This window comes from Bubalus kerabau, chromosome 13 (assembly GCF_029407905.1).
Source record: "Bubalus kerabau isolate K-KA32 ecotype Philippines breed swamp buffalo chromosome 13, PCC_UOA_SB_1v2, whole genome shotgun sequence".
NCBI classification, from domain to species: domain Eukaryota; kingdom Metazoa; phylum Chordata; class Mammalia; order Artiodactyla; family Bovidae; genus Bubalus; species Bubalus kerabau.
In genome coordinates, this window is record NC_073636.1 from 1,103,298 (window position 1) to 1,247,476 (window position 144,179).

At 40.4% G+C, this 144,179-nt stretch overlaps 1 protein-coding gene across 1 annotated transcript; it reads right to left on the minus strand.

Annotated features, from left to right (window-relative positions):
• Positions 1 to 40,670: 40,670 nt before the first annotated feature.
• TMX4 (thioredoxin related transmembrane protein 4) lies at positions 40,671 to 95,877 on the minus strand. Its single transcript, XM_055543367.1, has 8 exons — positions 95,539 to 95,877; positions 83,121 to 83,236; positions 74,260 to 74,305; positions 72,381 to 72,509; positions 64,682 to 64,727; positions 57,102 to 57,203; positions 46,798 to 46,861; positions 40,671 to 45,175 (listed from the first exon to the last, which is right to left on the minus strand). The coding sequence occupies exons 1-8, from the start codon at positions 95,715 to 95,717 to the stop codon at positions 44,811 to 44,813; spliced, it is 1,047 nt and encodes a 348-aa protein (XP_055399342.1). The 5' UTR covers positions 95,718 to 95,877; the 3' UTR covers positions 40,671 to 44,810.
• Between the last annotated feature and the right edge of the window lie 48,302 nt (positions 95,878 to 144,179).

Below are 144,179 nucleotides of genomic sequence, written 5' to 3' on the forward strand. Positions count from 1 at the left end.
TCATGGGGTTGCAAAGAGTCAGACATGACTGAGCGACTGAATTGAACTGAATGGTGAAAAGATTCTCCAAAGTGAGGAACACCCAGAGAGGTTCACAGAGTTACATGTAGAAGTGAAGAGGGAGGAGGGAGACAGAGGTGAACAGGAGGAGAAGAGGGGAAATAAAAAAGGGAGAGTGCAATCTAGCCAGTAATCAATTTCCTATTTGCTCTCCACAGTCTGGAACACTCAGAGAGGTTCACAGAGTTATATAGAGAAGAGAAGAGGGAGGAAGGAGATAGAGGTGACTAGGAGGAAAGGAGTGGGAGTCAAGAGGGGAGAGATCAATCTAGCCAGTAATAAGTTCTGGAAGTTTTCTCCACAGCCTGGAACTCCCAAAGAGATTCACAGAGTTAAGTAGATAAGAGAAGGGGGAGGGAGGAGATAGAGGTGACCTGGAGGAGAAAAAGGAGAGTCAAAAAGGGAAAGAGCAATCAAGCCAGTAATCACACTCCTGAGTAAAAATGTGTACTAAAGATTGGATTCTTAAAGGTACAAAATTGATAACAAATACCAAGAAGCAAAGATTAAAAATCTAGAATAGAGATTAGACTCTCAAAAATACAATATTGAAAAAACAAAAGAAAATTGCAAAAATTATTATATATATATATATGAATTTGCTTTAAAAATAGGGTATTTTTTTGCAAGGTAATAGTAGGTTTTAAAAATGAAAATTAAAGGAGTAATAAAGAACTTAAAAATTAAAAACAATTAAATTTGAAAAATGATAATAGTTAAATATATCTAGGAATTTCTCTGGAGCTTTTGAGGGCCGTGTGGTGTCAGTTCAGTTTCAGATAGTTCCTTGTTCCAGCTTATACTTCTTCTCAAGGTCTATAGGCCCCTTCCAATGTAGTAAATGCTAACTACAAGGTTTTAATCTGTTGTACTGGTCACTTCCAAAGTGGTTCCCTCTTCTTTCTTTATTTTTACTTCCTCTGTTTGCAAGTCTCTTCAGTGTCTAATTTCCGCCCTGACACAAGTGGGGCGAAGGTGGTCGTTTATTTAAGCTCACTTGTTCAATTGTGCTGTGGGGAGGGAGGAACACTGCAAACAAATATCACTGGTGTATGTGGGGAGTGCTCACAGCGCCTGGGCCACACTAGGTTTGTCCCTGCTCACGGCGTGTGTGCTTTCTGGGTCTACTCTGCTCAGGCTCCAGGTTGTTCTGCAGGGGATCTGTCTAAAGTGGGCCCTGGGTTGCATGCACTTCCCAGGTCTAAGCTGCTCAGGTTCAGGTTCTTGGGTACTCCACAAAGGCACAGACTCGGTTGGGCCTATGTTTTGTGCCCTTCCCAGGTCCGAGCATCTCAGGTGACCAGGTGGTTGGCAAGCACACACTCCCTAGATGGGCGCCACCATCCCAGCCGCTCGGTTTCCTGGGTGAGCCACAGGAGTGCCGTCTCAGGTGTGCTGTGTGTCTCCTCTGGGGAGCTGATCTCTGGATGCGACCCTCCTGGCAGATGTCAACTGTCCAGGATCCCAGGAAGACTTGTTTAGCAACCAGGAGCCTGCTTGCAGTTTGGTAGAGGATGCTGTCTCTGGGGGTGAGTTTGCCCTCCCCCTCTCTTCCCCCCCACCCACCTTCCAACCCTGGCTGTCTCCCGCCTGCCTCTCTGCCTCTGGTGGGGGATAGGCCAGTCCACTGCCAGCTAGCTCTCCTCTAGTATTCGGTCATTCCTTTGTTCTGTGAGTGGGCCCAGCAGTGCCTTCATTTCAGTTCAATTCACTTCAGTCGCTCAGTCGTGTCTGACTCTTTGCAACTCCATGAACTGCGGCACGCCAGGCCTCCCTGTCCATCATCAACTCTAGGAGTCCATTAAAACCCATGTCCATCGAGTCGATGATGCCATCCAACCATTTCATCCTCTGTCATCCCCTTCTCCTCCAGCCCTCAGTCTTTCCAAGCATCAGGGTCTTTTCAAATGAGTCAGCTCTTTGCATCAGGTGGCCAAAGTATTGGAGCTTCAGCTTGAACATCAGTCCTTCCAATAAACACCCAGGACTGATCTTTAGGAGGGACTGGTTGGGTCTCCTTGTAGTCCCTGGGACTCTCAAGAGTCTTCTCAAACACCACACTTCAAAAGCATCAATTCTTCAGTGCTCAGCTTTCTTTATAGTCCTACTCTCACATCCATACATGACCACTGGAAAATCATAGCCTTGACTATATGGACTTTTGCTGGCAAGGTAATGTCTCTGCTTTTTAATATGCTGTCTAGGTTGGTCATAACTTTCCTTCCAAGGAGTAAGCATCTTTTAATTTCATGGCTGCAATCACCATCTGCAGTGATTTTGGAGCCCATAGAAATAAAGTCAACCACTGTTTCCACTGTTTTCCCATCTATCTGCCATGAAGTGATTGGACCAGATGCCATGATCTTAGTTATCTGAATGTTGAGCCTTAAGCCAACTTTTTCACTCTCCACTTTCACTTTCATCAAGAGACTCTTTAGTTCTTCTTCACTTTCTGCCATAAGGGTGGTGTCATCTGCATATCTGAGGTTATTGATACTTCTCCTGGCAATCTTGATTCCATCTTGTGCTTCTTCCAGCCCAGCATTTCTCGTGATGTACTCTGCATATAAGATAAATAAGCAGGGTGACAATATACAGCCTTGACGTGGTTGGGGCGTAGACTTGAATTACCATGATATTGAATGGTTTGCCTTGGAAACGAACAGAGATCATTCTGTCATTTTTGTAATTGCATCCAAATAGTGCATTCCAGACTCTTGTTGACTATGATGGCTACTCCATTTCTTCTAAGGGATTCCTGCCCACAGTAGTAGATATAATGGTTATCTGAGTTAAGCAGCCCCTTAGGTTAGAGCTTTTTGTGGGAATGTTCTCTCTCTCTCCCCTTCTCTTTTTTCCTCTTTCTCTGGCTATCCCACAGTTTGGGCTGCTATCTCCCATTAGCTCCCTCAGAATGTCCTCAGGGCTTTCAGGCCCGGTCCTTACCCTAAGCAATGCAGCCTACGCTTCCCTGTTCCACCCCCACTTGCTGGTGGTGTATGCAAGCACTGAGAATTGTAGTTATGTGCATAATCTATGTGTTTTATTTATTTTTTCCTCCTGGTTATGTCGCCCTCTGAAATTCCAAAACTCCCCACAGACCTGCTGGTGAGAGGGTTTCCTGGTGTTTGGAAACTTCTCCTCTTTTACAACTCCCTCCCCAGGATGGGTCTGTGTCCCTAACTCTTATGTCTCTCTTTTTATCTTTTATATTTTGCCCTACCTCCTTTCAAAGACAATGGGCTACCTTTCTGGGTGCCTGGTATCCTCTGCCAGCATTCAGAAGTTATTTTGTGGAATTTGCTCAGCATTCAAATAATCTTTCAATGAATTTGTGGGGGAGAAAGTGGTCTCCCCCTCTTATTCCTCCGCCATCTTCCAATGCTTCCATTTCTTCACTTCCTTCCTGTACAAAAATTATATTTACATAAAAGTTTCAATACAACAAGAATATAACATAATTACACATATTTATGGACATAATAACAAACCTCCAAATATATGAAGCAAAAACTGAAGGAAAAGAAGGAAGAAACAGTCCTATAATTATAGTTGGAGATTTCAGTATGTCCAAAATGGATAGAACCAGACAGAAGATAAATAAAAGTATTTGAACAACACACACAAAAAAAACAAATAGTTTTAACAAGGAAAGTGTTCTACCCAACAACAGAATAAACATTCTTCTCACCTACATGTAGGACCCTCTCTAATACAGACCATATGTTAGACCACAAATTAATTCTCGAATAGATTTTTTAAAGATGATAAGGACACGAAGTATTTTCTCTGATTACAGCAGAATGAAGTTAAAATCAACAACTAAAGGAAAACTAGAATGTTCACAAAATTGTGGGAATTAAACAACACATTTTTAACCATTTTAACCAAACAACAGGTCAAATGAGAAATTAAAACAGAAATAAGAAAATACTTAGAGACGAATGCAAGTGAAAAACACTGTTTTCATTTGCATAATAATGAAAATATACAACGAAAAGATGAAAACTTGTGAGATGTCATGAAAACAGTGCTAAGAGGGAAATTAGCACTGTGAATGCTAACTTTAAAAAGGAAGAAACATATCAAGTCAATAACCTAAATTTACACCTTAAGGAATTAGAAAAGAAGAGCAAACTAAACCCAAAACTAGTAGGAAGAAAAAATAATAAAGGTTAAAGCAGAGATAAGGGCCTCCCCAGTGGCTCAGCAGTAAAGAATCTGCCTGAAATGCAGGAGACACAGGAGATGTGGGCTTGATCCATGGGTCTAAAAGATCCCCACAGGAGGGCATGACAACCCACTCCAGTATTCTTGCTGGGAAAATCTCATGGACAGAGGAACCTGGTGAGCTACAGTCCATGGGGTTGAAAACAGTCAGATATGACTGAAGTGACTGAGGACACATAATGCACAAAGCAGAGATAAATGAAATAGAAAATGGAATAGAGGAGATTAATGCAACCAAAAGTTGATTCTTCTAAAAGCTTAACAAAATGGACAGACCTTTAGCTAGATTAACTAAGAAGACTATATTTGAATTTTGACAATTTTCCCACTACTGAATGATTTTGTTTGTTTGTTTTTTAAATCCAGTCCAGGATTCCACATTGCATTAATTGACATGTTTCTTTGATGTTCTCCCATCTATGGTAGTTTTATCTATTTCCTTATTTTTCCTCATCCCCATTTCTTCCAAATTTTGAAGAGTACTGGTCAGGTATTTTATAAAATGTTCCTCAATTAAGGATCTTCTGAAGCTTTCTCTTGACTAGATTGGACTGATTATGCCCTTTGGGGAAGAATACCACAAAGGTGAAGTGTCCATTGGGATATAAGATATGAGCATGACTTATTACTCCTGGGTAGAAACAATCTAATGGCAGCCTTGAGGTTTTTCTCTTTGTCCTGACAGTTGCTTTTCATATTGTAGGAATAACAAACAAAAGCAGTTTTTAACTGCACTGTTGGACCACTCTGGAAGAATTAAAAGCCTAGTAGTTTTTTCTAAAACACCTTGTGGGGAGCATTGCCTTAGGATGATCCTGTGGAGAAAAGAAACGGCAACCTCCCCTGCAATATTCTTGCCTGGAGAATCCCATAGACAGAGGAGCCTGGTGGGCTACAGTCCATGGGGTCCCAAAGAGGGAAACAGTCCAACAAGAGTAAATAATGGATTCAGTCATTAAGAAAAGTCAAAGACATTTAGCTCCTCTTCATGGGCTATTGATAATTATTCTGAGCTGCATCCTCTGAGCTGCTTTATAGATACTGAAAGCCCTACCAGGTGAAAGAAGTTAACCACATGATGACCATACTGTGGCCATGATGTAAACTGCCACAATTCCCAGAAGACTACCACTGGACCAATTTCAAGAAGACTGTCAGAGCTGATTATTCTGTTTCTCCATATAGACTCCTCCCTTCACCTAAAAGCTCTTACCTCTCTATGGGTTGCCATTCTTGTGCCATGCGGAATCTTTCAGTGGTGGTATGTGGGATCTTTAATTACAGCATGCAGACTCTTAGTGGGATCAAGTTTCCTGACCAGAGATCCGACCCAGGCCCCCTGCATTGGGAGTCTTAACCATTGAGCCACAAGGGAAAGTCCCAACTTTTCCTTTTTACTGGTTGTTGAGGAGCAAGCAGCCAGACCCAACTTTCGGTAACAGCTGCACCAATTTACATTCCCACCAACAGTGTACACGGATTCCCCTTTCTCCACATCCTCACTAACGTAATTTGTGGTCTTTTCCAGGTGATTCTTAGAAATGCTAAAGCTAATGAAAAGATGCACTATTTTAGAACAAGGACTTTAAGACTTGGAATGACTTTCCATCTTATTTTGAGTCCTGTGAAGAAGAAATATATGGCAATATATATATAATATATATATATATATATATGTGTTAAAAATTCATTTGAACTTATACTTAACTAAGGTTTTATACACCCGTTTCTCCAGGAAATGCAAATTTAACAAGAAAATGAGACATGCCATAAGTTCAAAATGCTCATGGCAAGCAATCATTATGCATTCCTGCAAATAAAACTGTTTTGTACTGTGAAAAAATCATCTGAAGATCGTATGGCAATTAAGAATTTATTTTCTCCCTCTCTCTGAATTTTAACCTCTATGAGACTTTCAGATACAAAATGACTACTGTTATCTCAGTATTGGATTAGTCCAAGATTCTAAAGTCAGTTAGCAACTTTATATGACATAATTAAATTACCACTAAAGAATAATACAGCTGCTGATAATAAGTATCTGATGAAGAAATATGACTTTATTCAGTTTAGTTAGCATAACTCCATAGACTCACATAATTTTTATCTTTTCCAAAATTTAAAAGGACAAAATTTATAAAGCTGCTAGTGATCCAAATTATGGTCCAACTTAATTAGACAAGCATTTTTACATTTAGAATCCTTAACATTATTGTAAGTAATAATAAACTATATGACTTATGAGGCAACCATAAGGAATTTAGGTGATTGTTTTAATTTAGTCCTTCTATTTAAACCAAATCCTACATAAATTAAAATGACATGTTTGCAGGCTTATTTCTCTCAGTGGTAAAATCAAGAAGTCATATAACCATCTTTTAAGCTCCAGATTCACACTCCAAATTTAATTTGTCAAAGGGTATGCTGTGATTAAGCATATAAAATTAACTTTGACAAAATTTTAATTTCCTGGATTTATTGAGTTGGTCAAAAAGTTTGTTCAGATTTTTCCACAAGATGGTACAGAAAAATTCAAACTTTTTGGCTAACCCAATAGTTTATTTTCTAAATCAGCTAAAAGTCTTAGTACAGAAGAGTTTCTTAGAATCCTGTTTATGACTATGAATTGCTGACCTGATGTTGACTCTTATATGTTCATTCTATGTCTTAAATTCAGCAGGGACACCCACGTTACAGGTAGCTTTTCTCTTTTCTTATTAAAAAAAAAACTTTAAGCAAAGGAATTATATTAGAGAAATGATGTTTAAATTTTTGCCAATACTTAGTTGCTTTTATGGTTATTCACATGACATTTTAAATTTTTGCCAGAGTTTAACCTTTACCTTTTAACCAAAGTTTTACTTTTTCACTAGGCAGGCACATGTTTTCAAAATCAAAATTACCATAAGATTCAGACTAAAATTTCTTCAAACTATTTACTATATTTCTTTTATGGATCAATGCAAATTCAGTCAGTGACACTGGATTTGAGAGCCCTGAGCCTGCTGTTTTGTACACATCCATGATCGTGAACAGACACTTAGTTCTTAGCCAAAAGCAAGCTCCAAATTTATTTGAAGGTAACCTGGAAAGGAACCAGCTCTCTTTTGTCATGGTGGTGGGCTCACACCAGATGCCTCCTGAATATGCTGGTGGTCCAGTGGCTAAGACTCTGAGCTTCTACTGTAGGGGGCACAGGTTCATCCCTGATTAGGGAACTAAGATCTCTCATGCCATGTGGCATGTCCCCCAAATTAAAAGTTTTTTTAAAAGAAAGAAAGAAAAGCCAGTCCCTCCTGAGGCCCCCAAATTTTCTTGGATGGCATCTCCTCATTACTCTACTCATACAGAGTGAAAAAAAGCCACAGTAAAAACATTGCACTAAGTGACTGTCCACAAGAATAGATGGAAGATATACTGTCCAGGGAGAAAAGGCAAATTTCAGAATAAGTGTTGAGTAATGCCATGCCATGATGTATTTATATGCAGAGTACAGCATGGGAAATGCTGGGCTGGATGAATCACAAGCTGGAATCAAGATTGCAGAGAGAAATATTAACAACCTCAGATATGCAGATGACAGAATTGCAGAAAGTGAAGAGGAACTAAAGAGCCTCTTGATGAGGGTGAAAGAAGAGAGTGAAAAAGCTGGCTTAAAATTCAACATTCAAAAAACTAAGATCATGGCATTTTGTCCCATCACTTCATGGCAAATAGATGGGGGAAAAAGTGGAAACAGTGGCAGATTTTATTTTCTTGGGCTCCCAAATCACTGCAGATGGTGACTTCAGCCATGAAATTAAAAGATACTTGCTCCTTGAAAGAAAAGCTATGACAAACCTAGACAGCATATTAAAAAGCAGAGACATTACTTTGCCAACAAATGTCTGTATAGTTAAAGCTCTGGTTTTTCCAGTAGTCGTGTACAGATATGAGAGTTGGACCATAAGGAAGGCTGAGTGCTGAAGAACTGATGCTTTTGGTTGGAGAAGACTCTTGAGAGTCCTTTGGACTGCAAGGAGATCAAACCAGTCAATCCTAAAGGAAATAAACCCTGAATATTCATTGAAAGGACTGATGCTGAAGCCAAAGCTCCAATACTTTGGCTACCTGATGGGAAAAGCCAACTCACTGAAAAAGACCCTGATGCTGGGAGAGATTGAAAGCAGGAGGAGAAGGTGGAGACAAAGGATGAGATGGTTCCAACATACTGAGTGGTTCAGTATGATGGTTCCATCACCCATTCAATGGACATTAATTTGAGCAAACTCGGAGATAGTGAAGTACAAGGAAACCTGGCATTCTGCAGTCCATGGGGTCAAAAAGAATCAAACACGACTTAGAGACTGAACAACAACAACAACACAATGCCATACATATGAGTCTAAAAGCACAATGAAACATTATACTTTGTCATTTACATATGTGGAACAGTGAGAAAAACAGACCAGTGCTTGCCTGGTGATAAGAGTCTGTGTGAGAAAACCTTTTGGATTATAAACTGATCTCACCAGAGGAGCAGCCTCTGAGGGAGCAGAGGCTCAAGAGTCCTGGAGATGCCCATGAGGACAAGCCTGCCAGCAGCCAAAAGCAGAAGCCAGAATCTGAAAGTCAGTCCAAGGACCCGATCAGGCTCCTTCCGTCCCACTCACCTCACCTTTCAACCCACATTGGGCCAGGTGAACAGACGTGAGCAGCTTGAAAATTTTTAGAGACCAAGGCTGGCGGGGCTCCCTTCCAGCAGGTCTATAAATGGTTAAAGCCCCAAAGCTTGCTCTTGATAGATGAGCCATAAGTGGTGGGGACAGACTCGGACCTGGAGTGGAGTTGCAAGAGCGTCGGGAGTCACTCTTGTGACCCCAGACGTGAATCATGCTGCTGGGATAAAAGAGCCTCCGTGACACTTGGGGGTGAGGAGGGGAGAAAGAAATGATTTCTAGGTGATCTCGTCAAATCCAGGATTTTACCCTGGAAGCACTTTTGATTCTGTTTACAACCTAGAGATGAAATATATAGAACTCAGTGGCTGATTGGATCCTGGGTTGACACCTCTGATGTTTTTAAAGACCTGGATTACAAATACTAAACCTTTTGAGTTCAAATTTAGAACCTATGACTGACTCTGAGTGTGACCTCAAGCAAATTGCTTAAACTCTCTGAGCCTCACTTTCTGCATCATATGCTGACAGTTATAAATTCCACCACAGATGACTGTGGTGAGGATTAAATGAGTGAATTGTGTAAACTGTTTCCCCTGCAGTTTGAATACCTGGCAAATGACTGTAAAAAACATCCAGAAGTGCCTCTGGGTGACCTAATCAGGTAGGTACCCTGAGAAGTCGAGAATTCCCAGGTGACTGGTTTCTGAGGCTGGGATCCACCCAGCAGAGCGTGGCCAACCAAAGAAATTTGGTCTGGGACTGTAGTACATCCGTTCCCAGCTCTATAAAAGGCCAGGTGCTCCAGCCAGCAGCACAGTCCTGGAAACTTTTGGCCCATGATGCTGAGGTCCCTGAGCACATGATGGATGCACATGATTAGATGGTGAGTCTACACCATCTAAACCAGGCTCTAAAGTCTGTGTGCTGGGGTGGAAGGTCAGCAACTCCCAGGTGGACAGTCATGAGCCCTAGCAGAAGTACACTCTTGGAGAAGAGGAACCCAAACATTCGAAATGGTTCATTTCTTCAAGGGGTTGTTGACTGGGCACTCCTATGTGCATGCACTGTCCAGGGAGTGCCCTCATATAGACAGGTTCCTGCAAGCGACAGCGTTGAGACCTGTTCAGTTGCCTGTCCCTGAAGGCCCCTTGAGGGCAAGGATGCTGCCTGGATGGTCCCCTGAGTCCCCAGATCACTGTGTGGAATAGGGTGGCTGCAACTTCTGCTAAGAATGGAAGGATGTGAAAAATGTGTGGCCGTGACCATGTATGGAGGAGTCTGGGTGTATTATGACATTAATAGAAATTGTACAATTAAGAGAGAGAGTTATAGTTTATGGGGGGTGGGCACTGATTTCTTCCTACCTTGAAAAAATTTATTTTTATACCCAGCCTTATTGAAGTAGGGCTTCCCTTGTGGCTCCGCCTTCAATGCAGGAGTCCTGGGTTTGATCCCTGGGTTGGGAGATCCCCTGGAGAAGGGAAAGGCTAGCCACTCCAGTATTCTGGCCTAGAGAATTCCATGAACTGTATAGACCATGGGGTTGCAAAGAGTCGGGCATGACTGAGTGACTTTTGCTTTCACTTTATTGAAGTATAATTGACAAACTCCCATAGGTTTAAAATATACAACATGCTAATATGATGTTATGTATATGTTGTAAAATGATGACCATACTCAAAGTGGTGAACACAATCATCACTTTATATGGATACCTCTCTGTTTTGGGTGATGATGCTTAAGACTTACTCTCTTAGTAAATTTCTGGTATTCAGCTAACTATCATCACCAATCTATATATTAGATCCTCAGAACTTAATTGTCTTAAGACCTTTTGCTCTTTGACCAATATTTCTCATTTACCAACCCTTCAGCCACTAGCAACCACTACTCCTCTTTCTGATTCTATGAGCTCAAATGCTTTTTATTATTTTACATATAAAATAGTACCATAAGGTTTAGGTTTCTCTGACATTTCACATAAAATAATGCCTTCTAAGTTCATCCATGTTGTTACAAATGTTAGGATTTCCTTTTTTGATAGTCAAATGTTGTTCTGTAGTATATACACAGGTTTCCTCTGTTCTCAGAAAGTGGAACATTCCTATGAAACCTTTTGTAAGCTGAAATAGTATAAAGCAATGAGGCAGTCACCTTGGGACACTTCTTGTTAAAGGATTAGCAAAACAAATGAGGACAAAGCACAGATGGTCATGGAGAGAGTTCAAGGCTATGGCGCTTCATGCTGAGATGCTGAGTGTAGTTCCCCGGGGAGGGTCGGCTGGGTGTTCAAAAGAAATGAAATTCATATCTCGAAAAGAGATCTAAACTCTGAGGTTCATTGCAGCCCTAGTCACCATAGCCAAGATTTGGAAACAACCCAAGTGTCTGTTCAGCAAATGAATGATTATGTGTTATTCATGTATCCACCGCTTTTTGAAAGATTACCATTTTCCTTTTATGGAAAACCTACACTAGTACTTGTTTTCAGTAATCTACAAAAAAAAAAAAAAAAAAAAAAAAGAGTTGAAAGTGAAAATACACTGCAAAACAGATGATGAACACTATTTTCACTTTCAACTCTCCTTCTTTTTTCTTTTTCCCCCCTTTCATCTGACCTCAACAGACACAAGAAAAGGCACACCAGGGAGCCGCCCTACCTGTGTACTATATGCGACAAAGACTTTGCCCGATCTGATCACTTAAAGCAGCATCAGAGAGTCCACAGATGAATTTCTCCCATGTTAACAAACCCAGCAGCCTTTGAGGAAATGACTTGAACTGAAAGATTCTCCCTGCTAAGACTTTGCTTGGCAACTAGCACCATGCCAGCATATAGTAGAGGCTTAATGTTAGTTGTAAATTTTTAAAGTTTTCATTTTTTTCTGAAACATAAAGAACACATGTATGCATTTCAGTAGAAGCAGAATCACTTTGCATTCAATTTCCTGTACTTGGTGAATGTTTTCATCAGTGTGCTATGAATCCTTGTACATCACTATCTGTGTATTTACTTCTATTTATACATGTAAAAATGTTTATATGCAGAGGATTGTATTCATAGTTCAAATGTGTAAAGAATGTAGTATTTTATATCTGAGCTCATATTTTTTTTGAAAGTCCATTTCTATGGAGTTAAGAGGAGGGGGACACTTGGTCACTTCAGTGTCAAGTTGTCTCAGATTAAATGAAGCTCACTTGGATGAATTTAATCTATTAACAACTGGAGCCTCCTGTATAAACTGTTTTTCTCTTAGGCAAAGTGTTTTCTTTTTTCCCTCTGCCTTCTCCAAAGTCTGTCAGAACCCAGGGGTGGTAGGTTGCTGTCAAGTGCTGGCTGCCAGAAAAAGGATGTTTCCTTTTTTAATGTGGTCCAGTGGTTAAGAATTCACCTTGCAGTGCTGGGACATCATTTCAATCCATGATCAGGGAAGATCCCACATTCCATGAAGCAACTAAGCTCACATGCCACAACTAGAGAGTCTATGCGAAGCAGCAAAAGATCCCACATGATGAAATGAAGATTCCATGTGCTACTACTGAGATCCTGAGCAGCCAAAGAAATATTAAAAAAAAAAAAAGTAGGTAAACAGCAAGGACTTACTGTATAGCATAGGGAAGTATATTCAATACCTTGTAATAACCTACAATGAAAAATAATATGAAAAGGAATACATACAGATAGATATACATATAGATATCTGAATCATTTTACTGTATGCCAGAAATGAACACATTGTAAGTCAACTTCAGTTTTTGAAAAAAGGTCAAGAACTGCAATTCTCCCCCACATCCCTGTTGAACCTTGACCTTGGCCTAGGGCTTCCAATCCCTTGTGGCGACAGAGGGGCCTTAGCAAGGCCCATAATCTTGTTAATTTTATTTGGTTTTTTTTTTGAACGTCAGGAGGTCCAGGTAAGAGTGGCAGTACTCTTCATTTCCCAGCTCCCCAGGATCCCCTGCATCAGGTGACCCATGGCCAGCACTTAGTCTGGGTTTCCTTGGCCTAGATCTCCTTTGAGTCTCAAAGGAGACTGCCAACCAAGAATCAAGTTCAGAAAACTTTCTGGGAAGGCCTTAGCCCAGGTTTCCCAGGAGAGGGTGCCAGGTCATTACTCTAACACTTGCCCCCTCCATCAATCCCCCCTATTTTGCCAGTGGCCACTTTTTCCACATCTAGAATCTGTCAGTTAAAACTCGAACTGTGTCTTGGACCAACTTCCCAGGGCCAACTCAAGCAGCATCTACAAACTTGGAAATCTGAATCTGGTTAAGTCTTACCACCTACTGTCCTCAATCCCTTATCGTTGGTTCCCTTAGGACCACAAGGATGGTGGCAGGGAGACTCTAGCCTCTGCAAGTTTAGTCCAGAGGAGGAACTTGTCATGGGTGGATCAAATCTGAGGGAGCAAAATAGCACCTAGTAGAAGAAGGAGGTCTCAGATGGTTGGGCCCTCTCCTCTTCATCTTCCTCATGCTTCACAGCCAAAGTGGACACTGTCAGGGCACTTTGAAAGAGAGGTCTGTAGTAGTGCACCCCAAAACAAAGTCTCCATCACACAGTTTATTTATTTGTTTTGGCTGCAAGGCATGAGGGGTTTTATTTCCCCCACCAGGGATCAAACCCGTGCCCTCTATGTTGGAACCGAGGAACCCTAACCACTGGACAGTCAGGGAAATCCCTCCAGCACAAAGTTTAAGAAGATGATATTTGCCATGGTGATGGCAGACTAACCAAGTCTCTAGGTCTCTTTGAGCAACTGAAGAAAGTGACCCTGGAGGAGTCTATACCCTTTGACAGAAAGTATGAATCTCAATTTTTGTTTTTTGGCAATCCACCCCAGTATTCTTGCCTGGAAAATTCCATGGACAGAGGAGCCTGGTGGTCCACAAGGTGGCAAAAGAGTCAGACATGACTGAGCACATGCCCACACATACTACTATTTGAGAATCAATAACACACTGGGTTGCAAGGCAGGGACCTGCTCAGATTCAACAACAGTTACTGCACAGTAGAAGGTGTCTCTGACAGTTGTTGGTCCTGCTGCCGCAGAACCATGAGCAGTGGCCAGGGAGCTGCTTCTCTAGCTTTCTGAGAGCCCCTCTGTTGGATTGCTAATTTGACCCCCAGGGAAACTCAGCCAGGGAGTTCAAGACCAACAGTTCCTCTCAGAACTAAAAGTTGCTACACCTCATTCACTAGTGCTCCCAAGGCCCACTTGCAGAGCTTGGAAATGCCCATGGAACCCTCAGACTTTTTATTCTTCCAGAAAGGCTTAGGGCTCAATGGAGCACCCTACCGGCTGCATCAATTTGTTGAGTTGCCAGGTGCCAATATGGTTAATTAAGACAACAAGTCATACTGCAGGTAAAGGTCAAATATCTACTCATTTCCTGTGACACTGCAAGTAAGAGATGAAGCAAAGAGGTGCTGGCTCCCTGATGCTCCATTTTCCAAAATGGAAAAGGTTTTCACCCATTGAAATGTGGAGAAAGCATTCTGGCATATGCAACATTTGGCCTGAACTTTTTGTGGCTACAACAGCCTGGCTTTTGGCCAAACATCCATTGTACGTCTGCTTTAAGTCTAGAAGAGCAGAATGCATTGCCTAGAAGTGAAAAGAATGTCTTGAGAATAGGGATCAATCCTGCCCTTCTCATGACGCCAATGCTAGTACTCCCTGGAAGATTCCCTTCTCAGGTGCCAAGGCCACACTGACTCACTGCATGCTAGTTTCTTTCTTTTGAGACCTTGAAGGAACATACTCATGTCATATTTGATGTATGCTCTTGTTCTGAGAAGATATAAAACTGTGCTGAATGCCACCCACCCATCTCCAGAGCACTTTCTTTCTTGGTGGAGACTACACACCCAGGCTAGTCCTCAGTATGGCTAGAATCACACTCTCTTCTATCCTTTATTATAGACTGTTTATTTATTATTTGGGTTGACACCCTCTCAGAACAGCACCAGGAGAGGGTCAGATAATGCAGGCCGACTGGAATGATCTCACTGCCAAAGATCCACAAACACTTTCTGTCTTTTCATGCACTTGGGGAGTCTGGGGAGGAAGGAGAGGAAGGACTAAGACTGGAAAAGTACTGAGTCATAGTGAATAAGAATGCCTCACCAGGGCCCCGGTAAGAAGGCCTCTGGATGGAGGTGAGCAGGCAAGAACACAACTATGCATCAGCATGTCTGCTCCAAAGGACCCTGGGTCCTTCAGTTCAGTTCAGTTCACTCACTCTGTCATGTCCTACTCTTTGCGACCCCATGAATCTCAGCACACCAGGCCTCCCTGTCCATCACCAACTTCCGGAGTATACTCAAACTCATGTCCACTCATGGTTCCAGTGATGCCATCTAGCCATCTCATCCCCTGTCATCCCCTTCTCCTCCTGCCCCCAATCCTTCCCAGCATCAGAGTCTTTTCCAATAAGCCAACACTTCGCATGAGATGGCCAAATTATTGAAGTTTCAGCTTTAGCATCAGTCCTCCCAATGAACACCCAGGACTGATCTCCTTTAGAATGGACTGGTTGGATCTCCTTGCAGTCCAAGGGACTCTCAAGAGTCTTCTCCAACACCACAGGTCAAAAGCATCAATTCTTTGGTGCTCAGCCTTCTTCACAGTCCAACTCTCACATCCATACATGACCACAGGAAAAACCATAGCCTTGACTAGACAGACCTTTGTTGGCACAGTAATGTCTCTGCTTTTGAATATGTTATCTAGGTTGATCATAACTTTCCTTCCAAGGAGCAAGTGTCTTAATTTCATGGCTGCAATCACCATCTGCAGTGATTTTGGAGCCCCAAAAAATAAAGTCAACCACTGTTTCCCCATCTATTTCCCATGAAGTGACGGGACCAGATGCCATGATCATAGTTTTCTGAATGTTGAGGTTTAAGCCAACATTTTCACTCTCCTCTTACACTTTCAGCAAGAGGCTTTTTAGCTCCTCTTCACTTTCTGCCATAAGGGTGGTGTCATCTGCATATCTGAGGTTATTAATATTTATCCCGGCAATCTTGATTCCAGCTTGTGCTTCTTCCAGCCCAGCATTTCTCATGATGTACTCTGCATAGAAGTTAAATAAACAGGGTGACAATATACAGCCTTGACATACTCCTTTTCCTATTTGGAACCAGTCTGTTGTTCCATGTCCAATTCTGTTGCTTCCTGACCTGCATACAGGTTTCTCAAGAGGCAGGTCAGGTGGTCTGGTATTCCCATCTCTTTTAGAATTTTCCACAGTTTACTGTGAGCCACACAGTCAAAGGCTTTTGCATAGTCAATAAGGCAGAAATAGATGTTTTTCTGGAACTCTCTTGCTTTTTTGATGATCCAGCAGATGTTGGCAACTTGACCTCTGGTTTCTCTGCCTTTTCTAAAACCAGCTTGAACATCTGGAAGTTCATGGTTTACATATTGCTGAAGCCTGGCTTGGAGAATTTTGAGCATTACTTTTCTAGCGTGTGAGATGAGTACAATTGTGTGGTAGTTGGAGCATTCTTTGGCATTGCCTTTCTTTGGGATTGGGATAAAAACTGACCTTTTCCAGTCCTGTGGCCATAGCTGAGTTTTCCAAATTTGCTGGCATATTGAGTGCAGCACTTTCACGGCATCATCTTTTAGGATTTGAAATATCTCAACTGGTATTCCATCACCTCCACTAGCTTTGTTCGTAGTGATGCTTTCTAAGGCCCACTTGACTTCACATTCCAGGATGTCTGGCTCTAGGTGAGTGGGTCCTTCATCTCCCTTCAAAAATTGCAATGCCCTGGTGTGTACCATGTCTGGTGTGGGGAGGACAGCTTCCCCCAGAAAACCAGCCAGGCACAGCCTTAGGGTCAACCCTGAAAAAAAGTCACACATAAGATTTGGACTGGAGCTAGAATCCTCACCCAATTTAAGAACTGGAATATTATTGACACTTTTGTATCTACTCATGTGCTTCTCCCATCCCACTCTCTATCATCTAGGATTAACTATTACTCTGAATTTTGTATATATAAATTCCCTTAATTTTTCTTATATCAATTTAACACAAATGTATGTATTAAAAAATGTATAGCTTTTGTGGGCATTCCCCTGGCTGTCCAGTGGTTAAGACTCTGTGCCTCCACTGCAGGGGCCATGAATTCGACCTGTGATCAGGGAACTAAGATTCTGAATGCCAAGAGGAAAGGCCCCGCTCCCCAAAAAAACTCTTCAATAACAACTTCCAAGGAAAATTATCAACTCACTGGGGTGGTAAGGAGACCAAAGAGATATAAGAGTGCATTTGGATCTTTTGTCAATTGCAACCACCACAAAGAGAAAGATAATACAGCCATCCCTCCTTATCCAAGTTTAACCTGCTGGACAATTAATTCAAGACACTAACTTAAATATGAAAAATAGTAACACTCCCAGCCAATTGAAAATCTCAGCTACTTTCCTCACATTTCACTAAAACACTAAGCATTTCATATTATATGAAGCATTAAAACACCAATTCCATATTTATTTCTAATGTAATAAGCTCATTAGTAGACACAGTAGTATGCAGTAGGCAATGGTACTGTACAGTATGGGATACTAACTGAATTTTCCTTTTACTTCACAAAAAAATATGCTGTGATTGTGCCATTCTGAGTCCAATCAGGAGAGAGTAGACACAGTGGTTTACACAAGAGAAGTTTGATATACAGAATGAATAAACTGTAATAAAAGAGTAACTCTAAGATATAAGGGAACACTATATGGGACTCTGAGACTGAAAGAGGACAAGCTTTCAGTTTAGTTCAGTCACTCAGTCATGTACAACTCTTTGAAACCCCATAGACTGCAGCATGCCAGGCCTCCCTGTCCATCACCAACTGCCAGAGTTTACTCAAACTCAAATCCATTGAGTCGGTGATGCCATCCAACCATCTCATCCTCTGTTGTCCCCTTCTCCTCCCGCCTTTAATCTTTCCCAGTATCAGGGTCTTTTCCAATGAGTCAGTTCTTTGCATCAGGTGGCCAAAGTATTAGAGTTTCAGCTTCAACATCCGTCCTTTCAATGAATATTCAGAACTGATTTCCTTTAGGATTGACTGGTTGGATCTCCTTGCAGTCCAAGGGACTCTCAAGAGTCTTCTCCAATGCTGCAATTCAAAAGCACCAATTCTTTAGTGCTCAGCTTTCTTTATAGTTCAACTCTCACATCCATACATAAGTACTGGAAAAAACCGTAGCCTTGACTAGATGGGCCTTTGCTCGCAAAGTAATGTCTCTGCTTTTTAATATGCTATCTAGGTTGGTCATAACTTTTCTTCCAAGGAGCGAGTGTCTTTTAATTTCATGGCTGCAATCACCATCTGCAGTGATTTTGGAGCCCAGAAAAATAAAGTCAGCCACTGTTTCTATTGTTTTCCCATCTATTTGCCATGAAGTGATGGGACCAGATGCCATGATCATAGTTTTCTGAATATTGAGCTTTAAGTCAAATTTTCACTCACTTCTTTCACTTTCATCAAGAGGCTCTTTAGTTCGTCTTCACTTTCTGCCATAAGGGTGGTGTAGTCTGCATATCTGAGGTTATTGATACTTCTCCCAGGAATCTTTATTCCAGCTTGTGCTTCTTCCAGCCCAGTGTTTCTCATAATGTATTCTGCATATAAGTTAAATAAGCAGGGTGACAATATACAGCCTTGACGTACTCCTTTTCCTATTTGGAACCAGTCTGTTGTTCCATGTCCAGTTCTAACTGTTGCTTAGGACAAGCTTAGGATTAAGGATAAGTTTGGAAGATGAGCCCTCTCTCTGAGGCTGTGGTTCAGATCTTATTGAAGAATATAGTTGCAGAAGGTGGATGGCAGACAAGTTTGCAGATTTGTAGTCATTGCGGAAGCAGAGCTGGTCCACAGTCACTGATCAAGCAACAAGGAACCTCAAGGATGCAGGTGAGCTGTCGCCAGGGGCTGGGTGCCTGAGAGGGGATGGAAGTACTAGTGTGGGCCTGAGGCACAGAATACACAGTGTCCATGGTTGGGGGAATCAGAGGAGACAACCCTGGGAGTTAGCAGAGTGACTGAGGGTACTGATGTGGGTGGGAGGCCTGCAGTGTGCAGTGTCTGCATTGACAGGGCTGTGGGAGGGTGATCAACAGGCTCTGCTCTGGCTGCAAAGTCAACAAATAGTAATGTGGAACCAGTGGATGAGGAGACGGGTCAATGGGATAAAATAGAAAGTCTATAAATAGACACAAGGATATTGGGGAATTAAGTATGAAAACAAATCACTTGAACAAAAAGGAACTTTAAGAAGTTCTGGGACTGGAGGGAAGGGAGGTGCTAGTGTGTGCCTGAGGCACAGAATACACAGTGTCCAAGGTGGGAGGGCTGTGGTGTTGGGGGAGTCAGAGGAGACCACCCCAAGAGTTAGCAGAGGGACTGAAGGTGCTCTGGTGACCCAGTTGTTGAGAATCTGCCTGCCAGTGTAGGGGACACATGTGCGATCCCGGGTCTGAGAAGATTCCACATGCTGTGGGGTAACTAATCTTGTGTGCCACAAGTTCTGGGCCTGTGCTCTAGACCCTGTGCTCTGCAACAAGAGAAGTTACTGCAGTGAGAAGCCCGCACTGCAACTAGAAGGTAGCCCCTGCTTGACGGAACTAGAGAAAGCCTGCGAAGCAACAAAGATCCAGAGTAGCCAAAAATCAATCAGATTTTTTTTTTTAAGAGGGAATTCCCTGGTAGTCCATTGGTTAAGACTCTGGACTTCCAAGCAGGGGGCATGGGTTCAATTCCTGGTTGGGGAACTAAGATCCCACATGCTGTGCAGAATGGCAAAAATGAATAAGTAAATAAGAAAAGAAATTGTTCTGGGATAGCTGCTTATCCTACCAGCAAAATTTGATATTAGATCTATAGCTGATTCCATGAGTAAAACTAATCTCAAATGGATTGAGAATCTAAAAAAAGTATTCAAGATACAATTACTAGGGGAAAAAATAGGTGAACTCCTCTCTAACCAGAATTTAGACAAAGGGTTCTAAATATGACTCAAATCCAGATTCGATAAAAGTAGGTGAGGAAAATTGCATGAAAATAAAAATCTTTTACATGGCCATAAGTATATAAACAGTTGATAGAATCAAAAGACAACTCAAACTCTAAAAATGAGGGGAAATGGGAAGACTGATGTTGAAGCTTAAGCTCCAATACTTTGGCCACCTGATACAAAGAACTGACTCACTGGAAAAGACCCTGAAGCTGGGAAAGATTGACAGCAGGAGAAGAGGGTGATGAAAGATGAGATGGTTGGATGGCATCACCGACCCAGTGAACATGAGTTTGAGCCAACTCCAGGAGATAGTGAAGGGCAGGGATGCCTGGTGTGCTTAGTCCATAGGGTCGTCAAGAGTCAGACACAACTGAGTGACTGAACAACAACAGAGGGAGAAAAATAGTAAGCCTCAAAGAGATTCAACTAATTCCAAGCAAAATTCATGCCAGAAATAAAAGCTAACACCACACTTAAAGGAATAAAACAATCCAACAATCAACAATGTAAATTTAAAATTTTCTGACATCCAGAAAAAAATTGTCAGCCATTCAAAGACGGAAAAAAATTTGACTATTACTGATCTTGGGACAATGCTTCTCAGGTGGCACTAGTGATAAAGAACCCACTTGTCAATACAGGTGACACTAGAGATGCTGGTTCGATCCTTGGGTTAGGAAGATCATCTGGAAAAGGGCAAGGCAACCCACTCCAGTATTCTTGCCTGGAGAATCCCATGGACAGAGGAGTCTGGTGGGCTATAGTCTGGAGGGTCACAAAGAGTCGGACATGACTAAAATGTCTGACTTTAGTCGGAATGTATGTCAGACTAATCGTCTGTATGTCAGAAGGAGAGGAGTGACGACAAAATATTGACAAAAAGATGGCCAATTTTTATTCCAAATTTTATTAAGACAATAAAACTTTAGAGAAACTTAATGAACCCCAAATAGAATAAACACAAAATTCAAAACTACATAAAACCAATCATTATATTGTTTAAGAATACATATATAGTAAGAACAACAAAGAAAAGCAAAGACAAGATCAACCAAAATTCAGGATAGGATGAAGAGTGTATAGAGAGGTGAACTCAAAAGTCTTCAAATGTATTAGTGTGTTCTTTTTCTCAAGTGTCATAAGAGCAAATGAGTTTTTAAAAAATTATTCTTTAAATTGTATATATATATATATATAAGATTTTTTGCACATATTAAATATCACAATAAAAATAAATAAATGATCTTCATCCAGTTTTCTTTCTGCGTTACTTGCAACACAAGCCAGAAACCTGGGTGTAAGTCAAACCATTTTTGAATGTGATTAGCTCTGTCTCTCTTGAGCTTGAATCTATTAATCTGGCCTCACTGCTATTTGAAGCAGAGATAACTAATTTGCCCAAGGGCTTCCCTGGTGGCTCAGATGGTAAAGAATCTGCCTGCAATGTGGGAGACCCGTGTTTGATCCCTGGGTTGGGAAGATCCCCTAGAGAAAGGAACTTCAACCCACTCCTGTATTCTCGCCTGGAGAATTCCATGGACAGAGAAACCTGGCAGGCTACAGTCTATGGGGTCGCAAGGAGATGGACACAGCTGAGTGACTAATACATAACACACACACACATGTGCGCATACACACACACACACACACACACACACACACAGGGTGTGCAAAGACAGGATTAAAACCTAGACTTACTTGAGAGCCCAGTGTCTTATCCACCCATTATCCTGCCTTGTGTCAAAACCAAGGTAACATTGGGAGATGCTTAGCAATACCTGCCATAGAGGAGATGCTTAGCCACACCTGCCATAGAGTAATCACTGAATATAAAGGATAGATTTATTTCTTCTCCAATCATCCTCTTACCTCCTTTATCTTCCTAACTCCTCCTTAATCCTTAACTCTGAGATCAAACTACACTTCCTATGGAATGTCTTCCTAACTCCTTTGGCCTAGTATAGTCACCTTCAGATACTTGTCCTCACAGCATGCTGTACATTTCCTACATCCCTCCTCTATGAGGTTGTGACCTCCAAGAGGTGGAGGCCTGTCTTTCCCACCATTGCAGCATACATGGCACAGTCTCGCCCACTGATTCCTACATGCTTCCATTCCTCAGTAAGTTATGGGTCACCAACAGATCTTTCTTGTATCTCAACAAACAACTTGTCCTGCTGACCCTACCGGCAGGGCTGCCAATAGAGACCAGCCCTGGCCCACTGAGTCTGGGACACCCCACTCCATGGAAGGGACCCAGCGCTCAGGTGGAAAGCAAAGGGACTTCGGATACCTAAGACTCCTGTCCCTGGGGCCAGAAATTAGTCACAAAAGATTCCCCTCTGCCCCCATTTTTAAAAATCAGATTCACTACCTTGGCTCACATTTAGGGTGGAAGCCATCAGGATGTCAGGCTCAGGTATGAGGAGGTCACTTAGGAAACAGACCAAGGTGGCCTGCAGGACAGGGTCAGGGTGGTAGGGGGAGATGCAGGCACAACCAAGGCCATGAAAATGCCCCCAGATACCCAGAAGAAGTTTTCTGAACCTGGGACCTGGCACCTGTTGGTAAAAGCAGTGCTTTTCTCCTATGAAACATGATAGTTGCAGCTTCAAAACTGGCAGAAAAAAGCACAGTGGTTCATCTTCCTCTTCATTTCAAAACAACTTTGGTAAAGTATTTGAGTTTCCTGAAAGAAATAACTGCTTACTATTCCTTGCTGTGGCATCACCTGGCATTGCAATTTCACCTGATTATGGTAACAAGTATGGCAATCAGTGCTCACAAAACACACTCCCATGACATCTTTCCTCCTGGAATGGTAGAATGTGTCCTAGGAGTGCCTTTACAGAGTTTGAAACTATAAGCACACATACTTTTGTGAAACTGTTAATTGGGGTCTGATGGCATAATTAGGATATTAACCTGTGAAAGCTGGATAGATGCACCATCAAACCTGCCTGAAAAACACACTGGTTCATTTTTCTCTTTATTACAACAACAACCGTGGTTAAGTATTTGAATCTTCTGAAAGAAAGAGGCTGTTTGCCACTTCTTTTTGGGAAGTCATCTGACAGTAAAGTTTTACCTATTCATGGTAACAATAGGTATGGCAGTCAATACACACAGAAATCTCTCCCCTAACCTCTCTTCTCATGGAATGTTACAATGTGTCCTAGGATAGTTTTTACATAACTCTGAAACTTAAGGGAAACATGTACTTGTAAATCTGGGAATTGGGGCCTAATGACAAAAGTCGTATTTTCTCACAGTGAAAGCTGAATACATACAGCCTGAAACCAGCAATAAAAGCACACTGGTTCATTTTCCTCTATATTACAATGAGAACTTTGTTCAAGCATTTGAGTTTTCTATAAGAAATAGGTTGCTCTTTGCTGGAAAGTCATCTAACATTACAGTTTCACCTTATCAGGATAATAACAGGTAATGTAGTCAACATTCACAAAACACACTCCCCTGACATCTTTTCTCACATAATGGCACAATGTGCCCTAGGAGTGATTTTAAACAGTCTGATACTACAGGTAAATATGTTTTTGGAAACCTGAGAACTAAGGGCTGGTGGTAATAACAGTATTTTCCTCCTGTGAAAAGTAGATAGTTGCAGCCTCAAAATTTCCAGGGGGGGAAAAAAAATACCAGTGGTTCAGTTTTCTCCTCATTACAACTACAACTTTGGTCAAACATTTGAATTTTCTGAAAGAAACGGGCTGTCTTCCACTTCTTTGGGGAGTTCATCTGATAGTATAGTTTCACTAAGCAGGGTAACAACAGGTATGGCCATCAACAGTGCCAGAACACTCTCCCTTCATTATTTTTTCCATGGAGTGGTACAGTGTGTCATAGGTGTGTATTTACACAGCTCTAAAAGTGCGGGGAAACACTGTTTTTGGATACTGGAAACTGTAGCCTAATGGTAAAATCAGTATTTCCTCCTCTGAAAGGTGGATAGCTGTAGTCTCAAACTTGCCAGAAAAACACACGGGTTCATTTTTCTCCTCATTACAACTACAATTTTGGTCAAGTATTTGAGTTTTCTGAAAGAAACAGGTTCCTTGACACTTATTGCTGGAACTCGTCTGACATTATTAGAGTGTCACTGATCGGGGTAACAATAGGTATGGTAGTAAACACTCACAGAACACACCCCCTGGCATCTATTCTCATGGAAATGTACAGTGGTGTCCTAGAACTGTTTTTAGACAGCTGTGAAACTGCAGAGACACATGTTTTTTGGAACCTGATAATTGTGTCCTGATGGCTAAATTAATATAATATCCTTGTGAAAGCTGGAAAGTTGAACCCTCAAACCTGCCAGATAAACACACTGATTTATTTTTCTTTTCATTGTAACAACAACTTTCATCAAGTATCTGATTTTTCTGAAAGAAACAAGCTACTTGCCACATCTCCCTGGGAAGTCATCTGATAGTAGAATTTCACCTAATCAGGGCAACAACAATTATGGCAGTCAACACACAGAACACTCACCCATGACCTCTTTTATCACAGGATGAAACGGTGTGTCCTACTTATGTCTTTACACAGCTCTGAAACTCCAAACATGTTTTTGTGAAACGGGGAACTGAGCCTGATGGTAAAAGCAATATTTTATTCCTGTGAATGCTAGATATTTAAAGACTTACTTGTGGTAAAAAAAACACCATTGTTTATTTTTCTCTCCATTATAACAACTGTGGTCATGTATTTGAGTTTTCTGAAGTAGCAAGCTGCTTGCCACTTCTTACTGGGAATTCATCTGACACTAGTTTTGCCTAATCAGTTGGTGATAAGTATGGCAGTCAACACTCACAGAACCCTCTCCTACTGTCATTTCAGTTCAGTTGCTCAGTCGTGTCTGACTCTTTGCAACCCCATGAATCACAGCACGCCAGGCCTCCCTATCCATCACCAACTCCTGGGGTTCACTCAGACTCACGTCCATCAAGTCAGTGATGCCATCCAGCCATCTCATCCTCCATCGTCCCCTTCTCCTCCTGCCCCCAATCCCTCCCAGCATCAGACTCTTTTCCAATGAGTCAACTCTTCACATGAGATGGCCGAAGTACTGGAGTTTCAGCTTTAGCATCATTCCTTCCAAAGAAATCCCAGGGCTGATCTCCTCCAGAATGGACTGGTTGGATCTCCTTGCAGTCCAAGGGACTCTCAAGAGTCTTCTCCAACACCACAGTTCAAAAGCATCAATTTTTCGGTGCTCAGCCTTCTTCACAGTCCAACTCTCACATCCATACATGACCACTGGAAAAACCATAGCCTTCACTAGATGGACCTTCGTTGGCAAAGTAATGTCTCTGCTTTTGAATATGCTGTCTAGGTTGGTCATGACTTTCCTTCTAAGGAGTAAGTGTCAGGGAATGTTTAATAGGAGGATTCCTACATGCTGTTTCTCATAAATCCTCTGTTCCTTATCAGTTTCTGGAAACAGAAACCAGTGGAACGGCATGCCACTCCCAGGACTGAGGTCATAGGATGAGACAGGCTTGAATCTCCTTCAGTAAACATTCTTCTTATGACAAAACTGCTTAGTCTCGATCCTCTTTCTTGAGATATGGATTGTCTCCTGACCTTGTGACCATTATTAATCCCTTGTCCCTTGGTAATGGTTGCTGTACATTTGGTTTTCTGATCTTTATCATTGTCAAAAGAAATTTCTTGTACAAAGGCCTATATATACTCACAGAAAGATCATTAAAGCACCCTTCCTCCACCAGAGGCTTGGGTCCCCATGTCTTTCTTTCTCTTTCTCTCTCTGGTTAATTCTCTGGAGTGTAGAAACCTGCTGAGCTCATTCTCTTGCCTGGGTTCCAAGACCTCCTCCAGAAGGCACCTGTGCCTTCGTGAGTGGTGCAAGCCCTGCTCAAGGGTTTTATTGGTTCTCTGCATAAACCAGGGAATATTTGCTTCTTTCTCTCTTTCACTTTCTTATTGTCTACTCCAGACTGCCAGGTTCTGGTCCATTAAAGGACCGCAACATCCCACGACCACCTTTGTTATGAAATGGTAGAGTATATCCTAGATGTGTCTCTACAATGCTGAGAATGTGCAGGGAAGCATATTTTTTTGAACCTGGGTTTGGGCTCTAATGGCAAAAGAAGTATTTTCCCACTGTGAAAGTTAAATAGTTGCAGCCACAAACCTGCCAGAAAAAATCCAGGTTCATTTTTCTCTTCATTACACTAATAACTTTGGTGAAGTTATTGAGTTTTTTAAAGATACAGGCTGCTAGCCACTTCTTGCTGTGTGTCATCCGACAGTACAGTTTCACCTAATTGGTTTAACCACATTACAGCAGTCAACACATAGAAAACTCTCCCCTGACCCCTTTGCTCATGGAATGGTTCAGTGCATCCCAGGAGTGTTTTTACACAGCTCTGAAACTGCAGAGAAACATGTTTTTGTGAACATGGGAATTGGGACCTGTTGACAAAAGCAGTGTTTTCACCTTATGAAAGTTGAATAGTTGCAGCCTAAAATCTGTCAGAAAAAAAAAATGGTTAACTTTACTCTTCATTACAACCACAACTTTGGTCAAGCATTTGAGTTTTCTTAAAGAAACTGGCAAGTGAGAGGTGCTCACTACCTGTTGCTGGGTAGTCATCTGATAATACAGTATCACCTAATTAGGGTAACAACATGTATGGCATTCAACCCTCACAGAACACTCTCTCTGACCTTTTTTTCTCATAAAATGGTACAGTGTGTACCTAGGAGTATCTTTACAGAACTCTGAAACTGCCAAGAGACATGCTTTTTTGAGTCTGGGAATTGGGCCTGATGGGAAAATTAGTATATTCCCTCTGTGAAAGCTGGATAGTTACACCCTTAAATCTGCCAGAAATGCACACTGGCTTATTTTCCTCATCATTAAAAGTACAACTTTGTTCATGTATTTTAGTTTTCCGAGACAAATAGGCTGCTTGCTACTTCTTGCTGGCAACTCAAACAGTACAGTTTCTCTTATTCAGGGTAACAACAGGTATGCCAGTCAACCCTCACAGAGCACTCTCCCCTGATCTGTTTTCTCATGGAATGGTACAGTGTGTTCTAGGTGCATCTTTACACAGCTCTGAGCCTGCAGGGAAAACTTTTTTGAGGAATCTGGGAACTGTATGTATTTGCCTCCTGTGAAAAGTGGATATTTGTAGCCTCAAACCAGCCAGAAAAACACACTGATTTTTCTCTTCATCACGACAAAAATTTGGTCAAGTATTTGAGTTTTCTGACAGGAACAGGATGCTTGCCCCTTCTTGCTAGGAAGTCCTCTCACAGGACAGTTTCACCTAATCAGGTTAACAAGAGTTACCTGTACACAGGTACACTTTCCCCTGACTTCTTTCTCATGGGTTCTTACAGTGTGTATTTGGTGTATCATTAAGATCTCTGAAACTGCAGGTAAGCATGTCTTTATGAACATGTGACCTGGGCCTAATAGTAAAAGCAGTGTTTTTCCCCCCATGAAAGCAGGATAGTTGTAGTGTCAAACCTGCCAGAAAAATATACTCGTTCATTTTTTTTCTCATTACAGCAAATACTTTGGTCAAGTATTTGAATTTTGTGAAAGAAACTAGCTACTTATCACTCCTTGCTGGAAAGTCATCTTATATTACAGTTTCACTTTATCAGGTAACAACAGATATGGTAGTTGAAGCTCACAAAACACACTCCCCTGACATAGTTTTCATGGAATGGTACAGGGTATTTTAAGAGTGTCTTTACACAGTCTAAAACTGCAGGAAAACATGCTTTTATGAAACCATTAACTGGGATCTAATGGCAAAATTAGTATATTCCCCCTGTGTAATCTGGATAGCTGCAGCCTCAAACCTGCCAGAAAACACACTAGTTCATTTTTCTCTTCATTACAACAACAGCTTTGGTCAAGTATTTGAGTTATCTGAAAGAAACAGGCTGCTTGACACTTATCGCTAGCAAGTTATCTGACAGTACAGTTTCACCTAATCAGGGTAACAACAATTACGCCAGTCAACACTCACAGAATACTCTAACCTGACCTTTTTTTCTCATGGAATGGTAGAGTGTGTCCTAGGTGTGTCTTTACACAGCTCTGAAACATCAGGGAAACACTTTTTTTGTGAACAGGGAACTGGGGCCTGATGAAGGAAGCACTATTTTCTTCTTGTGAGAGCTGGATAGTTGCAGCCTTAAATCTGCCAGAAAAATACTCAGGTTCATTTTTCTCTTTATTACAACAATTTTGGTATATTATTTGAGTGGTCTGAAATAAACAGGCTGCTTGCCATTTGTTGCTGGAAAGTCATCTGATAGTACAGTTTCACCTCATCAGGGTAACAACAGGTACGGCAGTTAACACTCTCAGAACACTCTTCCTTGATATATTTTCTCATGGAATGGTACAGTATTTCCTAGGAGTGTCTACACAGTTTGGAAACTGCAGGGAAACAAGTTTTTGTGAAACAGGTAATTGGGGCCTGATACCAAAATACTATGTCCCCCTTTGAAACCTGGATAGTTGCAGCTTTAACCCAGCCAGAAAAACACACTGGTCCATCTTTCTCTTCATTAAGCAACAACTTTGGTCATGTATTTGAGTTTTCTGAAAGAAACAGGCTGTTTGACTCCCACTTCATGCTGGTAGTCATCTGACAGTACAGTATCACCTCATCAGGGTAACAACAGGTATGACAGTCAACACAAAACACTCTCCACTGATCTCTTTTCTCATGCAATGGTACAGTATGTCCTAGGATTATCTTTACACAGCTCTGAAATAGCAGGTAAACATGCTGTTGTGAACCTGTGCATTGGGGCCTGATGGCAAAATTAGTATTTCTGCTTTGGAAGCTAGATAATTGCACACTCAGACCTACCAGAAAAATACATTTGTTCATTTTTATCTTCAATACAACAACTGGAGTCAAGTTTTAGAGGCTACTTGCCACTTACTACTGGGAAGTAAGCTGACAGTACAATTACACCTAATTAGGGTTACAACAGGTATGGCAGTCAGCACTTACAGAACACTTTTACTGAAAGGTTGTTGCTGAACCATGAAAGATGCTGGGATTCTTGGCCTCCAAAGGAGAAGAATTCAATCTGGGGCCAGTGACGAGGCTTGATCACTCAGAGCTTTTGTGTAATAAACGTTTATTAAAGTATAAAAGAAACAAAGCTTCTGACATAGACGCCAAAAGGGCGCCCCTCTGATAGTCTTTAGCTGGATGTTATATAGCTACTAGCAGTCTCCTAGTGTTCTTGCCTGGAGAATCCCAGGGATGGGGGAGCCCGGTGGGCTGCCGTCTATGGGGTCGCACAGAGTCGGACACGACTGAAGCGACTTAGCAGCAGCAGCAGCAGTCTGCTAATTAGAGAAAGGAAATGTCTCAAAACTCAGAGACTGGCACCAGGCCCCTCACCCACAACATGAATCTTGAGATAACATTGGCACAAAATGAGTTGTCCATGGGCCATAATCTGATTGACATGAATCTTGAAGAAAGGCAAGTTGCCAAACAAATACAGTCTCATTAACATAGCTTAAGAGAATATTTGCATGAGTAAAACATACTGGTTTGTCAAGTTGGTTCTGAGTCTTAGGCGAACGGACTTGAAGATGGAGTCTAGGGTAAATACCATAGGGTTCATTAACATAGCTTAAGAAAAACATTGCCATAAGAAAAACGCATTGGTTAGCTCAAGGTTTGAGAAAAGTTAAGCTCAGGTGGAGCCAGATGTCATCATGGCAGCACATAATTTTTAAGAGAAATCTCCTTTAAATTTGTATAGAGAAGGGGAAAAAATCTTAACACTTGTAGTTTGTTTCCTCCTGCTGCCTAAGAGAGACATAAAAAATGTCTGATGCTTGAGCCTATTTCCTCTGTTTGGAGACCCCTGGCCTTCCTGCCTGTAACCTCTCGTTACTTGATATTTTTTCTCATGGAATGGTACAGTGTCCTAGGGGTATATTTAAACAGCTTTGCAACTTCAGGGAAACATGCTTTTGTGAACCTAGGAACTGGGGCCTGATGGTAAAGCAGTAGTCTCCTCCTATGAAAACTGGTAGTCGGTGCTTCAAGCCTGCCAGAAAAACACCCTGGTTCATTGTTCTCTTCCTTTTCAACTACAGCTTTTTTCAAGTATTTGAGTTTTCTGATTGAAACAGCTGCTTGCCACTCCTTTCTGGGAAGTCATCTGACACTCCATGTTCACCTTATTAGGGTAACAATACATATGGTCGTCAGTGATTACAAAACACACTCCCCTCACATCTATTCTCATGGAATGGTACAGTGTGCCCTAGGATTGTCTTTACACAGCTCTGAAACTGCAGGAAAAAAATGTGCTTTTGTGAACCTGGATAAAGGGGCATAATGTTAAGAGGCATATTTTCCTCCTGTGAAAGCTGGTTAGTTTCAGCCTCATACCTACCCCCAAAATATACTGGTTTATTTTTCTCTTCATTACAACAATTTTAGTCACATATTTATGCTTTATGAAAGAAACTGCCTGCTTGAAACTTCTTGCTGGGAAGTTATCTGAAAGTACAGTTTCACCTAATCAGGGTAACAACAGGTATGGCAGTCAACACTCACAGGACAGTCTCCCTTGATACCTTTTCTCATGAAATAGTACATTGTGCCCAAGTGTGTACTTACTTAGCTCTGAAACTGTAAGAAACCATGTTTTTGTAAACCTTGGATTTGGGGCCTGATGAAACAGGCAGTATTTTCCCCCTGTGAAATCTGGATGGTTGCAGGCTCAAACCTGCCAGGAAAACACACTGTTTCATTTTTCTCTTCATTAAAACATCGACTTTGGCCAATATTTGAGTTTTCTAAACAGTTTCCCAAAGAAACAGGCTGCTTACCACTACTTGCTGGAAATTTATATGACATTACAGTTTCACCTTATCAAGGTAAACAAAGTATGGTAGTCAACAATCACAAAACACACTATCCTGACATAATTTCTCATTGACTGGTACAGTGTGTCCTAGGAGGATCTTTATACAACTCTTAAACTACAGGGAGGCATACTTTTGTGAGCCTGTGAATTGGGGTCTGATGGCAAAATTGGTATAGTCCCCCTGTGAAACCTGAAAAATCATACCCTCAAACCTGCCAGAAAAACACAATTTTGATTCTTTAAAACAATAACTATGGTCAAGTATTTGAGTTTCCTGAAGGAAACAGGCTGTCTGACACTTCTTGCTGGGATGTCATCTGACAGTACAATTTCACCTAATCACAGTAAAAATAGGTATGGCAGTCAACACTCACAGAACACTCTCCCAACTTCTTTTCTCAAGACATGGTATGGTGGGTCCCAGGAGTGTCTTTATACCACTATGGGACTGCACGGAAACATCTTTGTGAACCGGGGAATTGAGGCCTGATATAAAAGCAGTTTTACCCCTGTGAAAGCTGGATAATTGCCTCCTCAAACCTTCCAGAAAAACACTCTGGCATTTCATTTTTTTCTGCATTACAACAACTACTATGGTCAAGTATTTGAGTAGTCTGAAAGAAGCAGGCTGCTCGCCACTTCTTGTGGGAAGTCATCTGACAGTGAAGTTTCACCAAATCAAGGTAACAACAGGTATGGCAGTCAACACTCACAGAACACTCTCCCCTAACCTTTTCTTCTCATGGAATGGTACAGTGTGTCCAAGATGTGTCTTTATACAGCTCTGAAACTACAGGCTTGCTTTAGTGCTTGAAAGTCACTCAGTCATGTCTGCCTCTTTGTGACCTCATGGACTATACAGAATTCTGGAATTCTCCAGGCTAGAATACTGGAGTAGGTAATTTTTCCCTTCTCCAGGGGATCTTCCCAAGCCAGGGATCGAACCCAGGTTTCCTGCACTGTAGGTGGATTCTTTACCAGCTGAGCCACAAGGGAAGCCCTTCTCATTCTTATGGAATGGCACAGTATTCCGTACACACATACAGTGTGTCCTGTGTCCTGTCTTTACACAGCTCTGAAACTGCAGGAAAACGTGTTTTTTGTGAACCTGGGAATTGGGCCTGATTGTAAAAGCAGTATTTTTACTGGTGGTGAATTCTGGGGGATCTGGCTTCTGGCTGCTGCTGTAGGAGTTGACTTCAGAATTTTGAGCCCCAGAACAAAATAATTGCCCCCAGAACATTGTGAAATCTGTGGGAAATACCATGCCAAGGAAGGGTCAAGTAAAAAACGTAGTTTTAATTTGACCATTCTACTAAAATGATACAAATATGCACAGACACAGAAATAGTGAGATGCTATAACATCTAACATCTTACACCATGAATGACTTAGTAAGTCAGAAGCTATACAAGCTGAAATTAATGTAGAATGGTTTTGAGAGGATGTGCCCATATGTGGCAAAAAGTATGCCTAAGGTGGTCTGTCTGCCAAGGGTGATGGAATGAGGCTTGGCAAACCTCCCGGTTGGAACAATTAGGTGAGGGAGCAATATTTGCTGGATTTTAATCTTAAAGCAAGAGCCTCATGTATTCTCTCTACTGATGAAGGAATAGGCTGAAGAGGATAAAGAAAGAATATTTACAGCCTTTAGGATCACCTAGTGGGGCTCATGCCAGAGGTCTGGAGTAGAATTAGGGAACTGGAAATCACAGCAGGGATACTCCCTCTCATTCAAGTTTTCTCATGGAAGCATAAACAAAACCCAAGTCCCAATCAGAGACCCTGAAAGACAGCTCTTCTCACAGGGTGGGCACTAATGTGCTTCCAATGCAGTAGTTTTTCAACAGCAAGTGGAAACCAGAAAGAAGTCAGCAGGAGTGAGTCCACGCAGGGTTCACCCTCCGCCTCTGCGGTTGGACCTGGAAGGCCGGGTATGCCCACTGTCCCCATCTGCCATGGAGGAGAGGGGCATCTAGTGGGGCCTCTGCCTCGAGGAGGTTTGTCAAATGAATCAGACTTCCCTATCTGAAGAATGGGCACTGGATCAGAGGGCCTGAGATTCTCTGGGCAGGCAGGGGGATTTGTTACTCAATCTCATATGTTTCTATAAATTCCATTAGTGAGTTTTCCCATTTTCTGCCTCCAGTGATGAATGTTGGCAGAAGCTGCTGAATTTGACATGTCTCCTGTCAGAGACCCCTGACAGGGACTTTGATCTTCCTGGTATGAGCCAGGGAAGGTGGGGGCAGCAAATGGAAAGTGTAATCAGCACAGTTTCTTTTGACACATGTCTTTGCATAGCTTCTCTTCCACTTCCCCTCACAATCAAGCAAAATTCTGGCAATGTCATTTTGGTATTTACAACTTTCCTGGACTACATGGCCTAATTGTACAGTGAAAGAAACTTAGGAGCTGAGATGGGGTATCTCTATCAGAAAGGATCTGTAGAAAAAGTGTCTTTCTCCAGAAAGGGTAAGAAAGGAGAGGTGGTAGGTGACAGGAAAGTGTAGGTGAGGTGAGATTGATTAATGCTCAGTCTTTGGGAATAGCATTGAGAAGTATTTGGGGATAGACTAGAGATTAAAAGGAGGGAATAGTGTTGGCTTGCATAAGGGGATTGATTGCTTTGGGACTAAATGAGGCAGAGAAAGAAAGGAATATATGGAAATCAGAGTTTACTTTTGATTGCTAGATTATGGTCCTTTGAATGCAATAATCCACAGGGCTTTATGAGATGCAGGATTTATTTAGATCATGAAATCCTACCTCACAGCAAAGTGAAAAGTGCAAGAGAGTCCTCCACTCAACTTAAGAACTCAGTCATAACCAATTTCTTCCTCCCAGGATTTGCATTTGCCTCCAGATCACAGCATTCTGTTTTCAGGAACTGGATAGACCAACGCTGTGCCTGCTCCTAGTTCATCCTCATTTCTACTGTTAGTCCTTTCAGAGATCCAGCCCAAATGAGGGGGTTAACAGGCCATCCTGTCTTTAGCCAATCTCTGACTCCTCAGAGAGACAGCACTCTCAGAAAGATTACTCAGCTTCTTAACACACCCACCATCATCTCCACTTCTAGAAACAGCAAATGCCTTCAGTAGAAAGCTGCCCCTAACACCAGATCACAGTCCTGACCTTTCTGTCTCCCTTAGATCCTGACCTGGGAATCCTTCATTAACCTATAAACTCTGATGCTCTTAAGCAAGATGTGTGTGTGTATGTAAAATGTTTCTTACTATCTGAACATTTACATACACATAAGAATGGAATGGCTGCCCCTCCATTATTCTTGCCTGGAGAATCCCAAGGACAGAGGAGCCTGGCAGGCTATGAAAGGGTCACAAAGAGCTGGACACAACTGAGTGACTAACACTTTCATATGTATATATGCATGTGTGTATATGTACATGTATATATACATGTTGTCCTCATTAGGAGGATTGGTTAGAAGTGTCTAGAATGTCATTAACGGATGTAAATGTCCCTTTACATAACCGCTGTAACAATGAGGCACAGAAAAGTTAGATAACTTGCTCAACTTCAAATCATGGAAAATGGTGGACCTGGGATTCACCCCAGGAAGACCTGCTCCAGTATCTGATGCCTGCAGGGGTAAAATACATTGCCTTTTGGTGACATAAGAACAAATCTTGGAAAATCCTGAGGAATATATTTCTGGTATTCATTCCAATATTTCTATCAAAGATACTTGCTGTTCAGCTGCCCAGTCCTGTCTGACTCTTTGTGATCCCGTGGACTGCAGCACACCAGGCCTCCCTGTCTCTCACCATCTCCCTGGAGCTTGCTCAAGTTCATATTCATTGCATCGGTGATGCCATCCACCCATTTCATCCTCTGACACTTTCTTCTCCTGCCCTTGATCTTTCCCAGCATCAGGGACTTTTCCAGTGAGTTGTTTGTTCACATCAGATGACCAAAATACTGGAGCTTCAGCTTCAACGTCAGTCCTTCCAGTGAATATTCAGGATTGACCTCCCTTAAGATTGACTGGTTTAATCTCCTTGCTGTTCAAGGGACTTTCAGGAGTCTTCTCCAGCACCACAGTTCGAAGGCATCATTTCTTTGGTGTTCTGCCTTCGTTATGGTCCAGCTCTCACAACCGTACATGACCACTGGGAACACCATAGCCTTGACTATACAGACCTTTGTCAGCAGAGTAATATGTCTGCTTTTCAACACACTATCTAGGTTTGTCATCGCTTTCCTGCCAAGAAGCAACTGTCTTCTGATTTTATGGCTGCAGTCACCGTCCCCAGTGATTCTAGAGCTCAAGAAGAGGAAATTTGTCACTACTTCTACCTTTTCCCCTTCTATTTGCCATGTAGCAATGGGGCCAGATGCCATGACTTAGTTTTCTTTAATATTTAGTCTTAAGCCAGCTCTTTCACTCTCCTCCTTCACCCTCATCAAGAGGTTCTTTAGTTCCTCTTTGCTTTCTGCCATTAAGGTGGTGTCATCTGTATATCTGAGGTTGTTGATGTTTCTCCTGCCTATCTTGATTCTGGCTTGTAACTCATCCTGCCCAGCAGTTCTTGTGATGTGGTCAACGTACAGATTAAACAAACAGGGTGACAGCAGACAGCCCTGTCGTATTCCTTTCTCAACCTTGAACCAATCAGTTGTTCCATACTGGGTTTTAACTGTTGCTTCTTGACCCTCATACGGGTTTCTCAGAAGACAGGTAAGACATAAGAACAAACCTTGGAAAATCCTGAAGAATGTATTTCTGGTATTCATTCCAATATTTCTACCAAAGATTACTATAATAGTAAAGTAATTCAGGAATATGTCATAGTTAGAAGATAGCACGGGCCAGCCAAAAACTAGAAGTACTCTGCATGTCTGTTAACAGAAGAGCAATGTGTTGCATATTCATAAAATGAAATACTACACACAAATAAAAAGGATTGAACTATTGATACCTGCAGCATGGATGAAACTAAAATACATTATTCTAAGGGGGGAAAAGTGCCCTCTTCTTTTATGTTTTAAAAGTTTAAAGTTTTTATCTGATATTATCTCAGGGATTAGGGCAAATCTAATCCTTGTGTCTGGTGAAAAGTCTCCTTATGTAATTTGTAATTTTGAATTGTGAATTAATCTTTAAGTGGGCTTTATCAATGGAATTTTTATGCCAGGTCAACAGTGATTTCAAGAGTACTTAGTTTTGTCCTCCTTTTGCTAGTATACCCTCCTGCCCCAAATTTATGAAAATTTTTTGACTGGGGGCCTTTTGAGACTATGAAGCTTATGTAAATCCGAACTTAAATTTGTAAAAGTCAGGCCTGTGGTTATGACTTCCCAAGGAAGAGTACTGTTTTCTACACAGAGATGAGGCCAAGACAGATAAGCTTTCCCCATGTGCTAGTGAGTAGATTTTTTTTGTTTCACTGAGGATGTAATTGGGAATTTTACACAGTTTTGGTTCCAACTTCCCACCTTGGTACAGTCAAGACCTTGTATCCCATAGCTATGTGGTCAAAAAACCACACACCCTCTGGTTACCTAGGGCCACAGCTTCCAACACTAACATCACCCCACACCATCACCCCTACTAGAGCAGTCCTAGTACCAGGTCATGTTTATTTACTTCATGGTTTTTGACCCCTGTGAATTTTCCCTTCCTTAGTGGCTAACTTTGCCTTTAAAAAGATGTCAGCTACAGTTTAGCCAAGATTTCTAGTTTTTGTGGTGGGAGAGTTTTCAAATTTTCTTTTCCCTCAATGTTGTTCATCAAATAAGTTTTAGAAATGCTAAACTCACCTCTTCCTTGGAGATTTGCATCATTAACCTGCAAAAGACAACAATTTAAATTTAAACCTTTTTTGAACAATGTATGCTAAAACTTCTCTTGTTGTGGGTTTGCCCCTGAATCACTGTGTTGTTCACATAACATGAATGAGGCAGTCTATTTCATGAGAAAGCTCATAGACGGTCATGGGCTTAACTGTTTCTTGAGGTCACTACTTTAACCTGTCAATAGGATTGTGCTGTACTCACAGGATGGAGGTGGGTAGGGAGGTTGCTTTCTGCTATAGCATGAAAACAGGTAGAAGTTTTAAAACAAATGTCAACACTATTCATATGTGTTTGGAAGCATAGAAGAAAAAAATCACCTTATTTTATGCCATTTAATAGGACAATTTGACTCTGTTGGGAGGTGACACTTTTCCAGAGTCAGTGGAATAAAGGCTCTGAAGGAGGGTCAAAAAACCCTGATGCCACAGTATAACTATAGTTTTTCCCACAGCTGCTTCCCATCTAAGAAGGAATCAAGGATGTGAAAAGTCTTAGAATACCCTGTACAATATTTTTATTAGTCAAAACAGTTGAAAGTCAATGCTTAATCCATAACCTGCTGGTTTCTAATGCTATTTATTAGATCAAGACTCATGGTCAGAATTTATTGCACAGAGAACCAGAGATTGAAGGACAATTCCATAGAGTGACAGCTCTGTAATTTTATAAACTTGGCAGGTTGTTCCTCTGAGTCTGGCCCTTATCCTCTGAACTCTATAAAAGTAACTAATTATAATTTTAGGAATTATATGCCCCAACAGGGACAACAGAACACAAAGAATTTTGATGGTATAAAATTCTCCAAAATATAATTTTTAAGGTTAACATGATTAATCAGACATCTATTAACTAGAAACCCATTTAGGGAGATTTATAAGTTACTGATTAGATATCAAAGATATAGAAATGGGAGAAAAATCTCATGCAAGGGTTAACAAGAAACTTTCTCATTTCCTAAAAAAGGAAAATGAAATCTAGAATCCACTCTGAATACTTAAGAATCTCCCATTGAGATATGCTAATCCTGTTTTTCAATATTTGCAGCTTAAAAGTTGCTTGTGTTCATCAGAGGGGTTCCAAGTCCATATCTGCCTTAGAAACTTCTAATCTTTCCCTCCTGGTCACACATACCATTCAAACTCTCCACCCGGACCAGGTTCCTTTCTTATAAACTCACATAGCATCTCTTAATTCTTTTATTTGTCCTTCTTATTATACTCATTAATTTCCATCTCTCAAAACATGAACTCCATGAGAACATACCTCTAACATTCTGAAAACTCTGGTATCTTGAAGACCAATGATAGGAATGTTCAGAAGGAAGCCAGCCCTGAGCCTGCATGTGTTCTTCCCTCTCTGGTGATGTGACATTTATATTACTAACATTTCTCAGGAGCTTACCTTTCATGAGGCACTTGAGTTACACAGATAGGTAAGATAAGTCACTGTAGCAGAGATGCTGGCTCGCAATCCTCACTTTTCTTGAGCACATGGCAAGACGACACAGCCCAACCCCACTGAAGGTTGGCTGTGACCTCTCCCAGGACGTGTGTACAGAAGGGACTCAGCCCGGCTCTAACATCCCCTGGAAGCACTCCTTGTGCTCTCACCTCCGCAATGACTGGGGCAGAGTGAACACAGCTGCCTCAGAAGCCACACACTACACAGCCAGAGTCTCCCTTGACCGCGGTTGTGCAGAGGAAAACCTGCATGACAGCCTCTGCTGTCTGGGACGGCTGAACTCGGTGAAACAGTAATAAAATTCTCCTTGTTCTGAAAGCACCCTGAGATTTGGGAGTCTTAACACAGGCTGTCTAGGATGGTCATAACTTACCTTCCAAGGGGTAAGCATCTTTTAATTTCATGGCTGCAGTCACCATCTGCAGTGATTTTGGAGCCCCCAAAAATAAAGTCAGCCACTGTTTCCACTGTTTCCCCATCTATTTGCCATGAAGTGATGGGACCAGATGCCATGATCTTCGTTTTCTGAATGCTGAGCTTTAAGCAAATACTTTCACTCTCCTCTTTCACTTTCATCAAGAGGCTCTTTAGTTCTTATTCACTTTCTGCCATAAGGGTAGTGTCATCTGCTATCTGAGGTTATTGATATTTCTCCTGGCAATCTTGATTCCAGCTTGTGCTTCATCCAGCCCAGTGATTCTCATGATGTACTCTGCATATAAGTGAAATAAGCAGGGTGACAATATACAGCCTTGATGTACTCCTTTTCCTATTTGGAACCAGTCTGTAGTTCCATGTGGTTTTTCCAGTAGTCATGTATGGATGTGAGAGTTGGACTATAAGGAAAGCTGAGCACCAAAGAATTGATGCTTTTCAACTGTGGTTTTGGAGAAGACTCTTGAGAGTCCCTTGGACTGCAAGTAGATCCAACCAGTCCATCCTAAAGGAAATCAGCCCTGGGTGTTCATTGGAAGGACTGCTGTTGAAGCTGAAACTTCAATACTTTGGCCAACTGATGGGAAGAACTGACTCATCTGAAAAGACCCTGATGCTGGGAAAGATTGAGGGCAGGAGGAGAAGGGGACGACAGAGGATGAGATGGTTGGATGGCATCACTGATTCAACGGACATGAGTTTGGGTAGACTCCGGGAGTTAGTGATGGACAGGAAGGCCTGGCATGCTGCAGTCCATGGGGTCGCAAGGAGTCAGACATGACTGAGCGACTGAACTGAACTGAACTAACACAGGCTAGACTGCCTAATCCTGTTCTAAGTCTCAAGAGGGTCACATGTCCTAAGAAGACATAACCTATGATTGTAGAATAGGTTTCAAAGAACCTAGAAGACTAGAGCAAAGAAGGGGATTGCATCTCTGTGTTGGTTTAAAAAGCTGCAGGCTTTGCTCCCACCAAGGATGTATGACCAAGTTCAAGTAGGTCAAGATACCACATAGTGGATGTTCTTCCATTAGCATGCTGAGCAAGTTTCTCTAAGGACTTGGTTGTATGGAAGTTTAATCATTTTTTTCTTACTACATGTCCCTGTGTGCTTAGTTGTTTAGTCGTGTCCAGCTCTTTGTGACTCCATGGACTGCAGCCCACCAGGCTCCTCTGTTCATGGAATTCTTCAGGCAAGAATACTGAATGGTTTGCCATGCCCTCCTCCAGGGCGGCATCTTCCCAACCCAGGGATCGAATCCAGGTCTCCTGCATTCCAAGTGGATTCTTTACCATCTGAGCCACCATGGAAGCCCAAGAATACTGGAGTGGGTAGCCTATGCCTTCTCCAGGGGATCTTCCCAACCCAGGAATTGAACTGGGGTCTCCTCCATTGCAGGCGGATTCTTTACCAGCTGAGCTACCAGGGAGGCCCACACATGTCCCTACTATCTTTCAAAAATGAAAACTCTAATTCCATTATTTCACCCCAGTCTCTGAGGGAGTCTGTCCTTTGGGCTTTTCCACTGCTATACTGACAGGAAGGGTCAGACGCAGTATTCTGAATGCCCCAGGAGACCAGGTGAGTTCAGTGTCCCAAAGGGTTAGCAGCATCCCTTGCCATCTGCTCCACTGCTGGCCACTTCCAGACCTCAGGAAAGAGGGGACCTGAGGGCAGCGAGTTTCCATAGGCAACACAACAACTATGATGAGGAGATAGCCTTGGATCTTTGCCCTCATTCCTGAGTTTTTGTGAACCTCTCAGAGAAGCTAAAGCAAGGGTTCGGGATTCATCAAGTCAAGGAGGAGGAAGAGAGGAACAATGAACAGACAGGATGGAGGATGGACACATGAAAATTACTTTTTAACAAAGTAATATTTTTCACTGCCTAGGCAAATGACTTCTGTGAATTTCTTGTATGAAAAAGAACTTTTGTTTTGTTTTCTTTTTACTTAATTATCACCATCATTATGTTTTGATGCAAGTGGAAATTTACAATAAAATGAAAACAAATAGCCTCAAGGATCACATACAATTCTGTGATAAGGTGATCTGTAATTCAGGCAATGTACGCTTGAGGCTCATATCTTGATCTCCTACTCCAGTTGCTGCTGATGCCATTTGAGGAAAATACAGATGAAGAGAAAAATAAGTATCACTAGGCTAAAAAATTAAGACAATTACAAGAATATAAATAACAAATTTATAATGGATTGCAATACAAATAAATAGTATTTTTAGTATAAAGCTACATTTGCATGAAGAAGCTACATTTGCACTGTTTAGTAACAATTATGATTAAAATACACCAGAAACATGTTAAAGTTGTTTGAGTCACATATATACAATATCACAGTTCACAAGAAGCTTCACTGAGAATAAGCCATCTGAAGGCCATGTGTCCTGATCTGAAACTATCAAAGGCCTTTCAAGCAAACCTCCTGGCTCAGGAAAGATGCTCAAAAAGCTGCCCCATCCAGATCGATCTGACTTGACTCCACTTTTGGTTTTCAAGATAAGCTATAATCTTCTAAAGGGGATCATAATGTAGACTGATAGAAACAGATACTGAACAAGAAGGAACTTTTCTATTGGCACAGAAGATTTACATCACCATTTTCCCAAATGTTATTATTTGAAAGGATGGGTGAACCACACATTTATAAGACTGGCAGAAATAATACTTTAACACTGAGATAAAGGACATAATGAAACTACTGATACACATTAAAAAAAGCACCAGTCTTCCCTTCCTTTTCTTACTTCATGCCAATTTAAGGTTTTAGGCTAAAAGCTCAGGTACGTCTTATCATTTCAACTCTTCTTTGGACTCTTTAATGTTTCTCATTCTGTAAATCAGGCTCCACTCTTAAAGGACTTGGTAATAAGTCACATGCCAAGTACTTGCCTTAAAAAACACTTCTATCATCTACCCAAATCACACATACACAAATCTTATAGAAATACCACAGCTATCAACAAGGATTTGGGCCATAAGAGTCAAAATTTGGCATTCTCCACCATCAGAGTCAGCCTGACCAAAGCTTGCTTGCTTTTTATCACAGTAGTAATTTTGGATTTCTTCTTGTAATCAGAGAGGCTTGTGGCTAACTGGGATCTTGTGCCAAGATAAAGCGGCGGGTTTGTACTCATGGGTTCAAGCCATGTGAGTTGAATGAACCAGCTTCTCATCCATTCACACTTACAGTTTAATGGGAAAGAAAGAAGTAGACTGCCTATATGTTGCTTCAGAATGAGAACTCTAAGCAAGCTGGGGTTGTTCGCCAAGAGATAAATAATAAAAGGAAGAAATCAAGGAAACAGTAACTGGAGGTTTCAAACTTTCCCTCTAACCAGTGAACAGGCATTCTACTCTCACTTCTCACACAGAAGGCACTGCACCCATTCCCAAATGAACAGTTCATTTAATTTACCTAACTTTGATACTCTATAACTAAGTAACTGATATTGCAATACAGGGAGGTATGATAATTTATTTTTTGAATAAAAATCATATTTCTATGCACTTGACTTCTGGATTAAGGACTACTTATTACCTACAGGAAAAATCTATCAATTCCTATTGAAATGTTAATCTAATTTTAAATTATTTGGGGTTGATATTTTCCTTTAGTTTTATATTCAGGAAGAACTTAAAATGAACCTAAAAGTTGCAAGTAGAAGGAAATTCAATTCGATTGTGTACATCTCTCATCAGAATATTAAAAAAACAAAAACAAAAAATGTAAAAACAGTCCCCATAGCAAATACTTCAACTTTTAATGAATCCACATCTCCAAACTGTTTTCTCCTCTTCCTCTATTTTTTTTAAGTATTGTTCAGAAAGAAAATACATTTTTCTTATTATATAATTAAATACTATCAGAAGTCTAACTGGAAATTGGCCTTACATTTATAAAAAGCCAAAGTAGATTTTATTTCTTCATTCCATCCCCTTTAGTAAAATACTTCACTGACAGAAAAAGAATTATTTCAATATGGGGGCGGGGGGTTGGGGGGAAGTATCAAACAGAAAAGCCAAACTATGAAGCCTTTCTTATTCCATACTATTGAACTTGAATTCAATTATCTTTGAAAATTTTGTTTCAGCTGATTAGAAAAGAAACAGAATCCAGTGCCAGGAGGGCAGGTTCAGCTTGTCTCTGCTCCAGAAAGGCTTCCTGGTATCAGGGAGATGGAGCTGCCTCCCTGGAGGTACCATTGGAACTGGGGCTTTGGATGAGGTGTCAGAGCCCCAAATGGTGGTCAGGCAAGAAGTAAGCACAAGTCAAGGTTTTCCCAGCCTATCAGTTCTGTGATGGCCTCAAACTTGAGATTGTGTTGCTGTCTAAAGACAAAAATTATCGGCAACTCTTAATGTCATCACACTGGGGGATGAGACTATCAGGTGACTAAGTGGGAAGGATGAAAAATAACCAACTCTAAAAACTGTATTCTGTCAGAATAAAAACTCCCTTTGTGTGAGGCTTGCAATAGGCTCATTCAGCCACATCAGGGCAGAGTTTCAGAACCTCCCCCTCCTCCAGTAAGCCCATGTTCAAAGTTAATACAAGGTAAGGGTTATCTAAACAGCAGATAGGAGTGTACTGCATATTTCTTCTTAAAGATTACAGAGTAACATGGAGACTTACATTACCATATGTAAACTAGCTCAGGAAACTCAAACAGGGGCTCTGAATCAACCTAGAGGGGTAGGATGGGCAGGGAGATGGGAGGGAGGTTCAAAAGAGAGGGGATATATGTATACCCATGGCTGATTCATGTTGAGGTTTGATAGAAAACAACAAATTTCTGTAAAGCAATTATCCTTCAATAAAAAATAAATTAAAAAGAAAAAAATGACAGAAGCTTTTTTAATTCCATAAACCTGTACTACTTATTATTCCATCTGGACTCAAGGGGTGTACAATAAACTTTAGACACCTTTCATAAGCTTGGAATCTAATATTATGAATTTATTCTAAGGCATAAATCAGATAGATGGATGGATTTTCTAAAGGACATTGGGCCCCCTGGGTACTTTTAGCAGACTAAATATTGAGATGTATAGAAATAAAATTCTTTACAAGATTAAGGAAGAAGGAAACGAAATCAAACCTTTCATTTTCAGATACACAATTTCATTAGTTCTTTCATCAAAAGCATATCAGTGAAGTAAAATCAGAAATGTTTTTTCAGTTATTATTAAACTGGTTCAAGAGCCAGGGAAGCCCTTGAAATGGAAACAAAACAACACAGTATTCAAGGTTTCATCATAAGATTACCTTGTACTGGCAAGACATAGGAGATTTCTGGCTTCAAAGAATATTGCTAAAGGAGCTTTTGGAAAAAAATTTAAAAAGACCACATTTTGGCTAAAAACAACCAAAATCTCTCCTGTAAAACTGCTACTTCATTTTGAATCTCTGAAGGTTACAACATTTTGTTTGAGATGGTTGGCAGTCATGGCTTCATGGGCTGTACTGCTTGATTATCTAAACCCTTAAGGCAAAATAAATACAGCTAATATTGAGCTGACTGCTGCCCGAGTCCTCTCACTGAAGAAGTATTGTTCAGAGGGTGGGGAGCCCACAGGCCCACGGTGGGAAAACTGGAAATGTTAAAGGTAAGAAATAAAACACAAGAAGGGAGGTTCAGAGTTAGAAACATTTCCAAGCTTTTTTCTACAATAATCTCCAAGGCCCTCTCAACTTCTATCTCTAAAAAGTACCCCTTTATATGGTGCCTGATGGCCTGATGTTTCTTACAGTTTGACAAAAATCAATACTCAAACAAGAGGAACCAAGATGGCTGCTACACTCAGGGTGCTCAGCTTGCCCTGCTCTCACGGTAAGGGCCTGCAGCCCTGTCTGTGCCCGTGACAGTGCTCCTGACGCTGGGGACCGCGTTCTCTGGTCAGAGCTCTGTAGCCCAGAGTAAACGTGTGCTCACCCCCGGCCCCAAACAGACCCCAGCACCACGTTTACTTTTCTGTATCCTGATTGTCATGCCTGAAAGATTCTCCCTAATATACACGAGGCTTAATGCCATGAGACTAAATGGCTAAAGATTATTGTTTAAGAGAAGCTTGCTCATTCAAAAAGAAAATAAGAATTTGGTTTAAACTGCAGACAAAAGGGGAAGTTAACATATTCTTTTGGTCTGTATTCCAGTCTCAGGCTGACGGTCCCTTGTCAGCATGCTGACTTCTGCGCTGTCTCAATGAGTCTCCCAGCGCCTCTGTGCCAGCCGAGAGGGGCTGCTCCAGGCTGTCATCTCCAACCTCACTGGACCCCTCGTCCTCCCGGGCCTCCCTCGGGGGCTCCGGGTCCCGGGCATCACTCTTCTCCTCGTCCCCGCCAGCAGCCGGGCCGTCCTCCTCTTCCTCCTCTGCTTCCTCCTCATAACCAAGGTCCTCTTTCTCATCCTCGTCATCTACAAGGCTGTCCTTGTTCTCTTCTTCATTTGAATCATCCTTTTCCTCCTCTACATCCTGCAACTGTTCAGTTAAATGAACCTCCTCTGACCTGAGATTCTGCTCTGTGGAAGAAAGAGAGGAGAACATTCTCTGATTAAACAATGGGCATTCAAAATGCTTTCACTAGTATGTAGAATCTAAAAAAATAAAACAAATGAACGAATATTATAAAACAGAAACAGACTCATACAAACTAATGCTTTGTACCGATTCAGCAAACTAGTGGTTACCAACTGGAGGGGCAAGACAGGGGAACGGGAAAAGAGGTACAAGCTACAAGGTATAAAATCTATAAGATACAAGGATGTAATATAAAGCATAGAGATAGAACCAGTATCATAACTTAAAATGGAGTATAACCTATAAAAATAATGAATCAACTCTATTGTACACCTGAAACAAACAATGTTGGACACCAACTATACTTCAATTTTAAAAAGGTCATTCAGCAGTTGATTGCATTTTGCTGTGAAATGAAACAATGGGGCACAGGATGGCTTTCTCCATCGTGAAACCATGTTACTGCAAAGGACAGATCTCTGGATGGCATCCTAGCCCCATCCAGGGTGTCTCCACCTCTCTCTGGAGACTCGCTGACCGAGCTGACTTGGGCACAGCCCAGGGGCATGGAGGGCAAAGGTTCCTCTGTGCTCTGTGTTATGCACCTTGTAGAATGCTCAGCAAAACACTCACTGGTCATGGTAATTGGTTCAAACTCTGACTTAAGCAGAGCCAGTTGGAGTACTGTCCAGGAATTTTTGGCCAGAGTGAGGAGGAAAACTTTCTCTCCTTCTACAGGGATTGTTAAACTGATAAAATGTGAGTTGGGGCTGTTGAAAGCCACTGAATCAGCTTCACAGAGACAGAAACCTATCATCTTTGGGCTGAGCATGAAGCCAGAACATCCTTGGATTTTTCAGCTTTGTAAACTAATAGATTTTTCTTTCTTCCCCTAAGTTACTTTAAACTGGGATTCTGTTACTTTTAAGAATTCTAAGGAATATAACATAGTTTATAATTATATATGGAAGTCTGAAAGCCTTAAAAACTTTAAGAATTAAAAAAGAAATATAAGCTTATTTAGTTAAACTCACATAAAATTCAATAATTACAAAGTCTCATGAGTCTTCAACACTTCCCTGGCGGTCCAATGGTTAGGACTCTGCACTTCCCCTTCAGGAAGTGTGGGTACTATCATGGTCAGGAAAGAAAGATCCCACAGGACACAAGTATGGCCAAAAAAACAAAGTCTTCCTGCAAACAACAGGAATAAAAGCATGGAAATCCAGGGGTATTTGGTCCCAGAAACAGTGTGAAGTAGTGAAAGGATTTGGGAAGACTGCTATTATGGCTCAGTCATTACTGGTACACAGGAGGAACTCAGTAAGTGCCACTTCCCCTCCTGCCTTGCTCAGCCCAGTTTGAATGAAGGAAAACATGTCAACTGATTAATGAAAGGCATACAATTCAAGGGAAAAAGTAATGGCCAAAATGAAATGTTCTTTAATGTAAGAGAGGAAATAAAAGAATGCTTGCTCAAATCTATCTAGAGAACACAGTTCAAGGAATTTGGTGGTGGTAAATGTTTGGTCACCAGCAAACCACAGGAAAATTCACAATGAGCACAGAAGGGCATATCACAGACTTCTAAAGATACTCTATCTCATAAACTTGTCATACTTACCAGAATGTTCAGATAAATTCCTTGGAAGTGGCAAGTAGAAACATTCAGATATTACTACCAAGACCTGGAGGGAAAACAGTGATTTTACAGTGAGTAAATAGAACATTTATTACCAAACAACCTTAAAGTTAGGCCTTGCTTCTATAACCAGATATTCATAGATAAATACAGAACAATTGGTCAAAAGTCCTCAAAAAAACAAGGCAAGGGTATAATTAAGAATTTTCTATTTTTCAAATGTGGATATAATGCTGGAAAATACTATTAATTTCAAACAGAGGTCACAAAGTCAAATGTATATACACAGTCCACTAAAAATAATAAGCAAGTATAAGAAAACAGACATTCTCAGCCAAGTCTGAAGTGATCCTTTAAAAAACCCTACTATGACAAATGATACCACTCTCATGACAGAAAGCAAAGAGGAACTAAAGAGCCTCTTGATGAGGGAAGATGGAGGAGGAGAGTGAAAGAGCCGGCTTAAAACTCCACATTCAGAAAACTAAGACCCTGGCATCTGGTCCCTTTGTGAAGTGAAGTCGCTCAGTCGTGTCCGATTGTGACCCCGTGGACTGTAGCCCGCCAGGCTCCTCCATCCATGGGATCCTCCAGGCAAGAATACTGGAGCAGGTTGCCATTTCCTTCTCCAGGCGATCTTCCCAACCCAGGGATCTAACCCAGGTCTCCTGCATTGCAGGCAGACGCTTTAACCTCTGAGCCGTCCCTTTACTACACAGCAAACAGAAGGGGAAAAGGTGGAAGCAGGGACACATTTCCTCTTCTTGGCTCTAAAACCAATGAGGACGGTGACTGTAGCCATGAAATCGGAAGACGACTACTTCTTGGCAGGGAAGCTATGACAAACCTAGATAATAGTGTTAAAAAGCAAAGACATCATTCTGCCAACAAAGGTGCATATAGTCAAGGCTATGGTTTTCCCAGTAGTCATGTACTGATATGAAAGCTGGACAATAAAGAAGGCAGAGCACTGAAGAATTAATGCTTTTGAATTGTGATGTTGGAGAAGACTCTTGAGAGTCCCTTGGACTGAAAGGAGGTCAATCCAGTCAGTCTTAAAGGAAATCAACCTTGAACACTTTTTGGAAGGACTGATGCTGAAGGTGAACCTCTAATACTGTGGCCACCCCATGCGAACAGCTGACTCACTGGAAAAGACCCTGATGCTGGGAAAGACTGAAGGCAGAAGGAGAAAAGGGCAACAGAGGATGAGATGGTTGGATAGCATCACTGAATCAATGGACATGAACTTGGAAAACTAAGGGAGATGGTGAGGGACAGGGAAGCCTGGAGTGCTGCAGTCCATGGGGTCTTGTAGAGTTGGACATGACTTGGTGACTGAACAACAGTATGATAAATAAAATGAGTCTGTATATGGGTTGTCACTCACCAGTGGGAAACTCCTGATTATGTGGAAGAGTATTTCAGGGTGTAGAATTACTAAGAGTGCTGTAAGAAATTACTAGAGGTGCACTGGCAGGACCCTGAGGGATGGGATGGGGAGGGAGGGTCAGGATGGGAAACACATGTACACCCATGGCTGATTCATGTGAATGTATGGCAAAAACCACCACAATACTGTAAAGTAATTAGCCTCCAATTAAAAAAAAACAAAAAAAGCAGTGGGAAAATAATAATAATAATTTAAAAAAGAAATTACTAGAGGGACAAACTGAGAAAACATATCAATGATGTGAACTAGATCTTATTTTAAAGAGTGACTGGCCTCACCTCCAACCTTGATTGCAGCATTGACTCACTTTCTACTTACTACTAATAAGCTGCTTCCCTTGATAAACTACAAGCTTCCTAGAGGAAGGTTCATTCTGGCTCATGTTCCACACCCGGATTGTGTGCTGCGGTGATGAAACTGATGGGACGACGTGTGAAATGGGACTGAGGCAGTCGGGGTCCCTCGCTCTCTACACCCTCCACACGGCCTCCGCACAGTACTGCCCAGCAGAGAGAGACCAGCGTGAGAGGAAGCCGCCTGCTGAGAAGGGCTGCACTGGTCCTCCTGTACTGAACTAACTCTTGGCCTTCACCTTTACTGTGAACAACGGCCCAATCTTTAAAATAGGAACAGTACTTCATAAATTTAAGGGGTTCAAAACTTTTAAAACTCTAAAGTCATGTCCTTTTGATTCAATTTTATAAACATCAAATGAGTAACTCACTTTGACTATTACCACCTGCATAGTTATTTATTACTTTACTTAATACTTGGTTCATTACATTTAAGATATCATGTTAAAATCTGGGGGGAAGGGTTCAGAAAAAGATAAAAAAAGAAGCTGTAAAGCAATATGTATCAGGGAACTCATAAAAAAATGAAGAAAGCTCTTTGATAGATACTTCAGAGATACAGAGACAACAACCAGTCCTGGGGGTGGGGAAGGATACAGAATGACCACTTAAGAGAGGTGGCCTTTGGGGCCCTGGACATGGTTAGGAGAGGACGAGCACCACCAGTGGTCTGACTCATGTAAGCAGCACCACGCTGCACACAGAGGCTGTTGGATCCAGTTGTTGTTCAGTCATTCACTCATGTCCGATTCTGCAACCCCATGGACTGCAGCATGCCAGGCTTCCCTGTCCTTCACTACCTCCCAGAGTTTACTCAAACTCATGTCCATTGAGTCGGTGATGCCATTCAACCATCTCATCCTCTGTCGTCCCCTTCTCCTCTCGCCTTTAATCTTTCCCAGCATCAGGGTCTTTTCCAATTAGTGAGTTCTTTGCATCAGGTGGCCAAAGTATTGGAGCTTGGATCCAGAGAAACGCCTAAATGACAGACGGAGGAAACCCACGTGCAGGGCAGTGGGATGCACGAAGCACAGAGGGTTGGAAAACTGATGTGAACAACAAAGAGGAAAACACTTCCACCTGAAAAGACAGAGTCTGAAAACCAAATGATAGCCACATGCTTATAGTAGCTATTCACTGAACATAATGCTTTTCTGTGACTTTCTTTTTCCTTTTGCCTTTCTTAATACCAACTGAAGCAGAAATTTTTGGTTTGGTCACATTGCAAAGGAAAGAAGAAACACCTTCCAGTCACAAATAATTGGCATTTACAACAAAGCCTGGAAGGGAGTAAGTCCCACCTGTGAGATACCTGGGCCATCTAGAATGCTATGTAAGGGGGCCTAGAAGAGACTTATGGGACACCAGCCTCAACCCTGTCAGCTGCATGACCCTGGGCAAGTCACTTAACTGTTTTCTCACTTCAGTCAGTTCAGTTCAGTCGCTCAGTTGTGTCCGACTCTTTGTGACCACATGAATTGCAGCACGCCAGGCCTCTCTGTCCATCACCAACTCCCGAAGTTCATCCAAATTCATGTCCATCGAGTCGGTGATGCCATCCAGCCATCTCATCCTCTGTCGTCCCCTTCTCCTCCTGCCCCCAATCCCTCCCAACATCAGACTCTTTTCCAATGAGTCAACTCTTCACATGAGTTGACCAAAGTACTGGAATTTCAGCTTTAGCATAATTCCTTCCAAAGAACACCCAGGACCAATCCCTTTTAGAATGGACTGGTTGGATCTCCTTGCAGTCCAAGGGACTCTCAAGAATCTTCTCCAACACCACAGTTCAAAAGCATCAATTCTTTGGTGCTCAGCTTTCTTCACAGTCAAACTCTCACATCCATACATGACCACTGGAAAAACCATAGCCTTGACTAGACGGACCTTTGTTGGCAAGGTAATGTCTCTGCTTTTCAATATGCTATCTAGGTTGGTCATAACTTTTCTTCCAAGGAGTAAGCATCTTTTAATTTCATGGCTGCAGTCACCATCTGCAGTGAGTTTGGAGCCCCCCAAAATAAAGTCTGACACTGTTTCCACTGTTTCCCCATCTATTTCCCATGACTTGCAGTCTCTCAAAAGGACAAGTCTGGCGTCAATCTACCACTAAGCGCTGTTTCATGTCTCTAACACTACATAACTCCATTACACTGTCATCCTTCCCAGAAATTGGGAGGAAAATCCTCTCGTTCCTTCAGTTCAGGATCTATTTTCTAATCTAAAGAACCACTCTCTCGTGATGGGACACTTTCTGAACCACTAAACATGGCACTGTTTACAAACAGGGCCTATACAGGAATGGTACCCTCCTCTCCCTCTTCCCTCCAATAGTTAGATTTTCAGGTTTCAGCTTAGCAGACAGCCAGGCATCTAAAAGAGGAGAGCAGACAGATCTGCCATCTTTCATAGAGAGTGAGAGCTACACCTCCTGATACTGGAGACCCTCTCTGTGGAAGCTCTGTGCTAGGAAGTGGTCAGCAGCATATACTGGGTTGACCAAAAAAGTTCATTCCAGTTTTCCCATAAGATCTTGGGGAAAACCCAAATGAACTACTGGCCAACCCAATAGAAAAATGGTTCACCCAAGTTGCAAAATTCAGACAGTATCTACAGCAACTGAAATGGAGATCAGATAAGACAGGCAAAAGTTTGCTGCCCGTATATTCCATGGCTTTTCTGCCTGTCCGAAGCTTTGCTGTTTTCCATCCTTCAAAGCACAGTTGCTATCAGAAAGTGATGCAACCAGAGCGATCTGATGTACACTTACGGGCCTTCCCCATGTTGGTTTAAAGTGCAGAATATAGAAATAGAAAAATATATAGAAATATATTCTACAGAATATAGAAACTTCATTTCTAAAACTGAGCCCTTGGGTTACATGTGAAAAGTAACATGGAACTAGTACAGCCACTATGGAGAACAGTGTGGAGTTTCCTTACAAAAACTGGAAATAGAACTGCCATATGACCCAGCAATCCCACTGCTGGGCACATGCACCAAGGAAACCAGAATTGAAAGAGATACGTGTACCCCAGTGTTCATTGCAGCACTGTTTATAATAGCCAGGACATGGAAGCAACCTAGATGTCCATCAGCAATGAATGGATAAGAAAGCTGTGGTACATATACACAATGGAATATTACTCAGCCATTAAAAAGAATGCATTTGAATCAGTTCTAATGAGGTGCATGGATGAAACTGGAGCCGATTATACAGAGTGAAGTAAGTCAGAAAGAGAAACAACAGTAGAGTATATTAACGCATATATATATATGGACTTTAGAAAGATGGTAATGACGATGCTATATGCGAGACAGCAAAACAGACACAGATGTAAAGAACAGACTTTTAGACTCTGGGAGAAGGAGAGGGTGGGGTGATTTGAGAGAATAGCATTGAAACATGTTTATTACCATATGTGAAATAGATCGCCAGTCCAGGTTTGATGCATGAGACAGTGCGCTCAGAGCCGGTGCACTGGGATGACCCTGAGGGATGGGATGGGGAGGGAGGTGGGAGGGGGGTTCAGGATGGAGAACACATGTACACCCATGGCTGATTCATGTCAATGTATGTCAAAAACCACTACAATACTGTAAAGTAATTAGCCTCCAATTAAAATAAATTAATTAACAAAAAAAAAATCACTTGAAAAATATTTCAACCATTACTAGTCTCAATAAAGACAGCAAACAAAAACCAAACTAGCAGTCCTGCTTTGACTTCCCATCTTTTAAAATTATGGAAAAAAAGAAAGATGTAACGGTGAAGCTTATGGGAAACAAAGACTTGATCAGGAAATCACTTCTCTATGGGAAACGTCGTGCCCTTCCTGGGCAATGCGTATATTAACATTTCATGCAAAGACTGGCACAATAAAGGACAGAAATGGTATGGGCCTAACAGAAGCAGAAGACATTAAGAAGAGGTGGCAAGAATTTGTATGCAGGTCAGGAAGCAACAGTTAGAACTGGATATGGAACAACAGACTGGTGCCAAATAGGAAAAGGAGTATATCAAGGCTGTATATTGTCACCCTGTTTATTTAACTTCTATGCAGAGTACATCATGAGAAACACTGGACTGGAAGAAACACAAGCTGGAATCAAGATTGCCGGGAGAAATATCAATCACCTCTGACACCACCCTTATGGCAGAAAGTGAAGAGGAACTCAAAAGCCTCTTGATGAAAGTGAAAGTGGAGAGTGAAAAAGTTGGCTTAAAGCTCAACATTCAGAAAACGAAGATCATGGCATCTGGTCCCATCACTTCATGGAAAATAGATGGGGAAACAGTGGAAACAGTGTCAGACTTTATTTTTTGGGGCTCCAAAATCACTGCAGATGGTGACTGCAGCCATGAAATTAAAAGACGCTTACTCCTTGGAAGGAAAGTAATGACCAACCTAGATAGCATATTCAAAAGCAGAGACATTACTTTGCCAACAAAGGTTCGTCTAGTCAAGGCTATGGTTTTTCCTGTGGTCATGTATGGATGTGATAGTTGGACTGTGAAGAAGGCTGAGCGCCGAAGAATTGATGCTTTTGAACTGTGGTGTTGGAGAAGACTCTTGAGAGTCCCTTGGACTGCAAGGAGATCCAACCAGTCCATTCTGAAGGACATCAGCCCTGGGATTACTTTGGAAGGAATGATGCTAAAGCTGAAACTCCAGTACTTTGGCCACCTCATGCGAAGAGTTGACTCATTGAAAAAGAGTCTGATGCTGGGAGGGATTGGGGGCAAGAGGAGAAGGGGACGACAGAGGATGAGAAGGCTGGATGGCATCACTGACTCAATGGATGTGAGTCTCTGTGAACTCCGGGAGTTGGTGATGGACAGGGAGGCCTGGCATGCTGCAATTCATGGGGTCGCAAAGAGTCGGACTGAGTGACTGATCTGAGCGACTGAGCGACTGATCTGATCTAATACAAAAAATATCTTTATGACCCAGATAACCACTCAATATGCCAGCAAACTTGGAAAACTCAGCAGTGGCCACAGGACTAGAAATGGTCAGTTTTCATTCCAATCTCAAAGAAAGGTAATGTCAAAGAATGTTCAAACTACCAGACAATTGCACTCATCTCACACACTAGCAAAGTAATGCTCAAAATTCTCCAAGCCAGCCTTCAATAGTACAGGAACTGTACTGTTCCAGATGTGAAATTCCAGATGTTCAAGCTGGATTTAGAAAAGGCAAAGGAACCAGAGATCAAATTGCCAATATCCACTGGATCATTGAAAAAGCAAGGAAATACCAGAAAAACATCTACTTCTGCTTTATTAATTACGTCAAAGCCTTTGACTGTGTGGATCACAATAAACTGTGGAAAATTCTTAAAGAGATGGGAATACCAGACCACCTGAAGTGCATCCTGAGAAATCTCAAGTACGCAGGTCAAGAAACAGCTAGAATCGGAAATGGAAAAACAGACTGCCTCCAAATTGGGAAAGGAGTACGTCAAGGCTGTGTATTGTCACCCTGCTTATTTAACTTACATGCAGAGTATATCACACAAAATGTTGGGCTGGATGAAGCACAAGCTGAAATCAAGATTGCCAGGAGAAATATCAATAACCTCAGATATGCAGGTGACACCACCCTTATGGCAGAAAGCAAAGAAGAACTAAAGAGCCTCTTGATGAAAGTGAAAGAAGAGAGTGAAAAAGCTGGCTTGAAACTCAACATTCAGAAAACAAAGATCAAGGCATCCAGTCCCATCACTTCATGGCAAATAGATGGAGAAACAATGGAAACAGTGACAGAGTTTATTTTCTTGGGCTCCAAAATCACTGCAGACGGTGACTACAGCCATGAAATTAAAAGATGCTTGCTCCTTGGAAGAAAAGCTATGACCAACCTAGACAGCATATTAAAAAGCAGAGACATTACTTTGCTGATAAAGGTCCTTCTAGTCAAAGCTATGGTTTTTCCAGTGGTCATGTATGGACATGCGAGTTGGACTATAAAGAAAACTGAGCGCCAAAGAATTGATGCTTTTGAACTGTGGTGCTAGAGAAGACTCTTGAGAAGTCCCTTGGACAGCAAGGAGATCAAACCAGCCCATCCTAAAGGAAATCATCCTGAATATTTATTAGAAGGACTGATGTTAAAGCTGAAACTCCAATACTTTCACCACCTGACACGAAGAACTGTCTCATTAGAAAATCCCTTGAAGCTGGGAAAGATTAAGGGCAGGAGGAGAAGGGGACGACAGAGGATGAGATGGTTGGATGGATCACCAACTCGATGGACGTGAGTTTGAGTAAACTCCAGGAGTTGGTGATGGACAGGGAGGCCTGGCGTTCTGCAGTCCATGGGGTTGCAAAGAGTCGGACATGACCGAGCAACTGAAGTGAACTGATGACTCACAGAAGGAAGGAGACCCTCTGAGGTCATGGAGATCAAGCTTCACATGATGACACCCATGCCTTGCTTTCAGTCCCCAGTTAAAGGCAAAGGTGATGGGGATCAGTGAACCTGAGACCTCACTGAAGGCAAAGCTTCTAGCTGTTGTGTCACTTTCAACACACATTACAGGTACAGAAAATGCACGTTGAGCAGAGATACACACTAGCTGTTTTACGGAAATGTATTAACAGAAAACATATGAGTCTATTACTGCTTTGGAATTATTATTTCCTTAAATAACGTTCTCTTCCCAATTTCTTTAAAGGAACAGTATCACTTGGTCACTTGAATCGTCTAGAATCAACTCCCTTCTTCAGATCAAGTCTCTAATAACCTTCCTACAGTGATAATTTGACTCAGTTTCCAAATAAACTTAGGGCCCAGATAGGCCTGACTTTTTCAACTTAAAGTCAACCTCAAAAATAAAATTCTAAACTATTTATGTGAGAAGATTTTTCAATGTTTGGGCTTCCCTGGTGGCTCAGAGGGTACAGCGTCTGCCTATAATGCGGGAGGACCTGGGTTCAATCCCTGGGTCGGGAAGGTCTCCTGGAGAAGGAAATGACAACCCACTCCAATATTCTTGCCTGGAAAATCCTATGGACGGAGGAGCTTGGTAGGCTACAGTCCCTGGGGACACAAAGAGTCGGACACCACTGAGCGACTTCACTTTCACTTCCAATAGGCCCATACTCAACTACATCCAGAATAACTCCATCTCAGAATCACCCAGGATCTCATATTGTTTCTCCTACAGAAGCCACACACTCATGCAGCTCCAGAGTAGACAGCAGATGGGAGAAATACATTGATATCCACAAAGTTATATCCAAAGTCAAATTATTTTAGGCCAGAGGACTAAGGACACGTTAATTAGCAATAAGATCAATACAGCAGAATGGAACATACCCAGGACTACTGAATTACCCAGGACCACTTAAGTTCTATCCCTATCCATGAAGTTAACATCAGCAGTCAAATGACAAATGCAAACCATATATGAGGTAAGCATACTCATGGCAAAATAAAAGCAAGCCTTCTTGGCACCCTGGAATATGACTTTGTAGCACCAAGTTATGGCTTGCTATAAAGATGACTGCTAACATTTTCCTTAAGTTTATTTTTTAAAAGACTGTGAAAAAGAGCTGAAATACATTACAAAATGTAAGGACAGACTCTAACAAACTTACCTAAAGGGTGATCCTTTTTCTATAAAATTTTAGTCATCAATTATTCCTATCTATAATATAGTGTTTAAGAGCTATGTGATTAGTATATAGTATAATAACTTTTATGAACTTCTCAAGTTTAAAGCTCAAATTGATCAAGAGTAGGTAAAGAAAAAGATTTCAAAAATATATACCCAAGAGAAAAACACACTCAAGCATTTACATTTCCCACATAATTAAGTATAAAGCATAAAATTATTCCAAGCCCTATCTAAAACTCTAGGAAGAATGTATACAGATACCTAATGGATAGGGATTTTCAAATCCAAAGAAGACATAGTGATATGGTTTGCATCTAATTTTTTCATGTAACAATGATTGTGATTTTTTTTAAATCCACGTTATCTTACAAAATCTACCTTGGGAAAACTGGAGTATAATAAGCTGGTCACATTTAGATTTTCAATTTGAGGATACAAATAGGAAAAATCATCTTGCTCATCCAAGGAACAAATTCACAGCTTTGGCCTTATCACAACAGTGTTCTAATCAAGTAGGCAATGTGTGAATTCACAGCTGACTCAGTTGTCTTGGAAACTAACTTATCAACTCAAGTTAAGTCTCTATTTCTCTCTTCAATACTGCCTATATTTTGGGTGGCACATATCTTCAGAATATTTAAGAGAGGGGACTGGGGATAATAATTTAATGAATTTTCCATTATATCTCAAATTTCCATTGAAAGTAGTATCATACAAGCAAATGTTATTTAACTGCTTAGATTATACACAAAATGATGTTTGTTTATGTGCTTTTTCTTTCTTGGCTGCTTTCTAGTTTTGCATGAAACCAACTGGTTTTAAAGACAAGAAAAGAGATTCATGTTATCTCTTACCAGACCCATGAGAAGGCCAAAAATCAAGGTGGCTATCACAAAGAAGAAGTAAGAACACCAAGCAGGAACTCCAAGGGTCACTGTGAAATAGTTGTGAAGATGCTGTAAACAGAAGAAAAAAGAAAAAAAAAAAAAATTTATAAAGAGAACTAAAAATGTTTGAATCTCCCTCTTTACCACTTTACTCAAGTCTACAGTTCTATTTATATGAGTTCCCACAAAGATCATCCAGCGGATTATGCATCTATATTATTTTTCAAGAGCAAGTCAGATTTTATAACACTGAGAATCTGAGAGTAAAAATCAAGGTCGTATCTAGTAAGAGTTATACTTCTTTGAAGTTAATGACCAAACAGAACTCTGGTAGGATTGTTTATCCTTCTTCCATCATGAGATTTCTTTTTGGTCACTATCCCCTAACAACTTATATACCTTAATGATTACTAATAATATGATATCCATAAAAAATTAAACTTTTTTTTTAATTGGGCCTTTATCAATTTTTAAGTAGAACTAAATTACTGCTTATGGAACATCAACCATTTAAATGTTTCCATACTTTCTTTTTCTAGTCATATTCTTATTGCTCGACACCCAGCCATCCTTTACAAATTTCCTAATCACCATAAAATTGACATTTTTCAGTTAATTCATTATGAGCAAATAAGATATCATCAGCCTTTGAAGAAAGTGCACATTCATTCTTGTTTACTATCCCCTGGGACTCTATTTTTCACTCGAACAGTAAAAAATGAGTGAGGAGATACAATCTGAGCTAGAAGTATCACATGCTAAATCATACAGGAATTACAGATATGAACTTGGGAGTGTGGAATCAAAGCCCTTTTAGACATGGACTTGAAGGAGACCTGTTGCCTCATGACAGCTTTATAATCATCTATTTTAGGCCCTTTCAGCTTCAAAAAAATTCACTAAAAAACCAATGGTTTTATGATATTTTTATGTCTATAGATAGTTTATCTACAAAATTACTGAGCACAGGATGAAATGGCTCCAAACTAAATGCCACCAGCAAACAGAAATAATGACTGAATGACTTGCTCAGAACTGATGAGGTTAATGAAAACTAGTCCAAGATTCTATTTAAATAGTTCTCAAAACTGAAGTTACTCAAGTATCTCCCATTGGCTTCTCAGTTTGTAACTGTCAATACAATTGATAATATACCTGCTTCTGGCTTAATTTAGAATAAACAAAACAGATTGTTAACTCGTCTAGAATAGTCTGAGATCTCTTCTCTCCAATTGTTTATTCAGCAATAGAGACACATCTAAAGACTCCTCAAGTTTTTAAATACGGACACATGTAATTAAAGTGTTCAATAAATATTTATTGAATAAATAAAATACACTAGCAAATCCTTAAACTATTCACAGGAATGCATACAACTCCTGACTTATAAAACTGTCATCCGTCTTCTGTTGATGGCACTGGTCATTGCTCTATCTTCAGGGCAACTATCTAAGAATAATCTAGTACTCTGCAGCCCAAGTAGACAAAAGAGATATTTAGGATATAAAAGGTTGTTTTGCTCAAACTCTGTTCAGCGGAAGCTTTAAGATGCATTGTACAGTTCTCTAGGAAATTTGGCATATTGAACATAGCTTATTTATGCTTGTCTTGATTATTCAATGTCATCATCAAAATTGAACTCTGAAATGGGCCAAGGAATTAGAAGACACGGAAAGCCAGTGTGCATATGTGCTGACCCATGGATATATGAATTCTGTAACTTGCTTTGTAAGTAGTATCTGCCCATATAGTTGGAATGAATAACACATCCAGGTATAAGTCCATCTGGACAGTGTCTTAAGCCCTTTTGCAAAATAAATGATTTAAGAAATGCTTAAGAAATTTTTTAAGTTATTTTCTAGAATTCAGTAAATGATGTGCCTTTGAATCACTGCATTAAGTCATATTCTCAGTGCATTCAAAATCATCCTCTTACAGATTCCACTTCAATTTTCTTGTACTGTCATACTCTAAGGAATTTGCTTGAGCTTCTTAGAGAAACTCTGCCATCTTGTGGTCTTTTTAGGTGATTACTAAAAAATTACTAAAGCCTCATTAATCAAGTTTTGTTTTCAAAACTGTAGCCACAAATCTTTATCTTTTACTTTGTCTGAGTCCACAACGGTTTCAGAATACCTTTAAGACTATTAGAGTCCCTGTACTAGGCACATGAAGTTTTCTGTATACATGTTTCCAAGTAATAACTGATTAAAACCGACCTATTTCAGTTTTAGACTTCTGTGTTTCTTTGCCAGGCAAAGTAACTCTTCACTTGTGGAAAATACTGACCCGAGGTCAATATTATATGTGCTCATTACAAGGAAGCATCATATTATTTCCTTAAAATGCATGCAAATGTCACCTGCTGGGCCCAATACCTTATAATATTATATTTTTGTAATAAGTGACTGAATTAAAGCTAATTTTTAGCTATGAACAGATCTGAATGAGAGGACTACATGAAGACACTGTTTACAGCAGAAAAAAAGGAGGACATTCCAACCAGTGGTCAGATGGATTTGAGGAATGGAGCCAGGATAATGTGTTCAAGGTTCAGAGGTGGAGCTTTTTATAAGATTCACTCAAAACATAACAGAAAGGTTGAAAGTTGAAAAAAACAATTCCAGGTAGGCACTAACCAGAAAGAAAAAATTACAGTATTAATATTAGGAAAAAATGACCTTATAGAATGTAAATCCAATTGCTAAGTGTCAAATTTTACAATTTCTTATAAAACTTTTTGTTCTTTAAAAAAAAATCTGGAAAGTCCAAATATACATACATATACCATATATACTGTACTTCTCAATCACTAATAAGAATATATTAACTGGTTATTCAGAGATGGATCATGTTCTGTTCTTCAAACAGCCTGTTCTCTGCAGTCCAATGCATTCACACAGAATCCATCCATGCTGCCCAAGGCTGTGCCCTGTGCCTACAGAGGTAAAACATCAACTCCTGGCCTTCATGTGCTCCAAATGTCACACACAGAAATCATTTGCATGACATAATGAAAAATGGCAACTCCTTGTTACCAGTCAAGCTATAAGTTCAGTTCAGTTCAGTCGCTCAGTCGTGTCCGACTCTTTGAAACCCCATGAATTGCAGCACGCCAGGCCTCCCTGTCCATCACCAACTCCCAGAGTTCACTCAGACTCACGTCTATCGAGTCGGTGATGCCATCCAGCCATCTCATCCTCTGTCGTCCCCTTCTCCTCCTGCCCCCACTCCCTCCCAGCATCAGAGTCTTTTCCAATGAGTCAACTCTTTGCATGAGGTGGCCAAAATGCTGGAGTTTAAGCTTTAGCATCAGTCCTTCCAAAGAACACCCAGGACTGATCTCCTTTAGAATGGACTGGTTGGATCTCCTTGCAGTCTAAAAAGGGACTCTCAAAAGTCTTCTCAAGCTGTCAGAGGTTTGAACAATTATTTATTTTCCCTGGTACTGTCTTTGAAAAGAAAACTACTTTATAACAATGTGTGAGGGTCACAATTAATTTCCATCTAATCTCTTTTTAAGGCTTCCCTGATAGCTTAGTTGGTAAAGAATCCTCCTGCAATGCAGGAGACCTCAGTTTGATTCCTGGGTCAGGACAATCCACTGGAGAAGGGATTCCAGTATTCTTGGGCTTCTCATGTGGCTCAGCTGTTAAAGAATTCTCCTGCAATGCTGGAGACCTGGGTTCGATCCCTTGGTTGGGAAGATCCCCTGGAGAAGGGAAAGGCTACCCACTCCAGTATTCTACAGTCCATGAGATTGCTAAGAGTCAGACACGACTGAGCAAATTTCACAATCTCTTCTTAACCCTCAGAACAAATTCTCTCCTGACTTGCAGTTGTAACAGATTCTTTGCTAAGCTTTTGAAGATTCCTGACATCGATTATAATTATCCTGTTGGTTTAGAGAGTATATGTGTTAAGGTTTTCAGATAGCTATCAAAATATATGACTCCTAAATATATTTAGTGTCAAAATATTGCAATAGGCTGAATCCTTACTCTCAGTTCCTGGTTTGCAATGCAAAATTCTCAACCTTTGAATAAACTTCTCACCAATAAAAGAAAATATCAGAAGAAAACCAAATGAAACTGAAACTATATGAAAAGAAGACAAATGCTAGTTATTTTTTAATATGATATACCGCAGCTGCTGCTAAGTCGCTTCAGTCGTGTCCGACTCTGTGCGACCCCATAGACGGCGGCCCACCAGGCTCCCTCGTCCCTGGGATTCTCCAGGCAAGAACACTGGAGTGGGTTGCCATTTCCTTCTCCAAAGCATGAAAGGGAAAAGTGAAAGTGGAGTCGCTCAGTCGTGTCCGACTCTTTGCGACCCCATGGTCTGCAGCCTACCAGGCTCCTCCGTCCATGGGATTTTCCAGGCAAGAGTACTGGAGTGGGGTGCCATTGCCTTCTCCAAATATGATATACAAATGTCAAAAAAAGACAATTAACAGAATTTAAACAAAAAAGATTAAGTTCAAGTCACCAATTTATTTTCTGTTGCTAAAAAAAAAAAAAAAAACCTAAAGTAGGTATATCTCAAAAAGCAAAAAATATAATACAACTGAAAAACTGAGATATAAAAGTTCTTTTTAAATTTCTCCAAACATATACTAATATGCACAAAAAGCAGAGCTTTCATGAGCTTCATGAACTGTTGTTGTTCAGTCACTCAGTCGTGTCCGACTCTCTGCGAACCCATGGACTGTAGCACACCAGGCTTCTGTGTCTTTAACCAAGTCCTACAGCTTGCTCAAACTCATGTCCGTTGAGTTTGTAATGCCATCTCATCCTCTGTCATCCACTTCTCCTCATGCTTTCAAACTTCCCCAGCATCAATGTCTTTTCTAATGAATCGGCTCTTCGCATCAGGTGGCCAAAGTATTGGATATTCACCTTCAGCATGAGTTCTTCTAATGAACACCCAGGACTGATCTCCTTTAGGATGGACTGGTTGGATCTCCTTGTAGTCCAAGAGACTCTCAAGAGTCTTTTCCAACAGCACTGTTCAAAAGCATCAATTCTTCAGCACTCAGCTTTCTTTATAGTCCAACTCTCACATCTATACATGACTTTGTATGGAAATACCATAGCTTTGACTAAACAGACCTTTGTTGGCAAAGTAATGTCTCTCCTTTTTAATATGCTAAGTTGGTCATAGCTTTTCTTCCAAGGAGCAAGCGTCTTTTAATTTCATGGCTGCAATCACCATCTGTAGTGATTTTGTACTTGTTTCTATTGTTTCCCTGTCTATTTGCCATGAAGTGATGGGACCAGGTGCCATGATCTTCATTTTTTCAATGTTAAGTTTTAAGCCGGCTTTTTCACTCTCCTCTTTCTCCTTCATCAAGAGGCTCTTTAGTTCCTCTTTGCTTTCTGCCAAAAGGGTGGCATCATCTGCATATCTGAGGTTATTGATATTTATCCTGGCAAGCTTGATTCTAGCTTGTGCTTCATCCAGCCTGGCATTTTGCATGATGTACTCTGCATATAAATTAAAGAAGCAGGGTGACAATATACAGCCTTGATGTACTCCTTTCCCAATTCGGAACCACTCTGTTGTTCCATGTCTGGATTTAACTGTTGCTTCTTGACCTACATATAGATTTCTTAGGAGGCAGGTAAGGTGATTTGGTATTCCCATCTCTTTAAGAATTTTCCCCAGTTTGCTGTGATCACACAGTTCAGGGCTTTAGCACACTGAGTGAAGCAGATGTTTTTATGGAACTCTCTCGCTTTTTCTATGACACAATGGATGTTAGCAATTTGCTCTCTGGTTCTTCTGCCTTTTCTAAATCCAGCTTGGACATCTGGAAATTCTTGGTTCACGTACTGTTGAAGCCTGGCTTGGAGAATTTTGAGCATTACTTTGCTAGCATGTGAAATGAGCGCAATTGTGCGGTAGTTTGAACATTCTTTGGCACTGCCCTTCTTTGGGATTGGAATGAAAACTGACCTTTTCCAGTCTTGTGGCCACCGCTGAGTTTTCCAAATTTGCTGACATATTGAGTATAGCACTTTCACAGCATCATCTTTTAGGATTTGAAATAGCTCATCTTGAATTCCATCACCTCCACTAGTTTTGTTCGCAGTGATGCTTCTTCCTAAGTTCCACTTGACTTTGCAATCCAGGATGTCTGGCTCTAGGTGAGTGATCATACCATCATGGTTATCTGGGTCATTAAGATCTTTTTTGTATAGTTCTTCTGTGTATTCTTGCCATGTCTTGTTAATATTTCCTTGAATATTAAGTTCCAAATATGACAAATGATGTATAATCATAACTTAGAAAAGACAAATACAGGGAGGTAATCAGATCTAAAGATCTTTTGAAATACTTTAAAAATATATACTTAATTCCCTGACAATTTTGTCAAATCTGGCAGGATTTAGATCATCCTACATGTAGAGAGGAGCAAAGGTTACGTGACACATTCAGTATTATGTACAAGTTCAGCATTTTAACCATAATAACAGTTCTAAGTTACTGAGAGGACTCAGTAAAGTGATACAATCACACATAGCAGCTTCCCAGGTGGCGCTAGTGGTAAAGAACCTGCCTCCCAATGCAGGGGATGTGAGACATGGGTTCGATCCCTGGGTCAGGAAGATCCCCTGGAGGAGGAAATGGAACCCCACTCCAGTATTCTTGCTGGAAGAATCCCATGGAAAGAGAAGCCTAGTGGACTGCTATAGTACATGGGGTCACAAAAAGTCAGGCTGTCTGAGCCACATAAAAGGGGCTTGAAAATTTTTCCTTAAAGGGCTACATCATGAATATTTAGGTTTGTGGGCCATATGATCTCTGTCAAAACAACTCATCTCTATCACTGTACTGTGAAAGCAGTCACAGAAAATAGGTAATAAGTGAATGTGACTATGTTCCAACAAGACATTATTAAACAAAACAAGCAGCCCAGGCCGCCCACAAACTGAAGTCTGCTGATCCCCAACGGATCTTTGATTTGTAGGGAGATCATGACACAGAGAAGGAAATGGCACCCCACTCCAGTACTCTTGCCTGGAAAATCCCATGGACGGAGGAGCCTGGTAGGCTGCAGTCCATGGGGTCGCTAAGGGTCGGACAGGACAGAGCGACTTCACTTTCACTTTTCACTTTCATGCATTGGAGAAGGAAATGGCAACCCACTCCAGTGTTCTTGCCTGGAGAATCCCAGGGACGGGGGAACCTGGTGAGCTGCCGTCTCTGGAGTCTCACAGAGTCAGACACGACTGAAGTGACTTAGCCGCATGACAATGAGAAATAAGAGCAAGTGAAACCACAGAAGCCCTTTCAGCTTTGACAAAGGGATTCACTACTGATCTATGAAAATATGACTTTGGTCTTTTGGTCCCTGTCCAAGTCCTTCTACACAAAGACACATTCCCACTATGACTCCAGGTAAGAGTAGTTGTGTGGCTTAAGAAGAAAAGTGAAATTATGAAACCATTTATAAGTATTCATTTTCCTATTATTTAGAAGCTACCTTCTCACTCTTAAAAACCCCTCTGCTGATATAATCATAAAAGGCCTTATTTACTCACCCATATCTTGCCAGAGATGCTAAAAAGACCAGCCATTCCAGACATCCTAAAAAAAAAAAAATAAAGGTAAGGAGAACCACTGGTGATGGATAGCATAATAAAGAATAAAAACAAAACAAAACAAAACCTTGAGTCACAAGGACTCCTCCTCCACTTTGTGCAAGACATCATGCTCTCTCCTGGATTCTCTTCCGTTCTGACAGAGCTTAGACCCCAGGGCCAGGTTCTGGATTACTCAGGAGTAAACACAGTCAGGTCTGCTGGTCCTTTCTTGCTGCATGGTGCATGCCTGGCAACATTCCTAACACTGAGCAGCGGCAGGTCTCAGGGGAAAAGTCACACGCTCTGCCCTCACAGCCACAAGCTCAGTGGGCACCTGAGGGCACCGTCCGGCTAGAATCCTCTAGGCTCATACTAGAGATGAGAGCTCATGTCCTTTCTCTCCCTTCAAACTGTACACACCCTCTCCACCCCGTGCCCTCAGCTAACACACACTCATCTGTCACTGTGCAGCCAGCAGCTGGCAGGTGGCCTTTCTCACCGTCTCAGCAGCACATCTAGCCTGGTGTTCACCTGCATCCAGTTTCTTCTGTTCCGACGGAGGAAACTACCACCCCAACCACAGTCCAAACTCTCCACTTGTGCCTTGGATCCCATCCCTTCTGTCTTGCTAATGACTTGGTTTTTCCTTTCATCCCATTTTCTGCATCAGCAATTTCTCCCTCTCTGATGGACCATTTCACTGCATGAAAACACGTTCTACTCTCACTCATCTTTTGAAAGGAGCATCACTGGACCACAGATGGCCCTCCAACTCAGCTTCTCAATCTCCAAAGAGGAGCCTACACTTGCTGCTCCTTCTTCCTCACCTTACCTTTAACCCACTCAGATCCGGCTTCTGTCCTCACTGCTGCACTCCCTGACTCCCTGTTAAGGCCACAATGACATCACATTGCTTCACTCAATGTCCTGTCTCAAACTTCATCTCCCCTAACTCTTTGTAGACATGAGACACAAGGGACTACTCTCTCCTTTGTGCACCTTCTACTTGCCTTTTAGGAAATCGCACACCCCTGCCTGCCCTCCTGCCTCCCTGGCACTCATTTCCAATTTTCTTTTGCTGACTCCTTCTCTACCCAGCTTCTTACCTCTGGAGTGTCTTGTGGCTCAGTCCCAAGCACTTTTCTTTTTCTCTCTCTCCAGGTGACCCCCTTCCTTCTAAAACTTAAAATACCATCTATATGCCTTTTGTGTTCCTGAATTCTCCATGGAGACCTATCTCCATGCATCCAACCTGGAAGCTCTACAAAGAAGTCTGCATCTCAAACTTAATATGCCCAATGCTGAACCCCTGATTTTCTTTTGCTCAAACCAGTAACTGGTACCAAGACCATCAAGTTCTCAAACCAAAAACCCAGGAGTTTAGTTGTGTGTGTGTGTGCATATTTGGAGTGTGTGTCTGTTTGTGTATGGATCTTCCCTTTCCTTCACCTTAGTGGACAGTCTACCTTTAAAACCTATTTTATTTTTTAACAGTGAAACAATTATTAAAACATTTAACAACTACATTTATACCATATACAAATCTAAATTTCATTTAAAAGTATCAACTGATAGTGGTTTTGGATTCACATTAGCAATCATTACATGATCAAAGAGACTGCTTTCTTGTGCTTTATTACAAAATTTATTTTCATTAACTACTCAAGTTTCAGAATGCTTTAATTTTTTCCCTAGGTATATTCCTTTCTTTAGGGCTCCTAAAGCTTCAAACAATTGTTCCTATCTTTAAATTCAGTCCTGTCTCAGTTTAATTCAACATCTATTAACAGACATTGGTTTCAATCTTTTTCTTCTTAGCTATAATTATGATATACAGGGAAACAAAAGCCATCAAAGAAGCCTAACATTTATCAAGTGTCTTTTATTTGGGGCCATGACTAGCACTGAATCTCAGTCTTCAGGAAAGAGCTGGGAAGGTGAGGACTATGATCTCATCTCCATATAGAGACTAAGAAGCCTGAGTGATGCTAAGTCACTTGGTTAGTGATTGAGACAGACCTCTCCACTGGAAGGTGGTTTTCGCTTGATAATGGCTAGGTCATTCATGGGGTGATACGTTGGCACCATGTGAATGCCCCATTACTCCACAATCTTTTAAGAGTTTTAAATCCATAATGTCAAAAGCCCTGGTCTGCCATCAGGCTACTCTTACATATTCAATCCACACAGTTCCTATAACACTTAACTGGAAAACTGTGCTTATATTCAGTATTCAGAAGGCTTCTGAAGTTGTATGGCATTTAACTTTAAAAGCTTTAAAGGCCTGTTCAGCAGTCATTTGTTAACAGCAGAACTGTAATTTTATTAGCAGGAGCTTGTTCAGCTGGTAAAGAATCTGCCTGCAATGCAGGAGACCTGGGTTCAATCCCTGGTTTGGGAAGATCCCCTGGAGAAGGGGATTCCATGGATGAAGGAGCCTGGTAGGCTACAGTCCATGGGATCGCAAAGAGTTAGACACGACTGAGCAACTTCACTGGTTCCTAGAAAAGGGAAGGGATACCCACTCCAGTATTCTGGCCTAGAAAATTCCATGGACTGTATAGTACATGGGGTCACAAACAGACACGACAGAGACTTTCATTTCACTTCACTTCCGAATCTGTAGTTCAGTGGTTCCCAACTTTGGCTGCTTCCCAGAAACATCTGGGGCTTCCCTGGTGGCTCAGATGGTAAAGAATCTGCCTGCAATGCAGGAGACCTAGGTTCGATCCCTGGGTTGAGATCCCCTGGAGAAGGGAACGGCTTACCCACTCCAGTATTCTGGCCTAGAAAATTCCAGGGACAGAAGAACCTGGCAGGCTATATAGCCTGTGGGGTTGCAATCAACTGAGTGACTTTCACAGAAACACCTGAGGCTGCTTGACCAGTATCAGCGCAGTCTCTAGGACAGTAGCCATGTATGGGTAGTTTTCAAAAGTCCACAGGTAATTCCCCTGGGCAAGTGAGGATGCAAATCACTGCTCTCAATCATCACAATGGCAATTCTTACCATTTCAAAAGGCTTCCCAGGTGGCACTAGTAATAAAGAACCAGCCTGCCAAGCAGGAGACATAAAAGATACAGGTTTGATCCCTGGGTGGAGAAGATCCCCTGGAGGAGGGCACAGCAACCCACTCCAGTATTTTTGTCTGGAGAATCCCATGGACAGAGGAGCCTGGTGGGCTACAGTCCATAGGGTTGTAAAGACCGGGACATGACAGAAGTGACTTAGCATGCGCACACACGCACACCATTTCAAATTCAGAGAGGTAGAGTTTTGGTGAATCAATAAGCTGACTTTAGAGTTTTCTGAAAATGTGAAGAAAGTGCAACACTGTCAGTTTTCACTAGAAAACTAGTGCTCTTGATACTCATGCCTCCTTAAGAAGAATCCAACATCACAGATGTAAGCCACACTGTATGATTTCTGGGAAATCAGGTCCACAATAGGGTATATTTTCTGCCCAGTTCTCAAAGAGATCACACTAATATTGTATAAGTGAATAAGAAGGCCCCAGACCTGGAATCCATGACTAAGAAATAAAGCTGATTAGTTTGTGGAGGGAGCAGAGACAGCTCTAATTTGGCCTACAGGGTCTAAAACTGGCCTTAAGTAAATTTCCCTCAGAGAGGAAACTGACATCATCATGAAACACTAATGATACTCAGTTCAAATATATCCCTACACCATTTTTTTTTCAACCGGAAATTTACTCCATTTTCCAAACTATACATATGTAAAAGTTTCAAATGAAAGCCCAAGCATTAGTCATGCCCATCTTTCTGGCCAATGTCCAACAAATATCTTTACAATAGTTGGGCATTTCAAAACCATACCACAAGGGTATGTTAACTAGAATTATGTAAGACTCACTCCTTTAGTCCTGTGTTCTGCAGGTCCAGCAGGGAGGACTCTCGCCCAGCTGGCAGGTCAGGTGCAAGAGTCAACACTCCACACCCCCAACCTACTGATGACCGTCCCTGAGGCTGAGACGTGAGGCTGCGGTGAGAGGTGGGAGCAGACAAGGGCAGGGGCAGGGAAGTCTAGTTTGTTATAATAATGACAGTGAACTCATGACAGTGGAGCTGCTCATGTGAACCATTTCGGTCTCAGCAAGATTAAAAACCCAGGAGTCTACCTGTGGGCCTGAGTGGGCAGCAGCTGGAAAGTGAGAGTGCCCTGGATCCCTCTCCACTCCTCTGCTCACAGCTCCCCACCCTTAGCAGGGCCATCACGAGGCAGGGTACTGGGGAGACACTGGATCCAAGGGTTCAGAGTGGCAGGGACGCTGGAGCAGCACAGGGAGACTCTGGGTGAGGAGTGAAAATGCAGAAGAGCCTCAAAGGTGCTCTGACAAGAAGCTGTCAGAGGTCTCCAGGCCAAACCACAGGTACAAAGCCCTGAGCAAGGGAAGCTGACCCCTGAACACAGTCAGAGTGAAGACTAAAACCACTTAATCCCTCCATCCGAGAAGTCACTGTCTCTTCAGCCTCCATGACTAAGAAGGAGGCCCAGTATGTTACTGGATTCTCGGTACTGGAAAAAGAAATGCACGCCTTCCTTGTTAAATGTATGCCTTTCCAGTCGGAGAACGAAGCACACACGGGTGTGGGGCTTGCTCCTGGTATCTCAGTTTTGCAGGAAGGGCAGCAACTTGTGGGGAATCTCTCTCACTTCACCACCTGAAGCAAAGTTGCAACAGGGCAACAGGGCCTCCATTAAGAGGCTTCCCTAACGCCTGAGGAAGCTCTCCTAAGGGCCACCAGTGCTGTGCAACAGAGTACTGCCACTGTTAAGCTCAGCACCCACTCTGCACTGCCACCAGCAATGGCCCTACTCAGCAGGCAGAACACAAAGCCACTCTCACTGCAATAGGACGAGGCCAATCTGCATTACTGCCCTCAACCATGTCCCTGAGGAGGAAGCTAGAATCCTATTTCAGTCTAGTATTAATATCTATTATAACCCACTCTAAGCAGCTTAAAGCAACATCTCATCTTTGTTGGCATCACCAATAGTCACAGGAAGAACTGATGGAGAAAAGCCACGCCTACACCACGAGAGAGGCCACGCCCACTGCACAAGAGCGGTCACGCCCTTCCACCTGCAACCCACAGGGGCACAGGGCACTTCAGCTAGGTTTCACAGCCTTCATTCCGCTGGCGTGAGTAGGGTCAGATTGCATAATAATAGGGTACTATATTTACGATTTTTAAAAAGAGTTCTTACCTTTTATAGACACATACCAAAATATAATAAAATGACACACTTGGTATTTGTTTCAAAACAATTGATAAAACAAGCTATAATTTGATGATCATAATAGGTGTGTGATACGTACATGGAGGTTTACTGTACTATTTTCTGTATTTTTATGTATATTTGAAAGTTTCTGTAATAAAAAGTGAAAAAAAATTTTGAGTTCTTGTACAAAAATTTGGAACAAAGTGGCTCATACCATTATGATTTTCATATGATTTATACATTTTACAAGCAAAATAACATGCTCCCTTAAAATACTACTGTAATAAGGAGAAAATGCAAATGGATGAATTTCTAAAATTTCCACACATCTACTGCTACTAAGTCACTTCAGTCGTGTCCGACTCTGTGTGACCCCATAGACGGCAGCCCACCAGGCTCTCCCGTCCCTGGGATTCTCCAGGCAAGAACACTGGAGTGGGTTGCCATTTCCTTCTCCAATGCATGAAAGTGAAAAGTGAAACTGAAGTCGCTCAGTCATGTCTGACTCTTCGCGACCCCATGGACTGCAGCCCACCAGGCTCCTCCATCCATGGGAGTTTCCAGGCTCCCAGTACTGGAGTGGGGTGCCATGCACATCTACTAGTAGCTACAATTTCCAAATTCAATACATCACTCCCAAGATAAATTAAAAGACAAACATTTTTAAAGGAATGCCTTAAAACCATACATTTTGCAAGGGATCGCCTGCAAGTTTAAGAATTAATTCTAAGTTCTTTGCACCCTCAGAATTCATAAAGTTTCAAAAATCCTGTGGATCAGTCCCTTTTCCAGCTCACTTTCTAACCTTCTGTAGTATGATACCTATACATCATCCAGTGACACCTCCAATAACAGCTGGGTTGCCATGCTACACTTTTCGGCTGAAGGCCCAGATTCCTGTCCAAACACCTTGGGCCACCATGGCTGCTTTTCAGCAAGTTCTGCAAAATACAGTGACTCAAAATTTCCCTCAAAGTTTAGGCGAGCTGGTCTCACAATGACCCCGCGGGGATCCGAGGGGTGGGACACAGAGTGGCAGGGGCCCTGCCATCAGCACAAGCTGGCTTCCAGCATGTGGAACTGAGGTTTAAACCTATTTTAAATCCACCCATGCTCTGCATCCCCACTGCCACCAGCCTGGTCCATACCAGCATCCCTGGGTGAAGCCACTCCCCACAGTCCCCTCCAGCCTCTGCTCACGGCCTGCACTGCTCACACCCCGGCTTCTCACCAGCCACAGGCCTGACTGTCTGCCCCTGCCCTCTCTGCCCTCTGTTTACACTGCTCCCCCTTCTCTTTCACTGTGCCTAACCCTGGCCATCTGACTCTTCCTCAATACACTGAGCTCTTTCCAGTGAGGGGCGTGTGCGAATGCTACCTCCATTCCTGGAACGGTCCTCACCTGCTCCTCACCTGGCCAAGCCCTGCGGCCCTGCAGACCCCATCCACAGTACCCCTCAGAGCCAGCTCTCCTAGTACCAATCTAATGGAGGCCCATGCTCCCACAGTCAAGCCCTGACTTGATAAGGGTTTGTTTTCTGTTGTTTTGTGATTCTTAACATCCCTAATTTTTTCGTCATCTATTTTACTGTAAGTCACCCTAGGAGACCAGAGGGGTCACATCTGTCATGTTGACTGCTAAACATCTAGCACCGAGAATAGTATCTGCATAAAATCAATGCTCACTGATTTTAAAGAATAAAAATTTGTAGAACGAAACGTCAGAGGTGAGCTGCTTTTAGAATAAGCCATGTATTTCCTATAGATGCTATCAGATCATTTATTCCTAAAATGTAACATGATTTGATCCTATTTCAGCAGGGATATTCCTTATGCTTATATATACCAACATAAAATCAATTACAAATACCACAATTCATTCCAAATGAAAACTGTGAACAAGGTATTATTGCTTGATGTTATCTGCCTCACCAAGCATTATATAATTTACCATCATGGCCAAAGGTTACCCTAGCAGTATTCTGCTAAGCAGCCAAAGACACCATAGGTCTTACTCTCCACACAGATAGATACTTTAGCAATTCCTTCATGAACTCTAATTCAAGAAAAAGGTTCTCCTATACCTTCTCAATAATTTATAAGGAAGGAGGCATGGTAAATAGTGTTCAATACCATATTTAGTAAAAAGAAAAGAGGTGACGGTGCAGAAGTTGGAGGAGAGGTCTCTGTAACCCACCTGAATCTGGATACTAAACCCTAGCATCCTACCAACCAGCTGAAGCACAAGGGGTCACAAAACCAGAAACACAACATGGGCCAAGCAGAAGCATGTGTCATCCGGGAAATCAGAAGTGAATACAAAAAGAAATGTAGGCTTTCAAGATCTATGGGTTGTTAACTTGAGACTGTCTGTTCTATTAGTAACACTCTGTCATTAAAAAAACAAGTTACGTTAGAGAAGCTGGGGATTTCCAGCCAGTCAGAGGCTCAACAGATTGCCACTTCTTCTCTAAGATATAGTTCTGCAAGTCTTCGTAGACTCCTGGGCCACGGTAACGGCGGAATATCCCATCTTTTGCACTATAAATTATAAAAACAAAAAATAAACCAATTAAAATAAGTGTTACAGATAATAAAAACGAAAATAAGTACTGGTTTTACATGTGAACTCTGCTCTGAATTTTAATTTCACTCAAATGAAAAAAAAAAAAGAAATATTATAGTTAGGCATAAATAAAAAAGCATGCACAAATACTTATTACAAATGAGAAATTCCAAAGCAGAGAGAATTAAACATTCTGTTTTATCACTACACAATTTGCAACTGTAAGCAAAGTCCTTGGCAGTGGCTAATCTGACAAGTTAATTTTTATTAATTTTGCTACAAATTATTTCAATTTTTCTCCTACATCAGCAAAACAGCAGTTGTTATTAAGTTTTAAAAAACTCTATCCACATTTCCAAATCAATATCATCCAAGTCCCTCCCCTGAAAACTGAATCTCCCTGGTGGCTCAGTGGTAAAGAATTCACTTGTCAAGGCAGGAGACCTGGATTTGATCCCTGGGTTGGGAAGATCCCCTGGAGAAGGAAATGGCAACCCACCCCAGTATTCTTGTCTGGAGAATTCCATGGACAGAGGAGGCTGGCGGGCTAGAGTCCATGGGGTCGCAAGAGTCAGACATGCCTTAGTGACTAAACAACAAATGCCTCCAGTCTTCCCTCCCTCTCACCTTCTTTCTAGCTAAGTTTCCTAAGGGAGGAGTCTACACTTTTTCCTCTTACATTAACTCATTCACTACTCCTGCCATTAGGGGTCCTGTTTCCATGACTGCATGGAAACTGCTCATACTGGGGGTCTCCAATGACTCTTCAGTGCAGTGTCCCTGGAGCACTCTTCCGCCATTTCTCCTGGGTGTGTCCTGGACACTGTCCCTTCCTCCCTCCTTTCCCTCAGCTTTTCTGACATGAGCTCTCCAATCCTTCTCAGTTCCATGCTCCTTGTGTTCCTTTGCAGATGTCCCAATGGTGGTCACCGATCCTTAGCCTGCTTCTTTTCCCACCGTGTCTATTCTCCCATCGTATATATTTCAACTGTTATCTAATCCCTAGGAATGTACCTCCAGTCTAGACCTTTCTTATGATCGTGAAATTAAACTATCACCTAAACTTCTCATTTGGAATTAGCATAAACCCTTCACATTATCTTTTCCATTCTGGTCTCTATCTTCCAAACTGCACTTTATTCTAACAACTTCTCAATAGCTTTGCTAGGTTAAACAATAGTCAGCACAGGCTTTCCCTTTCTTATGGCTAACCAGTCACCAATGATCCCACCTCCTCAGCATCTCTGGAAACCACCCCTGCCTGTCTCCTTCCCCCTCACAACCTGAGCCTCTCTAGCATCATCACCTGGGATGATCTACCTGTACCTCTCGGGCCAGCCACAGAGAAATAGCTATAGTTCTCAGAAGGTATCTCCTTTTCTCCTGGGCTTTTCCATGATACATCCTCTATTTGGAAAGATCTCTACCTTACCTGCTTCACATACTCCTGTTATCTATTAAGAATCATCCCATCTTTCGTATCGTCAGAAAACCCTCTTTGACCTCCTCACCTATTTGCTACCTGAAATTAGATTCTCTGTAGCACCTGGACACCCCTCTCTTCTAATCACTATTGTTCAGTGCAGACCAGTCTTTCTCCCTTCAAATGCTAAGCTGAACAAATGAAGGTTATGGACAAAAACATAAGAATCCCCGGACACACTTTTTACACACACACCTACTAATTTCCAATCATTACAAGACCAGAAAATTATTTGAACTTACTGGAAAAATGCTGGGAGGGTAGTGACAAAGAAGCGGCCACTCAAACCTACAAGAAGCAGAAACAAAAAAGTTATAAGCCAAACTCAGACTAACACAAGCATCTAACTTAGGTTGTAAGAACAAGCAGCCTTGATCTTGTTATTACAACCACATAAGTAAAATCGCTCCCATTACTGAATCACGTTTGCTATTTTTTAAAATAAAATTTTAACCATCTTTATTTACCCAATACTCTCCAGTCACTGACATAAAACTTGCTTATCTTCGACGTGTTAAACTGGAGTTTTCTGGCTTATATAATACTAAGAACTGTATGGTGGCTGAAAGAATAGGTTGTAAAGACATGCAACCTGGATTAAATAACTAAATTCTCCACTTACTAGCTTTGTGTCCTTAGATAAGTGACTTAATCTTTCTGATTATCAGTTACCTCATATATAAAATGGGGATATAAAAGCCTAGCTGAATTGTTCTGAAGTTATCTTAGATCATTATATTATTCAATAAATTATACATATTAAATCAGCCATATATTTAAAAATAACAAATATGACATAATGAAATCATGTATAATCTTTGCACATTCATATATTTTGCAAGTACACTCAAGAAATTCTATGTACAATTCAGCTCAGTTCAGTTCAGTTGCTCAGTTGTGTCTGACTCTTTGCGATCACATGGACTGCAAGCATGCCAGCCCCCCCTGTCCATCACCATCTTCCGGAGCTTACTCAAACTCATGTCCATCGAGTCGGTGATGACTTCAACCATCTCATCCTCTGTCGTCCCTTCTCCTACTGCCTTCAATCTTTCCCAGCATCAGGGTCTTTGCCAATGAGTCAGTTCTTCGTATCAGGTGGCCAAAGTACTGCAATTTCAGCTTCAGCATCAGTCCTTCCAATGAATGCTCAGGACTGATTTCTTTTAGGATTGACTGGTTGGATATCCTTGCAGTCCAAGGGACTATCAAGAGTCTTTTCCAACACCACAGTTCAAAAGCATCAATTCCTGGCACTCAGCTTTCTTCATAGTCCAACTCTCACATCCATTCATGACTATTGGAAAAACCACAGCCTTGACTAGATGGACCTTTATCGGCAAAGTAATGTCTCTGCTTTTTAATATGCTGTCTAGGTTGGTCATAGCTTTTCTTCCAAGGAACGGCGTCTTTTAATTTCATGGCTGCAGTCATTGTCTGCAGTCATCATCTGCAGTGATTTTGGAGCCCAAGAAAATAAAGTCTGTCACTGTTTCCCCATCTATTTGCCATGACGTGAAGGGATCGGATGCCATGATCTTCATTTTTTTAATGTTGAGTTTTAAGCCACCTTTTTATTCTCCTCTTTCACTTTTATCAAGAGGCTCTATAGTTTCTCTTTGCTTTCTGCCATAAGGGTGGTGTCACTTGCGTATCTGAGGTTATTGATATATCTCCATGCAATCTTGATTTCTGTTTGTGCTTCTTCCAGCCCAGCATTTCTCATGATGTACTCTGCATAGAAGTTAAATAAGCAGGGTGATAATATACAGCCTTGACGTACTCCTTTTCCTATTTGGAACCAGTCTGTTGTTCCATGTCAAGTTCTCACTGTTGCTTCCTGACCTGCATACAGATTTCTCAGAAGGCAGGTAAGGTGGTCTGGTATTCCCATCTCTTTAAGAATTTTCCACAGTTTGTTATGATCCACACAGTCCAAGGCTTTGCATAGTCAATAAAGAAATAGATGTTTTTCTGGAACTCTCTTGCTTTGTCAATGGTCCAACTGATGTTGGCAATTTGATCTCTGGTTCCTCTGCCTTTTCTAAATCCAGCTTGAACATCTGGAAGTTCGCAGTCCATGTACTATTGAAGCCTGGCTTGGAGAATTTTGAGCATTACTTTACAGCCTATGAGATGAGTGCAATTGTGTGCTAATTTGAGCATTCTTTGGCATTGCCTTACTTTGGGATTGGAATGAAAACAGACCTTTTCCAGTCCTGTGGCCACTGCTCAGTTTTCCAAGTTTGCTGGCATATTGAGTGCAACACTTTAACAACATCATCTTTTAGGATTTGAAATAGCTCTGCTGGAATTCCATCACCTCCACTAGCTTTGTTGGTAGGGATGCTTCCTAAGGCTCACTTGACTTCTCATTCCAGGATGAATGACTAGGTGAGTGATCACACCTTCATGATTATCTGCATCATAAAGATCTTTTTGTATATTTCTTCTGTGTATTCTTGCCACCTCTTCTTAATATCTTCTGCTTCTGTTAGGTCCATACAATTTCTGTCCTTTATTGTGTCCATCTTTGCATAAAAATCTCCCTTGGTATCTCTGATTTTCTTGAAGACATCTGTAGTCTTTCCCTTTCTATTGTTTTCCTCTATTTCTTTGCACTGATCACTGAGGAAGGCTTTCTTATTTCTCCTTGCTCTTCTTTGGAACTCTGCATTCTAATAAGTATATCTTTCCTTTTCTCATTTGCCTTTTGCTTTTCACAGCTATTTATAAGGCCTCCTCAAGTAATCATTTTGCCTTTTTGCATTTGTTTTTCTTGCAGTGGTCTTGATCACTGCCTCCTGTACAATGTCACAAACCTCCGTCCATAGCTCTTCAGGCACTCTGTCTATTTGATCTAATCCCTTCAATCTATTTGTCATTTCTACTGTATAATCATAAGGGATTTGATTTAGGTCATACCTGAATGGTCTAGTGGTTTTCTCTACTTTCTTCAATTTGACTGAATTTGGCAATAAAGATTTCATGATCTGAGCCACAGTCAGCTCCCAGTCTTGTTTTTGCTGACTGTATAGAGCTTCTCCATCTTTGGCTGCAAAGAATATAATCAATCTGATTTCATTGTTGACCATCTGGTGATGTCCATGTGTAGAGTCATCTCTTGTGTTGTTGGAAGAGGGTGTTTGCTATGACCAGTGCATTCTCTTGGCAAAACTCTATTAGCCTTTGCCCTGCTTCATTCTGTATTGCAAGGCCAAACTTTCCTGTTACTCAGGGTAGTTCTTGACTTGCTACTTTTGCATTCCAATTCCCTATAATGAAAAGGACATCTTTTCTGGGTGCTAGTTCTAGAAGGTCTTGTAGGTCTTCATAGAACCATTCAACTTCAGCTTCTTCAGCATTACTGGTCGGGGCATAGACTTGGATTATTGTGATACTGAATGGTTTGTTTGGGAAATGAACAGAGATCATTCTATCGTTTTTGAGATTGTAGCCAAGTACTGAATTTTGGACTGTTTTGTTGATTATGATGGCTACTCCATTTCTTCTAAATTATTATTGCCCACAGTAGTAGATATAATGGTCATCTGAATTAAATTCACCCATTCCGGTTCATTTTAGTTCACTGATTCCTAAAATGTTGATGTTCACTCTTGCCATCTCCTGTTTGACCACTTCCAATTTGCCTTGATTCATGGACCTAATATTCCAAGTTCCTAGGCAATATTGCTCTTTACAGCATTGGATTTTACTTCCATCACCAGTCACATCCACAAATGGGTAATGTTTTTGCTTTGGCTCTGTCCCTTCATTCTTTCTGGAGTTATTTCTCCACCAATCTCCAGTAGCATATTGGGCACCTACCACCTGGCGAGTTCATCTTTCAGTATCCTATCTTTTTGCCTTTTCATACTGTTCATGAGGTTCTCAAAGCAAGAATATTGACGTAGTTTGCCATTCCCTTCCCCAGTGGATCACGTTTTGCCAGAACTCTCCACCATGACCATCCTTCTTGAATGTCCCTACATGGCATAGCTCATAGTTTCACTGAGTTAGAGAAGGCTGTTGTCCATGTGATTAGATTGGGAGAGCTATTAGCTTTTGTTAATTAACCTCACTGAGCCTGTTTCTGAGTAATATATAAATAGTTTGTTCTTCCTAGGATTGTAATGATGCTAAAATGTATGTAAGTGCTCAACACAATTACAGACTGAAGTAAATGCTTACTAAATGTTAGTTATTATCACCAAAGAGAAAAGTAGAAGGAAAAAAAATTTTTTAAGTAAAACTAATCTTACTTTCAAAACTCAAATGAAGTTGTCAATATAATAGAATATAAATAACTTTTATTATTATAAAATTAAAATGTCAACACTAACTAAAGTGCAGTAAACTAGTTTCTATAATAAACTAGTGATTTTGAGGACAATGCTTACTCTTGGCCATGGTTTTACCTCTAATCTAGTGCAACAGCCATGGATGTTTTCTGAGCAGCTGCTGTTTTCTGTCTTGGGCAACTAAGCTCATCCATATAAAACAGAAGGTTCAAGTAGACACTCATTAAATGTAATTTTCCAAAGTCAACTGAAACATCACCTGGTCTACACAGTATTAAAGAGGCAGCATATGTAATCTAAGGCCTGTGCTCTCTTTGACTTCTACATCTCAGATGTAAAAACGCAATGTGTTTATAATCTCCAGTCTTTATAATCCTGAAATCTTACTTTCTACTTAAACTGCCTAAAAAAATCTCTTATTAAAAACACCAATAGTTGAGTTACAGGCATAGCTAAAGAGTATGCATGAACACTTCAAAAATTCTTGCTTTCCCTTCTTTTTAAAAAAGAATGAAATTATCCCTTACTAGCATTCCTGCACATGACAATCCTGGTGAAAGTTACACTAATGCAGATTTGCATCCAGTTCTTCAACTGTACACAGAAATACCCAATAAACATCTCAATTGTGGGAAAAATAATATCATTGCAATGGTTTCCCACTGCCTATTCCGGAGGTAAGATTTTTTAAAAGTGAAGCAAATACTTGCTTCCAAGAATACAGACAAGATGTCCCGGAGGTTTGCCCATGAGTCAGTACCACATAAGACGCTCTCTCTTCATTTCGCTTCCAGGACTGCCTACTTCTCCATCTCCTTCCTACCTCACTAGCCTCTCCTTTTCAGCTTTTCTCCTTTCAGCTTCTAAATGTCAGAGTGCCCCAATTCTCAATTCTGAAAACACTGCTCTACACATATTCCCTGGTGTTGGTGTTTAGTCACTCAGTTGTGTCCGACTCTTTGCGATCCCATGGACTGTAGCCCACCAGGCTGCTTTGTTCATGGGATTTCCCAAGCAAGAATACTGGAGTGGGTTGCCATTTCCTTCTCCAGGGGCTCTTCCTGACCCAGGGATCAAACTCAAGTTTCCTTCTTTACCACTGAGCCACCAGAGAAGCACACATTCCTTAGGTAATCTCAATTCAACCCTTTGCTTAAAATACCATCTACCTGATAATTCTTAAATATCTTTCTCTAGCTCATCTCTATTTGGATTTCTACTAAACATCTCAAAGCTAAACCCCGCTCCAAACCTTACCCTCTTTTAGTCTCTTCCATTGTCACTCTTTTCACAAGTGTTGCAACCAATCTATCAGGAAATCCTTCTGGGTATTCCAGCCAAATGTGTATCTTCAATCCACCCACTTAACACTGCTGCTTCCATCCAAGCCCCCATCCCTCCACTCTAGACTACTGAACTGACCTCTGAACTTTTCTTCTGGCTTATACTTCCAACCTCTTACAGACAAATTTTCCCATAGCAGCCAAATGAATACTTTTAAAACATGAATTAAATCATGTAACTCCCCCACTAAAAACCTTCCAGTTAGCTTCCTTTCTATCATACTTGATATAAAACCTAAACACTTTGCCATGGCCAACAGAGCCTACATGATCTGGTTTCTAGCTACATCTCCAGTCCCATTTGTCTCAAGGACGCCACTGGCTATATTGTTTCTCAAATAAGCCAAGTACCCCTACCTGCACATACTGTTTACTCCACCTGGAATGCTCCTCTCCTAAACCTCATTGAAATTCATTTCATTAATCTGTCAAGACCTACAGTTAAAAAGTCCTTCCCTGGACATCCGATTAAAACAGTGGCTCCCGCCATTTTTTACATTTTTACCTTGCTTTCTTTTTCATTACAGCCCTTTACCACCCCCAGACATTATTTCCCATTTTACTTTTGTGACTGTTTATCCCCTTCACTAGAATGTAAACTCAATGCGGAACTACGTTTTTCCTTCTTATTCATTTGCATCTTTATTTACCTGCATCATTGATCTTATTGCTGGTATACAGAACAGGGCTTGGTGCATGATACCAACTCAAAAGTTTGTTGAAGAAACACATTATTTCTAAACTCTATTAAAATATTATTTGAAAGCATTACATTTGTAATTTTTTATTTTATTTTTAAACCTGAAACAATAAAGTACAATTACAAGCATAAAATAATATAATCTAAAGTGATATATTCTCTAGGCCACACAGTCATGTGTGTGAATTTTGTATCCTAATTTTTTTTTTTTAATCAGTTACAGGTTCAGTAGCTACCATTTAAAAAAATTCTAGAGTTTCTACTTTAAAAAAAACAAAGACATAAAACAACCACATATTGATTTTTTTGGTCTTTATTTCTTCCCTATTTTCATGGAACACTAGACCAGTGACTTTTTTCCTTCTCCGAAGATGTATCATATTTATATTAATACTATGAGTCAATGACAAATTTGCTTTTAAAATATTTTGTCATAGTCAATTTCTCTTATTTCATTATACATTTAATCCATTCATAAGGGAAAAATAGCGATAAGTCTACATTTTAGAAGGAAAGACTATATTTATTAATAGTTAGGTTTTAGATCTATGAATTCATCACAAAGCTGTTTAATTTGTTTAATTCAAACTATGCTGTGAATTTCCAGCAGGTAACCCAAAAGGCTGAAAACTAATACAGTTATGTAAAGTTTAAAAATAAAATAAAATTTAAAAAAAAAAAAAAAAAAGAATAGGCCAAATGCTGCATTTCTAAGAAACTCATCATAAAATGGGTCTGGTACTCACAAATTAACAAGACTTACACCTGACTTCACTGGACTCAAACTTTTAAAAACACAAAAACACGTTTACAGCAGATATGTAATTGTAATGATTTGATCTCCAAATATAAAAACTCATTAAAATAGCAGAAAGTCAAAGTGAAAGTCATGTCCAACTCTTTGTGACCCCATGGACTGTTATACAGTCCATGGAATTCTCCAGGCCAGAATACTGAAGTGGGTAGCCTTTCCTTTCTCCAGGGGATCCGCAACTGAGCGATCGAACCCAGGTCTCCCTCATTGCGGGCTGATTCTTTACCAGCTGAGCCACAAGGGAAGCCCAAGAATACTGGAGTGGGTAGCCTTTCCCTTCTTCAGTGGATCTTCCTGACCCAGGAATGGAACCAGGGGATTCTCTACCAACTGAACTATCAGGGAAGCCCATATAATAGCCCAAACCATCAACTAATAATGATAACTGTTAGTCCCTCAGTCGTGGCCGACTGTTTGCAAACCCATGAACTATAGCCTGCCAAGCTAATTTATCTAAGGAATTCTCCAGACAAGAATACTGGAGTGAGTAGCCATTCCCTCCTCCAGGGGATCTTCCTGGTCCAGGGATCAAACCCAGGTCTCCTGCCTTGCAGGCAGATTATTTACTGTCTGAGCCACCAGGGAAGCCCAATAATGGTAATTTCCATCTCTAAATAGCAGATAGGCATTTGTGGTTTTGGATTAAATGCTTAAAAAGGCGGAGGCTTAAGGACTCAGAGCTTGTAGCAGAAATCTCTCTCCATGGGTTTGTCAACACATAGATATTAACTGACACCATTCATTTTGTTGTCCATGTAACTGGTAATTCATTATTTTGTGATTGTTAGACTCACAGCTACTACAGAGAAGGAAGAGCTATATTTCCACATCTACTATCTTTTTCTTTCCTGTGAAAGGATGCACCAGGTAGAAATTAAATGTAGATAGAAAAAAATTACTTATACAGTTTGAAAACTGTCAAATTTGAGATTTAAATCATAAAAACCCAACTCTTCTAAATTTACATATATTACACAGTTATTTTTAAACTATAAATACAAATTTATTGTATTTTTTCAGAATTCAAGTCTATATCTCCCTCTTTTTAAAAATTGTATCACTATAATTTTTTCATTATTAATCATTTCCATTATTCATTATTTCATTATTATTTAATTTTCATCATTAACAACTAATGCATGTAGATGGTGAAAGAATTAGAAATTTACCATTCTGGAACTCTTAATAAAATATCTTGTTCAGGTAAGATCATCACAGATCTTAAAACCCCAAAGTATCACCCCATAGATTCCCTGCCAGCTATAAGGTGTGGTCTTTCTTTATAATTGAGATGTGTAGTGTCATCACCTTAACCAAGTGCTCAAACTCAACACCACTAACAGTGACAGCACATGTCTTCTGACGGGATACAACATAAAGTCACAGCATCACTCCTCCGGAAGTGTTTAACTCAAATCATCCCTTTAGACAGAAGTTCAAGTTTACAGAATATGCAGAAAATATAAGAGCAAGTTAAATGTCACCAATAAAGAAACATCTAGGAAAATCCCTAGCTTGTTCTCTTCAGAATAATAACGGCATGAAAAAAAAACGGAGTATTCTAGATTGATAGAGACTAAAAACACTTAACAATGAAATGTAACTGCTGAATCTTGACTGAATCCTGGTTTAAAAAACTATAAAAAGACATGGAAAATAATTAAGGACACATTAATATGCTGAAGTATTGAAGGGTGAAGTCTCACGATGTTTGCAACTTATATTCAAATGACTTAGCAAAAAAACCATAAAAATATATACACACATCTGTAGGTGTAAATATGAATACACAAACAGATACATATATGCTAAAATACTGTTTGTTGATTTTAGGTAGTCAGTTTATGGTAATCAATATTCTAGTCTTTCAACTTTTCTGCATGTGTGAAAAAATTCAAATTAAAAGCAACACACTTTTGTATTTAATGTTCAACATTTACAGTACCTGGTTCTTGAATGACATCTACTTTCCCCACACTGATCTGAAGTATTTCACCATTCTTTGCAAATGTCTCCCATTCTGAATCAGTCTGCTGACAGGATGGACACCAAGGGGCATAACTATAAAAGAATAATAGCTATTAAATACACATAAAAACATCAATAAAACAAAACAGAGAAACAGAGTATTTAAACTGACAAATTCTTAACTAAAAGGAGGCACAAAAGCAAGTTTTTCCAAAGTTACTTGATACAGAAGTATATTTCCCCCCTAGAATTTAATGTTATGAATATCAATTTCCTAGGGGAAAATTCACCAAGTTTAAGATTTTTCACAATTATTATACACTTAAAATACATTATTTCAATGTTATTGCTATAATCAACACAAATTTTATCACTTTACAGATACTTTTTGATATTTGAGGATGAACATTATTTTGAAAGTGCTACTAAAGAAGGATAATTTTCAAAAGGATACCCGTAAACTAGCTAAACAAGTTTCAAATCCATCAAAGCTATAAATGTGATGAGCAAAGACCAGAAGACTTGTTGCTAGTGGGTCCCCAGAACGTGAGTCACTTCCAAAGCTCTGTGGCAGTTCTGAAAAGCATTTTGAGAAAGAAAGTATAAGCTATAGCTAAACCAACTCTTGACACTAAAGAGTTAGAAAAACATGTGTCTTTAATGAGAACTCTGCTATTTACATTTATTTTTTTCCAAGCACCACCTTAGAAGCTGAGGCTACAACTCTGGAGAAGACTAATGCATCTCCTCTCCTTATGGATTTTACAGCTCAAAGAGGTAATTAGAATCCAAGAGGCAAATGTGAGTACAGAAAAGATGCTGTAGAGACCCTCAGAAGGGCCCAAAGAAAAAGAACATCTGTGCTAAAGTAGGAGTTAGCAGCCAGAGAGGGATCAGGAATGTCCTCATCTAAGCAGAGTAAACAATATATGTGAAAATGCAGAGAAAGGAGCATTTAAGAGTTGTATAAGGGGTGAGCACTCTATTTGAAGCTCTCTGGTTAGCCCTAAGGAGGTAAGAGAATTATGATCGGATTTACATTTTGTAAAACTCACCCAGCACTTCTGTGGATAATGGATCAGGGAAGAATAAGATGGAAGCAAAGAGAAGAGGTAGAAGGCCAGCCCTGTGTAGTTCCATCTTTAAAAAAAGACTAGAATAGCCAAGTCCAAGATCATTCTAAAAAGTCACTAATCATGCTATTACAGCTCACTGTCCAAGCCCTCATGTTTAGGCGACAGGGACCAGAGAACATAGTCCAAGGAACAATCTGCTGACATGACATCTTTGAACGTGGATTTTTCTATAGGCACTTTTATCCCTACATTTCCAAGGCAAAATACATCCTGGTATACAGTAAGTACTCAATAAATGTTTACAGAATAAGCAAATGAGCCAACTTTAAAGAATGTTATATTCTTCACCTGAGAAACTTTGTTATTTTCTAAATATCCAAATGGCAGACTAGATTGGGGTAAACAATGGGTAAACTCTAGGGTGAAAAGGAGCATTTTATTATTAAGTCCATTTCAAGAGGGATTTCAATATATTGGATAAGAATTCTGCTGAAGGAATCAGAAAGACCAACTACAAATTAAGCATGTGACTTTGAGCAAGTTAATAATCCCTCCATGCCTCAGCTTTCTCAAATGTTAAATGAGATAGTAACAGCAGCTACCTTAGAAGGTTATTGAGAGATTAGATGATGCATGTAAAGCAGACACATATGAAGAAAATCATTAGAGTAAATGACATCTGTAATAAGCGGTTTGGTTTCAGAGACATTTTTATGGTGCATTAGCAAGCTCATCTGAACCTTACAATAGAAGAAGAAAGAGAAAAACAATAGAATGGGAAAGACTACAGATCTCTTCAAGAAAATTAGAGACACCAACAGAACATTTCATGCAAAAATGGGCACAATAAAGGACAGAAATGGACCTAACAGAAAGAGAAGATATTAAGAAGAGGTGGCAAGAATACACAGAAGAACTGTACAAAAAAGATCTTCATGACACAGATAACCATGATGTTGTGATCACTCACCTAGAGCCAAACATCCTAGAATGTGAAGTCAACTGGGACTTAGGAAGCATCACTATGAACAAAGTTAGTGGAGGTGATGGAATTCCAGTTGAGCTATTTCAAATCCTGAAAGATGATGCTGTGAAAGTGCTGCACTCAATATGCCAGCAAATTTGGAAAACTAAGCAGTGGCCACTGGACTGGAAAAGGTCAGTTTTCATTCCAATCCCAAAGAAAGACAATGCCAAAGAATGCTTAAACTACCACACAATTGCACTCATCTCACATGCTAGTAAAGTAATGCTCAAAATTCTCCAAGCCAGACTTCACAGTACGTGAACCATGAACTTCCAGATGTTCACGCTGGATTTAGAAAATGTGAGGGACCAGAGATTAAGTTGCCAACATCCGCTGGATCATCGAAAAAGCAAGAGAATTCCAGAAAAACATCTACTTCTCTTTTATTGATTACACTAAAGCCTTTGACTGTGTAGATCACAACAAACTATAGAAAATTCTAAAAGAGATGGGAATACCAGACCACCTTATCTGCCTCCTTAGAAATCTGTATGGAGGTCAAGAAGCAACAGTTAGAACCAGACATGGAACAACAGACTGATTTCAAATTGGGAAAGGAGTACGTTAAGGCTGTATATTGTCACCCTGCTTGTTTAACTGATATGCAGAGTGCATCATGCGAACTGCCAGGCTGGATGAAACACAAGCTGGAATCAAGATTGCCAGGAGAAATATTAATAACCTCAGATACACAGATGATACCACCCTTATGACAGAAAGCAAAGAACTAAAGAGCCTCTTGATAAAAGTGAAAGAGATGAAGGAAAAAGCTGGCTGAAAACTCAACATTCAAAAAGATCATGTCATCTGGTCTCATCACTTCATGGCAAGTGGATAGGGAAACAATGGAAACAGAGACAGATTTATTTTGGGGAGCTCCAAAATCACTGTAGATGGTGGCTGCAGCCATGAAATTAAAAGATGCTCACTCCATGGAAGAAAAGCTATGACCATCCTAGACAGCACATTAAAAAGCAGAGACATTACTTTGCCAACAAAGGTCTATCTAGTCAAAGCTATGGTTTTTCCAGTACTCATGTAGGGATGTCAGAGTTGGACTATAAAGGTGGCTGAGGGCTGAAGAATTGATGCTTTTGAACTGTGGTATTGGAGAAGACTCTTAAGAGTCCCTTGGACTGCAAGGAGATCCAACCAGTCCATCCTAAAGGAAATCAGTCCTGGGTGTTCATTGGAGGGACTGATGTTGAAGCTGAAACTCCAGTACTTTGGCCACCTGATGTGATGACCTGACTCATTGGAAAAGACCCTGATCCTGGTAAAGTTTGAAGGCAGGAGGAGAAGGGGATGACAGAGGATAATATGGTTAAATGGCATCACCGACTCGATGCACATGAGTTTGAACAAGCTCTGGGAGTTGTTGATGGACTTGGAAGCCTGGCATGTTGCAGTCCATGAGGTCACAAAGAGTCAGACATGACTGAATGACTGAACTCACTGAACCTTACAACTTCACTGCTGTAAGGCCACAAGACAGGTTCAGAGAGACTTGCTGAAGGTCACTAAGACCACACAGAGCAAGAACCCAGATGGAGGTATTCCTGTGATAAAAGTGTTCAAGGAAAATAAGATCCAACAGAGAGACAGACACACAGACAGCAGAAATAAGACATACCTGGTGGCTCAGACAGTAAAGAATCTGCCTGCAATGCAGGTGACACAGGTTTGATCCCTGGGTTGGGAAGATCCCTTGGAGAAGGGAATGACTACCCAGTCCACTACTCTTGCTTGAGAAACTCCATTACAGAGGAGTCTGGCTGGCTACAGTGCATATGGTCACAGAGTTGGACACAACTGAGCAACTAAGCATAGGCACTTATATATATACACATTATATATATATATATATATATATATATATATATATATATGAAATTCTGAAGTACAATTTAATGAACTCTAGATATTTTTGCTTTGTTTCCCTAGACCTCTTTTTGCATACAACTCATGGACACCTTTGCTATATCAGTAATCATTAAATGATACAAATTTCATCATCTAATGAAATCCTAGTACCTAATCTCCAGATAAATTATTATATAAATCAGGATTTGGGTGAAACTGACCCTCAAATATACAAATACCATTGAGATAATTTTAGATACTCCATTTTCTTTGTAGCTGCTACCCAGTGGTTTGTGACACTTTAATGTTATTATTTCTTAGATTTAATCAGTTTATTGTGTTAGAATGTACCAAGGTCATCCATTAACCAAGTGTGTTCTTTGCTAATGGAGATAAACCATCCCTGAGTCTTAGATGAGGGGACTGGTCTATTGTTGTTGCAACTTTTAAAGTTACTAATATTGCTTTGTATCTAAATGATCCCATTTAGAGTCTGTTGTTCATTGTTCAGTTGCTAAGTCTTGTCCATCTCTTTGCCACCCCAAGGACCACAGTGCGGTCTACAGTACACCAAGTTTCCCTGTCCTTCACTATCTCCCAGAGCTTGCTCAAACTCACGTCCACTGAGTCCATGATGCCATCCAACCATTTCATCCTCTGTCGTCCCCTTCCCCTCATGCCTTCAGTCTTCCCCAGCATTAGGGTCTTTTCCAATGAATCAGATCTTCACATCAGGTGGCCAAAGTATTGGAGCTTCAGCTTCAGCATCAGTCCTTGCAATGAATACTCAGGACTGATTTCCTTTAGAATTGACTGTTTTCATGTCCTTGCAGTCGAAGGGACTCTCAAGAGTCTCCTCTAGTGCAGTTTGAAAGCACCAATTCTTTGGTGCTCGGCCTTCTTGATAGTCCAACTCTCAAATTCATACATGACTACTGGAAAAACCATAGCTTTGATTATACAGACCTTTGTTGGCAAAGTGATGTCTCTGCTTTTTAAGACGCTGTCTAGGTTTGTCATAGCCAAGAGTCTTTTAATTTCATGGCTGCAGTCACCATCTGTAGTGATTTTAGAGCCCAAGAAAATAAAATCTGTCATTGTTTCCTCTTTTCCCTCTTCAATTTGCCATGGAGTGATGGGGTCCAATGCTATCATCTTAGCTTTCTGAATGCTGAGTTTAGAATCTACTACAAGATTCTATAATATTTTATTTTCTTGGGCTCTAAAATCACTGCAGATGGTGACTGCAGCCATGAAATTAAGAGGCTTGCTCCTTGGAAGAAAAGCTACAACCAACCTAGACAGCATATTAAAAAGCAGAGACTTTACTTTGCCAACAAAGATGCATCTAGTCAAAGCTATGGTTTTTCCAGTGATCATGTATGAATGTGAGAGTTGGACCATAAAGAAAGCTGAGCACTGAAGAATTGATGCTTTTGAACTGTGGTATTGGAGAAGACTCTTGAGAGTCCCTTGGACTGGAAGGAGATCCAACCAGTCAATCCTAAAGGAAGTCAGTCCTGAATATTCATTGGAAGGACTGATGCTGAAGGTAAAACTCCATTACTTTGGCCACCTGATGTGAAGAGCTGACTCATTTGAAAAGACCCTGATGCTGGGAAAGATTGAAAGCGGGAGGAGAAGGGGATGACAGAGGATGAGATGGTTTGATGGCATCACCGACTCCATGGACTTGAGTTTGAGCAAGCTCTGGGAGTTGGTGATGGACAGGGAAGTCTGGCATGCTGCAGTCCATGGAGTCGCAAAGAGTCAGACACGACTAAGTGACTGAACTGAAGTATAAGTAAAATACCTCCAGGGCCCAAAAGAATAAAAAGAAGGAAAAGCACATGATTCTAGTGATGTTTCTCTTTTCTCTCCCTCTCCCTCTTCTCCCCTCCCCTCTTCTGTGTCTCTTCCTCGTTCCCACCCTCCCTTCCTCTCCCTCATTATGCATAGATAAATGTAATTTGTTTTAAGTACATATACATGAATAAGACTAATTACAATGGACTGAACACATTTATATTAAAAAACAGGTCATAGTGGCAGTCTTCTAAGAACTATAATAGAGTTGACCTGCTCTAATTTTGTCTTTTACATATAAATTAATCCTTTAAAATTCTCCAAGAGGAATTAGTACCTTTATAGTCATGGAAACTGGAAAAGAGCATTTTTAAACTTTTTGAAGGTGACAGTGGCATGTAAAATTAGTACGCTTCATAAAGACATTTGAAGTATTATATATTCCAGAAAGCAAAATATTGCTAAATCCATGAACTTAGGTGTCAGTCTAGTGTTTTTAACCATTACTGGGAAACAGAATTCAACAGCGAGCTTTTGTTCTCTATATTGGTATTCATGTACAAATCACACATGTACATCTGCTACATGTAAGGTGGTTGAAGGCCCTTGAGTCTCTGACTACATGAACTCACTGCATTTTGTTTGAGATTTCATTAAGCATACTAAACATTTCAAGAGAAAGAATTAAATATATTTTCTAGAAATAAAATCTCATAAAAAATAATTTTTATTCCCCAATAATGGTCAATTTTTCTTTTGTCTTGACTTAAACTTTACCAGTGTTTCCCAATACATTCTCATTTCTTATCCTTGTAGACATGAGATGAACCATGACTACTACTACTACTAAGTCACTTCAGTTGTGTCCGACTCTGTGCGACCCCATAGACGGCAGCCCACCAGGCTCCCCCGTCCCTGGGATTCTCCAGGCAAGAACACTGGAGTGGGTTGCCATTTCCTTCTCCAATGCAGGAAAGTGAAAAGTGAAAGTGAAGTCGCTTAGTCGTGTCCGACCCTCAGCGACCCCATGGACTGCAGCCTTCCATGCTCCTCCATCCATGGGATTTTCCAGGCAAGAGTACTGGAGTGGGGTGCCATTGCCTTCTCCGTGAACCATGACAGATACAGTTAATTTTCACTTTGAACTTACTTTGACCAACATACTCAGAAGAATCTGTAACATTGAAGACAACATCCGTATACTAGGTTCATCTTTCTATATAAAACCAAATCATAATGTCAACAAATAATGCCTTAACTATAAGTGCTATTCTTCTTTCTGGAAAATCTGGATAAACTCTTATTAGCCAAGAGTTAAAAGTATTATGCTCAATTCTCTTTCTTAGATCATTTCTAAGACATGCTATCATAAAATGTAGAGAAAAAATAAAAATTGAAAGCTCTGTGAAAACCATGACACCTGCTAGAGAAATTTAATAATTTCACTAGAATTAATACTCCACAAAGGCAGCAACTGGTGCCTTGCTTGTAACCTAAAACAGAGCCTGGTGCATTCCAGGTCACAACAAATATGTATTATATCAATGAACAAAGGGGAGATGATAGTGAATATCCTTGGGTACCAAGGATACCAGGAAACCACTGTTCCTTCAGTGATACACTAGCTCTTGATTAAAGATTAAAATATATTATTTGTTCATTCACTGAGTCAAAAGTATTTACTGAACACATAGAATTTGACAGTTATTAAGGTTTTGTAGATAAACAGGAAAAAGAAAAAGTCTGTTCCTCTACTTAAAAGCTTATCGTCTACAGGAAGAATAAGAAAAAAATCAAGTACAAAAACATATAAATTAATTTATGAATTATGAAATAAGGCCACGATAGACAAAAACAAAAACTGTGGAAAATTCTGAAAGAGACGGGAATACCAGACCACCTGATCTGCCTCTTGAGAAATTTGTATGCAGGTCAGGAAGCAACAGTTAGAACTGGACATGGAACAACAGACTGGTTCCAAAGAGGAAAAGGAGTATGTCAAGGCTGTATATTGTCACCTTGCTTATTTAACTTTTATGCAGAGTACATCACGAGAAATGCTGGACTGGAAGAAACACAAGCTGGAATCAAGATTGGCAGGATAAATATCAGTAACCTCAGATATGCAGATGACACCACCCTTATGGCAGACAGGGAAGAGGAACTCAAAAGCCTCTTGATGAAGGTGAAAGTGGAGAGTGAAAGAGTTGGCTTAAAGCTCAACATTCAGAAAACGAAGATCATGGCATCCGGTCCCATCACTTCATGGGAAATAAATGGGGAAAGAGTGGAAACAGTGTCAGACTTTATTTTTCTGGGCTCCAAAATCACTGCAGATGGTGACTGCAACCATGAAATTAAGACGCTTACTCCTTGGAAGGAAAGTTATGACCAACCTAGATAGCATATTCAAAAGCAGAGACATTACTTTGCCAACAAAGGTTCATCTAATCAAGGCTATGGTTTTTCCTGTGGTCATGTATGGATGTGAGAGTTGGACTGTGAAGAAGGCTGAGTGCCGAAGAATTGATGCTTTTGAACTGTGGTGTTGGAGAAGACTCTTGAGAGTCCCTTGGACTGCAAGGAGACCCAACCAGTCCATTCTAAAGGAGATCAGCCCTGGGATTTCTTTGGAAGGAATGATGCTAAAGCTGAAACTCCAGTACTTTGGCCACCTCATGCGAAGAGTTGACTCATTGGAAAAGACTTATGCTGGGAGGGATTGCGGGCAAGAGGAGAAGGGGACGACAGAGGATGAGATGGCTGGATGGCATCACTGACTCGATGGACGTGAGTCTGAGTGAACTCTGGGAGTTGGTGATGGACAGGGAGGCCTGGCGTGCTGCGATTCATGGGGTCACAGAGAGTCATACACGACTGAGCGACTGATCTGATCTGATCTGAATACTCCATTGTGTATATGTACCACAGCTTTCTTATCCATTCATCTGTTGATGGACATCTATTGCTTCCATGTCCTGGCTATTATAAACAGTGCTGCGATGAACACTGGGGTACACGTGTCTCTTTTAATTCTGGTTTCCTCAGTGTGTATGTCCAGCAGTGGGATTGCTGGGTCATATGGCAGTTCTATTTCCAGGTTTTTAAGGAATCTCCATACTGTTCTCCATAGTGGTTGTACTAGTTTGCAGTCTCACCAACAGTGTAAGAGGGTTCCCTTTTCTCCACACCCTCTCCAGCATTTATTGCTTGTAGACTTTTGGATTGCAGCCATTCTGACTGGCGTGAAATGGTACCTCATTGTGGTTCTGATTTGCATTTCTCTGATAATGAGTGATGTTGAGCATCTTTTCATGTGTTTGTTAGCCATCTGTAACACCAATACAGTATACTAACGCATATATATGGAATTTAGAAAGATGGTAACGATAACCCTGTATGCGAGACAGCAAAAGAGACACAGAAGTATAGAACAGTCTTTTGGACTCTGTGGGAGAGGGTGAGGGTGGGATGATTTGGGAGAATGGCTTTGAAACATGTATAATATCATATGTGAAACGAATCGCCAGACCAGGTTCCATGCATGAATCAGGATGCTCTTGGCTGGTGCACTGGGATGTCCCAGAGGGATGGTATGGGGAGGGAGGTGGGAGGGGGGTTCAGGATGGGGAACACGTGTACACCAATGGTGGATTCATGTTGATGTATGGCAAAACCAATACAATATTGTAAAGTAAAAAAAAAAAAAATATATATATATATATATATGTATATATATTAATGGGAGAATTTTTCAGGTTTTAAAAAAGGTTTCAGAACAGAAATGGTAAATACAACAAATATAGTTTTAGTTGATATTTTTCTGTAACAGAGAAGTGCTTTTTTAAAAATTGAAAATTCAACTGCAAGGATACAAAAAATTGAGTATTTGAAAGACAAAGAAAACACAACAAATTAAATTTTACAATAGGGTTTTTTTGGGTCTTGGAGAAAACAAACACTGCTAAGTCCTTAAAAATAAATTATTGACACTGATCTAACCAAGAATTGTGTTATAGGAGCTTGGTACGAATTGGGACAGAAAAGAAAAAATTCCCAGAGGAGAGGTAGCATATAAACAAATGAACAAATGAAGAACTGTCATTCAAAATAATGTTAAAATTTTAATACTGGGTTGGGTCATTCTGAACAAAATTTTCGCCAACCCAACATTATCAGAAAGCCTCCTAATTTTCTTCTTTAGAGATATTAAATATATCACCAGTGGATACTTAACAATCTCCATTTATTATGACCAGTTCATCTAAACAAAGTGATAACTTATTAGATGTTTGAAAAAATTCCTAGAAATTTATAGTAGGTCTATAATAGTACTGAAGTTAAATTTTATTTTTTAAATGTTGAATTTTGTCAAAGGAGTATCACAAAGAGCCAAATTTTCTTCAGGATAAGCACACAGACTCTTGAATTTGGATATACATAATGGTTTAAATCCTCTTTCCTTTATAGCCTCACTTTGTATTGACCTATTCTGAAGTGAACTCGAAGGAAAGAGAACTTCTAAAAAGATCTCAAGTGTCTATATAGCTTACAAGTGTCATCCTGAATCAGAGCCCAAACATTCTCCATGTCCAGCTCTATCTGTTACATCTTGACCTGCATACAGATTTCTCAGGAGGCAGGTAAGGTGGTCTGGTATTCCCATCTCTTTAAGAATTTTCCAAAGTTTGTTGTAATCCACATAGTCAAAGGCTTTGGCACAGTCAATAAAGAAGAAGTAGATATATTTCTGGAACTCTCTTGCTTTGATGAACCAACAGATGTTGGCAATTTGATCTCTGGTTCCTCTGTCTTTACTAAATCCAGCTTGAACATCTGGAAGTTCACGGTTCACGTACTGTTGAAGCCTGGCTTGGAGAATTTTGAGCACTACTTTGCTAGCGTGTGAGATGAGTGCAACTGTGTGGTAGTTTGAGCATTCTTTGGCATTGTCTTTCTTTGGGATTAGAATGAAAACTGACCTTTTCCAGTCCAATGGCCACTGCTTAGTTTTCCAAGATTGCTAGCATATTGAGTACAGCACTTTAACAACATCATCTTTTAGGATTTGAAATAGCTCTGCTGGAATTCCATCACCTCAACAAGCTTTGTTCGTAGTGATGCTTAAGACCCTCTTGACTTCGCATTGCAGGATGTCTGGTTCTTTTTTTTTTTTTTTACTTTATAAATTTTTAATTTGATAAAATATCAAACAAATAAATTCTGCAAAAGTGGTACAAATATCTACCATTAACCTTTTTTTTTTAATTTTATTTTATTTTTAAACTTTACATAACTATATTAGTTCTAAGTGAGTGATCACACCATCGTGGTTATCTGGGCCATGAACATCTCTTTTACATAGTTCTGTGTATTTTTGCCACCTCTTTTTAATATTTTCTGCTTCTGTTAGGTCCATACCGTTTCTGTCCTTTATTGTGCCCATTTGTGCCTGCAATGTTCCCTTGGTATCTCTAATTTTCTTGAAGAGATCTCTAGTCATTCCCTTCCTATTGTTTTCCTCTTTCTTTGCACTGATCACTGAGGAAGGCTTTCTTATCTCTCCTTGATATTCTTTGGAACTCTGCATTCAAAGGGGTGTATCTTTTCTTTTCTCCTTTGCCTTTCACTTCTCTTCTTTTCACAGCTATTTGTAAGACCTATTTTGCATCTCTTTTTCTTGGGGATGGTCTTGATCAGTGCCTCCTGTATAATGTCACAAACCCCCATCCATAGTTCTTCAGGTACTGTGGGCAAAAATCCCTAGAAGAACTGGAGTAGCCCTCATAGTCAACAAAAGAGTACAAAATTCAGTACTTGGGTGCAATCTCAATGTTTCCAAGGCAAACCATTCAATATCACAGTAACCCAAGTCTATGCCCTGACAAGTAATGCTGAAGAAGCTGAAGTTGAACAGTTCTATGACGACCTACAAGACCTTCTAGAACTAACACCCAAATAAGATGTCCTTTTCATTATAGGGGACTGGAATACAAAAGTAGGAAGTCAAGAAATACATGGAGTAACAGGCAAATTTAGCCTTGGAGTACAGAATGAAGCAGGGCAAAGTCTAATAGAGCTCTGCCAAGAGAACGCACTGGTCACAGCAAAAACCTTCTTCCAACAGCACAAGAGAAGATGCTACACAGGGACATCACCAGATGGCCAATACAGAAATCAGATTGCTTATATTCTTTGCATCCAAAGATAGAGAAGCTCTATACAATCAGCAAAAACAAGACTGGGAGCTGACTGTGGCTCAGATCATGAACTCCTCATTGCCAAATTCATACTTAAATTGAAGAAAGTAGGGAAAACCACTAGACAATTCAGGTAGGACCTAAATCCAAACCCCTTAGGATTTCTGTTCCCCTTCATCCCCTGGGTAAACCGCTTACCCACCCCGGCCATAAAACACTTCCTCCCAAAGCAGCGGAGAAGCCAGGCAGGGTGACGCCCTACACCCAGGGCCCTCATGGGGCAGGCCAGACACGCCTGCGCAGCGGGGAGGTTGGGCTCAGCCAGGCCAGGCAAGTCCCTGTCTGCGTGGGTCTGGGCCCAGGTCGAGACCTTGGGCAGTGCTGGCTTGGGAGGGTGTGGCGGGGGCGGGCAGGCACACTCACAATTTCAGCATCCATTCGCCCTCCATCACCAGCGTCCAGTTGGAAGCTGTCATGGGCCGCACCAGGCTCCGCTCCGGCGTCCGCGCGGCCTGCTCCAGGTCGGCCTCCGCCTCCGCCACCGCCACGATCCAGGCGGCCAGGAGCGCCGCGAACAGCGGGCCGCGGCGCCCGCCCGCCATACCGGGCCGCGGAGCCGGGCTCTTCCCGAAGCTACGGAGAAGGGCGCGCCGGGCTCGCAGACCCGGCCTTCCCAGATGGTGCGCCGAGAGGCCCGCCCGGCCCACAGACCTACCCGGCCCGCTGCGCCGGCGGCGGCCCGCCTCTTACAGGCCTGGGCCACCGAGGCCACGCCCCCTTCCGCCTAGACTCGCCGTTGCCGGGGGCGTCGGTTGCCTTGGCAACGGCCGTCCTTTCTTCCGGACGGACGGCAGTGTTGAAGATAAGCAGTGACCCAATGTTGCATAATCAGAGCCTCACTGGCTACTGCCAAGTAACGGGTTGGCGCATTTGGTTTCTTTCTAAAGAGAAAAGTGGCCAGTAATTAAAATATGCATCCTCTATTCAATGATAGCAAAAATAGCAACAGTGGACTGCAAATAAACTGTTTTACTGTAATGAAAAAGAAGGGATGCGTTGGGCATCCCTTACTGAAAAGGAGAGGAAATTTTAAGTACTTTTTGCATGTGTATAACGAAGTAGCACTGCCTAATAGTAAATAATGAAACCAGACCGTGCAATTTTAATTTTTACAAAAATGAATTTAATTTCACACAAAAAAATATTGTTTAAAGCATGGATGCTAACAGATAAAATGAATCAGTTTATAGGAATAGTGCCAGTTGCAATAAACTGGACCTCGAGTTCCTCTTGGCTACACATTTGTCAGATCTAAAATGAGAGTAACCTTAAATTATTTGCAAATCTCTTTCCAGATACACGTTTGATGCATCTGTACCTTGAGATTACCACACCCAAGAATGTATGACAATTACCATTAGAGGCCGGGTGTGCTTTTACAAAGTGTGGTTTAAAAGAATTTATTACATATGTAAAGCATAGTGTGGTCCACTTATCATGAAAAACAGTCATTTCTGTCCTGGACTTAAAGACAACTATACAACTAAGAGTATTGCAAGGAACATGAGATCAGTATCCAATCTGTACTTACAGGTGAGAAAGAGAAAGGTGAATTTTGCCGGCAGAGACAATCATACCTTAGCTGACATAACAACAACAGCTGAGTTGTTCTGAGTTGTGTCTGACTCTTTGCAACCCAATGAACTGCAGCACGCTAGGCTTCCTGTCCATCACCAATTCCTGAAGCTTGCTCAAACTCATGTCCATCGAGTCAGTGATGCCATCCAACCATCTCATTCCCTGTCATCCCCTTCTCCTGCCTTCAGTCTTTCCCAGCATCAGAATCTTTTCCAATGAGTGAATTCTTCACATTAGGTTGCCAAAGTACTGGAGCTTCAGCTTCAGCATTAGTCCTTCCAATGAATATTCAGGACTGATATCCTTTAGGATGGACTGGTTTGATCTCCTTACAGGGACTCTCAAGAGTCTTCTTCAAAAGCATCCATTCTTCAGTGCTTAGCTTTATTTATAGTCCAACTCTCACATCCATACATTACTAGTGGAAAAACCAAAGCTTTTACTAGATGGACCTTTGTTAGTAAAGTAATGTCTCTTTTTTTAATATGCTGTCTATGTTGGTCATAGCTTTTCTTCCAAGGAGCAAGCATCTTTTAATTTCATGGCTGCAGTCACCATCTGCAGTGATTTTGGAGCCCAAGAAATAAAATCTGTCACTGTTTCTGTTGTTTCCCCATCTGTTTGCCATGAACTGATGGGACCGGATTGCACAATCTTCATTTTTTGAATGTTGAGTTTTAAGCCAGCTTTTTCACTCTCCTCTTTCACTTTTCATCAAGATGCTCTTCAGTTCCTCTTCACTTTCTGCCATAAGGATGGTGTAATGTGCATATCTGAGGTTACTGATATTTCTCCTGGCAATCTTGATTCCAGCTTGTGCTTCATCCAGCCCAGCATTTCTCATGATGTACTCTGCATATAAGTGAAATAAGCAGGGTGACTGATAGGACCCACATGGGGTCTCATTGATAAAATAGCTCATTATGTCAACCTCTCAAACAAAGAATAAATCACAGTGTTCTGTGAGACTGACCAAATTGTCCAAATGGCATCATGTTATTTCGCTGGTGCCTAACTTCTCAAAGCTGCGAGAGGACCAGATTCCAGACCTCTAGCTATGTGACCATCCCTTCAAATAATTTTTCATTGGTGGGGTATAAGAAGGACTCCGTCATAAAGGGAGAACGCTGGTTCTCCTTTAGAGCCAGTCACCCTCTCTTTTCTCTCTAATAAATTTCCTTTTCTTGCCTGACTGCCCGGCTCGCTCTTTTTTTCTCTGCACTCTCCTTACAGCAACAATACAGCCTTGATGTACTTCTTTCTCAATTTGGAACCAGTTCACTGTTCCATGTTTGGTTCTAACTGTTGCTTCTTGACCTGCATACAGATTTTTCAGGAGGCAGGTAAGGCTGTCTGGTATGCCCATCTTTTGAAGAATTTTCTGCAGTTTATTGTAATCCACACAGTCAAAGGCTTTGGCGTAGTCAATAAAGGAGAAGTAGATAGCTTTCTGGAACTCTCTTGCATTTTCAATGATCCAATGGATGTTGGCAATTTAATCTCTGGTTCCTCTGCTTTCTCTAAATCCATCTTGAACATCTGGAAGTTTTTGGTTCACAGACTTTTGAAGCCTCACTTGGAGAATTTTGAGCATTACTTTGCTATCATGTGAGATTGTTGCAGAAACCAGTACTATGAGAAACCAAGCACCACACTTGGAGAGTTGGAGATCTCAGGTTTATTATGCCGGCGGGCCCAGAGGAGTTAACACTCCAAGCTCTGAGCCCCAAACAAAGGAGTTATAAAGTTTTTACACATGAACAGGCATAATTAAGCAGGCTTGTGGGTCTGCAGGGTCTGGGTGATTGCAAAGAGCAGGACAATGGTGAGTGAAATAAGCTCTAGTTCCTTGTATTGTGAGCCCCCATTTTCTGAGACCTATGTGATCCAGACTTTGCAAGGAGCAGGCTGAGTTATAGAGGCAGAAGCAGTGGGAGGTTATGTAAAATTTTAACTTTTCTTCTTTAAGATGCGTGCAATTATGTGGTACTTTGAACATTCTTTGGCATTGCCCTTCTTTGGGATTGGAATGAAAACTGATCTTTTCCAGTCCTGTGGCCACTGCTGAGTTTTCCAAATTTGCTGACATATTGAGTGCAACACTTTCACAGCATTATCTTTTAGGATTTCAAAGAGCTCAATTGGAATTTCATCACCTCCACTAGCTTTGTTCCTAGTGATGTTTCCTAAGGCCCACTTGACTTCAGACTCCAGGATGTCTGGCTTTAGGTAAGCGATCACACCATTGTGGTTATCTGGGTTATTTGGCCTCAGGCCAACAAACAGAGAGGAAACACAGCACCACCCATCAAAGAAATTTGGATTAAAGACTTACTGAGCATGGCCCCACCCATCAGAACAACACCCAGTTTTTCCCCACAGTCAGTCTCTCTCATTAGGAAGCTTCCATAAGCCTCTTATCCTTATTCGTTACAGGGCAGACAGACTGAAAACCTCAATCACAGAGATCTAACCAAACTGATCAAATGTACCACAGCCTTGTCTAACTCAGTGAAACTCTGAGTCATGCTGTGTAGGGCCACGCAACACAGACAGGTCATGGTGGAGATTTCTGACAAAATGTGGTCCACTGGAGAAGGGAATGGCAAACCACTTCAGTATTCTTCCCTTGAGAACCCCATAAACAGTGTGAAAAGGCAAAAAAATAGGACACTGAAAGTTGAATTCCTCAAGTCGGCAAGTGCCAATATGCTACTGGAGAAGGGTGGAGAAATAACTCCAGAAAGAATGAAGAGATGGGGCCAAAGTGAAAACAACACCCAGTTGTGGATGTGACTGGTAATGGAAGTAAAGTCTGATGCTGTAAAGAGCAGTATTGCATAGGAACCTGGAATGTTAGATTCATGGATCAAGGTAAATTAAAAGTGGTCAAGCAGGAGTGGCAAGAGTGAACATCAACATTTTAGGAATCAGTGAACTAAAATGGACTAAAATGGGTGAGTTTAATTCAGATGATATAATTCCATTATATCTACTACTCTGGGCAAGAATTCTTTAGAAGAAATGGAATAGCCATCATAGTCAACAAAAAGTCCTAAATGCAATACTTGGGTGCAATCTCAAAAACGACAGAATGATCTCTGTTCGTTTCCAAGGCAAACCATTCAGTACCACAGTAATCCAAGTCTATGCCCCAACCACAAATGCCAAAGAAGCTGAAGTTGAATGGTTCTGTGAAGACCTATAAGACCTCCTAGAACTAACACCAAAGAAATGATGTCCTTTTCATCATAGGGGACTGGAATGAAAAAGTAGAAAGTCAAGATATCATACCTGAATTAGTTGTTAATTGTAGTTGCTCAATTCTATTTGGAATCAGTCCTTATCCTCAAAATATAGGACCCAAATTTACAAACCATTGTAAATTTGGATGAAGTCCTTGAAATAAATGTTACCAAGAATCAGTTATCTTTTACAGATCAATCCTATAAACTCAGTGGAAAATATTTTGTTTTTAAAAAGAAATAGCATACACAGAAATTCTATTATTCTTTTCAGTGTCCCTTATATATGTAAAGGGCTTCACTGGTGTCTCAGACGGTAAAGAGTCTGCCTGCAGTGCGGGAGACATGGTTCAGTCCCTGGGCTGGGAAGATCCCCTGGATAAGGAAATGGAACCCACTCTGGTATTCTTGCTGGAAAATCCACAAGACAGTGGAGCCTGGCAGGCTATAGTCTGTAGGGTCATAAAGAGTCAGACACGAGTGAGTGATTTCACTTTCTTTCTTTTGTATATGTACATGATTGGCAAAATATTTTTTTTTCTTAAAAATAGAATCTGATATTAGGAAATTACTATTAATTTTGTTGGGTGTAATAGTGTTATGACTATATTTTATCAAGTATTTATTAGTTACAGATAGTAAATTATTTATAAGTAAAATGATATGATGTCTAGAATTCACTTTAAAGTACTGCAGAAATAAAATTTGGGGGGTTGAAAGGAAGATGCATGAAACAAAAGTGGCACCACATTAATCAAAGCTGAATCTAAGTTCGTTTTTGCTATTCTCTCTACCTTTGTGTAGGCTGGAAAATTTGCAAAGTGAAAGAGAGTATCATGGCTGAAGCTGTTTCTTGTTTCTAACACAAATGGCCTTCAGACTAGAGTTAGTAGGAAGGCGTCTAGCAAGAATGTGTGGGCAAGTGAATGTGGTGGGGTGGCATACATGAGGGATGGCACTGGCCTGACCCTTCTTACCTTTGTGACTTGGGGCTAAAATCATTTAACACCAATTTTCTGTTTAAATGCAGGTAATAATAGAGCCTACTGCAGATGGTGGCTGTAAGATTAAATGAGATAAATAAAATGCCAGTGTTCAATCCTTCTTTGCGTTTAAAGCATGGGATCACAGTTTATAGAAGATTGGTACATGGTAATGGGAAAAAGAGTTTTTGTCCCTAGGGTAGTTTCCAATGATGGCACTATGAGGCAGCTATGGTTATACAAAAGTGCATGGTTCCTAATAGGAAAAGAAAGTGAGGTAACAAATAGTCCAATGGTAGAAAGTTCAAATACATGGTAATGAACAAAGACGTTGGTAAAAGGTAAAATTGGTAGTATAGGGCTTAATATTATGAAGATAATCAACGAGGGTTGAGGAGATTGTATTTAGGTTGTAAACTCTGTAATAATAGGGCATAGAAGTAACGCACAATGGTTTTCATAAGAGGATGGGGAAACTGGTATGGAAATATTAAATAAGCTACACAGTGCTGTAAAAATTAGTCCATAAAGTAATAATAGCACAGGAATTGAATTACACAAACAGATTTGCTAAATGTCTTATAGGAACAAGAGGGAGAATTATTAAATAGGACACTTCCTAGAACAGATGGTAGAAGAAGCCATAGATGATTCAAATAAGCTGAGTTGTCCCAAGCTAGTGACTAGAAATGAACCCATAAGGAGCCTTGATAGGCCTCTAAGAAACAGCAACTCCTGGATGACCTCTTGGGAAAATCAATTAATTTTTTTCAGAACTAATAAGTGAGTTCAGTGAAAGCTGCATACAATAGAAATAGACACAGATCAATTCTCTTCTTCTATACCAGTAAGAATTAGTTTTAAAATGTAATATGGACAAACATCTCATCAACAAAATCTATAAAACTACCTAAAGAGAGAGGGAGAGAAACATGCAAGACATATGAAGAAAGCTAGAGGATTTTGTATGGTTATGTCAATTTTCCCAAATTAATCTATAAATCCAATGCAATAGGATTCAAAATGCAACCAAGTTCTTTTACATAGCATTCTAAAAATTTATTTTAAAAAGCTAATGCTTAAGTCAAGCTAACAGAATTTAAAAAACAAAACAAAACAGTGATGTAGGTCTTGCCTGAGTATTAAATCTGCTATAAAGTTACAGTAAAGCAGGGAGGTTTGTATAAGAACAAGCAAATAGATAGATGGATCAGAGTAAAGACTCAAGAAATGAAACTATGTGTATATGGATATTTATATATGTTAAAGGTGGTATAGTTAACAAGATAAGGTAGACTTAGGTTGCATTAACAAATAACAAACTTCCCAAATTTCGAAGGTTTGACTCAGAAAGCTCCTTTCTATGTCATGTAAAACCCACTTCTGTCTAAGAGACTCTGGGGAAACTGAACATTACGCAGGCTCTACACAATTCAGGCTGCTTCACTCTCACAACTCTGCCATCTCAATGCAAGGCCTTCTCCGTGATTACATCAGGGAAAGGGAAAAGAAAAGGGCTGCAAGGGGCTTCTGGCTTCCTTAGTCCAGAAGTAGCACATCCTGGTTCAGCTCATGATTCACTGGCCAGAATTAATTATGACTGCCTCACTTGTAGGATGGGCTTCCCAGGTGGTGCTAGTGGTAAAGAACCTGCCTGCCAATGCAAGACATGTAAGAAACTGCAAGTTTGATCGTTGGGTCAGGAAGATGCCCTTGAGGAGGGCATGGTAACCCATTCCAGTATTCTTGCCTGGGGAACCCCATGGACAGAGGAGCCTTGTGGGCTACAGTCCCTAGGGTCACATAGAGTCAGACATGACTGAAGCATCTCAGCATGCACTTATACTAAGGGTGGTCATGCATGAGAGCTTGAATATTGATGCACACTAATATCCAGAAATGGCATCTCAAATCCGTAGGAGCAATTTGATGAATCCACAATAATGTTAAGACAATTTCCTCTCCTTCGAGAAAAAAATAAATACCTCTGACTCAATCTATATACCAAAATAATCTTCAGATCCACTAGTTAAAAAAGCCATAGTAAATGCTCTTGGAAAAGTTTTGGGATGATACTTTTATGATCATCTGATGGGGAAAGCCTTCCTGAGTAACAAAAGAAACACTAAATCCATAAAGGGATTCTGGTAAATTTGCTACCCAGTTAGACAATTTTAAGTAAAGCCAAACTGTAAAATGACCTGAAATATTTACAACACATAAAGGTTTAGTATCCCTGAAATTCAAGAAATTCTACAAATAATTAAGAAAAAGATATATAGCCTAATAAGGAAAACAGAAAAGAATATAAATACAGAGAAGAAATCCAAATGCCAGATGAATATGAAAAACCATAGATACGCACTGCAGGTCAGAAAAAGGACATTTTATAGTGGCAAATGCAGTTTATTTATGATTCCCCGTGATTTCCCTTGGAGTACAAACTGCTGTGATGAAGACCAGCCACCCCAAAATTATGAAAATTCTTCAGTGAACTCTAAATACAATAGCTCCCTTTCTATAACTACTTATCCCCTCACTGTTTGACTATATTCTCTGATTACATGATATTTGGGAACCTGGCAAGCATGTCAGTTTTAAAGTAGGGTTAAGTGGAAACTGGAAATGAGGGGGCATAAATTTTATTCAAAGCAATTGTGTGCTACAAATCTGGCAAATTGTACATGAAAAGAAAAAACAAAACTGTCATGAATCAAGTTTAGATATCATGTGTGATGTTAGGTAGTCTCTAATAATAATCAGGCCCTAGATATTGGAGTAAACCAGCTGATGTCTTCATTTCAGTCAACAAATTTTGTGGAGCATGTATTGTGTGTAGGCTTTGTGCTAGGTTCCATGAGATCAGTAAAAGTGTGTCTCCACTCTTAAGGAGCGAGGTATTAATAACATTAAATAGTAATGATTGAAATAATGCTCAGAAAACATTAAATATTCAACAGTCTAGAGCATTTTGGGTATATCGTTCCTTTTCTCCTTTGCCTTTAGCGTCTCCTCTTTTCTCAGCTATTTGTAAGGCCTCTTCAGACAACCATTTTGCCTTTTTGCATTTCTTTTTCTTGAAGACGGTCTTGATCACTGCCTCCTGTACAATGTCACAAACCTTCATACATAGTTCTTCAGGTACTCTGTCTATCAGATCTAATGCCTTGAATCTATTTGTCACTTCCACTGTATAATCATAAAGGATTTGATTTAGGTCATACCTAGTGGCCTAGTGGTTTCCCTACTTTCTTCAATTTAAGTCTGAATTTGGCAATAAGGAGTTCATGATCTGGAGGCGGTCCTAAGATGGCAGAGAAATAGGATGGGGAGACCACTTTCTCCCCCACAAATTCATCGAAAGAACATTTGAACACTGAGCAAATTCCACAAAACAACCTCTGAATGCTGGCAGAGGACAGCAGGCACCCAGAAAGGCAGCCCATTGTCTTCAAAAGGATGTAGGACAAAATATAAAAGATAAAAAGAGAGACAAAAGAGGTAGGGATGGAGATCTGTCTCGGGAAGGGAGCCTTAAAAGAGAAGTTTCCAAACACCAGGAAACACTCTCACCAGCGGGTCTGTGGGGAGTTTTGGAATCTCAGAGGGCAACATAACCGGGAGGAAAAATAAATAAATAAAACCCACAGATTACGTGCCTAACAGCAACTCCCAGTGCTCGGAGCCACCACCAGCAAGTGGGGACTGAACGGGGAGGCGTGAGCTGTATTGCTTAGGATAAGGACTGGGCCCAAATGCCCGGAGAGCAATCTGAGGGAACTAATGTGAAATAGCAACCCAAATTGTGGGATAGCCAGAGAGAGAAAGGAGTTCATGATCTGAGCCACTGTCAGCTCCCAGTCTTGTTTTTGCTGACTCAATATAAACTTTTCCATCTTCAGATGCAAATATAATCAATCTGATTTTGATATTGACCATCTGGTGACATCCATGTGTAAAGTCATCTCTTTTGTTGCTGGAAGAGGGTGTTTGCTATGACCAGTGCCTTCTCTTGACAAAACTCTGTTAGCCTTTGCGTTGCTTCATTTTGTTCTCCAAGACCAAACTTGCCTGTTACTCCAGGTATCACTTGACTTCCTACTTTTGCATTCCAGTCCCCTATGATGAAAAGGACATCCTTTGGGGGTATTAGTTCTAGAAGGGCTTGTAGGTTATCATAGAACCTTTCAACTTCAGCTTCTTCAGCATTAGTGGTTGGAGCATAGACTTGGATTACTATGATAGTGAATTACCTTGTGATTTACCTTGGAAATGAAGAGAGATCATTCTGTAGTTTTTGAGGTTGCACCCAAACACTGCATTTCGGACTCTTTTGTTGACTATGAGGACTACTCCATTTCTTCTAAGGGATTCTTGCCCATAGTAATAGATATAATGATCATCTGAAATAAATTTGCCCATTCCAGTCCATTTTAGTTCACTGATTCCTAAAATGTTGATGTTCACTCTTGCCATCTTCTGACTGACCACGTCCAATTTACCTTGATCCATGGACTTAACATTCCAGGTTCCTATGCAATACTGCTCTTTGCAGCATCAGACTTTACTTCCATCACCAGTCAGATCTACAACTGGGTGTTGTTTTCACTTTGATTCCATCTCTTCATTCTTTCTGGAGTTATTTCTCCACCCTTCTCCAGTAGCATATTGGCACTTGCTGACTTGGGGAGCTCATCTTTCAGTGTCATATCTTCTTGCCTTTTCATACTGTTTCTGGGGTTCTTAAGGCAAGAATACTGAAGTGGTTTGCCATTCCCTTCTCCAGTGGACCACATTTTGTCAGAACTCTCCACCATGACCCATCTGTACTGGGTGGCCCTACCTGGCATGACTCATAGTTTCATTGAGTTAGAGAAGTCTGTGATCCATGTGATGAGTTTGGTTAGTTTTCTGTGATTGTGGTTTTCATTCTGTCTGCCCTCTGATGTATAAGGACAAGAGGCTTATGGAAGCTTTCTGATGAGAGAGACTGATTGTAGGGGTCTTGTTCTGACGGGCGATGTCATGCTCAGTAAATCTTCAATCCAATATTCTGTTGATGGGAGTGGGGGGAGTACTGTGTTCCTCTCTGTTGTTTGTCCTGAGGCTTAACTATGGTAGGGTTAATGTCAGTAATGGTGACCTCCTTCAAATGGACTTATCCATGCACTGTTGTATTCAGTGCCCCTGACCCCACAGGAGGCCACAGTTGACCCACACCTCCACTGGAGACTCCTGGAGTCTGACTCACAGGCAAGTCTGGCTCAATCTCTTGTGGGGACACTGCTCCTTTCTCCCAGGTCCTGGTGCACACAAGATTTTCTTTGTGCCCTCCAAGAGTCTGTTTCCCAGTCCTGTCCAAATTATGTAATCAAATCCTACTGGCTTCCAAAGTCGAATCCCTGGAGGTTCTCAGTACCTTTGCTGGATCCCCGGGTTTGGAAATCTGTTGTGGGGCCTAGAAATTTCTGAACAGTGTGAGAATTTCTTAGGTATAATTGTTCAGCAGTTAATGGGTCATCTGCTTAGCAGCTCTGTGGAGGGGCTAATGACTACCTCCTGCAAGATGGTTTATGCCACACTCTGCGTGTACCAGGTCTGCTACAGCCAGAGGCTCTGTCCCTGTGGCAGACCACTGCTGATCCATGCCTCTGCGGGAGACATTCAAACACTCAAAGGCAGGTCTGGCTCAGTCTCTGTGGGTTCTCTGGGTCCTGGTGCACACAAGGTTTTGTTTAAGCCCTCTGAGCATCTCTGGAGGGAATGGGGTTTGATCCAAAAGTGATTTTGCCCCTCCTACTATCTTGTTGGGGCTTCTCCTTTGCCTTTGGACATGAGGTATCTTTATTTGGTGGGACCCAACTTTCTCCTGTCAATAGTTTTTCAGCAGAGAGCTGCAATTTTGGAGTTCTCCCAAGAGGAGATGAGTGCAAGTCCTTCTACTCAGAAATGGCTTTGACCTAAAAGAAGCAGAAGATAGTAAGAGGGGCAAGAATAAACAGACGAACTATACAAAAAAAGATCTTATCAGTTCAGTCACTCAGTTGTGTCTGACTCTTTGCAACCATATGGGCTGCAGCAAACCAGGCTTCCCTGTTTATCACCAATCCAAAGAGCTTACTCAAACTCATGTCCATTGAGTCAGTGATGCCATCCAATGATCTCATCCTCTACTAACCAACCTTCTCCTCCTGCCTTCAGTCTTTCCCAGCATCAGTGTCTTTTTCAATGAGTCAGTTCTTCATATCAGGTGGCCAAATTATTGGAGCTTCAGCTTCAGCATCAGTCCCTCCAATGAATATTTCAGACTGATTTCCCTTAGGGTTGACTGGTTGGATCTCCTTGCAGTCCAAGGGGCTCTCAAGAGTCTTCTCCAACACCACAGGTCAAAAGTATCAATTCTTCAGAGCTCAGCTTTCTTTATAGTCCAACTCTCACATCCATACATGACTACTGGAAAAACCATGGCTTTGACTAGATAGACATTTGTTGGCAAAGCAATGTCTCTGTTTTTTAATATGCTGTCTAAGTCGATCATAGCTTTTCATCCAAGGAGCAAGCATCTTTTCATTTCATGGCTGCAGTCACCATCTGCAATGATTATGGATCCCAAGAAATAAAAGCTGTCACAGTTTCCATTGTTTCCCCATCTATTTGCCGTGAAGTGATGGGGCCAGATGCCATGATCTTTGTTTTTTAAATTTTGAGTTTTAAGCCAGGTTTTTTACTCTCCTCTCTAATGACCCAGGTAACCATGATGATGTGATCCCTCTCCTAGAGCCAAGGGGACATTTCATGCATAAATGAATACAATAAAGGGCAGAAATTGTATGGACTTAACAGAAGCAGAAAATATTAAGAAGAGGTGGCAAGTATATGCAGAAGAACTATACAAAAAAGATCTTCATGACCCAGATAATCATGATGGTGTGATCACTCACCTAGAGCTGGACATCCTGGAATGCAAAGTCAAGTGGGCCTTAGGAAGCATCACTACGAACAAAGCTAGTGGAGGTGATGGAATTTCAGTTGAGCTATTTCAAATCCTAAAAGATGATGCTGTGAAAGTGCTGCACTCAATATGCCAGCAAATTTGGAAAACTCATCAGTGGCCACATGACTGGAAAAGGTCAGTTTTCATTCCAATCCCAAAGAAAGACAATGCCAAAGAATGTTCAAACTACCACACAAATGTACTCATCTCACATGCTAGCAAAGTAATGTTCAAAATCCTCCAAACCAGGCTTCAACAGTATGTGAGCCAAGAACTTCCAGATGTTCAAGCTGGACTTAGAAAAGGCAGAGGAACCAGCGATCAAACTGCCAACACCCATTGGGTCATCGAAAATGCAAGGGAGTTCCAGAAAAACACCTACTTCTGCTTATTGAACAAGCCAAAGCTTTTGACTGTCTAGATCACAACAAACTGGAAAATTCTTAAAGAGATGGGAATACCAGACCACCTTACCTGCCTCCTGAGAAATCTGTATGGAGGTCAAGATGCAGCAGTTAGAACCAGACATGGAACAATGAACTGGTTCCAAATTGAGAAAGGAGTACATCAAGGCTGTATATTGCCACCTTGCTTTTTAAATTCTATGCAGAACACATCATGCGAACTGCCAGGCTGGATGAAGCACAAACTGGAATCAAGATTGCCAGGAGAAATATCAATAACCTAAAATGTACAGATGACACCACCTTATGGCAGAAAGCAAAGAGGAACTGAAAAGCATCTTGATGAAATTGAAAGAAGAGAGTGAGAAAGCTGGCTTAAAACTCAACATTCAAGAAACGAACATCATATCATCTTCTCCCATCACTTCATGGCAAATAGATGCAGAAACAATGGAAACAGTGAAAGATTTTATTTTGGGGGGCTCCAAAATCACTGTAGATGGTGATTGCAGCCAGGAAATGAAAAGACTCTTGCTCCTTGGAGGAAAAGCTATGACCAACCTAGACAGCATATTAAAAAGCAAAGCTGTTACTTTGCCAACAAACGTCTGTCTAGTCAAAGCTATGGTTTTTCCAGTAGTCATGAATGCATGTAAGAGTTGGACCATAAAGAAGGCTGAGTGCCAAAGAATTGGTGCTTTTAAACTCTGTTGTTGGAGAAGACACTTAAAAGTCCCTTTCGCTGCAAGGACATCCAACCAATCAATCCTAAAGGAAATCAGTCCTGAATATTCATTGTGAGGACTGATGCTGAAGCTGAACCTCCAATACTTTGGCCACCTCATGCGAATAACTGACTCATTGGAAAAGACCCTGATGCTGGGAAAGATTGAAGGCAGGAAGAGAAGGGGATGATAGAGGATGAGATGGTTTGATGTCATCACCAACCTGATTAACATGAGTTTGAGCAAACTCTGGAAATTGGTGATAGACAGGGAAACCGGGGGTGCTGCAGTCCATGGGATCACAAAGAGTCAGACATGACTGAGCGGCTGAACTGAACTGAATTGGGAGCATTTTGTAATAGGAAGACTTAAGAATATGCCATATTGCACTTTAGAGCTACTCGGATATGGAGACAGGGAACAGATAAAGAAAAGAAACAGAAAATTCCAGATGGAGATAATGCCCTGATAATAAGAAACTATTAAAACCTCCAAACTCTCAAACTTAAAGAGAAAAGCTAAAAATCTAAGCCATGTTTATTGTGAACAAATATCTGTTGTCTTTTGTATTTGAAACCTGGGATATCAGGAACTAATTGTATGCATGCACTTAACACATTTAGTCAAGATATGTTTTTATTCTGAAGAAGAAATTGGAAAGCAGCAAAGATGTCCTTTGAGTTTATTGTTTGGCTCCAAGGCAAGAAAACCTGCTAATTAAATCATCGGTTCTTGGTATCGATACAAGAATTCACTTTACAGATCTCATTTTGGTAATATTTTTGATATTTGAACCAGATATTTCCCAAAGACTTAATTAATGTATTTAGACAGTGTTTCCTTTTGTTTTGTTTACATTTCAGTGAAGGTAAAGAGACAACTGTTCACCAGTTAATAAACTTTATATTCCTAAGCATAATTTTTACCCTTATTTCAAACTCCTCTCCCTCTGTCATTATGCACAATTTCAAAATCCAAAATTAGAAACAGACAGGGACTGTCCTGGTCATCTAGAGTCCAGGTTCAGTCCCTGGTCAGGGAAAGAGATCCCACGTGCCACAACTAAGATCAGGCACAGCTAAATAAATTACTAAATATTTTTTAAAATTAAATACAGATAGGCATTAACATATTTGATAATGCAGGCCAGGTGTTGAATGTTTTGCTTTTTACCTAACAAAATAATCTAGGATATTTGAAAGATGATAGTGAAAGTCACTCAGTCGTGTCTGACTCTTTGCAACCCCGTGGAATATATAAACCATGGAATTCTCCAGGCCAGAATACTGGAGTGGATAGCCTTTCCCTTCTCCAGGGGAACTTTCTGACCCAGGAATTGAACTTGGGTGTCCTGCACTGCAGGCAGATTCTCTACCAACTGAGCTATCAGGGTAGCCCCTAGGATATTTACTAGGCAGTAATTTATATGTTACTGATAAGAGCTGAGAAAACAGGGTACATTCTATAGGAGAAAATACAACTAAAATTTGACTGAAGCAAAAGTTCACATTTCACAAAAATTACTAGTAGTACCACTAAAGCATTAGCATAAAGAAAGAAAGTGAAGTTGTTCAGTCATGTCTCTTTCTGACCCCATGGACTGTAGCCTTCCAGGCTTCACCATCCATGGAATTTTCCAGGCAAGGATACTGGAGAGGGTTGCCATTTCCTTCTTCAAGGGATCTTCCCAACCCAGGGACCACATTGCAGGCAGACTCTTTGCCATCTGAGCCACCAGGGAAGCACAAAAAAGACCTTAATGACCCAGATAACCACTGTGGTGTGATCACTCACCTAGCGCCAGACATCCTGGAATGCGAAGTCAAGCAGGCCTTGGGAAGCATCACTATGAACAAAGCTAGTGGAGGTGATGGAATTTCAGCTGAGCTAGTTCAAATCCTAAAAGACAATGCTGTACTAGTGCTGCACTCAATATGCCAGCAAATTTGGAAAACTCACCAGTGGCCACACGACTGGAAAAGGTCAGTTTTCATTCCAATCCCAAATAAGAGCAATGCCAAAGAATGTTCTGAGTACCACAGAATTGCACTCATCTCACACACTAGCAAAGTAATGCTCAAAATTCTCCAAGCCAGCCTTCAACACTATGTGAACCTTGAACTTCCAGATGTTCAAGCTGGATTTAGAAAAGGCAGAGGAACCAGAGATCAAATTGCCAACATCCAATGGATCATCAAAAAACCAAGAGTGTTCCAGAAAAGCATCTACTCCTGCTTTTTTGACTATGTCAAATCCTTTGACTGTGTAGATCACAACAAACTGTGGAAAATTCTTAAAGAGATGGGAAAACCAGACCTCCTTACCTGTCTTCTGAGAAATCTGTATGCAGGTCAAGAAGCAACAGTTAAATCCAGAAATGGAACAACAGACTGGTTCCCAATTAGGAAAGGAGTATGTCAAGGCTGTATATTGTCACCCTGCTTATTTAACTTATATGCAGAGTACATCATGCAAAATGCCAGGCTGGATGAAACACAAGCTGGAATCAAGGTTGACAGGAGAAATATCAATAACCTCAGATATGCAGATGACACCAGCCTTATGGCAGAAAGTGAAGAGGAACTAGAAAGCCCCTTGATGAAAGTGAAAGAGGAGAGGCAAAAAGCTAGCTTAAAACTCAACATTCAAAAACTGAAGATCATGGCATCTGTTCCCATCACTCCGTGGCAAGTAGATGGAGAAACAATGGAAATAGTGACAGACTTTACATTCTTGGGCTCCAAAATCACTGCAGACGATGACTACAGCCACGAAATTAAAAGATGCTTGCTCCTTGGAAGAAAAGTTATGACCAAACTAGGCAGCATATTAAAAAACAGAGACATTGCTTTGCTGACAGGGGTCTGCTCTAGTCAAAGCTATGGTTTTTCCAGTAGTCATGTATGGATGGGAGAGCTAGACTATAAAGAAAGCTGACCCCCGAAGAATTGATGCTTTTCAACTATGGTGTTGGGAGAAGACTCTTGAGAGTCCCTTAGACTGCAATGAGATCAAACCAGTCAATCCTAAAGGAAATCAGTCCTGAATATTCACTGCAAGGACTGATGCTGAAGCTGAAACTCCAATACTTTGGCCACCTGATGCAAAGAACTGACTCACTGGAAAAGACCCTGATGCTAGGAAAGATTGAAGCCAGGAGGAGAAGGGGATGACAGAGAATGAGATGATTGGATGGCATCACTGACTCGATGGACATGAGACTGAGCAAGGTCCAGGAATTGGTGATGGACAGGGAAGCCTGGAGTGCTGCAGTCCATAGAATTACAAAGAGTCGGACCACATGAGTGACTGAACTGATACAGTGGACTATTAGCTATATAAAAAGAACAAAATAATACCATTTGTAGCAACAAGGATGGACCTAGAGATTGTCATGCATAGTGAAGTAAGTCAAACAGAGAAAGACAAATATCATATGATATCACTTATATGTCAAGTCTGAATCAGACACACTTATGCAGTGCTGGGAGCCACAGCAGTTTGTTGGCGAGAACAGGGCCGAGCACAAAGGCACCTCCCACCCGAGATAGAATCACGCTGGATGGCGCCCACACCAATCCTCAAATCAAACTCTGTGCAGCGGGCACAGCGCTTCCCAACTCCCCAACCTCGGCCTGCCAGCGTTCAGATATTCCTCACCAGCGAGCAGGAGGGAGATACTTCAGAATTACAGACGTGGTAGGATAGATTCTGTGTAACACCGTTTAGCCCAATTGTCAGTGATTTGCTGGATCACTGATACTACTAATCACTTGTGGGATTAACAACCCACAACCCTGAGGCTGAGAAGCTCAGATTAGTTGAGTTTGCCAATTTCTGTGTGGTAACTACTCCCACATGATTGATTTCAAACTGCCAACTTGATGTCCAAGAACTAGTAGCATTTCTGAAAATTGATCAATTGGCTCTTACAATCTCAGGCAAGATGCCTCCAGAAGCCCACTACAAGCACTGATAATACTATGCTACCACTTAATACAATGCTTATCCTTTGTTGTTCTGAATACTATAGATGTGGATGTAAAAACTTTAAAATACTTTATATGAATATAGGTGTGTGAATGTAAGAAAGTGAAAGTGGAGAGTGAAAAAGTTGGCTTAAAGCTCAACATTCAGAAAACGAAGATCATGGCATCTGGTTCCATCACTTCATGGGAAATACATGGGGAAACAGTGGAAACAGTGTCAGACTTTAGTTTTGGGGGCTCCAAAATCACTGCAGATGGTGACTGCAGCCATGAAATTAAGAGACTCTTACTCCTTGGAAGAAAAGTTATGACCAACCTAGATAACATATTCAAAAGCAGAGACATTACTTTGCCAACAAAGGTCCGTCTAGTCAAGGCTATGGTTTTTCCTGTGGTCATGTGTGGATGTGAGAGTTGGACTGTGAAGAAAGCTGAGCTCCAAATAATTGATGCTTTTGAACTGTGGTGTTGGAGAAGACTCTTGAGAGTCCCTTGGACTGCAGGGAGATCCAACCAGTGCATTCTGAAGGAGATCAGTCCTGGGATTTCTTTGGAGGGAATGAGGCTGAAGCTGAAACTGCAATACTTTGGCCACCTCAGGTGAAGAGTTGACTCATTGGAAAAGACTCTGATGCTGGGAGGGATTGGGGGCAGGAGGAGAAGGGGACGACAGAGGATAAGATGGCTGGATGGCATCACTGACTCAATGGACGTGAGTCTCAGTGAACTCCGGGAGTTGGTGATGGACAGGGAGGCCTGGCGTGTTGTGATTCATGGGGTCGCAAAGAGTCGGACATGACTGAGCGACTGAATTGAACTGAAATGACCCACTCCAGTATTCTTGGGCTTCCCTTGTTGCTTAGATGGTAAAGAATCCACCTGCAATGTGGGAGACCTGGATTTGACCCCTGGGTTGTGAAGATCCCCTGGAGAAGGGAAGGCAACCCACTCCAGTAATCTGGGCTGGAGAATTCCATGGACTGTATAACCCATGCCATTGCAAATAGTCGGACATGACTGAGCAACTTTCACTTTCATTTCACTGACCCAGCAATCCCATTCCTAGGCATATACCCTCAGGAAACCAAAATTGAAAAAAGACACATGTACCGCAATGTTCGTTGCAGCAATATTCACAATATCTAGAACATGGAAGCAACCTAAATGTCCATCAACAGATGAATGGATAATGACGCTATGGTACATATATAAATGGAATACTAGTCAGCCATAAAAAGCAACACATTTGAGTCAGTTCTAATGAGGTGGATGAATCTAGAGCCTATTATACAGAGTGAAGTAAGTCAGAAAGAGAAATATAAATATTGTATACTTACAATATATATGAAATCTAAAAAGATACTGATGAATTTATATCAGGGCAGCAATGGAGAAACAGAGATAGAGAACAGACTTATGGACACAGGGGGAAGGGAGGAAGGAGAGGGTGAGATGTATTGAGAGAGTAACATGGAAATTTACAATACCATATGTAAAATAGATAGCCAATGGGAATTTGCTGTATTACTTAGGAGTCTCAAACAGGGTTTCTGTGACAATATAGAAGGGTGGAATGGGGAGGGAGATTGGAGGGAGGTTCGGGAGAGAGGGGAGGTAGGTGTACCTATGGCTGATTTTTGTTTATGTATGACAGAAAACCACAAAGTTCTATAAAGCAATTATCTTTCAATTAAAAAATAAATTAAAAATTAAAAAGAAAACTAAAATAGAGGCTGAATTTTATCAAACATGTGTTCTTCACCTTTTAAAAATATCACAGAATTTTTTCCTCAAAAATTATCATGTAGCACTGTATTAACTGACATGTGAATATGAAAGCAACCTTTCATTCTTCGGGAGAGCTATCTTATATTTCAGTTCAGTTCCGTTGCTCAGTCATGTCCAATTCTTTGCAAACCCATGAATCGCAGCATGCCAGGGCTCCCTGTCCATCACTATCTCCCGGAGTTCACTCAAACTCATGTCCATCGAGTCAGTGATGCCATCCAGCCATCTTATCTTCTGTCATCCCCTTCTCCTCCTGCCCTCAACCCCTCCCAGCATCAGGGTCTTTTCCAATGAGCCAACTCTTCGCATGAGGTGGCCAAAGTATTGGAGTTTCAGCTTCAGCATCAGTCCTTCCAATGAACACCCAGGACTGATCTCCTTTAGGATGGACTGGTTGGATCTCCTTGCAGTCCAAAGGACTCTCAAGAGTCTTCTCCAACACCACAGTTCAAAAGCATCAATTCTTCAGCGCTCAGTTTTCTTCACAGTCCAACTCTCACATCCATACATGACCACTGGAAAAACCATAGCCTTGACTAGACGGACCTTTGTTGGCAAGGTAGTATCTCTGCTTTTCAATATGCTATCTAGGTTAGTCATAACTTTTCTTTCAAGGAGTAAGCATCTTTTAATTTCATGGCTGCAATCACCATCTGCAGTGATTTTGGAGCCCCCAAAAATAACATCTGACACTGTTTCCACTGTTTCCTCATCTATTTCCCATGAAGTGATGGGACCAGATGCCATAATCATAGGTTTTTGAATGTTGAGCTTTAAACCAACCTTTTCACTCTCCTCTTTCATTTTCATCAAGAGGCTTTTTAGTTCCTCTTCACTTTCTGCCATAAGGGTGGTGTCATCTGCATATCTGAGGTTATTGATATTTCTCCCGGCAATCTTGATTCCAGCTTGTGCTTCTTCCAGCCCAGTGGTTTTCATGATGTAATCTGCATAGAAGTTAACTAAGCAGGGTGACAATATACAGCCTTGACGTACTCCTTTTCCTATTTGGAACCAGTCTGGTTTTCCATGTCTAGTTCTAACTGTTGCTTCCTGACCTGCATACAAATTTCTCAAGAGGCAGGCCAGGTGGTCTGGTATTCCCATCTCTTTCAGAATTTTCCACAGTTTATTGTGATCCACATAGTCAAAAGCTTTGGAATAGTCAATAAAGCAGAAATAGATGTTTTTCTGGAACTCTCTTGCTTTTTTTATGATCCAGCAGATATTGCCAATTTGATCTCTGGCTCCTCTGCCTTTTCTAAAACCAGCTTGAACAACTGGAAGTTCACGGTTCACATATTGCTGAAGCTTGGCTTGGAGAATTTTGAGCGTTACTTTACTAGCGTGTGAGATGAGTGCAATTGTGCAGTAGTTTGAGCATTCTTTGGCATTGCCTTTCTTTAGGATTGGAATGAAAACTGACCTTTCCAGTCCTGTGGCCCCTGCTGAGTTTTCCAAATTTGCTGGCATATTGAGTGCAGCACTTTCACAGCATCATCTTTCAGGATTTGAAATAGCTCAACTGGAATTCCATCACCTCCACTAGCTTTGTTCATAGTGATGCTTTCTAAGGCCCACTTGTCTTCACATTTAAGGATGTCTGGCTCTAGGTGAGTGATCACACCATCATGATTATCTGGGTCATGAAGATCTTTTTTTGTACAGTTCTGTGTATTCATGCCACCTCTTCTTAATATCTTCTGTTTCTGTTAGGTCCATACCATTTCTGTCCTTTATAGAGCCCATCTTTGCATGAAATGTTCCCCTGGTATCTTTAATTTTCTTGAAGAGATCTCTTGTCTTTCGCATTCTGTTGTTTTCCTCTATTTCCTTGTATTGATCGCTGAGGAAGGCTTTCTTATCTCTCCTTGCTCTTCTTTGGAACTCTGCATTCAGATGCTTATATGCTCCTTTTCTCCTTTGCTTTTTACTTCTCTTCCTTTCACAGCTATTTGTAAGGCCTCCTCAGACAGCTATTTTGCTTTTTTGCATTTCTTTTCCATGGGGATGGTCTTGATCCCTGTCTCCTGTACAATGTCACGAACCTCCGTTCATCAGGCACTCTGTCTATCAGATCTAGTCCCTTCAATCTATTTCTCACTTCCACTGTACAATCATAAGGGATTTGACTTAGGTCATGCCTGGATGGTCTAGTGGTTTTCCCTGCTTTCTTCAATTTAATTCTGAATTTGACAATAAGGAGTTCATGATCTGAGCCACAGTCAGCTCCCAGTCTTGTTTTTGCTAACTGTATAGAGCTTCTCCATCTTTGGCTGCAAAGAATATAATCAATCTGATTTCAGTGTTGACCATCTGGTGATGTCCATGTGTAGAGTCTTCTCTTGTGTTGTTGGAAGAGGGTGTTTGCTTCCTCACTTCCTTCAACAAGGGCCCCTACAGTTACAGATTCAGTCGTAGATGAGAAAGAAAGTGAGACTGGAGGAGACATGGCCGACTTCACAGCAGCAAAAAAAGGAGAGAAAAATAGAAAGTCAGTGATAAACTGTGGGCTTCTTGATATGCATTGAGAGACCCTGCTATTTATAAAAGCCAATGACAATCTGCTAACAAGAGCAACTATATGTACATATGTAGTAATTTTAATTTACATTTTTGAAATTTTCTAAGAAAAATTTCCCATGTTTGATTTGTTTTGTCTCAGTGGTAGACCTATCAGTTTTCTATGGAGTACTTGTCTATGGAATTTTTTCAAAATACACTGGTTTTTAAAGTATAATTTAGTATTTAAATACCTTTCTAATATATATATATATATATATATATATATATATATATATATATATTATAATCAGCACCTTTGAGTGACTTACATGTGTCCTTTTCTCTTGTTGTTATTGATCAGAGGCCAAGTCCTGTCTGACTCCTTGTGAATGACTCCATGGACTGCAGCACCCCAGGCTTCCCTGTCCTTCACCATCTCCCAGAGTTTGCTCAAACTCATGTCCATTGAGTCGGTGATGCCATCCAATCATCTCATCCTCTGTCGTCCACTTCTCCTCTTGCCCTCAATCTTTTCCAGTATCAGGGTCTTTTCCAATGAGTCAGCCTTTTGCATAAGGTGGTCAAAGTATTGGAGCTTCAGCTTCAGCATAGTCTTTTCAATGAATATTCAGGGTTGATTTCTTTAGGATTGACTAGTTTGATCTCCTTGTAGTCCAAGGAACTGTTGAGAATTTTCTCCAGCACTATAATTCGAAGGCATCAATTCTTTGGCACTCACCCTCCTTTATGGTCCAACTCTCACATCCGTACATGACGACTGGAAAAACTGTAGCTTTAACTACACGTAACTTTATCAGGAAAGTGATATCTCTGCTTTTTAATATTCTGTCTAGGTTTGTCATAGTTTTTCTTCCAAAGAGCAAGCTTCTTTTAATTTCATGGTTGCAGTCACTGTCCACAGTGATTTTGGAGGCCAAGAAAATAATCTGTCACTGCTTCCACTTTTTCCTCATCTATTCGCCATGAAATGATGGGACTGGATGCCATGATCTTAGCTTTTTTAATGTTGTTTTAAGCCAGCTTTTTCACTGTCCTCTTTCACCCTCATCAAGAGGTTCTTTAGTTCCTCTTCACTTTCTGCTATTAGAGTGGCATCATCTGCATATCTGAGGTTATTGATATTTCTCCTGGCAGTGTTGATTCCAATTGATGATTCAGCCAGCCCATCATTTGTCATGATGGACTCTGCATATAAGCTTAATAAACAGGGTGACAATATATAGCCATGTCATATTTCTTTCCCAATTTTGAATCAGTCCATTGTTCCATGTAAGGTTCTCCCTGTTGTTTCTGGACCCACATACAGGTTTCTCAGGAGACAGCTACGTTGGTCTGTTATTCCCATGTCTTTAATAATTTTCCATAGTTTGATAGTGTGGATCACAATGATCCACACAATCAAAGGCTTTAGTGTAGTCAGTGAAGCAGAAGTAGATGTGTTTCTGGAATTCCCTTGCTTTTTCTATTATTCAACAAATGTTGGCAATTTGATTTCTGGTTCCTCTGCATTTTCTAAGTCCAACTTGAATATCTGGAAGTTTCAGTTCATGTACTGCTGAAGCCTAGCTTGAAGGACTTTGAGCATAACCTTACTAACATGCAAAATGAGAGCAACTATACAGGTAGTTTGAACATTCTTTTGCATTGCTCGTCTTTGGTACTGGAATGAAAACTGAACTTTTCCAGGCCTGTGGCCACTTCTGAGTTTTCTAAATTTACTGGAATATTGAGTGCAAAACCTTAACAGCGTCATCTTTTAGGATTTGAAAAAGCTCAGCTGGAATTATATCACCTCCATTAAGCTTGGAGCTACTACTGCTTCCTAAGGCACTCTTGACTTCAGACTCTAGGATGCCAGGCTTTAAGTGAGTCATCACACCATTATGATTATCTGGGTCATTAAGATCTTTTTCGTATTGTGCTTTTGTGTATTCTTGACACCTCTTTTTAATCTCTTTGCTTCTGTTAGGTCCTTACAGTTTCTGTCCTCTGTCATGCTCATCTTTGCATCAAATGTTCCCTTGGTATCTCCAATTTTCCTGAAGAGATCTCTAGGTTTTCCCATTTTATTATTTTCCTCTATTTCTTTGGACTGTTTGTTTAAGAAGGCCTTCTTATTGCTCCTTGCTGTCTCTGGAACTCTGCATTCATTTGGGTATACCTTTGCCTTTCTCCCTTGCTTTTTGCTTCTTCTCTTTGCTCAGCTATGTGTAAAGCCTCCTCAGACAACCATTTGCATTTCTTTTTCATTGGCATGGTTTTCATCACTGACTTCTGTAATAATGTTATGAACCTCTGTTCATATTTCTTCAGATACTCTATCAGGTCTAATATCTTGAATATATTTGTAACCTCTACTCTATAATCATAAGGGATTTTATTTAGGTCATACCTGAATGGCCTAGTGATTTTGCCTACTTTCTTCAACTTAAGCTTGAATTTTGCAATAAGGAGTTCATGCTCTGAGCCACAGTCAGCTCCATGTCTTGATTTTGCTGTATGAGCTTCTTCATCTTCAGCTACAAAGAATATAATCAATCTGATTTTAATGTTGACCATTTGGTGATGTTCATGTGTACAGTAGTCTCTTGTGTTGTTGGAAAAAGGGTGTTTTCTATGACCAGTATGTTCTCATGACAAAACTCTTTGCTCTGAGTCATTTTGTACTCCGAGGCCAAACCTGCCTGTTACTCCAGGTATCCCTTGACTTCCTGCTTTTCCATTCCAGTTCCTTATGATGAAAAGGACATCTGTTTTGGGTGTTAGCTCTAGAAGATCTTGTAGGTCTTCATAGAACCATTCAACTTCAGCTTCTTCAGCATCAGTTGTTGGGTTATAGACCTGGATTATTGTGATATTAAACGGTTTGCCTTGGAAACAAACTACAATCATTCTCTCATGTTTGAAATTGCACTTAAGTAGTGCATTGCAGACTCTTTTGTTGACTATAAGAGCTTCTCCATTTCTTCCTAAGGATTCTGGCCCACAGTAGTAGATATAATGGTCATCTGAATTAAATTCTCCCATTCCTATCCATTTTAGTTCACTGATTCCTATGATGTTGATGTTCATTCTTGCCGTCTCCTGCTTGACCATGTCCAATTTACCTTGATTCATGGAGCTAACATTCCAGGTTCCTGTGAAATACTGCTCTTTACAGCATCAGACTTTACTTTCACCACCAGAGACATCCACAATTGAGCATTGTTTCCACTTTGGCTCAGCTGCTTCATTTTTCTGGAGCTGTTAGTAGCTGCCCTCAGCTCTTCCCCAGTAGCATATTAGACACTTTTGGACCTGGAAGGCAGATCTTCTGGTGCCATATATTTTTGGCTTATCATACTTTCATGGTTCTCAAGGCAAGAATACTGGAGTGATTTTCCATTCCCTCCCCCAGTTGACAACATTTTGTCAGAACTCTTAACTAAGACCCATCCGTCTTGGGTGGCTCTGCAAGGCATGGCTCATAGTTTCATTGAGTTATGCAAGCCCCTTTGCCATGACAAGACTGTGTTCCATGAAGGGCATGTTCTTGTTTAAACTGTACTAAATACTAAAATCAGTAGGTGTGGCATATAGCCTGTTGTCAACCATCTGAAAGACACTTAGAAACAGTTTGTGGCTTTAATTTATTAGAGGCCATTGTCACATTGAGCCATGTGCATTTATAGAATAGTTTCAACCTCACACGTATTACATTATAAACCCTTCACAAGCTCAGATTTGTAAGTGAGCAGCTGATGTTAAGAAGGACACAGTGAAGTAATTTTCAGTTAATTAGTTATCAGAAAGTTATCCCTGACCCTATATTGCAGATGGGAAATATTTTGCAATATTTAAAATACAAAATTTGTAACATATACAAACACTTCTATTTGTTAAAATGGGATTTTATTCCAGAATGACCAACTTTGAATTCATAAGCAAGTCAGGAGGGAGGATGTAGAGACTCCCACAGGTTTTGTAAAGTGAGTTTGTTCATTTTATGATAATTTATTGGGTTATACACTTCTGTTTCATGTGCTTTATATATATATATATATATATATATATATAATGTAATGTTTAATGTTTATTTAAGTATCTACTTGCATTTTCTTCCCCCTTTATTTTTTCATGGCATTTTTATTGTTGTTGTTGTTGTTTTATTTGTTTATTTTTAGGCCATGCTATGTGGCATGCAGGATATTAATTTCCTGACCAGGAATCAAACTAATACTCCTGCACTGGAAATGCAGAAACTTAACCACTGGATGTCCAGGGAAGTCCCTGTATACTTTTATATATGCATGTATTACTGTACCTAAAGTATTGGAAATTTTCATATTCTTGAGTTTGTTTAACATATGACAATGTTGATCATGTTGGAAAATCAATACATTAGGTAGGTTATAAAATACCACAGTAATATAATACCATGTTGGAAAAATACACAAGCATGTTCATGCACTCATAAAAAACTGAATATATACTCACCAGTGATTTTCTAGCTGTTAATGAATAGTGTGTAGCTACAACTAGTCTAGTTATAGATAGTACTATATTAGTATATAGGAACAATCAGAACAATCAAGAGTTCCTTGATTTTTTACCACTTCAGTATTTATGTATAGTTTCAGTTTTCTGTTGATGACATTTGGTTTATTTCTAAACTTTACCCTCCTAACATTGTTGCAATGAATAATCTTTTACACATAATGTATTGCCTGAGTGCAAGTCTATCTATAGAAGAGTTTCCTAGAAATAGAATTGCTGACTTAAGGATGTATGCATTTGTATCTTTAACAGCCATGGCCCAATGGTCTTTCAAAGAGATAGTTTCGATTTTATGCTCCCATAAGCAATACACAAAAGTACCTGTTTCCACATCACAGTATGTATGAAAGTACTTTCCAGTCAATGAGATTTGTTTGTATTCTGTTCCCCACTCCCCAAAATTTGCTTAATGCAGAAAATATTAAAGCTACATGACAAATAAATACTTTGGATGGTATTATAAATGATCACCTACCCCCCATTTTTTGCTTTGCTTTTTTCTTAGATTTTCAAATTAACAAGAAAAAAAATCAAGCTACAGAAGAGTATGCATAATATGCTACCATGTGTATAAAAATATTAGAAAAATTATATTACTGTATATTTATGTATGTTCAGAGAAGTTCCCTAGAAGTCGAAATAGTTCATAAATTCCCATGAATCAAAGAGTTATTTCCTAGTCCTGAGCTTTGTTAAGTATGTCAAGGGCATACAGAACCAAAATGCTGAGATGAAGCAGACAGAGGTCTGTGAAGTTACGGAGCCTCCCCTTCTATCCCACATCAGCTGGAGCTTCATTCTCACTGTGGGATCCCCTCCCACAGTGGGAGCATTCAATTAGAAAGCATCTCCATTTTATACCTAGATATAGCCCACCTGACATTCTTCTTAAATGCCCATGTCTATGAAGCTGGATTACATTTACTATAGGCTTTCTTTAGCCAGGACCACCCACCAAGGGCCTTTAAGAAACAGTGCCTCTGCCTTCCAATAGGAATCAGTGACTCTGCTTACCTGGAGGTCCATGAACGGAGGTCCCTTATCTGCCTTTCCCATGGGGGTAAATCCTCTGTAAAGACATGAGCAGATCTCAGGCAACTGATTTAACTCTTTCTTCCTGAAGGATAAAGTAGAGTGCCTTTAAAAAGTTGAATAGCTGGGAATAGGGTGAGATGGAGGTTTTAATCTGAATATCTTTTTTGTCCATATAAATGTATTACCTATTAAATGATCATATAAATACAAATAGCAAAAATAGTAAGTTAGAAACATCCAGTTTATAACCATGAGAATATGATATTTCTGGATCTTTATTTTGTCTGTACTCATGGAAAATATTTCTATGTTATGTTTAAACATCACTAACTTAATTCTGGTAATGGAATATTTGGCACAGAAAAATTTGAGAATAAGAAAGAAAGTGTAACAAGATTAAACTCTTTTGGCTAAGAACAGTACAGATCCTTGTGTTTGGATTTGAAGCTTTGCCTAATAATAGCTTATTTTTTCATCCAAACTACGTTAGTGGATTTTCTGGGCACTCTGGTGGATTAATGGCATTCCAATTTTTAGGGATGACCATTGTATTTTATTGTGTTTTCTTAAGTAATGGTGAGGCTTCAGGACATTGTACTAGCCCTGTCCTCGTTACTTTATTGCCTTAGCAAGGCATAACTTTTTTGTCTTAGATGCAGATGTAATATGTTACAGACCTAGAATTTGGGCCACTTCTTACTTATATGACTTCAAAGTTATTCAGCTTCTACAGGTTTCACTAATATTCTTCCCATCTGTAAAATGGGGAAATCAATGACAACTGTTTCAGCCCAGATCCTTAGAAAACAGCCTGAGGCCAGGTCGAAAGCAATGATGCTTAATGTGTTGGGTTCATGAAAGTCTGAGACAGTACAAAGTCAGGAGGTACGGAGTCATGGAGGTATGGAGTCAGAAGGTATGGAGTCATCAGCAGATGTATCCACCTGGCACAGACATCCTGGATAACAGGAAAGAGTATCCTTGCACCAGATGAGTTCTTCAGAAGGAGGAAAAAGAGGGAATGTTTTGGCTAGGTGTCACATTTCTCCTCTTTCCCACAGGAAAAAGTTCCCATCAAATGGACTTCAATCCCCTTCACTGCCAAGTGGCATCATTTGGCCTTTCAGCTGCCTCTTGGGATTCTGTAGCCCAAGTCCTGTGGTGTAATATTTTATCAAAATCCTCAAGTGTCTGCAGGAATCAGAACTTTAGATGGCCTGCTTAGCTACAAATTATATATTTCATCACAGGCTATATTTTTTGGAGATATCTATTCTCAATTCTCCTACATCAAGTCAGATAAGATACGAAATTCAGTGTTTTGTGAGAGAAATATTATTTGATTATATCAAAAAAACCTATAGCTTTACCATCATAATTATGCCCAATATCTATACATTTTCACAGCCCAGCTGTGTTCTATAAAAATTAACTATTAATTAAAATCTTTCAAGTTTTTATGTAGGCCTTTGATGTAATTCTTTCAATTATTTGTCTATCCATTAACTTAGTTATCTCTGAAGAATAAGAAATGTCTGCTATGATTTATTTTAAAATAGTAAAATCATTTTAAAATAATCATTCTCAACAGTTCATAAATACTTTGCTATATTTTTAAGCTATTTCGAAATAGTTGACTGAATACACATTTTTTCTTGTTTCTCTAAAATAGATTTCATCCCATTAGAATGCTGAAAAGTTCAATCTCTCTGTCTCTAAATATATATATATATATATATATATATATATATGCATACCATTTATATATACACATAGCATTTCTTTCTAAACATTTGAGGTAGCCCAAGTCATATAGCTATGTTTCAAGACTAACTCCGGAGAAGGCAACGGCACCCCACTCCAGTACTCTTGCCTGGAAAATCCCATGGATGGAGGAGCCTGGTAGGCTGCAGTCCATGGGGTGGCAAAGAGTCGGACACGACTGAGCGACTTCACTTTCACTTTTCACTTTCATGCATTGGAGAAGGAAATGGCAACCCACTCCAGTGTTCTTGCCTGGAGAATCCCATGGACAGGGGAGCCTGGTGGGCTGCCATCTATGCGGTCGCACAGAGTCGGACACGACTGAAGCAACTTAGCAGCAGCACCAGCAGCAAGACTAACTCAGCACAAGAACAGTGAGAAAAGATGAAGAGGAAATAATATTTTTAAAAGGTTTAAATGCAATAGTAAGGCCAATCCCATTCAATAGGAAAAAGAAAATCTTTTCAGCAAATGACATTGGTAAAACTGGATACATAATATGCAAGGGAATAAAGTTGGACTCTTACCTTACTCTGTTTTTTAATTCAAAGCAAATTAAAAAGAACTAAACATAGGGATGAAACTATTAAAGCCTTAAAAGAATACAGGGACAGCTTCAAGATAGTGGATGTGGCAATAATATCTTGAATGTGATACCAAAAGCATAGTCAACAAAATAAAAAACAGATAAATTGGACTACATCAAAATTTAAAATTTGTGTGCAAAGGACACAATCAATAGAGTGAAAAGATAACCAATAGGATGGGAGAAAAATATTTTCAAGTCATATATTTGGTAAGGGGTTAATGTCAAAAATATATAAACAATCCCTACAACTTAATGACAACAAAAACAATGCAACTGAAAAATGAACTTTAATAGATATTTGTGCAATGAAGATTTACAAGTGAACAATAAGCACAGAAAAGATGCTTGACATCATTAATCATTCAGTTCAGTTCAGTTCAGTTGCTCAGGCTGTCTGACTCTTTGTGATCCCATGGCCTGAAGCACGCCAGGCCTCCCTGTCCATCACCAACTCCTAGAGCTTGCTCAAACTCATGTCCATCGAGTCAGTGATGCCATCCAACCATCTTGTCCTTTGTCATCCCCTTCTCTTCTTGCCTTCAATTTTTCCCAGCATCAGGGTCTTTTCCAGTGAGTCAGTTCTTCACATCAGGTGGCCAAAGTATTGGAGTTTCAGCTTCAGCATCAGTCCTTCCCATGAATATTCAGGACTGATTTCCTTTAGGATTGACTGGTTGGAACTCTTTGCAGTCCAAGGGACTCCCAAGATATTCTCAGACACCACAGTTCAAAAGAATCAATTTTTTGGTGCTCAGCTTTCTTTATAGTCCAAACCTCACATCCATACATGACTACTGGAAAAACTATAGACTTGACTAGATGAACCTTAGTCAGTAAAGTAATGTCTCTGCTTTTTAATATGCTGTCTAGGTTGGTAATAGCTTTTCTTTCAAGGAGCAAGCGTCTTTTAATTTCATGGCTGCAGTCACCATCTGCAGTGATTTTGGAGCCCCCCCCCAAATAAAATCTGTCACTGTTTCCATTGTTTCCCTATCTATTTGCCATGAAGTGATCATTAATCATTAGGGGAATGCAAATCAAAACTATAAGGAGATGGCATCTCATTCCATTAGGATGGGCTACTGTCAAAGAAAACAAAATAACGAGTGTTGAAAAGATGTGGGAAAATGGGAACTTTTATGCACTATTTGTGGGAATGTGAAAGATGAAGACGCTGTGGATAAAAAGTATGGTAGCCCCTCAAAAAACTAAAGAGGAACTAAAGAGCATCTTGATGAGGGGGAAAGAGGGGAGTGAAAAAGCTAGCTTAAAACTCTACATTCAAAAACGAAGATCACGGCATCTGGTCCCATTATTTCATGGCAAATAGATGGGGAAAAAGTGGAAACAGTGACAAATTTTACTTTCTTGGGCTTCAAAATCACTGCAGACAGTGACTAAAGTCATGAAATTAAAAATCACTTGCTCCTTGGAAGAAAAGCTATCACAAACTTAGACAGCATATTAAAAAGCAGAGACATCACTTGGCTGACAGAGGTCCATATAGTCAAAGCTATGGTTTTTCAAGTAGTCATGTACAAATGTGAGAGTTCCACCATAAAGGAGGCTGAGTGCCAAGGATTTGATGCTTTTTTTTTTCTTTTTTTTTCTTTGTGGATTAGATGCTTTTGATTTGTGCTGTTGGAGGAGACTCTTGAGAGTCCCTTGAACCTCAAGGAGATCAAAACAGTCAATCCTAAAGGAAATCAATATTCATTGAATATTCATTGAAATCAATATTCACTGAATATTCATTGAAATCAATATTCACTGAATATTCATTGAAAAGACTGATGCTGAAGCTGAAGCTCCAATATTTTGGACATCTGATGTGAAGAGCCAACTCTTTGGAAAAGACTCTGATGCTGGGAAAGATTGAAGGCAAGAAAAGGGGTCAACAGAAGATGAGATGATTAGATAGCAACACCAACTCAGTGGACATGAATATGAGCAAATTCTGGGAGATAAAGGAGGATAGAGGAACCTTGCATGCTGCAGTCCATGGGTTCACAAAGAGTCAGACAAGACGTAGCAACTGAACAACAACCAAGTACTAAAAATAGAATTACCATATGATCCAGTAATTTCACTTCCAGCTCTATATCCAGATAATTGAGAGCAAGGTCTTATAAAAATATTTGTACAGTCATGTTCATAGCATCATTATTCACAATAGCCAAGAGGTGGCAACAACCCAAGTGTCCATCAAATGGATAAATGGATAAACATAACGTGTAGTGTAAGTATAATGAAATATTATTCAGCTTTAAAAGACAAGTAAATTCTGACACAAGATGCAGCGTGGGTGAAGCTTGAGGATATTATGCTAAGTGAAAATTTCAGTTCAGTTGCTCAGTCGTCTCTGACTCTTTGCGATGCCATGAACCACAGTATGCCAGACCTCCCTGTCCATCAGCAACTGCTGGAGTACACCCAAACCCATGTCCATTGAGTTGGTGATGCCATCTAACCATCTCATCCTCTGTCTTCCCCTTCTCCTCCTGCCCTCAATCTTTCCCAGCATCAGGATCTTTTCAAATGAGTCAGCTCTTCACATCAGGTGGCCAAAGTATTGGAGTTTCAGCTTCAACATCAGTCCTTCCAATGAACACCCAGAACTGATCTCCTTTAGGATGGACTGGTTGAATCTCCTTGCAGTCCAAGGGACTCTCAAGAGTCTTCTCCAACACCACAGTTCAAAAGCATCAATTCTTTGGCACTCAGCTTTCTTTATAGTCCAACTCTCACATCCATACATGACTACTGGAAAAACCATAGCCTTGACTATATGGACCTTTGTTAATGAAGTAATGTCTCTGCTTTTTAATATGCTATCTAAGTTGGTCATAACTTTCTTTACAAGGAGTAAGCATCTTTTAATTTCATGGCTGTAATCACCATCACATGCAGTGATTAGAGCCCAAAAAATAAAGCCTGACACTTTTTCCACTGTTTCCAAATTTGCTGGCATATTGAGTGCAGCACTTTCACAGCATCATCTTTTAGGATTTGAAATAGCTCATCTGGAATTCCATCACCTCCACTAGCTTTGTTCATAGTGATGCTTCCTAAAACCCACTTGACTTCACACTCTGAGATGTCTGGCTCTAGGTGAGTGGGGGTGATAATAAGCTAGTCACAAAAAGGCAAATTGGTATGATTCTAGTTATATGAGGTACCTAGAGCAGTAAAATTCATAGATTGGAAAAGTAGAATGGTGATTGTCCATGCTAGGGGGAGAATGAAAATGGAGGTTATTGTTTAAGGCTGCATAGTTTCAGTTTTGCTAGATGAAAATTCTCTACTTAATGCACAGGACTGCACACTTAAAATTTTTAAATGATGACTTTTATGTTCTATGTATTTTATCACAATTTAAATAATTATATGACAAAAATACAAATGCAATTTCCAAGAAATTGGAACACATGTACATTATGGTTGAGAATGTAAAATAATTTTAAGTGTGAGAAACAGTTGGGTGGTTTCTCAGTAAGTTAAATATAAAATTATCAGATAACTCAATTACACTCATAGGTATATACTCAAAAGATTTTAAAACGGGGACTAAAATAGATCTTTATGCAAATTATCACAAAAGCATTATTCAAATAATCAACAGGTGGAAACAACCCAACTGTCCATCAACAGATTAATATATAACCATAAAATGGCATTTACCTACCATAGAATATTCTCCAGCCATAAAAGGAATGCAGTTCTGTGAACTTTAAAAGCAATAAACTTCCCAAGTGGCTCAGTGGTTTAAAAAAAAAAACATCTGTCTGCCACTGCAGGAGATTCAAGAGACGGCCGTTGGATCCCTGTGTCGGGAAGATCTCCAGGAGAAGGAAATGGCAACCCACTCCAGTATTCTTGCCTGGAAAATCCCAGGGACAGAAGAGCCTGGCAGGGTACAGTAAATGGTGTTACAAAGAGCCAGACGTGATTGACCAACTGAGCATGGATATACAAGTGAAATAACCCAGACACAAAAGGACAAATATTGAAAGATTTCACTTTTATGAAATATCTACATAGGAAAATTCATAAGGACAGAAATGATTAGAAGTTACCAGAAGCAGAGGAGGAAGGAAGGGAGTTATCGTTTAATGGGTTGTTGTTTTTCAGTCACTCAGTCATGTCAGACTCTTTGCAACCCCATGGATTGCAGAATGTCAGGCTTCCCTGTCCTTCACCATCTCCCAAAGATAGCTCAATTTCATGTCCATTGAGTCAATGATGCCATCCAACCATCTTGTAATCTGTCGTCCCCTTCTCCAGCCTTCTATCTTTCCCAGCATCACGGTCTTTTCCAATGAGTTGACTCTTCGCATTAGGTGGCCAAAGTTTTGGAGCTTCAGCTTCAGCTTCAGCAACAGTCCTTACTATACTGTTCAGTGTTGATTTCCTTTAGGGTTGACTGGATTTGATCTTGCAGTTCAAGGGACTCTGGAGTTTTATCCAACACCATAGTTCAAAAGCATAAATTCTATGGCATTTATCCTTCTGAGGTTCAGTTCTCACATCCATACGTGACTACTGGAAAAACCATAGCTTTGACTAGACGGACCTTTGTTGGCAAAGTAATGTCTCTGCTTTTTAATAAACTGTTTAAGTTTGTCATTGGGCCTCCCTGGTGGCTCAGCTGGTAATGAATCCACTTGCAATGTGCGAGACCTGGGTTGAATCCCTGGATTGGGAAGATCCCCTGGAGAATGGAAAGGCTACCCACTCCAGTATTTTAGCCTGGAGAAGTCCATGGACTGTATAGTCTATGAGGTTGCAAATAGTCAGACATGATTGAGTGACTTTCACTCCTAGGTTTGTCATAACTTTTCTTCCAAGGAGCAAGTATCTTTTAATGTCATGGCTGCAGTCACAGTCCTTGGTGATTTTGGAGCCCAAGAAAATAATGTCTTTCACTGTTTCCATTGTTTCCCCGTCAATATGCCATGAACTAATCAGACTGGATGCCATGATCTTAGGCTTTGAATGTTAAGTTTTTAAAAAATTTTTAATTAATTAATTTTTTATGTAAGTGTAATTGCTTTACAGAATTTTGTTGTTTTCTATCAAACCTCAACATGAATCAGCCATATTTATACATATATCCCTTCCCCATCCCACCTCCTAGGTTGATACAGGGCCCCTCTTTGAGTTTCCTGAGCCATACAGCAAAATCCTGCTGGCTATATATTTTACATATGATAATGTGAAATAGATTTCCATGTTTCCAAAAATTTTGATGTTGCTCTTTCCATACATCCCACCCTCTCCTCCCCTCTCCTCATGTCCATAAGTCTATCCTCTACGTCTGTTTCTCCATTCAGTTCAGTTCAGTCGCTCAGTCATGTCCAACTCTTTGCGACCCTATGAATCGCAGCACACCAGGCCTCCCTGTCCATCACCAATTCCTCGAGTCTACTCAAACTCATGTCCAACGAGTCAGTGATGCCATCCAGCCATCTCATCCTCTGTCGTCCCCTTCTCCTCCTGCCCCCAATCCCTCCCAGCATCAGGGTCTTTTCCAATGAGTCAGCTCTTTGCATCAGGTGGCCAAAGTATTGGAGTTTCAGCATTACCATCAGTCCTTCCAATGAACACCCAGGCTGATCTCCTTTAGGGTGGACTGGTTGGATCTCCTTGCAGTCCAAGGGACTCTCAAGAGTCTTCTCCAACACCACAGTTCAAAAGCATCAATTCTTCGGTGCTCAGCCTTTTTCACAGTCCAACTCTCGCATCCATACTTATTAGAACTGACTCAAATGCATTCCTTTTTATGACTGAGTAATATTCCATTGTGTATATGTACCACAACTTCTTTATCCACTCATCTGTCGATGGACATCTAGGTTGCTTCCATGTTCTAGCTATTGCAAATAGTGCTGCAATGAACAATGGAATACATGTGTCTTTTTCAATTTTGGTTTCCTCAGGGTATATGCCTAGGAGTGGTATTGCTGGGTCATATGGTGGTTTTATTTCTAGTTTTTTAAGGAATCTCCATACAGTCTTCCATAGTGACTGTATCAATTTACATTCCCACCAACACTGCAAGAGCATTCCTTTCTCTCCACACCCTCCCCAGCATTTATTGTTTGTAGACTTTTTGATGATGGCCATTCTGACTGGTGTGAGGTGATATCTCATTGTAGTTTTGATTTGCACAGAGTCGACTCATTGGAAAAGACTGATGCTGGGAGGGATTGGGGGCAAGAGGAGAAGGGGACGACAGAGGATGAGATGGCTGGATGGCATCACTGATTCAATGGATGTGAGTCTGAGTGAACTCTGGGAGTTGGTGATGGACAGGGAGGCCTGGCGTGCTGCGATTCATGGGGTCGCAAAGAGTTGGACACGACTGAGCGGCTGATCTGATCTGATCTGATCTCTAATAATGAGTAATGTTGAGCATCTTTTCCTGGGTTTGTTAGCCATCTGTATGTCTTTGAAAAAATGTCTGTTAGGTGTTTTTCCCACTTTTTGATTGGGTTGTTTATTTTTCTGGTTGTATGAGTTGCTTGTATATTTTGAAATTAATTCTTTGTCAGTTGTTTTATTTGGCATTATTTTATCCCCATCTGAGGGTTGTCTTTTCACCTTTCTTGCAGTTTCCTTTGCTGTGCAAAAGCTTTCTGTTTAACCAAGTCCCACTTGTTTACTTTTGTTTTTATTTCCATTACTTTAGGAGGTGGGTCATAGAGTATCTTGCTTTGATTTATGTCATCGAATGTTCTGCCTATGTTTTCCTTTAAGAGTTTTATAGTTTCTCGTATTACATTTAGGTCTTTAATGCATTTTGAGTTTGCTTTGTGTATCATGTTAGGACACATTCTAATTTCATTCTTTTACATGTAGTTGTCCAGTTTTCCCATCACCATTTATTGAAAAGGCTGTTTTTGCCCCATTCTTATTCTTGCCTCCTTTGTCAAAAATAAGGTACCCATAGGTGCATGGGCTTATTTATGGGCCTTCTATCTTGTCCAATTGGTCTATATTTCTGCTTTTGTGCCAGTATCATACTGTCTTGATGACTCTATCTTTGTAGTATAATCTGAAGTCAGGATGGTTCATTCCTCCAGCTTCATTCTTCTTTCTCAAGACTGCTTTGGCTATTCAGGGTCTTTGTGTTTCCAAAAGAATTGTGAATTTTTTTGTTCTAGCTCTGTGAAAAATGCCATTGGCAATTTGATAGGGATCAAACTGAAACTGTAATTTGTGTCTGGTAGTATAGTCATTTTCTCAACATTGATTCTTCCTACCCAGAAATATGGAATATCTCTCCCTCTGTTTATGTTATTTTTTTCTTTCATTAGTGTCTTATAATTTTCTGTGTACAGTTCTTTTGTCTCTTTATGTAAGTTTATTCCTAGATATTTAATTGTTTGTTGCAATGGTGAATGGGATTGATTCCTTAATTTCTCTCCCTTTCTGATTTTTTTTGTTTGTTTGTTTTGTTTTGTTTATAATTTCTATTTGATCTTGGTTCAGTCTTGGATGATTGAACTTTTCTAAGAATCTGTCCATTCCTTCAAGGTTATCTATTTAATTGCCATATAGTTATTCATAATAGTCTCTTCTAACCCTTTGTATTTCTCCATTGCCTGTTGTAACTGCTCTCTTTTCATTTCTAATTTTGTTGATTTGATTCTTCTCTTATTTTTTTCTTGATGAGTCTGGCTATAGGTTCATCAGTTTGTTTATCTTCTCAAAGAACCAGCTTTTAGTTTTATTAATCTTTAATATTGTTTCTTTCATTTCTTTTTCATGATTTTTGCTCAGATCTTTATGATTTCTTTCCTTCTACTAATTTTGGGGATTTTTGTTCTTTTTCCAATCGTTTTAGGTGTAAAGTTAGTTTGTCTATCTGATGTTTTTCTTGTTTCTTGAGGTAGGATTGTATTGCTATAAACTTCCCTCTTAGAACTGCTTTTGCTGCATTCCATAGGTTTTGAGTTGTCGTGTTTTTGTTGTCGTTTGTTTCTGTAAATTTTTTAATTTCTCTTTTTGTTTCTTCAATAACCTATCAGTTATTTAGAAACATGTTGTTTAATCTCCATATGTTTGTGTTTCTTACAGTTTTTCCTTGTAATTGATATCTAGTCTCATAGCATTGTGGTCAGAGGAGATGCTTGATACAATTTCAATTTTCTTAAATTTACTGAGGTTTGATTTGTGACCCAAAATGTGGTCTATCTTGGAGAATGTTCCATGTGCAGTTGAAAGAAGGTGTATTCTTCTGCATTTGGATGGAATGTTCTGAAGATATCAATGAGATCCATCTCATCTAATGTATCATTTAAGACTTGTGTTGCCTTTTTAATTTTCTGTTTTGATGATCTGTCCATTAGTGTGAGTTGGGTGCTAAATTCTCCTACTATTATTGTGTTACTGTCAGTTTCTCCTTTTATGTCTGTTAGTGTTTGTCTTATGTATTAAAGTGATCCTATGTTGGGTGCATAGACATTGACAATTGTTATGTCTTCCTCTTAGACTGATCCCTTGATCATTATTTAGTGTCCTTCCTTATCTCTTGCAATATTCTTTATTTTAAGGTCTATTTTGTCTGATATGAGGATTGTTACACCAGCTTTATTTTGCTTCCCATTTGCATGGAATATATCTTTCCATCCTCTCAGTTTCAGTCTATGTGTCTTTAGGTCTGAAGTAGGTTTCTTGTAGACAGCATATATATGGGTCTTGTTTTTGCATCAATTCAGCCAGTGTGTGTATTTTGGTTGGAGAATTTAATCCATTTACATTTAAAGTAATTATTGATATATATGTTCCTATTGCCATTTTCTTAATTGTTTGGGGTTGATTTTGTAGATCGTTTTTCTTCTCTTGTATTTCTTGACTATATAAGTCCCTTTAACATTTGTTGTAAGGCAGGTTTGATGGTACTGAATTCTCTTAACTTTTGCTTGTCTGAAAAGCTTTTTATTTCTCCATCATTTTTGAATGAGGCCCTTGCTGGGTACAGTAATATTGGTTGCAGATTTTTCCCTTTCACTACTTTAATTATATCCTGCCATTCCCTTCTGCCCTGCAGAGTTTCTGCTGAAAGACCAGCTGTTAAGCATATGGGGTTTCCCTTGTATGTTACTTGTTGCTTTTCCCTTGTTGCTTTTAATATTCTTTCTTTGTGTTTAGTCTTTGTTAGTTTGATTACTATCTGTGTTTCTCCTTGGGTTTATCCTATATGGGACTCTTTGTTCCTCTTGGACTTGATTGGCTATTTCCTGTTCCATGCTGGGGAAATTTTCAACTATAATCTCTTCAAAAAATTTCTTATACCCTTTATTTTTCTTTTCTTATTCTGAAAGTGAAAGGAAAGCAAAAGTCTCTCAGTTGTGTCTGACTCTTTGTGACCCCATGGACTATACAGTCCATATAATTCTCTAGGCCAGAATACCAGAGTGGGTAGCCTTTCCCTTCTCCAGGGGAACTTCCCAACCCAGAGATCGAACCCAGGTCTCCTGCATTGCAGGCAGATTCTTCACCATCTGAGCCACAAGGGAAGCCCTATAATTCGAATGTTGGTGCACTTGATATTTTCCCAGAGCTTTCTGAGACTATCCTGGTTTTTTTTTTCATTCTTTTTACTTTATTCTGCTCTTAGAAGTCATTTCCACCATTTTATCTTACAGCTGACTGATTTATTCTTCTGCTTCAGATATTCTGCTATTGATTACTTCTAGAGTATTTTTAATTTTAGTAATTGTGTTGCCTGTATGTTTATTCTTTAATTCTTCTTCTGCTGCTGCTGCTAAGTCACTTTAGTCATGTCTGACTCTGTGTGACAGAGTTAGCAGCCCACCAGGCTCCACCATCCCTGGGATTCTCCAGGCAAGAACATAGACAGCATAGACAGCAGCCCACCAGGCTCCACCATCCCTGGGATTCTCCAGGCAAGAACACTGGAGTGGGTTGCCATTTCCTTCTCCAATGCATGAAAGTGAAAAGTGAAAGTGAAGTCACCCAGTCGTGTCTGACCCTCAGCAACCCCATGGACTGCAGCCTTCCAGGCTCCTCCATCCATGGGATTTTCCAGGCAAGAGTACTGGAGTGGGTTGCCATTACCTTCTCCATTAATTCTTCTAGGTCTTTGTTATTTAATTCTTGCATTTTCTCCATTTTGTTTTCAAGGTTTTTTTTATCTTCTTTATTATCATTATTCTGAGTCCTTTTCCGGGTAGTTTGCCTATTTCCTCTTAATTTATTTGGACTTCTATGTTTTTAGTTTGTTTCTTCATTTTGCGTAGTATTTCTCTGCCATTTTTTTTTAACTTATTGTGTTTAAGGTCTCCTTTTCCCAGGCTTCAAGAAAAGTTTAATTCTTTCCTTGAAGAAGGTTGAAATCTTTCTTCCTTTTGGTTTCTGCCTTCTTAAGGTTGGTCCAGTGGTTTGTGTAAGCTTTGTATTATGTGAGATTTGTGCTGGGTTTTTGTTTGTTTTTCCTCTGATGGGCAAGGCTGAGTGAGGTGGTAATCATATCTGCTGATGACTGGACTTGTATTTTTATTTTGTTTGTTGTTTAGGTGAGGCATCCTGCACAGGGTACTACTGGTGGTTATGTGATGCTGGGTTTTGTATTCAAGTGGTTTCCCTTGTGTGAGTTCTCACTATTTGATACAACCCAGGGTTAGTTCTCTGGTAGTCTAGGGTCTTGGAGTTAGTGCTCCCACTCCAAAGGTTCAGGGCTTGATTTCTGGTCAAGAACGAAGATTCTACAAGTGGTTTGTTTGGCATTAAGTGAGATTAAAGCAACTAATCAAAGATGAGCCCTAGACAAATAGCAGTTACAAAATCAGGCAAATAATAATTAAAATAATGGAATATACACAAATACATATATACCAATGAACAAAGTAAAAACAGTCCAACAAAAATAAAGTACAGTAGATTGACTCAGGGAACGAAGGAAATCAAAAATTGTGTTTACCAGTTAAGAACAAAACTAACTAAAGCACAAACGGGAAGGCAAACCTGAAGCAAAGTACCAAATGGGGTATAAAGTGCTGAAAACAAAACTAACAAATATGTTGAGAGCAAAGGAAAGAAAGAAAAGAGAGAAACAGTAGATATACACAGTTAAATAGAGTTAGATAAAGAAGATTTATATACATTAAAAATTAACTGTAAAAGGAACAGTAAGAAAAGCAAACAAAGGAACAAATGTAGAAAAAATAATAGGTTTAAAAAATTAAAGCTAAAAGAAAAGAAAAAGAAAACTCCACAGAACTGCAAAAGCTCAACGTAGAGGCAGAGGTTTATAACAAAAATAAAAAATGTGACTGAGAGGCAGTCCTAAGATGGCAGAGGAATAGGATGGGGAGACCACTTTCTCCCCCACAAATTCATCAAAAGAACATTTGAATGCTGAGTAAATTCCACAAAACAACTTCTGAATGCTGGCAGAGGACATCAGGCACCCAGAAAAGCAGCCCATTGTCTTCAAAAAGAGGTAGAAAAAAATATAAAAGACAGAAAGAAAGACAAAAGAGGTAGGGATGGAGCTCCATCCCGGTAAGGGAGTCTTAAAAAAGAGAGAAGTTTCCAAACACCAGGAAACACTCTCACTACCAAGTCTGTGGTGAGCCTTGGAACCACAGAGGGCAACATAACTGGGAGGAAAAATAAATAAATAATTAAAACCCACAGATTACGTGCCCAATGGTAATGCCCCCAGCGGAGAAGCAGAGCAGACGCCTGCATCCACCACTAGCAAACGGGGGCTGGGCAGAGAGGCACTGGCTGCATTGCTTAGAGTAAGGACTGGGCCTGAATGCCCCAAGGGCAATCTGAGGGACCTAACTTGGGCTAGAAAACCAGACTGTGGGATAGATACCACATGAAAAGCCCTAACCGAAGACACCGCCAGGCCCACTCACAGAACAAAGGACTGAGCAGAGCTAGCTGGCTGCAGGCCATCCCCCTCCAGTGACAGGCAGCCAGAGCCAGAAGGGGGCAATCACAGCCCCAGAGCGGCATTATCTACCAAGCTGCAAGCAGGCTTCATTGCTAACTAAGACTTCTTGAGATTCTGGACAGTCAACAATCACCTGAGAAGGTGCGCTGGTTGTACACCCAGAAAACTGAGTGACAGGGATGGGGGAGGTGATAAGTCGCAGCGACCATGCTCGCCAAACACCTGGTCACCTGAGCTGCTCGGATCTGGGAGGGGCACAAAACACAGGCCCAACAGAGTCTGCACCTCTGAGGAGCATCCGAGTACCTGAACCTGAGCAGCTTAGACTTGGGAAGTGCATACAACCCAGGGTCGGCTTCGGACGGTTCCCGGCAGAGCAACCTAGAGCCTAAGCAGTGTAGACAGGGAAAGCACACATGCAGTGAGCAGGGGGCAAAGCCACTGTGGCCGAGACACTGCGAGCACTCCCCACAGATGCCAGTGATATCTGCTTGCAGTGTCCCTCCCTCCCCACAGCACAACTGAACAAGTCAGCCTAAAAAAGTGTCCACCACCACCCACTTGTGTCAGGGTAGAAATTAGACACTGAAGAGACAAGCAAACAGAAGAAGCTAAAACAGAGGGAACATCCTTGGAAGTGACAGGTGCAATAGATTAAAACCCTATAGTTAGTACCGACTACATGGGAAGGGGCCTATAGATCTTGAGAAACATAAGCCAGACCAAGAAACTATCCGAAAATGAACTCACCCCACAACTGCCCACAACAACACCAGAGAAAGTCCTAGATATATTTCTACTATTTTTACTATCATTCTTTTTTTTTTAATTTTTAAGTCCTCTATTACTCCTTTAATTTTAACTTTTATAACCTACTATTACTTTGCAAAAAAAAAAAGAGAGAGAGACGTTATTTTTTAAAGCAAACTTCATATTTTATAATTTTTGTGACTTTTTTTTCCTTTAATATTGTATTTTTGAAAATCCAACCTCTAGATTTTTAATCTTTGCTTTTTGGTATTTGTTATAAATTTTGTACCTTTAAGAACCCAATCTTCAGTACCCATTTTTAATTGGGAGCGAGATTACTGGCTTGACTGCTCTCTCCCTCTTTGGACTCTCCTTTTTCTCCACCACATCGCCTCTATCTTCTCCCTCCCCCTTCTCTTCTCTACCCAACTCTGTGAATCTTTTTGTGTGTTCCAGACGGTGGAGAATAATTAGGGAACTGATTACTGGCTGGATCTGTCTCTCTCCTTTTGATTCCTCCCTCCCCTTTATCCTCCTGGCCACCTCTGTCTCCTTCCTCCTTCTTCTCTTCTCTGTGTAACTCTGTGAACATCTCTAAGTGGTCCAGACTGTGGAGCACACATAAGGAAGTGATTACTGGCTAGCTTGCTCTCTCCTCTTTTGATTCCACCTCATCTCATTAGGGTAACCTCTATCTCTCTCCTCCCACTTCTCTTCTCTTCTCCATGTAACTCTGTGAACCTCTCTGGGTGTCACTCACTGTGGAAAACTTTTCATTTTTAACCTAGATGTTTTATCAACAGTGCTGTATAGATGGAGAAGTCTTGAGGCTACTATAAAAATAAGACTGAAAACCAGAAGCAGGAGGCTTAAGTCCAAATCCTGAGAACACCAGAGAACTCCTGACTCCAGGGAACATTAATCAACAAGAGCTCATCAAACCTCCATACCTACACTGAAACCAAGCACCACCCAAGGACCAACAAGTTCCAAAGCAAGACATACCACACAAATTCTTCAGCAGCACAGGCTGCCCAAAGTCACCCCAAACCCACTGACATCTCATAACTCATTACTGGATACTTCATTGCACTCCAGAGAGAAGAAATCCAGCTCTATCCAACAGAACACCAACACAAGTTTCCCTAACAAGCCACCTGTACATCCCCACCCACAGCGAGGAAACTCCACGATAAAGAGAACTCCACAAACTGCCAGAATACGGAAAGGCCACCCCAAACACAGCAATATAAACAAGATGAAGTGACAGATGAATACCCAGCAGGTAAAGGAACAGGATAAATGCCCACCAAACCAAACAAAAGAGGAAGAGATAGGGAATCTATCTGATAAAGAATTCCGAATAATGATAGTGAAAATGATCCAAAATCTTGAAAACAAAATGGAATCACAGATAAGTGGCCTGGAGACAAGGATTGAGAAGATGCAAGAAAGGTTTAACAAGGACCTGGAAGAAATAAAAAAGAGTCAATATAAAATGAATAATGCAATAAATGAGATCAAAAACACTCTGGAGGGAACAAATAGTAGAATAACGGAGGCAGAAGATAGGATTACTGAGGTAGAAGATAGAATGGTAGAAAAAAATAAATCAGAGAGGAAAAAAGAAAAACGAATGAAAAGAAATGAGGACAATCTCAGAGATCTCTGGGACAATGTTAAATGCCCCAACATTCGAATCATAGGAGTCCCAGAAGAAGAAGACAAAAAGAAAGACCATGAGAAAATACTTGAGGAGATAATAGTTGAAAACGTCCCTAAAATGGGGAAAGAAATTATCACCCAAGTCCAAGAAACCCAGAGAGTCCCAAACAGGATAAACCCAAGGTGAAATACCCCAAGATACATATTAATCAAATTAACAAAGATCAAACACAAAGAACAAATATTAAAAGCAGCAAGGGAAAAACCACAAATAACACACAAGAGGATTCCGATAAGGGTAACCGCTGATCTTTCAAAAGAAACTTTTCAGGCCAGGAGGGAATGGCAAGGCATACTTAAAGTGATGAAAGAAAATAACCTACAGGCCAGATTGCTGTACTCAGCAAGGATCTCATTCAAATATGAAGGAGAAATCAAGAGCTTTACAGACAAACAAAAGCTGAGAGAATTCAGCACCACCAAGCCAGCTCTCCAACAAATGCTAAAGGATCTTCTCTAGAAAGGAAACACAAAAAGGGTGTATAAACTCAAACCCAAAACAATAAAGTAAATGGCAATGGGATCATACTTATCAATAATTATCTTAAACATAAATGGGTTGAATGCCCCAACCAAAAGACAAAGACTGGCTGAATGGATACAAAAACAAGACCCCTACATATGCTGTCTACAAGAGACCCACCTCAAAACAAGGGACACATACAGACTGAAAGTGAAGGGCTGGAAAAAGATATTTCACACAAGTATAGACCAAAAGAAACCAGGAGTAGCAATACTCATATCAGATGAAATAGACTTTAAAACAAAGGCTGTGAAAAGAGACAAAGAAGGAAAAAGGATCAATCCAAGAAGAAGATATAACAAGTATAAATATATATGCACCCAACATAGGAGCACTGCAATATGTAAGACAAATGATAACAAGTATGAAAGGGGAAATTAACAATAACACAATAATAGTGGGAGACTTTGATAACCCACTCACACCTATGGATAGATCAACTAAACAGCAAATTAATAAGGAAACACAAACTTTAAATGATACAATAAACCAGTTAGACCTAATTGATATCTATAGGACATTTCACCCCCAAACAATGAATTTCACCTTTTTCTCAAGCGCACACAGAACCTTCTCCAGGATAGATCACATCCTGGGCCATAAATCTAGCCTTGGTAAATTCAACAAAATTTAAATCATTCCAAGCATCTTTTATGACCACAATGCAGTAAGATTGCATCTCAATTGCAGGAGAAAAACTATTAAAAATTCCAGCATATGGAGGCTGAACAACACACTGCTGAATAACCAACAAATCACAGAAGAAATCAAAAAAGAAATCAAAATATGCATAGAAGTGAATGAAAATGAAAACACAACAACCCAAAACCTGTGGGACACTGTAAAAGCAGTGTTAAGGGGAAGGTTCTTAGCAATACAGGCATATCTCAAGAAACAAGAAAAAAGTCAAATAAAGTAACTTAACTCTACACCTAAAGCAACTAGAAAAGAAAGAAATAAAGAACCCCAAGGTTAGTAGAAGGAAAGAAATCTTAAACATTAGGGCAGAAATAAATGCAAAAGAAACAAAAGAGACCATAGCAAAAATCAACAAAGCCAAAAGCTAGATCTTTGAGAAGATAAATAAAATTGACAAACCAATAGCCAGACTCATCAAGAAACAAAGGGAGAACAATCATATCAATAAAAGTAAAAATGAAAATGGAGAGATCACAACAGACAACACAGAAATACAAAGGATCATAAGAGACTACTATCAACAATTAAATGTCAATAAAATGGACAACATGGGAGAAATGGAAAAATTCTTAGAAAAGTATAACTTTCCAAAACTGAACCAGGAAGAAATGGAAAATCTTAACAGACACATCACAAGCACGGAAATTGAACTGTAATCAGAAAACTTCCAGCAAACAAAAGCCCAGGTCCAGATAGCTTCATAGCTGAATTCTACCAAAAACTTAGTGAAGAGTTAACACCTATCCTACTCAAACTCTTCCAGAAAATTTCACAGGAAGTTAAACTTCCAAACTCATTCTATGAGGCCACCAGCACCCTAATACCAAAACCTGACAAAGATGCCACAGAAAAAGAAAACTACAGGCCAATATCACTGATGAACATAGATGCAAAAATCCTTAACAAAATTCTAGTAATCAGAATCCAACAACACATTAAAAAGATCATACACCATGACCAAGTGGGCTTTATCCCAGGGATGCAAGGATTCTTCAATATTTGCAAATCAATCAATGTAATACACCACATTAACAAATTTAAAAATAAAAGCCATATGATTATCTCAATAGATGCAGAGAAAGCCTTTGACAAAATTCAACATCCATTTATGATAAAAACTCTCCAGAAAGCAGGAATAGAAGGAACATACCTCAACATAATAAAAGCTATATATGACAAACCCACAGCAAACATTATCCTCAGTGGTAAAAAATTGAAAGCATTTCCCCTAAAGTCAGGAACAAGACAAAGGGGTCCACTTTCACCACTACAATTCAACATAGTTTTGGAAGTTTTGGCCACAGCAATCAGAGCAGAAAAAGAAATAAAAGGAATCCAAATTGGAAAAGAAGAAGTAAAACTCTCACTGCAGATGACATGATCCTCTACATAGAAAACCCTAAAGACTCCAGCAGAAAATTACTAGAGTGAATCAATGAATATAGTAAAGTTGCAGGATATAAAATCAACACCCAGAAATCCCTTGCATTCCTATACACTAATAATGAGAAAACAGAAAGCGCAATTATGGAAACAATTCCATTCACCATTGCAATGAAAAGAATAAAATACTTAGGAATTTATTTACCTAAAGAAACAAAAACCTATATATAGAAAACTATAAAATACTGGTGAAAGAAATCAAAAAGGACACAAATAAATGGAGAAATATATCATGTTCATGGATTGGAAGAATCAATATAGTGAAAATGAGTATACTACCCAAAGCAATCTATATGCAGATTACATAATGAGAAACCCTGGGCTGGAAGAAGCACAAGCTGGAATCAAGATTGGCAGGAGAAATATCAATAACCTCAGATATGCAGATGACACCACCCTTATGGCAGAGAGTGAAGAGGAACTAAAAAGCCTTTTGATGAATGTGAAAGAGGAGAGTGAAAAAGTTGGCTTAAAGCTCAACATTCAGAAAACGAAGATCATGGCATCCGGTCCCATCACTTCATAGGAAATACATGGGGAAACAGTGTCAGACGTTATTTTTTGGGACTCCAAAATCACTGCAGATGGTGACTGCAGCCATGAAATTAAAAGACGCTTGCTCCTTGGAAGAAAAGTTATGACCAACCTAGATAGCAAATTGAAGAGCAGGGACATTACTTTGCCAACAAAGGTCCGTCAGTCAAGGCTATGGTTTTTCCAGTGGTCATGTATGGATGTGAGAGTTGGACTGTGAAGAAAGCTGAGCACCGAAGAATTGATGCTTTTGAACTGTGGTGTTGGAGAAGACTCCTGAGAGTCCTTTGGACTGCAAGGAGATGCAACCAGTCCATTCTAAAGGAGATCAGTCTTGGGTGTTCCTTGGAAGGAATGATGCTAAATCTGAAACTCCAGTACTTTGGCCACCTCATGCGAAGTGTTGACTCATTGGAAAAGACTCTGATGTTGGGAGGGATTGGGGACAGGAGGAAAAGGGGACGACAGAGGATGAGATGGCTGGATGGTATTGCTGACTAGATGGACGTGGGTTTGAGTGAACCCCGAGATGGTGATGGACAGGGAGGCCTGGTGTGCTGCATTTCATAGGGTCACAAAGAGTTGGACACGACTGAGTGACTGAATGGAACTGAACTGAACTGACCCAAAGCAATCTATAGATTAAATGGAATCCCTATCAAGCTACCAATGGTATTATTCACAGAGCTAAAAACAAATAATTTCACAATTTGTATGGAAATACAAAAAACCTCGAATAGCCAAAGCAATCTTTAGAAAGAATGGAACTGGAGGAATCAACCTGCCTGACTTCAGGCTCTACTACAAAGCTGCAATCATCAAGACAGTATGGTACTGTCACAAAGACAGAAATATAGATCAATGGAACAAAATAGAAAGCCCAGAGATAAATCCATGCACCTATGGACACCTTATCTTTGACAGAGAAGGCAAAAATATACAATGGAGAAAAGACAATCTCTTAAACAAGTGGTGCTGGGAAAACTGATCAGTCACTTGTAAAAGAATGAATCTAGAACACTTTCTAACACCATACACAAAAATAAACTCAAAATTGATTAAAGATCTAAACATAAGACCAGAAACTATAAAACTTCTAGAGGAGAACATAGGCAAAACAGTCTCCGATATAAATCACAGCAGGACCCTCTATGACCCACCTCCCAAAATATTGGAAATAAAAGCAAAAATAAACAAATGGGACCCAATTAAAAGTTTCTGCACAAGAAAGGAAACTAT

Bases quoted from the DNA above. Each gene is read 5' to 3' on its own strand.
- TMX4 (XM_055543367.1), bottom strand. From the start codon at position 95,717: ATGGCGGGCGGGCGCCGCGGCCCGCTGTTCGCGGCGCTCCTGGCCGCC. The intron at 64,728-72,380 runs GTAACTTGTTTT...TTTTTTTTTTAG, and splicing joins AAATCCCCAGCTTCTCTAAC to GATGTCTGGAATGGCTGGTC. The intron at 57,204-64,681 runs GTGAGTAAATAA...TTCTGTTTACAG, and splicing joins GCATCTCTGGCAAGATATGG to CATCTTCACAACTATTTCAC.